The sequence below is a fragment of the Corapipo altera genome, unplaced genomic scaffold (genome assembly GCF_003945725.1).
Source record: "Corapipo altera isolate COAL_440 unplaced genomic scaffold, ASM394572v1 2b, whole genome shotgun sequence".
Taxonomy (NCBI): domain Eukaryota; kingdom Metazoa; phylum Chordata; class Aves; order Passeriformes; family Pipridae; genus Corapipo; species Corapipo altera.
In genome coordinates, this window is record NW_020884874.1 from 26,843,163 (window position 1) to 26,987,341 (window position 144,179).

At 38.7% G+C, this 144,179-nt stretch overlaps 3 protein-coding genes and 1 long non-coding RNA gene across 8 annotated transcripts; 3 read left to right on the top strand and 1 right to left on the bottom strand.

Moving 5' to 3' along the window:
• The first annotated feature begins 9,897 nt into the window (after positions 1-9,897).
• On the top strand, positions 9,898-84,283 carry RGS17 (regulator of G protein signaling 17). Of its 5 annotated transcripts, none has more exons than XM_027633870.1 (5): positions 9,898-10,060; positions 53,000-53,143; positions 75,098-75,187; positions 77,074-77,308; positions 80,804-84,283. In XM_027633870.1, the coding sequence occupies exons 2-5, from the start codon at positions 53,025-53,027 to the stop codon at positions 80,990-80,992; spliced, it is 633 nt and encodes a 210-aa protein (XP_027489671.1). In that variant the 5' UTR covers positions 9,898-10,060; positions 53,000-53,024; the 3' UTR covers positions 80,993-84,283. The 5 variants fall into 5 exon arrangements, with proteins under 5 accessions (XP_027489671.1, XP_027489667.1, XP_027489670.1 ...); XM_027633866.1 differs by having other exon boundaries at positions 9,956-10,056; XM_027633869.1 differs by having other exon boundaries at positions 9,956-10,056; positions 75,110-75,187.
• On the bottom strand, positions 29,746-30,931 carry LOC113942781. Its single transcript, XR_003526050.1, has 2 exons — positions 30,808-30,931; positions 29,746-29,877 (listed from the first exon to the last, which is right to left on the bottom strand). It is a non-coding gene; the product is annotated as an uncharacterized LOC113942781 (long non-coding RNA).
• A 3,953-nt stretch (positions 84,284-88,236) lies between the features above and the next one.
• Positions 88,237-103,524, top strand: MTRF1L (mitochondrial translational release factor 1 like). Its single transcript, XM_027634015.1, has 7 exons — positions 88,237-88,619; positions 91,213-91,292; positions 92,562-92,745; positions 98,685-98,848; positions 99,796-99,913; positions 101,723-101,859; positions 102,472-103,524. The coding sequence occupies exons 1-7, from the start codon at positions 88,316-88,318 to the stop codon at positions 102,685-102,687; spliced, it is 1,203 nt and encodes a 400-aa protein (XP_027489816.1). The 5' UTR covers positions 88,237-88,315; the 3' UTR covers positions 102,688-103,524.
• FBXO5 (F-box protein 5) lies at positions 102,872-111,450 on the top strand. Its single transcript, XM_027634014.1, has 5 exons — positions 102,872-102,980; positions 106,916-107,652; positions 107,950-108,040; positions 109,207-109,368; positions 110,677-111,450. The coding sequence occupies exons 2-5, from the start codon at positions 106,931-106,933 to the stop codon at positions 110,926-110,928; spliced, it is 1,227 nt and encodes a 408-aa protein (XP_027489815.1). The 5' UTR covers positions 102,872-102,980; positions 106,916-106,930; the 3' UTR covers positions 110,929-111,450.
• Positions 111,451-144,179: the final 32,729 nt, after the last annotated feature.

Here is a 144,179-nt window from a genome sequence, read left to right on the forward strand (position 1 = left end):
AAGATGTTTCTAGCAGCTCAGCATTACAGAAACTCATGAGAAGACCACTCCTTTTCCCTGCCTTTTCTCTAAAAATGAGAGGCTTTGGGATGTCTCTGGTTTTTGAGTAAAATAATAAATAATTTCTGAAATTTGATTATAAAATTGGCAACTTTATCTATCTGCCTCTGACAACACATCAGCCATGAGAAATACCTGGATCTTATAAGTAACAGTTGGTCAGTATAAAAGAGAACTTACAGTTCAACGTGCTTTGATGTTATTTCATTTTATGTCCTTTGATTTGATTTATAAAGTGGAGGTTAGGAATTCTTTGTAGTGTTCCTCAGCATGACTAAATTTCCAGATGCTTTCCCTCCACTACAGTTCTGATTATATCTTGGGAACAAGCCTTTTTCGTTAGAGGGTGCCGATTTTAAACATTCATTTTTCAGGCTAAATTTGCTGTTCAGGTTCTAGTCTGTTGACTTCTGGACGGTGGCAAGAATTGAAGTGCTCTCAAAAAAATTATATCATTCTCAAAAAGGCTCTGTTTCCTCTTGTTTCTTGTGTGCAAAGTATTTTACTGGGCAATATCAGCTACATGACATTTTTTGAATTATTAGATTCAGAGAGATTTAGCAAACAAGTGATTGATCCAAAAAAGCTTGATTTTTCACCACAAACAGTGGTGTTGTCTAGCATGTTTATAGCTCTGTCTTCTAAGTTTTGAGTCAAACTAGAGTTGAAAAGATGATGCGTTTCATCAAGGGGAGGAAGAAGAAACTTGGTGAGCAGATTTTGATTTCATAGAAATACAAATTTCTCAGTGATTATCAATTATCTTTTATTATAGAAGACATAGTGAAATCTAATTTATCACACTATCTTTCTAGAATGTGGTAAATTAAATAGAGTTTCTCAGTATTTACAGCAATATGGCCTAGATTAGTTCCAGTCAACAATTTCAAAAGGGAGAGAAGGTTTTGGCTGATTTCATTTTAGGAATTCACAGTGATTCTTGTTGGAAAAAAAAAGAGTGTGAGTTCACATTTCTCTGTACAATATTATTGGGTCATGTTTCTGATTTAGATTCATCAAACTGCACAATACTAAAAAACTGACAATATAGCAAGCTCTTTCCCCATTTTTAAAAAATTTGAAGGCATATATGTTAGAAAATAAAGATGAAGTCTTGCTTAAGAGAAATGACATGTGAATTCAAAACAAGACCAACAGAAGAAGATGATAAATACAGGAAATTTTTTGAGGGGAGGGAGGCTAAAAATGAAATAATGTGCTGATGTGGCTGTCTGGGTATAACTTTGAAATTGCTTTATCATGTTCAAATAAATATAGACTAGTCTAAAAGTCTTTAAATAAATAAACTCTAATCCAGGAGTCTACTTAGGGAAGTGAGTTTTGACAGGTACATAACACCCATATATGAAAGTAACCATATGCAGCCTGTTAGCTTCCAGTTAGGTTCTCAGCTCATTAAAACATGATGCCTAGTTGAGTGACAAATTTACAGGTCTTCTAATTTGGATTGATGTTGTAATTACAGCATGCTCAAATGTAAATGCTTTCAGTTGTGCACGTAAGGTAACTACCTTTCTCCTTTACCCTCTAAATGAACTATAAGTTTGGGGCATGAAATAGTCTTTAAAAAAAAAAGTCTAAAAGCATAGGAGCCAATCTCACTGCTGCTCTGGTTAGCCTTGTTACAGTTGTCACTGCTTAGCAGAAGTCGCTGAATGTGGCTGTTATGTCTTCGCTTCAGGAATTTGGATACATTAAATATGATACACAGCTGAAATAATGGACCACCCCCTCCTCTTGTTAGTGAAAGTGAAGTTCCCAGTCTTCCAAATCAAGTCATAACGCCAGAGGTCAGTAAGACTGCAAGGGTAATAACAGAAACAAAAAGCTAAACAAGTTCAAATGGAGCTATAAAAGAGCCATTTTGTACAAACCAGCATATTTTCAAATTAGTGCTTTACAAATCACTGGATTTACATCCATTCGCTATTTTTCATCTGCTGCAAATCTCTAAAAGCATCAGTGATGCTGTTGGTCTAAACCTCAGGCATCTTACAGCAGTGATGCTGGGAGAGGAAAGCTTGCTATAAGTCTGCTTCTCAGCTTGGGGTTGTCAAACAAAATGACTCTAACGGAAAAGGAAAGGGAACACATCCTACATATCCTAACATCTGGAATCGAGAAAAGAAGCTAAACTGGGGGAAAGCAGGCTATATAAGAGCATTCAGAATTTATGCTGATTTTGAGCTGAGTGTAGCAACACTGAACTGGGATGTTTTCAAAAGATTCTAGATGGTGTCTAATAGTAAAGATTGAGAAACACCATTCTCTGATCACCATTCTCTCTATATATCTCTCGCAGGTCAGCACCATTCTATTATTCTGTGAGAAGGACATTGTGGTAAAAGATGTCCTGATTTCTCAGCATTTGGATAAACCATTTGGAGACTAAAGGCTAAATTTATCATGCAGGAAAATCCATCAGGGAAACTGTCGCTTGATTTTCAGGAGAATATTTCAGAAGTTAGGAAATTGCCACTAAATTTCCAGTACCCTGCAGAAGACTTACATTTAAAAAACAACAAACAAAACAAAACAAATCAAACCAAACAAACAAACACACAAAGGCAAAAAAACACCAACCCCCCTGTTATTTTAGCGGAGGTTTGACAAAAACTGTTTTGTATTGGTTTTTCTGGCAGTTATTCTCAGTCAAACCAAAAAGAAGTAAAAAGTGAGTAAGGAGAAACAAGAGTCGAAAAAATACAGGTCCAAGATTTTTTTTGGCAGACAACTGCTTTTAAAAGCCACAGTGCTTGGACATGGTATATTCCTTCGGGGGGGGGGGGGGGGGGGGATTAAATTTATTGAAATATTCTCTCTCAAGTAGATGGAAAACATATTTCTGTTCTACCTGTGACCTCTCATAAGGTCAAATCTATATCTTTTTACAAAGCCTGTTGTTGGCTTGCTAACTTGTGAGTTGTATCTAAAGGTGATGAAGTCATTGATCTGTAAGTTCTGATGGAGTTTGCTTTCATAACATTTATTAGAAGGTTATTTTCAAATAGAAAGCATTACTTTTTTATTATGCAAATTTAAGGTTTTCTGACCAGGACAGTATCCAGTTCATTGTTCTTGCATCGCATACAAATGTTGACATGACACTATTTTCCAAATATTCAGACAAGTGATCAGATACAGCCAAAAGCAATTAGTTAAGAAAATGATACAAGAACAGCTACAGATTTTCTTATGGTGGACAGACTAAATAAGCCCTTACAGTACATTTTGTGGCCACTTGCTCAGATTTTGTAAAAACACTCAAATCACTTTTGTCACTCTTTATTGACAAGTTCTTTAAACACACTAAATTATCTGAAAGTATTTGTAGAATTGTTTACCAGACAGAGAATTAAGTTCATATTACCATTTATTATTGGCTTGAAGAGGGGATACCACAAAGGGATATGTTACAGAATACTTGAGTCATCATTCACAAGGACAATTCAGTGATATTTACATATTCTCTTGGTTACATCTGCTAGCATTACCTAAGTTGCCTTGCGTGGACTCTCCGTGGCTGTGTACCACTATACTTCAAAAAGTTTCAGCTTTACATGACAAAGAGGAAAAAGCAAGAACCAACAAGAGAACAGTGTCTACATGGTTGTCTATGTGTAAATAAAAATATCGTTAGAAAGACCAGGCATATTCTAAAGGGAAGTGTGTTTGTAAATACTGAGTAATCTACTGTGTTGAATCATATAATTAAATTATTTCCCCCTACATGAAGGGCCCCAGATGACCTTGATAGGATTCTTCAATAGCCAGGTAGAGCACAGTGGACTGGCACCGGAGAGGGAGAGCTCTGCCTCCATCTCTCGGTGAATGAGAGGAAGGGCAGCCAAAAAAGACTTTTTCATCTGGAATCCTCATTGATCCAAAAGCCAGATGAACAGATGCTTCAATGGGGAGGACAGCTGTGCTGTGACAGACAGGGGAGCACAGGTAGAGATTCATTCATGTAAGCCTGTCTTCCAGGGTTTTCCCAATCACTAGTCATGGGACCCACCATAATCACAACTAGAGGTTGTGGTGTCGATTCAAGAAGAGAAGAAGAAGGTGTCTAGTTTGCTGTAAGGAATCTTTTCAAATTACTATCAGATGCTGATTTCTAGCCATTAAAACCCATATGACTTGGACAGGATTCTTCAATATGCAGTGACAAAGAGGCAATCAAGGACAGAGAAATTGCCTTTGCAGTGAGATATGGCGTTTACTGCTGAAGCTAACAAGGCTGGCAGCAGAAGGACCAAAGCTGAATCGTTTTTGGGGTGCTAAGGGGTGCAGCTACAGATGACAGGCACAGAACACTTCCTAGCTGCCTGGAACTGAGGCTACTCCATGTGTCTGGAGATGGTGGGAACATACAAACCTCTAGACCCAGCCTGTGACTGGCACCAGATCCAGGCAGGAAAGTTGCCTCTCTGATGCTGGTAGGCTCCAGGCTGAGTTAATAAACTCGTGCCAAACCTAGCGGGAATGAATGAGAGGGCGACACACCACCCATAGCACAGGAAGCTGCTCGCCCTGCTCCATCAGCTGTATAATAAAATCTCTGAGGCTGAGAGCTGTAAAACCTGCCTTACAGGGTTCTGAGGAAAGGGAAGGTCTCAGCCACAGATCAGACCCTCACCACCTTATTGCCAGCTGCATAGCATAGGTAGAAATATACAGGATTAAAGCCACGTGAATTTCAAAAGCTACATGTTAAACCACTATTAAAGATATACCACAACCCTTTATTTCTATAACAGAAATCACTGTTATGGTTTTTCACGGGGTTTTTTCCCTTGAAAAAAGTTCTTGTTGGTTCTCTCGGAAACTCCAGGTGGTCACCTATATGTGCTTTCTATCCCAAGTCTTGCTGCCACTACCGACTCTGGCAGAGGACTTACATACATTTCAAAAATAACAATTAAAAGAAATGGGTTCATTTAATTCATTTATTCACATTACACTGAACACATTGCCTGTACTTACAATATAGAACAGATACTACCTAGACTCTTCCATGAAATAAAATACCCAATTGTATTGCAACACATCTACCTTGTTCTATATTTACTTAAAATTCTCCACCTGAAATATTTACCTATTTTAAAAGGTGGTATTCACCTACATTCTCTTGTTTCAAATGCTTGGAGGTTTTAAGTCAAATCATACCATTCTGAATTTCAACAATGTAAACTCCTATAGCCACTGTTGTGTTATGAGGTGGAGGAGGTTTGGGGCTTTTTTACCTACTATCATTTGCACTCTGACCTTGAGCTTCAGCTTAATTAAGATCTTCATGGAAACATGAAGTAGACAAACTAAGTAGAAATAATATATAAAACACAAGTCTTTGTGATTTCATTTTAACTTCAGCAAACTATATGAGATTATAAACTAAGTAAAACAGAATAAAAATTACAAACTTCTACTTGAGAAAGTAATCAAGTATGTGCTATTCTTATACAACTTCTTAAGGATGGTATTATTATGAAATCTATATATGTCTCATGTACTGAGAACAAGCATGTGTTTAAAGTATTAAAACTTTACTAATTATTTACTGAGACAGAACAAAGTTTTAGGAAAAGGGCATTATGATATATCCCATGACATTTGAGGGTAGGGATGATATCAGGGATGTCATCATTGGAAAGAAACATTAAAGAGTTTCTGGATTGGCAAGATAAATAAAAATTAGTATTTCATTGTTGAACCTTAATCTTGATAATTTATTATGAATTTATCAGGATTCATAACCTTGGGATTATCAATCACTAGAAACAGACGTGTTCCAAATACTTCTTGTCACCCAAATGTAATTTCTTGGGAGATATAAGTAGTTTTATGACTACTGGTCATGAAAACTTACTTACCATCTATTGGTCCTTTCAGTTCCATTCAGCAACTTAAGGACCAGAAATGTTTTGTTGCAGAGTGTTCAGATCACCTGGTTACTGAAGCAAATCTCCATCTTTTCCTTCTGTTCAATGAATCATTTTAAAACCTATTCACTAGTTGCTAAAGAAAGGGAGTGAAATATGTTTAGCTCTAGAAATAGTGCTAGGAATCTTTGCCTAGCTTGTGATAGAAGAACATATTTGGGGAAATGGTAAAATGATAATTTCCTACTGAGCTAGGATCAAGAGACCATCAGGGCAGCTCAAGCCCATGGGAAGCTATCTCAAGCATCAGAGCTATAGTTCGGTTTGGTTTTGCCAGTTTAGTGGCAGTGACATTTTTCTTCTGAGTCAACAGACGTTTGGGTTTTGGTGGCTGTAGCCTTTGAAACACTGATTGCTCAGCCAAAGTTAACAGAAACAGCTGCAAAACAAGATGTCATTATCTCTGGGTCTCTTGCTCTGAGTAAGCTACAAGAGCGCTGCCATCTGTAAAGAGCAGTTCTTTAATAAGGGGACTTCTGAAGCCTTTGTTTCTGCATGTAAACAAACCAAATTATAAATGTCACTTGGGGAAATCTGAAAATGGACTCTCAGAAATAAACTCTGTGTTTGTTTGATTTGCTGCTACTGCAAAACCGAATGTCTCTAACACGGAGATGCTGTAGCTCTATTCATATTTTGCAAGATAGCTTTTCATCCAAACAGCCAACTGAAGATGATTGCTTCTTCAACTCATTTGTTCTGGGACAAAGAAAAAGAGTTGGGGGGGTTGGTGGTTGTTCAAGGCTTTTTAAATTTTCATGGTTTTCTGTATAGCAGCATAGAAAAGTCTATTTAATTCTTTAAATCCTTCTTAATAGTGTCAAATAACATTAGACACTCTGGTAGTTATAAAAGGTCACGACTGTAAAAGAAAAGAACCATGGTATTGCACAGACATAGCTAAGAAAGATTCAAATCAGTATTTTGCACGAAAGAGACTTTCAATATACAGTCATCTCTGCAACTGTGGCACATTTTTATGACCATATCCTAGTTGACGCTACAAATGCAAGTGTCTTTAAAGTGTTACAATACTGTTGCTTACAGAGAAAACATATGTATGTGATCTGTGTTTCAAACACATTATAAATGTTTCATTTTGTATCACATTGAAGCCATGCTGGCACCACAAAAGATCATGAGTTTCTGATCAATATTACGTCTTTAGCTATTGAATTATTTTAAACATAGCCTTTGACTTATGTTGAAGATATGCAGAGAATACTATTAACCAACTGTAATGTTGAAGAGTTCATGACCATGACAAGTTTTAAAGGCCTTGATTTCTATAGGCAGAATATGAAGTTGACTGGAAATTTTACAGTCAACTAACAATTATGCAGACTTAATACTGGAAAATAAGGAACCTAATTTCATGTCCATTAAATTCGATAGGAATCCAGACTTTTAAGATCACAATGTTTAAGTAAAATGATTTCATTAGATTTATATGGACTCTTTGTACCTTCTCACATACGTGGTGTTCTAGATTTTCACAAACCTTTTTATAATACATCTTTTATCAAAAGACAGTGACAATTCATTTGAAAAACAATGACAACAGGTTTTAATAAAAAATAAAAAATTAATGCATGGTAATAAGGAAACCATTTGGGTTAAGAAATGCAAAGAAGCATGGAACAAGACACATAAACCTGGGAGAGAGAATAGAAAAGAAGAAAAAGCCATTGAAAGCACTTGCAGGGCTCTAAAATAGGCACAAGGATTAGGCAGCAGCCAGAACAGAGCAGCTGAACAGCTATTGAAAGGAAGTGGATTTATAAACAGGAGTTCAAGCAACAACAAGTAATGACTTCAGTGCAGGAAACTATGGTAAATAGGAATGGCTGGGCTTGGTCAGAGCTGTGGGAAATATTAACGAAGTCATAAAAAGCTGAAGAATTTTATTAATGTAAGCATTTTAAGCATAGCATTTTCAAACATAAAATTTGGGGTTTTTCTGATATATGGATAAAATTAGTTTCTTTCAATCCTACCCATTACTTAGTCTCCCTTTTAGATTGAACATCTGCATATACTCTCTGTGTAGCTACTCAATCTGTAGAAGACATTTGCTTTTATTTGTTTCATAGCTTTTGTCAGACTAAAACTGTCTTCCTAATATTAAGCAGGTACGAAGGCTCACAGTCTTCAACATGAAGTCAATATATTTCAACATATGAGCTTAAAGTTAAACAAGTCTTAAGATTATTTTCTAAGTATGGAGGCTTTTCCTAACTGGGGCCTTAGAATAGAACTGGTGCTCTTTAAAGCAGTAGAAAGATACTCAAGTAATATTTGAAGCCTTGCAATTAACAAATAAAAACACTGTTAATGCTTCACAGACATTTTATCTTTTATCATACTCCTTTGAGTACTATTTCTAAGGATTGGAAATGTAAGATAGATTTCCACAAAGACTTCCAAATTGCCATGCCAATAGCCTTTGGTATCAAGTAGAATTGTGTCTTTCAGTTCTCAGACTCTCCAGAAGGATCAAGATAAGAAGAAAAGTCATGGTTTTATGAGGAGAGACTTTCAGGAACGTAACACTGACTTTGGTCCTTGTGATTCAGAATTTGAAGCTTCTATCCCAGAAGACAAAAAGCCACACAATCATGGCTGTTACTGCTATGCTGTTGAATTAAATTTTGAATAAAAACTCCCAGGAGCTGGGATTGTTCTGATGTGCCTATGCTCTTGCAGCTCTCAAGCGAGATAGCCCTTCTAGGCTGCTTTCAATCGTTTTAATTTCAGCCCAAACCATATGTGTGATTCTGGCTTTAGTTTTTTTAACACTCCGCGTTGGGCTCTAGGTGGGATACACAGGTGTGTTGGCCACTTTTTCAAAGAGAATACTGATTATTGGCAAGCCACAGGACCACCTTAATTCAACCTTGTGCCTTTTTGTACCATCTCGCCAGACTGTTTTAGTGGAGTGGTAATGCAGTAATGTGTTCTCTCTTGAGACATTAACATTTCTGGATTCATGGCATGATTTGACAGGATCCAGATGCCAAATACGTATTTTTCCAATGCTGTTGCCTTGAGGCATATCAGGCTCCAGATTTTTAAGGTACAGTAGGGAAGCTAAATAACATTCGCTATTGAGCCAAAATTTGGCAACTGAATCTGAAAAGATGGGAAAACCTAACTGGCAAGACCTGGAGGGATTCAGGATTCAGAGCCAGATTTTCAGAGCATCCTGATCTTGATTCTCACAGTAGTCACCAACAGATCCGTGCAGATCCACACTGGTTCTTTATCTAGGCATCATGCTTCAGGTGCCCAACATTAAAAAGTTACTTGGCCACTAAATCTCTGCCTCTCCCTCGGCTGCACGAGGAGAATGAAGAGTTGGATACTGGTTCATACACTTTCTTTTTTTTTTTTTTTTTTTAAAAATCCATTTGGATATATCGATGTGGGGACCAGAATTAAAACAAGGCAGGAGCCCAGCACCGCTAGCCTTTCACTTCTTACCACCGCGGCGTATGGCTCCCGCCGTCTCAAACTCCCAGCCCAGGAGCGCAGATGCTGCCGCTCCGCCGGCCGGCGCGCCCCAGCCCCACCGCCTCCGGAGACCCCCCGCCCATGACTGCCGGGGAAGTCTCGCTCGCTATTGCTATTCGCTGCGAACTGCGGTACAGCCCGGCCGAGCATCCTCGGCAGGCGAGCGAGCGAGCGCGGGTGCCGAGCCGGGGCGGGCCGTGACTCCCCCACCGGGGCCGAGCGGGGGAACTCCCGCCGCCGCCGGGCTCCGCCGCCGCTGGCAGGGCGCATGTGCGGGGGCTCGTGCTCCTGCCTCCGCGCCGCTCCTCGCACCCTCCCGCCTTCCCTCTCTCTCCCTCCCTCCCTCCCTTCCTCCCTCCCTGCCTGCTGCCTGCCCGCCTGCCTGCCGCCGCCTCCCTCCCTCTCCCCGCCGGCTGGGTGCTGAAGTTGGGCGGATGGCAGCGAACCAGCTGCGCTAGGGACGAGCCGCACCAGTCCTTCCCGGGATCGCTCAGCGCCAACTGCACGCAGCCAGGCGGGGGTGGGTAAGGCGCTCCGCGCTTATTTCAGCCTGTGCCGTGATAAACGGCATCAAAATGTCTGCTTTATAGTGATGCTAAGGGTGTGTATGTGGGGAAAAAACTATATCGACCGGGGGTGGGGGGGGCGTGGGGGGGGGAAGAGAAAGGGGGTAGGCGAGAGGATGGATGGATGGATGGATGAATGGATGGATGGATGGACGGATGGATGGATGGATGGGTGGATGACGGTGGAGTTCAACAGAAAATGCATTTAGCAGGGGGACTGGCTTCGTGTCAGCATGTGTGTGTAACAAGGGGCGGTTGCGGCGCCGAGACTGCAAGGTGGTGTGTGAGTGTGTGTGTGTGTCCTGCCCGCGATGCACAAAGGGGTGGGGAGAGGTACTGCCGGGCTCTGCCCGCGCCTCCTATCTCCGTCGCGCCACGGTTTGCGTTGGGGGTGCCGCGGCTCCGCCGGGCGATGCCGCGGGGCATCCGCCGCGCCGGGCGATGCTGCCCACCCCGGGGAGGGGGAGGGACTGGGCCGCCCCCGGGGAAGCCGGGGGCACGGGCGGGCGGTGTGACAGCCACCAGCTCGGAGGCGAGGCAGCGCTCCTTCTGCCTTTCCTCTTGACCTTCCCCTCCTTATAACGTGGGTCTGCTTGGCACGGAGGGAGGCGGTGTAATTATTATTATTATTATTATCGTCGTTGTTGTATTTCAATCCGAGGAACCGGCGGAAGGTGAGAGTGAACAAGCGAGTCGTTGCTTTAAGATCAGGAGTTGCTTTCCCATCCGTCCCTCCGCCGGCCCCTTTTCTCGGCTGCTCCCCCGGGCCGGGCCGGACGGGGCCGAAGGGCTCCCGCGGGCATCGGCCGCGCCGCCCTGCGCGGTGCCCGGGCGGCACCCAGCCTCCCCCGCCCGCCGAACCCTGCGGCACCGCCATCCCTCTGCCCTGGCCTCCTTCCCGCCCCTCCCTTGCATATGTCGCGGGAGGCGGGTGGGGGGCCCCAGGAGGAGCAGGTGGCCGGGCGCGGCCGGCGGGGCAGGGAATGCTCCCGGTACCCCGGCGCCGAGCAGCGCGGGACAGTGCGGGTGCGGCCACACGGCCCCGAGCGGCGCGGGGCTTCCCTGCGCTGCCCGGGGAAACACCCGCTACCGCGGCTCCCGGTGCGGCGGGAGATGCGGTACCACTGCCCAGCGCCCGAGACCCGCCTTGTGCTGCTCCTGCGGGTCTGCGCCTCTCCTCGGGGTGAAACCGCCCACAATTAAGAAAGCCGAGGTTGTCTGGCATACTCGGCTGTCAACCAATTAATCTCTACCTCCTCTCGTTGGTTTAGAAAGAAACCTTACTCGCACTGTCAGGGCTTAGAACCGGCAGGGCAGAGGTAAAATGTATGGTTGTCAGTGTTTGGTTTCTTCGTTTCTGTGTCTGGATTTTCAGCAACGTGTGTCATAGGTTTGCAGACAGATGGTTTTGCAAAATGGATGAAATCTGAAATACCTTGCTAGGTAAATGTAAGTTACATATTGTCTGGCAATCCTATTATGGGTAACAGGTGAAAAATAGCTTTCTACAAATGTAATATTCATGCATTACAATTGTGGGGAGTTCTATAATAGAAGTTGATTCTTTATCACATCAGTGAATGCTAGTCTCATCATTCTTACATAAATTACTGGAGAATTTTCCTGTAGCACAAGCCATTTAGCCAAACAAACTATTTAACCTTTGCAGAGAAACAGTGTTGCACACTGTTATCACTTGTATCAAATATGTATTTTTATTTGAGTTCATACTCAGAAAAAGTGAAGTCCTAATAAAAGATACATGAGCCCCACCCCAGTAAGTTTATGGCCTGAGATACACACAAGTACTTACCTCCCTAAAATAATGTGAGCATTAAAGCATTTAAATGCCTTTCTCCATCAGGTCCTCAGATCCTTTTAAGTAGCCAAAATAAGAACATAATTTGATTAAAAGCATGTGATCAAATAAATTGCTATAGTGAGTTGAACATCTAGTCCAATATCCTGGCTCTGACTACAGTCATTAGCAGTTGCCGAAGGGAGAAAAACGTAAGAAACAGGATTGGCATACAGTGATCTTTTCCTGGTATACTCTTTCAGATATTCTTTTCAAGAACCTGCTGCCTTAGCTTTTGTATGTGACAAGCAGTACGTACTCTGTGTAAGGTGCTAGGAGTGTCCTCTCACACCAGAGCAGGCACATCACTGACAGATCAAGTCCCTTCATTTTACCTAACACCAAGTTGAGAGGTCTGCCTAGGGATGTAAACCTGTATTCAGCTCTGGGTCCTTATGTTGAAATCTACAGATAAGAATAGTCATTCTTTTTCTTGTTATGCAACATGGACAGTTATGCACAAAGAATTGCCCTGAACCCATTAACTCATTTCAAGAAGGCTACTGAAAAGCTGTCTGCTGAAAAATAACTCCCTGCACTATTGATTTGAATTGAAATCTGACTGACAACTTGGTGAAAAATTCCCTATTCCGATCCAGTTTTCTACCTACCTTGAAAAAAAGATGAAATGTTTTATTCTTAACTGCAATTCTTCTTTTTTAATAAGTATACCACATGCAAGCTGTAAGTCAAGGGACATATAGCTATGAACTCTGTACATTTGAATTAGCATCACTTCTAATTTTTTTGTGTAATGTTCGTTATAAGGATGTGCATATTGAACAACATGTATAGTTTCAAAAGTAAGGTTTAAATGTCCCATAAAATCTAACTGATTTGTAAGGAACTGTGACACAAGATCTTCTCCCCATGAGTACTCCTGAATTCCAATCCTGCTTGAGGAAGTATTAATCAGACCAACATTGCAGAAAACTTCCCTGATCTTACTGGTAGCCCCACTTTGGTTTCCTCACAAGAATAATAGAGGAATAACAGACCAGAGAACTACAAAAGCATAACCCGAACCCAAAGATCCAGAAGTTCTCACAGTTTGAAATCAGCAGCAGACACAACCTGGAGCAATACAATCCACAGCAGAACGTGATTAAGTGGAGAAGGGTAGAAACCCACAAGTTGTGAAATTCTTCACAAAAAATAAAATGCTGGAAACTTCAGATGCATTAATCCTCATCTCCCGAAAGACTAAAAGAGAGGCTGAGTGGTAGTGTTATGGGGACAGGGTAGGAGGTATGTCAGCCAATTTCGGACTTTAGCCGGTCTCAAACTGAATGTGAGAATGATTTTCCACTTTTTAAGTGGTATATATGTGTGTGTGAATATATATATGGCAAACTATGTATGTATATATATGGTAAATATGGTATATACATTTTTCTTCACTAAAAATACATTATCTTAAATAAATTTTACAATCCTAGTACCTTTAAATAGCACTTTCTTACTTATATGCTTTATATGCATGCCTTTAAGTATGAAACATATGGAGATTCTTATGAATACGCCAGAAGTGTTCTGAGTGAAATGATATTAGCTCTCACAGACATGTTTATCACAGTTCCGTTAGCACCCTCCTGATCATGTCTTCATGATGTCAGGGATTTGTTTTGCATTTGCACCTAGGTTTCATCTTTTTTAATGAAAAATATTTCCCTACTATACTTGTAGTGCTTATTCTGTGAATACAGGATGAGGTTTCTAAGAACATAAAATTCATGTGCTAATTGACTTGAGCTAAAATGAGTTAAAAATTAAATCCTTCAAGAAATTCAGCATTTCTATTGACATACTTTTTGTTCTAAGTAGTCTTAATAATGAAATAATGTAATCAAACTTTTCATACTGTTAATTAATTAAAAACTTGCACATAGGGTGTAAAAACAAATTAATAGATTAAGTTGTAATTAAGTTTATCTATTCGTGGTTATAGCTAATGGCTGTGGATATACAGGCTGTAAATAGAATTGTGTGAATAGCTTTGCTGCTGACTCCTAGGAGTCTACTGCACCCTCCAAAGGAGCCTAGCCCTTCTGCTTGGCACCTCTGCACATCTTGGTTACAATGGGTCTGACACAGGGAGCTGCATGCACATCTCACTTCAATTATCCAGAAAGTTAACCATTTCAGAGAAATCTTTTCTGCAAATATTCTGTGTCTCAAGTTGAAGTTGGGTGTTTGTTCTCAAAAGCTGTCCCTTGGCATTGCTGCTGTCTCTAGCGTGCACAAAGGAAGCAGCCAAGCAGTGTAACTGTGGCAGGAACCTGGGGGAGTGCTTAAAGCACACAAACAGATGAACTTGGCATCTGCCCAGCCACCGTGTAACCTGTGCCTCAACCAAACCAAAGTAAGGGCTTGATTCCCTGGTGTGCTTTATCTGCTTTGCACTGCTCCAGTGATGCAAAATAGATGTAAACTCAATTTAAATGACTTCTGTGCTTTTAATAATTTGTGTTGTTCTGGTATATTAGTGAATCTGTGCTTAAATAAAAGTATTGTATTCAATTTAATATTGATTCTATCATATCTTCATAAAAATTTTGAATGATAACTTTGTCTTTAAGTTCCTTATTTATAAAATATAAACTAAGTGCTTCTTACCTTTCATAGAACCAAAATTTTCATACATTATTTACTTTATAAGCAGATGGCTCTAAGTTCTAAGAAATCAGAAAATTTCTAGATAGAATGTATGTTGGCAATTACAGGTAGGGAGATAGAACAGAAAGAAAACTTAATAAAATCTTAAATCCTACAACCAAGCATTAAAGACACTCACACATCTTAAACACTACACCTGCGCTGCATAATCTTTCTCCATACTAAAATAACGAGTGATATATAGTCTAGGTTCTTCAGTAAGAAAGGGGTAAATTAGAGACTGATGCATTAGCACAGCTATGTACCTTCTGCTACCGAAGCAACTTCATTTAAATCAGTTTGGCCACTCTCTCCAGTAATGCCAGCTCTGTGCTTGATGAAATATGGGAGACGTTACAAACTAGACCACTATAGAGCCCAACTCTGTACATACGGACTAGTAGAAAGTATATCAGAGTAACGCTGTCTTTAAAAAGGAGACAGCCACACTGTCTCAGCTCCCTGATGTAAAGTCAATTGATTATGCCACCTTGCTCTGTAATTTTAGCTAAGTGCAAGTCTAAGCAAGACTTGGTCTTATTTTGTTTTAGGAAGGCTGAATATGATTTGGGCAGTTTTGCTGTGCTGTGGTATACTGTAACAATGTCTTTAATTTATCAGCAGCTCATGTCAGTTACAGTAAAATAATCCTATTAGAGAAAGCAGTTAAACCCCAGGAAGCATGGGTGAAGGCTGTCGTAGTATCCTTAGCTCGGCACTTTTATGCTGCTCTCAGCGCCAGGTTGGATGGGGCTTTGAGCAACCTGGCAAACGGGTTGGAACTAGATGATAGGTCCATTTCAACCCAAACTGTTCCATGATTCTGTGATTCTCTGATACTGTAGTCCAAACAGCTTTCAAGAGAGAGCTCGAAACACTGAGCACCCCAAGAGGCAATGTTCCTAGGCACATCACAGCCATGGCAAGGATGGAATACCTTAGATTTCTTACAGTACCACTGGCTGCTTAGTGTCACTGTATATGTGCTGGTCTCATAGCTTAAATTAGAGGGAAATCATAGAATGGTTTGGGCTGGAAGGGACCCTACATATAATTTAGTTGCAACCCCCCTACCACAGATGGGGACACATTCCACTAGACCAGGTTTCGCAAAGCCCCATCCAACCTGACCTTGAACAAATCCAGGGATGGGGCATCCCCACTTTCTCTGGCAACTCATTCCAGTGCCTCACTAGCCTCATAGTGAAGAAATGTATAGTAAATTTTTAGTTCCCTTGTTACCGTTTATCATTTATGTAATGAAAGCAACCTTCTGAAATAAGGAATTTTGTATCAAATCCACCTTACTCTGACAGCACTGCAGACAGCACATGCTTTCGGGTACTCACATTGCACCAGACCTTTGGGTGGTGTAGATGCTGCTCTGTCAATGATTTGCATAATATGAAGATGGGGAACAGCGAGTAATAACTTCCTATATAAGGACTTCACAAGTAGCCTTGTTTTAATGAATGTAGGTTGGAAGGGTCATCCTAATTACTCAGTGTCCAAAAGGTACTTTTATTTCCAAATCTTATTATCCTCAGAAACTACAAAGTTCTAAAATATTAATCAGATACTTCCTAGCTTTTAGGATGGGTTTGGGAAGAGAGGAGTGAGATGTAGAAGTTATTTTTTTATCATTCACATAGAATGGTTTAAAAATATTTCTAGTTTGTTGTAATGCAGTTATCATATAAAGATCTGGTAATCTAATTGATACAGCTTGATATATCTGATAATCTAGTAACTGGAGTCTAATGTGTAGCATTTTTTTCACTATTATAAGCATTATATTTGTCCAAATATTTTTTTAAATAATTAGTGACCCTCACAATGTAAAAAACTCAGATGATACTAATAATTCAAGTCCAAGCGGTATGGTAAGCACTGTGCTGACCAGAATAGACAAGGATGTTTTCAAATTCTTTGATTATTTGATATGTAAAATTAAGTCATAGAGCAACCACAAAAAAATGAAGTACTTGTGTGGTGAGGATCTTGAAAAGGATAGAGGGAATACCTCTACCTAGTGAATGCAGCTGCTTCATAAATTGTGAAGTTACGAATGCAGCAGCTTTGAGCTGATAGCTCATGTAGCACTGTGCATTGGTTAGTGATTCAGTATACGGAAATATGACTATTGGATTTGTCCTGAGCTCTCCTTCCAGAGGACCATCCCGTGTGCACTATTAGTCTCAAAGCCGATGCCTCCACTGCTAATTGCAATCTAGGATAGAGATATCTGACAAAGGTTGGACACTTGAAAAATATAGTTAAAGCAGCACTGAGCCCCATGCAAGAGAATTACAATATTTTACCTCTACTGTCTGTGTGTCATCTTGCATTATAGACTACTCCAAAACTGAGAAATGCACTCCTGAATTTTTTCTGTTTTTAATATAAATAGCTCCTGAGGGTATTTACCATGAAATGTGTTCCATACTGTTTCAACCATTCTCTTAGCTCTTTGTAAACCTTCTTTAATTGATGAATAACCATCTTCATCTGAGGACATCACAACTGTTGTTTCAATAGCAGTCAATGAAAAATACAGAAGTAACATGGCTTTCACCTGTCTAATATTTCGGCTTTATGTAGGCAAGGTAGCACAACTCTTGTGGGTACAGGACTGTAGGATTGCACTGAGTATTTCTTCTAGTTGCCATGACTCTCAGTTTTTGTTAAAATTCCCACGTTATGTCTCTGCAAACTGACAGAAGCCTGAGTTTGTGCACCAGAACTTGATCGTTTATGTACTGAATTATTAGAATGGTCCCAAAGCTGACTGGAAAGTTATCACATTCTGGGGATCATTACCAATAAAATGCTGATACGAGACTGTTCTGTTACCCAAAGCAGGTCAGTCTAATTGTATGAATGTAACTAAATTGGTTATTTAGCCTCAGGGCCAGAGAACAAGCCCTGGAATTGTTTAGCTTTCCAGTACAGGCACATCACATCTCTTCAGGAAGGCTTCTGCCTTTGGCCTGCATTTGTTCTTCTTAGGCATATGATATTAGCCAAAGTAAATTCCTATTTGCTGTGATTTACTTAACAATGGGTCCAGATCGTCTTAAGTCTGTGTTAGCTCGTGTTGTTCCTTTGATATTCACCTACCACAAATAATAACACTATGAATTTTTATGGTTCCTTCTCTTTTGTTCACATCAGAGAGGAAGGTTGTCAAGTTGTATAAATAAACATTTTCCTGAAGGATCTAGTAACACACCTGCTTAATAATTATTCCTCATTTTTAATTTCAGACCAAGATTTATCAGCTTTTAATACATTGAATGTTTGTCATGTTGATTGTTATCATGTTTATTCTACAAGCCCAATGTTTTGTGTACTAACAGAAGTCAACATATTTATATTGACAATACTATCAAATTGGCAATCTTATATAAAATATTAATTTAACCATCTGATACTGATCTCAAAAATATATAGTTTTTAAAATTATATTTAGTGTAACTCATATCAAATGGCTTTAATTATATCAAGTTCATTCAAGTCTTCCATATGTTTCTTACTAATAATATTCTGTCAAATCTCTGGGTTGAGGTGGTTATGATTTATGTTCAACATTTATTTCTTTCATACAGAACAGGAGAGAGAATTGTCCAAGCATATTCATAAAGAAAGTGTAAAGTTTAGGAAAGGTGAGTGGCTTATATCTGAATGTGCGCGAGGTAACAGGAAAATTGTAAACCTTGTATGACTTCTGCTGAGCATTTTTCTTAGTCGGGCATATAATGCTGTGACAAACACTGTGACCTGGTTTTATGCAATGTGACATTTCAGGAACTTTTAAGCAAGTAGAGAATACAATTGTTCAAAACAATAATAAAAGAGGGGACTACTCTTCATATTATTATTATCCTGAGAATCTAACAATTTAGTAAGCACTGAGAACAAATAAATAACACATTATGAAAAGGCTGTTCCAATCCTTCCAGATTTTTGGCATTTAGACCTAGTAAGGACTTTGAGATAATTGTCCCATCATGCTGTCTTTTCTACAAGCTCACTTTTCAAACAACCACATCACCTTTGCATGTTGAGAAAATAGCACTGCTATTTCACAGAAAAGAAATACAGATACATATCAATTAAATTATTACAAGATCCACAGTAAAATAGTGGCAGATGCAGAAATTAAATAATGTGCAGGGAAAAATTCTTGTTGATTTCAAGGGTCAAAATTAACATTCTTGTCTCCTATTCCAAATGATAGCTTCCTTTTTACCAAAGTTATGCTCAATATAAAACATCAGAGAGAGCATAAGATCCAGAAAATCTCCAGATCCAAAAAATCTCCAGGACAAAAATGGGAATTTGGAGTTTAGTCAGAAGTCAATCTTCTTGATCAAATATTCTTACTCATTTGAATATTACCTGAGTAAAACCTCTCCGATGTAATTACACTTTGAATATGTAACCTGAATATCAATATAAAAATATTAGTTAGGGCCATGTTAGAAAAAAAAAAAATCCTCAGTAAGCAAAAGTCTGCAAAAACATGAAGACTTGATGGTTGAGCAATGTAGCCCTACATTTAAAAAAAAAATTAAAAGGAGAGAATGGAAGCATATAGCAAGTAGCATGATACCTTCTGCCTATATCTCCTGACATTCAGCTCATCAGTTCTTTAAAACCACAGTGAGAGAACATATATGTGGATTGTGGCATAAGTTGCCACCAGTCAGCTTCTCCAGTAAATTCCCTGTGAAGTATGCTGATGGCCCAAGTAAATGCAATGTAGTTTATTTCATAATGAAAAGAAGTTACTGTGTGTCCCTTGAAAGATGGAGGAAAGGTCTCCTTGAATTCAAGATGATATGGTCCAAAACAGCTTTAATGTAAGAAGACTAAATTTATCTGAAAGTGTAATTTATTGCAGATCCAGCTGCAGATGGGAGACTGTTGGTTTAAGGTTCATAGGGGTTTTAAGACTCCAAATAATTGAATTGCTATTAATGTGTCAGACATTTTTCCATTAAATTGAATGGACTTCTATGGCAGCAGCTATTCTTACACGCAATGCTAGCCATCAGTCACATTTCAAATGTGATTGCAAGGCTCTATTTAGGCTCTGCTAAGTAGAAACTGTTCTGCTGGAGAGTGAGATCACAGGCAACAAAGGACTGAATGCCAAAGACATCTTGATTTTGACTATAGTGTATTCCATGAGGTACTAAATCATCTAAAACAGTATTTTATGTTTTACCCAAGTTGGGTACTTTTCATACAGCAAACTGCCTTTTTTATTTGTTTGTTTTTGCATTAAACCCTGAGCTATTTAGATGAGAGACTGTTTTAAATTGTGCTACAGTCCTGTCCTCTAAGGTACAGAGTGTATCCAGAGTACCAAGCAAATCAACACTATTGAACCAGGCAGGCAGTGTGTGCTCAGCAGTGCTCTGGATTAAACTGCTATTCATTAGTATGGCCAATTCCAACAGGTACCTTAGTAACAGTTTTAGGAACATTGGAAAATAGGAACATAGGCTGGGGGGAACACCCTGGTTAATTGAATCCCAAACTCTGTCTATTTCCATCAACCAATTCTTACCTTTACTTCCTTCTCTGGATCAAGTTGATATTAAAAGCAGGAAGTTCTTTTGTTTTGGTTTTTTTTTTTATGTTTTGGTTTGATTGACTGGTTAGTTGGTTTGGTTTTTGTTTTGGGTGTTTTTTTGTTTGGGGGTTTCTTTTACATTAGTTCTTACCCAGAGGCTGTTTCAGAGCTCCTGTTGAAAACCCTTTTCTCATTTCCAGCCACATTCATTCAAAACCAGCTTATTCTCCATTTGCGCTTGTGCAATCATCCATATTAAATTGTTCTCCCTCCCTTTCATTTGTCCACCTGGCATACTCATCTCTCTCCCCTTTAAATATTTGTCCCAGAAATGCTCTTTAGATCAAATGGACATCAGAAGATGAAGAGAACACTCAATGCAAAATCTGTATCTTGTGAAACAAGGTGGCTCAAATGTCATGACAGCAGCACTACTCCCAACCACAGAATCCTTCCTCCAGCCTTTTCCCTTCATCTGTGGAGCTCCCTGGAGTATGAATGCAGTAGGCTGTGTGATTACTCCATGAGCATTCTCTCACTCCTGTTTACCTAAAGGGGATCCCTTGCTAAGGAGTATTCAAGGAGCCGCTAATACCTGAAGAAATCTTCGAAATGTGCTGCTTGAATTTCAGTGCTGTGATGCAGTACAATCCTCGCTGTGCATAGTGGCAGCAAAACACATGAGATTGTATATGTAGGAAATGACTCACCATAAACTTTGAGGGAACCTAAAGGATCTTTTTTTTTTGTTCTCCAGCATCAAAATACATTTCCATGTTGATTTGGATACAGGAAAGCTTCAGTATGAGTATAATTTCTCTTTTCAGACAAAATGACTCTCAGGAAACTCTTCTATGTGTTATTTATAAGTGCTTCTCAATCTTGTAGGACTAAATAAACATGTAAAATATTAATCTAGACATATAGTAGTCTAGAAGAGAAGGGCTTCTGCATTAAGAACTGTGTTGCAAATGCATTGGTTCACCTACATGAGATTGTACAGGACAAACAAAAATGTCATAATTTTGATTTGTTGTTGCGTGACTCACCTTCTAAAGAAAAGTCAAATCACAAGTGAAAATTAAACATTTGTCAAGGAAATTAAGAGTCCAGGCCACTAGGATGAATTGGTGATTGTTGGTGGTTGTTCTTAGACTTAGTTCTGTTGTGTTGACCCACTTGCAGACTTGAATGTCTTTAGGACACTTAACCTACTTTAGGAGAGGTTCGCATTCACATTTAAAAAGTTGTCTTTAGACCCAAGAAGAGGTTTGAACTGACAATAACCATGCCATATCCTTTATTCCACTTGTTATCATCCTGCATGTTACTATACACACACCATTTGTTAAAGGCCAGTCTGGAGCTCAGACGCCCCCAACAAATGAGGGGACAACACTGAGTTGTGCTGGCTGCCCAAGTGATAAGCACTTATCTTTTGAGTGTCCGGTGGATGGTCCTCCATCAGGCACTGCACATCCCACCCAGATATGAGTACCTGAGTCTCCCTGGCTCTGCTGCTGTTGTTACACCACACAGGCACAAGAAATCTTGTCATCTTGTTCACAGGAGAGTGATGGGAACTGGCCATGGGAACTTGCCATGCTTACAGCTGGCAGGGACTTCTGGATTTTTTCCACTTGTAAGCAAAGCTTCTCAAAGATAGACAGATAGACAGAAGGTTTCTACAGCAGATGCTTATTCTTGCTAGGATTCTAACCTGCAACTCCCCAAAATGAAAATTTCAGATGTGGATTTAGATGAAATACTGTTAGCAAGAATTTCTAACCTTTATCAGTCTTTCTCCAGAAGTCATGGGTCATGACAGAATTATAGCAATAAAGCTGTAAGTTAAAGTGAAGCCACAATAAGAAAAATCCAGAAGTTTTGAGATTATTAGATTGTCTTTGAGAAGCATGTGTAACTTTTTCCAGAATATTAATGAGAATGGGAAGGTTAGAAATAGATCCACAATGGTAGAGAGGGTCTGTGGCTAGGGATGGTTTCTGTCAGTAAGAGCAGACATATACTTTCTTAGACTACTTGGTGCTACTTCATCCTAAAAGATGTAACAAAAAATATTCTACATGAAAGTATTATAATACTTGCCTACAGGTCTGCCCCAGTGAGGAAACATGTTAGTCCAAATCAGTAATTGCAAGGCAGAACTCCTTCCTACATTTCCCCACAGTGAAGTGATAAACATGAACACAGGCATTCACCCTAGCAGAAAAATGTGCAAAATCTTACTTTGTGACCAGATATGCAGGTGGTTCAATTTAATTCTCACTAGTTCTTTCCACAAAACTAAAAAAAAAAAAATCCTGAAAGAAGAAGTGCTTGAGTCAGCTCCATAGAGAACAGAAGTTTATGCTATTCACAAAGTGGCATGAATCTTCTATTGAGATGCTAAGTGTTGTTTCATTGCTTTCCATACATCCTTTCTATAAGATATAAAGAACTTTTTATGCCACATTTTTTTTCGTTGTGGGCTTTTTGCCCCTGGCTCACCAGCTGTTTCCTTGCTTACATCCTGAGGCAAGAACTGCTGAACTTGGGGAGCAAGAAGACTAAATTATTGACAGGGATGGTCTAACAGACAGTTTTAGAGAGTGTGTACACTGCAGAATTGGTTATCCAGATCTTCCAGGTAAAGGAACAAATCTCAAGAGCAGAAGTAATAACCAGCACAGACTGAGAGAACACAGAGATGTTAAAGGGGACCTTTAAAGTGTGAAAGGGCAAGAAACAGGCACAATAGACAGTGAGATTGTAATGATAGATAGCAATGAAGGGTACTGAGTGATGAGTCTGGATGCTAGTTGGTGAAGAAAAAAGGAAATTAGTAAAGAACAGGTGGATTAAATGACTGCAGTGATAAAGTCTTGGAAGTATGGAATAGGAGAGCAGGACACTGAAAAAGTAAAGGTCAGAGGCAGAGAGAGGCTTTTTGCTAATAAAATGGAGAGAAAAGAGGGATTTTAGAAAAATGAACAGTATTTCATAAGAGTTGAGATAATAAATGAAGAAGAGGGGAGTTGATGGTAAATGTTGAGTTTAACAGCTTGGCACCTGATTTTAAACATTATGGTACAGAACAGAGAGGAAAATTTGGAAAGGAGATAAAGATTTTTTTTTCTATCCAATGAATATACATTTTCGGTGCATCATCCAGGAGAAGAAAGCCATTCACTGATGAGTGAGAGGCTGGAAAGAGGAAGATTCCAGCAACAGTAATGATGACATGAGTGCCAGTGTAGAGTTAAGCAGTAGGGGAATGTGTTATGGGAAAAAGGAATCCACCATTAAAGAACTAGAAAACAGAGCAGGAGATGCTGAAGAACTTTATAGGAGGGACTGAGGAGAACAGAAGAAATGTATTATAGTTGCTTTTTAAAATAAAAGCTGATTTCTAATAGCCTTTGATTATTAGAAGATGTTTGTAGCACTTGAGGAATTCAGTCTTACAAGGAGAAGTTTGTTCAGCTTGATTATTGAGAAAGATATTACACAAATCCTGTTTTAAAAAAAAAGTGTTAAGAAATAAAATAATTCTTCTATGTGCAATAAATAATGGTATATGGGCAACACCAGAACAACAAGAACAAAACCACACTAAACCAAGGTTGTTTTCTTTTCCTATCTGCAACTAGAATTTCCTCCTGAAACACTCAAAACTATGTGCCATGCAACAAAATTTCCATGATCTGGAGGTAACGGAGATAAGAACTAAAAATTAGATAATGCTTCTGTTCCTGCTATTCCTTTCTGATCCTACACCATGGTCAAAACAAGCAAAACACCTCTGGCAAAGGAAGAGCAAACAATCTTGGAAAGAAAGAAGATCAGCTTTCCCAAAGCTGTGCTTTCATTTTGTGTGAAGATCTGCACATGAAGAGAAAGAAGACAGACAACTTCTGATAGCAATGAAAGTTCATGCTATTTACTTTATGTGGCAAATCTACTGGAGACCTTTCTTATCCACAGCACGCTTTCTGTTACAAGATCGAGGTCCTAACGAGGTAGGTGCTGTTGAGTGAACTGCAAGTCTCCCAAAGATTTTATTGCTGTTAGAGATAATTTGAAAATTCATTGTATCCTGTTCAGTACCCTTAGCATTTAAAAACTAATTTACTTTAATTGTTTTGGGGTTTTTTATTTTCCTCTATCCAAGATTTCCCTAATATTATTCCCTAATATTATTTTCATCAATTCTGTTTATGGAAGATTCATATATATTAAAGTAGCATACTTATTGGCACCACTGGTGTCCTGAGTTTCAACCCTATGGTGAAGAGAAAATGGCCATTTCAGTAATGCCTGAATATACATTCAAGGATCAAATCTAAGAACTCTGTAATTTGGGGGATGACTAATTGTCATCTTGAAGAAAACATAGTTTTTAGAAGAGAAACAGAAAATGTGGCTAAAATAGTTCACTTAATTTATGCAGTTCCTATCTGCAACCTTCCGGGATTAGGTATTTGTGCATAGGTAGAACTGGCTTAGCGTAGAGATAGGCAAGGAGGAGTTCGTCTTCTTTACTCAAGCTGGTATGACAGTAGTTGCTGTATGTACCTTGACCCAGGACTTAACTGGCTTTCAGTGCTCTAAGAGTATCTAAGAATACACAATATCCCATTCCCCTCACACCTTTAGGTACCCAAATTTTCCCAGTCAAGTGCATTGAGTGCCTATTACTCATGCTTGGAACTGCTTCCAGCTAACTAGGTCACAACCAGCTCTCAACAGGACATGTTGCCTGCCAGAGATCCCAGAGGAGCTCGATCCAGAAGACACGCTGAGTGTACGCTTCTCATTTTCTAAAAAAGCTGAGTTCATCACAAAACACAAGACACAAATGAACTGTCATTCCAGAACACAGCCAGAGAAGGAGGCTGGTCAGAAGTAAGCTTTGTGGTTTTTTCATCCCTCCTGCCCTCACCAAAACTGTTGCCATTTTCTAAATTTTTCTTTCATAAAATAAAACAGGAGTGACAGCTTCAGCCAAGATGTGATATACCTGGATTCATCCCATGTGAAGATGAGGGAATTAAGACCTTCTCCTCCCCATCACAAAAAGTCTTCCCGAATCACCGGTTTTGTGTCCTGAAGGTATTCAAGGGGAGAAACAGTCTCCACTATTCCCATTCACACTATGCTGCTTTGCAAAAGAACCTACCCAAAGTCCCATCACACAATTAAAGAGCAATTAGCCAGAGTGAGAGCAAAGTACCCACCATTACAATTTTCACCTTGGAGTAGGAACACCTTCATTTCTGCCCTGTTCTAAGCACTAAAGACTATGGGAGCCACATTATTTAATCTTTGCAATATTGAATAAAAGCAAGAAAGCACATCCACTGTCTCATTTTTCAACCATATTCTAGTCCTTAATGTGAGTTTTTTAAAGGAATGACTCAAGGTCCTAAATCTAGGAGAGGGCCATGGCTGCAAATCTCAGTCATTCTGCAGTTCAGACTATATTTCTTAATCCCAGAAAGGGATGGGGCAAAGCACCCTCTTGGTCACCAATCCTTCTCTCCTACTTGAGCAGCGTCTTATGCCAGTCTAAGCCAGAACTGCCTGCCCTTCTCTCCCTGCCTAAGTGATCACAGTGAATCAGTTCAGAGAGTTAATCCACCTGACAACTAATCATTTGTTTCTATGGAGTTAGTGTTCTGCTACAAAACATACTTGATTTGTGTTACCACACGGTAGAAACACATCAACCAGGAAGCAGGAGTCAAAGAACTGATGCCTTGAACTGAATCTGACTAAAGTTGCCAAGGAGCCAAATACTTGGGATACTACTTTTGGGAATTCATTCTGAGGTGTCTCATGTTGTCAAGGTATTGCAGATGCCCAGGTCCTTCACGCAAGACTGTTCTCTTCCTAGAAGGAAAGTAAAAACAAACCCAACAAAACCCCTACAAAAATACACCCACCCACCCCCAAACCCCACAAAAACCACTAAAAACAAATGGTTCATAGCCTCTGCACCCAGAGGTGTCTGGTCTGAGCAGGCACAGCTTTGGGAAACCTGGTGGTCCCTGCAGTGCACAGTAGAAGCAGAAGGAGCATCAGGCTGGCTTTCTCATTTCCTCATTTTGGTAATACTGCCCATGTGAACTGGGTTTTTTTTTTTTCTGGTGTTCTATTTTTATTGGGCTCCACTTTTAACTTGCAGTTATGTTTTTGTTTAATATTTTTTGTTATCTCACAAAACATATGATCATATGCAATAGGACTAACATTTAACAAATAACTGAATCAAAAGCTAAAAAAGGTGATTCAACTTACCAACTGTTGTTCAGACAAATAGAAAAATGTCATTAGAAGCACATTAAAACCAGCACAGTCTAGATGCCTACCTGAGGCAAAGACTAAACCTATGGTAAACAAACTTACATAGAACAAACACCTGCCAAGTTCCCTTCAAAGAACCGAACATCCTAAAAGGTATTTATCCTTGCATAGAAATTCTGTAGCTCTGTGTTTATCCTAAACCATTATCCCATAACTTCTTTCTCTTTTATGTTTTCTAAGAAATTATACTATAATCAAGTCTCCTTTAACTTCACCCGGGTGAAGATACCAAACCTGATTCAGGGCCCACTGAAGGCAGACCTTTTCTAACCATTTTATCTGACATGGCTTTTGGTCAAAGCACAAATGAGCTCTTCTGAGAGTTGTGTCAGACAATTTTGAAATTGTTGCCTTCTGTAAAGAGACCATTTGTTTTTAATCTTTCAAATGCTACAGCAACATCAAACAAGACTAAGGAAATAGCTTCCTGGGGTCAGGACTTATGCTGAGGCAAGCAGAATGTGGATGGATTTAGGAAACTCCACTTAACATTTCTGAATTATCTGTTAGTCCCTGTTCCAGAGACCCATGGAAGAGTTAAGAGACTGTTCCCCTAGTCCATGAAATTATTAGTATGACAGGAGTCATATATGATAGAAGCTCTTTTTTAAAAGTGATTGTAGGACTGAAGCAAATAATGTAAAGCAGTTTTGGTAATTCCAGACAAGACTCTCTTAATGCTTAAAAATCTGCTTCTCAAGTCTGAGCTTGCCTTTTTGACTGTCTAGTCAAAAGGAAAAGATTCCTTTCTTCTCATCCAGTAGTCATTCACTCATTCTTCCACCTGGATTTAGAAAGCAAAGTTTAAGTTCATGATGAGCAGAAAAGGTACTTACATGTCATGCATCCCCTGTTAGCTTTGTATCTGCTAACAGTTACATTCCTCTTGATGCAACCTGTGTACCTGTGCACAAGTGAGAAGTCTGGAGTCACTCAGATCAAACGTGGAAAAATTTTAAAGTCATATAAATGTTTCATGAAATGGAAAAATTATGTTTTACATGAACACCTGAAATACATAATTTCACAACCTCTAGTCTTTAACTCCTACTGAAAGGTAAAAGACGTTTAGGATAGTCCTCAGCTACTGGATCATCTTTCCTCTTCAGTTTGTTGGCTGTCTCTGATCAGTTTGATATGGTGCCTGACTTGGGCACAAGTGGAATTCCTTTGTTAGCTATTTATTACAGTTGTGGTGAACTGTCGTAGAGACAGTGCCAGATGTGAATCATAGCAGATTTTTCTGCTGCCTTCTATGTAAAGTTGGACACACTGAGAAAGTGTCTGCATCTCCATCACTAGATTTTCTAATGAGTTAATGTAAACATTAACTCTGTACTGTTGTTTGGTTTTGTATTTTTTCTTGAAAGGGATGTCTTGCTTATATATTGTCAAATTTTAGGTTATGAGTGAAAATGAACACGGAAAGACAAATCAAATAAATAATATGTGTGGTCTGTTAGGGGAATACAACAGCAGGGAACACTGTTATAACCAAAGTGCAGTAAGAGAGAGGGTTTTTTATGCTAAATTAAACTTTAATTATCAGGATTTCACCTGGAGCTCAGAACTTATTTCATCGGTTAAAAAGCATGCAGGTATCTTTGTGTGAGACTAACAAACAGACTGGCCAAATTTTAAAGCCTCTCATGGAAGTGACACAAATGCACAGAAATGGGAATAAATGAGTATATAGGGAAGCAACATTTCTATCCATTGTTGCAATAACTTAGATGGAAAAGGACACGTCATTAAAAGAGAAAGAGTGATAAAAGCATACAACTAGACCACTAAGTTTGCCTTGTACTTTGCCGTAAAAGCTAGGGGTCATTGGTCTGAGTGTTCTGAAAGCTTCTCCATTCAGCAGGACTCAAAAAAGCAATTCTTACATTTTGTTATGAGTCAAGCCAACAAAATGTTTTTAATGGGCTTTCAGGCTTGATTTTGGAAATATCATAGTGTCACTTATGGTAAAACTAGAACAAATAATGGGTCTGTCTTGAATATAGCCATCTCAGCCCTATTACACCATAGCAATGCCATTAGAAGCAAACTGGTTTTCCTGTACTCTCTGTCTATTAAATTATCTTCCAAAGTGATTCTTACCAGGAAAATTTGCCAAGAATATCTAAAGAATGAGTAATTGTTTATATATTACTTCAATTTCTCCATTGCAGTTTCTGATTTCCTTTCATTTGTCTTCAGCATCATATCAGAAAAGTAATTCATTTCCCCCATTTGATAAAAAATACCCTCTGTATCTGAAGGAGGCTAGTGTTTAGGTTGCATCTGGGTTAATATAATGGTAGTTAGGAGGTTATGGATTAGTGACTCGAAATTTAAAGAAATTCATCTTTTCAAGAAACTATGCTATATGAGGTATGTTGCTGGATTGGGGCTTGGGGGTTTTTTTCTGCCTTTTCTGAAGGAAGCATACTGAAATAACCCATGTAAACTGCAAGTGGGCAATTAAATTGCAATTTTCACTGAAGAAAAGTTTGAGTGAGGAACACTGTATACCATTTAGCATGGATTGGAAAACTCTGAATCTCTTTCATATCATTCTGGTGACTGAATATGACATGATGCCAAAGACCAAAGTAGTATTGTCTTGACTGCAGCTTATCCTCCATAAACTCACTTGAACTAATGGACTTTGAGAGCTAAGCTACCAGAAAGGCATACTACAGCAGGCAACCAGACTGAGATTATTCCTGAAATCTGAGGTCAGTCTGTTACAACTACATGACTGCTGAACCTCACTGACTCAAATCACAGTTTCCTGACAAGATGAAGTGTAAACCATAAACCATCTTGCTTTTTGCCAAATGGCTATAAACGGTCACAAGAGCTTTGCAGTAGATATTTCTGCAGCTGAAGCATAAGCACTCCCTGATAACAAGGGAGGACAAAGAACAGAGAAAGGGACCTGAAAAAGCTGAGACAGCTGGCAGAACTGCTTTAGTAAAGGAGAACAAGGTGAACATCTGCAAACTCCTGCATCATGGCATATGTCATCCTCTTGAGCAAGGAGTGGAAACTGTCCTCTGCGTTTGCCCAGGAGTAATCGTGACTCATTTAGGAGACACAGTGTATCCAAGCTATTACTTGCGTTTTGATAGAAATAGTAATTTTGCTTCTGCTTGTTCTATAGCAATTTGACATCTTCAGTTCTCAGTGTCAAGCTTCTTCACTGTCAAGCAAATAAATCAAAAATCTCTGTCCTATATTATTCCCTCTTTCTTCATAGTAAAAAGTGCAAGGGCTATCCATTCTGTGTTAAGAACTTTGTCTCTCATTTCTCTGGTCCTAAAAAGAAAAGAAGAAAAAAAAAAAACCCCAAACTTTAACTGTATCCAAAATGAAATATGTTCAATTCTATCTGGTGGCATCTGGGGCATTCAAGAAAACATTGTGTTCTAAATCCTTACTTGATGATTTCTTGTATAACTCTGCAAAATATCCTTTATGCACTTGTTTTTATGTTCATATGGTTTGTTATAGAAAACCAAAACTCCTCTTCCTTCTAGAGTTATTTGGGAAACTGATGCATATCTCAGGTGTTTGGAATCTGATGAAAATTCTATGCTAGTGCATAAAGCTGCTTTCTTACCAAACTGTGTCTTTGCAATAGCTAAGATGGAGTTAAACCAGAAATATATCCAGGCAGATTTATTGGGTCACTGGATAAAATGGTTATTCCTTGATGTACACTACAGTTGCGCTTTAAATTATATCTCTTCTCCAACAGCTCATGTAAAGCTTTTGTTCACTATTCACTTTCTCATTTTAAAATATCAGTTTATATAGCTTTTCCAGTTTAAGAGTAAAGAGATGGTAAATGGTGAGTAATAATTCCTAGATGTATTTATGATTCAGCAACTCTAGAAAGCAGCTATGCAAATAATAGATACTCGTCTTGTGAAAGAAGTACCAGGGTAATTTCTTAATCTTTGAAGCAGAACTTTTTAGGCAGCAGTTGCTACGTATCACTCAGTTTTGCATCCCTGATCCATTCAGTTGTCCTGACAGGATACCTTCCACACAGTTCATGTACTGGGGTGCAATCAGGACTAAAGACCTTGTCATAATATACAGTATCTTGATTCTGGTCACTCGATCGCTTTATGCATGGACAGGAGTAATTATTGTTCTCACATATAAGATTTCTTTTTGCACAAGTTTACCGTAAACATCAGATAATTATTATAAGATACTAGATATTATTATAATATTGACACTACTTGACTGAGTGAAGTTCTAGCTTTTCTTCTCCATTATTCCCAGAGAGTCCCATTCCTTCAGTTCAATCATTACTTGTCTACTGGTGTACTCAAAAGGGATTGAGCTAATTAGCAGAGGTAGCCTAGATGTCTGTAACGGAAGAGATTAAATTGTCAAAAAAATCTAAATATTCTGGTTTTTTTCTTATTATGAGACACTTAGAATAACCAATTTACTTCTAGTTGCCAATGTATTTGGCTTTGTACCCAGTATTTGTATTCAAGTATAATTGTTTTATTAAGTAGAAAAGCTTTGTTAACCTAAAAAGCTTTTGTTAGTATTTACTCTTTGTTAAATACATAACCTGCTATGAGGGAACGCTGTTTTCTGCTGTAAAATAACCTTAACTGAATTGGTAGCAATCAGTTAATGAGAGCCAAATTTAAGGTGTTTGTTCACATCCTAAGAAACAAGCAAACGTGATTTGGGTACAAGAAGAATTCTCAATGTGTTTGCTAAGTATTGGTTTGGGGTTTTTTCCTAACCAACTATTTATTAATTCTATAACTTGAGGTCTGATTTCTCCTCTGAATTGTTTTTCTATTTTTAGTCAGATCACAGTAGTTTTCACTATTCATGAGGAAGCACTCAGGGTTTTTTCAGCACAACTGCTTGAAAACAAGATAAACTGGATTCCAGAGGAGAATGCAACTTTTAAATCTAGAAAATTAGTGGTTTATAAGCAAGTAGAAAATTGATATTATCGTAGAAGTATTCTACTTTTAACTTGCTGGCATCTCTAGGAATGAGTTGACACAGAATCCTGAACAATTCTAGAGCCAGAAAGATTTGGCCTATCCCAGGAGGATCTTTAGCATTTTCAAAACTGTTCCTCCCCTGAATAGGGAAAAAAGTCTTTTAAGCATAACCATCCTTCATTCATAGGAAAATGTGAAAATTAGGATGAATTAATTAAAACAGAAGGGTTTGGGTATTCCTTTATTTCAATTCCCAATATAAATTGATTAATTTCAACCCAAAGACTTCTTTAAATGAAAAACTGGCTCCATTGATCCAAATGAAACCAAAACAGAAAAAAGCAAAACTAAATCACTTCAGTGAGATACTTTGGCACCTTCCAAACTTGCTATAAAAGATTTTTTTTAAGAGAACATCTGTCAAAACCAATTATTTCAGCACTCAGTTTTGACAGACAGACTTTTCTAAAGAATGCTTAATTGAGAAATTCCTTACCATGCCTATTCTAGATTGACATGGGAGTTGGCTAGTAGCTGGACACTGTTGAAAAGAAATATATTTCTGTAGTCAAAAGAAGAAAAGCAAGCTGGGGAGTGAGGGCATAAAAGTTAAGGTGATGTTATATAAGGTAACTTCTTTCCCAGAAAAATCTCATAGTGAGCAGAAAGCATTACTGATTTTGTTTGCTGTGATGGCAAGGGGAACTAGCATGGCCAAACTGGGATTGCTTAATGCCCTGACTGTTTCCCTGCCCTGGAAAGCATCCGTATATTATCAATATGTTCTCTGCAGGACATGGCAGTATTATATCAACATTCACAGTGCTGGTTAAAAAATTAAATTTCACAGGAAATGGGTGTCATCAATATCACATTTTGGTGAAAAAAAGATTAAAATCTAGGTTTCCCTTCACTCCATGGTATAGCCTTTTTGACACTGATGCCCAATGGAAAGTTTATGTTCTGCTAATTGCAGGGCCACAGCAAACTATATACGTGCACACAGTTGCAGAGCTTCATGTTCCTCTTGAAATACCTTAACAGGATAATTACCTTGCCAATTACAAATTAAACCTGCTTATAAAGCATCTCCCCAGTTTTAGACTGAATTTTAAAGAAAAAAAAAAGTGGTTATTTCTTGCTGCTGTTGCACCACCCACCATATTTATTGCTGCTGCTACTACCACAGCTGCCTCTGTAGCACAGGCAGTGGTAAGGTGCACTGAGAGAGACAGCAGCGGTACTTGCATCAGGAGCTATACCTGTGGAGGTGGAAAAAGTGCAATGATAAGAGCAGTATCAAAAGAGTTGCATACATGTAGGATGAGTTGGAATTTCTGCACTCCTAGGGAGAGGAAATGAGATGCTGTAGAGATTTCAAAACCTTTTTATTCCTCCAAATCAAATCCTCCTTTTTTTTTTTCCCCCTGCTAAAGCACAGCAGGAGAATAGTGATTACACTCTCCTTGTGCAATTCAGTCTTTCTAGCCACAGCCATTTTAGGGGCAGATATAATTAATCTTTTTCTTGTGCACTTGAGAATGCCTTGGGATACTCTCCAAGTCTCATCTTCAGCAGACACCTTTGTTCCCCGGGGGGAATTTATTCACTGCCACAAATCACTTACTTTGAACATCCTAATCGATACATTTCAAGAGAGTTTGAATAAATTATGCTTGGAAGCTGTGGTGAATAATTCTCCATTCAGAAAAAAACAAACTCTCCTTGAGAGGGTATGCATTATGTATAATTCTGGAACAGAACTGACAAAATGGACAGAGATACCTAGATAACTAGTTCACTGTAGCAGCTACTCTTCAGTGTGAATTTTAGGGAACAATAAAACAAAACCATAGAAGATACTCAGGTTTTTAGTGTAATGGCAGAGGTTGTTCTTTCAACCATAACAACAAAACAAATCTTGTTTCCATAGGCCTTGCTGACATTAAAGCCGTGGATGTACCAAGAGGGTAATAGATCACTTTCTCGGCCTCAGTAGGTAAATGAGAATACTGGGTTTTATGACTCTCCTTTTCTGAGGGCTTGAGGAGTGAAAGAGGACATAAATGTCAGGAGTCCCTTGTAACACCCATAAATTGATTAAATTTTTAATTTACCTCATCTTATGTAAACAAATATCTTAAGGGAAGGTGTCCAGAGGATGGGTCCAGAGTCTTTTCATTGGTGCCCAGTGACAGGACAAGGGGCAACAGGCACAAGCTGAAACACAGGAAGTTCCTGTGACCTGAACATGAGGAAGAACTTCTTTACTGTGAGAGTGACCAAGCACAGAAACAGACTGCCCAGAGAGGTCTCCTCTGGAAATACCTGTTGCAGCCTGCTGTAGGTGAACCTGTTTGAGCAAGGGTGTTGGACTAGATGAACTGCAGAAGTCCCTTCCAACCATTCGGTGATTCTGTGACTGTGTGTGTATGTGCCAGTAGGAATGGGAAGGCAAAGGAAGAATAAAGGGGTTGTAGTGACACTAAATTACTTCACTGAGCTCCAGTTTTATTTAATTCAGCCTACCAAAAGGCTAACTGAAATGAAGTCTACAGTCTTGAACTGCTGACTGAGAAATAGGCAGGGACAGAGAAGGAGTCATTAGAAATGCTGAAGTGGCTGGCATTCCTGACTACTGCAAGAAGACTCAGGCTCACCACACCTCTGCAAAGGAAGAAACACCTACAATAGAGTCAACAGAGTAGCCTCATTTACCACTAAACAGGAAGATCAGAATTTGGCCTTTTCTCACTAAAGTGTCAATTCGTTAATACAAATGATAGTTTCAATACAGGCAATTAAATGATGAGTGATGTGAATAGGAAAGGACCCACTCCAGTGAAATTGTTCTTCTGAATTAATTTGAATTTGAAAAGATCACAGAGCTGATAGAAGTGCCAATTAATTTGGGCAAAAATGAGACTATCAATCCAATGGAAATCTACCTTACTTAAATATTTGTGTTCATTTCGAATGATTGAAATAACTCTGCAAAGCTTCTGAACTTTGATTTAGAAATACCAAAGCATCATTAAAACAACTCCATCTAAGTATTTCAGGCATTACATGCAGAATAGCACCTTTCCATTGAATCAAGATGTTCTCTCCCCACTGTTTCCTGTGCTGCACTTCCAGTAATGCAGCTTCAGTGATACATGGTGGGCTTTAGGCAATGAGGCAAAACAGTGCATCAGAGGAGATAAATCTAGTGAGTGCTCCCAGCATTAGGGAAATTGATGAATCATGGCATCAGTGGCAGAAACAGTCTAATGCTGAACTGAACAAATTTGAAAGGAGGCAGGGAGAGGGGAGATTTCCCCCAACCAGAAACTTAGAACATAACTAACAAAATCTTCCCACCACTACCACACCCCTGGAAACCTGTAATGTTGCAAAAATGCTGTTTTCCAGCAGTCACAGGGAAACTTTGATTAGTCCTTGGCAGAACCACATGAAATGTTGTTCAGTAATTTATAGCAAGACACAATTGTTGGATTTTGCAGAATATTTTGTATTTTTTAAAACTCTTTAACTTTGAAATATCACTAGAAAGGCTTGTCTAATACCTGGTATGAGCAGCAGCTTATAATTTGAGTGTTTTTCTGAGAAAAAGGTGCAGTCATAGTTGTGAATATTATTGAGTAATTCACAAGTGTTTCAGGATAGAGCAGGTTATTTGGAAGGTTTTTTTATGGATAAATAAATCAAAAGTAAGATACCTGGTGACTTAACAAGAACCTGAGCAGGAGTGTTGAGCACTATCATCTGCATAATTTTTCATAAGCCATTTTTCGGTTCAACTGAATTAGATTTCCTGTCAGAGCACATGGAGTACACAACTTCTTGGTTCTCATCAGTTTCATTAACTATATTCAAATTATCTGTAATGATTAATTAACTTGAAAAGAATTGCCTGGCAACATGCCTTTAACCACTTCCTGCTTGTGGTTGAAAGCATTGCCTTGAAATGGGAGTGAAGGGTGACAGATATATTTACATAAAAATAGGGGAAAAAAAATCGCCCTCATGTTGCCATGTTCCTTCTTCCTTCAGTAAGAATTGCTCATGGAGTTGTCTCAGCCCATACTGGGGGACCTTATTCCTGCAGTTCCCTCTACAGAAGAGCATCCTTAGGTGGGCTGAAACCAAGGCTAGAACCACATGTTGGGTTTGGAAGAGGGAGGACATTCAAGGGCCTTGCAGGGGATACCAACCACAGCCAGGCACCAGTCCAGAGATGACAAAAGTAGTAATGGAAACTGTTACCCCAGCTTTAGGGGAAGAAAAGAGCAGATCACCCTCCACTAAGAGCTGGAAGTCTGGAAATTGGAAAGGCTAACAGAGAAGTTTCAGACATTCTTTCATTTTGGCAGTAGTCAGTGCTATTCGAAAAGGAAGGTGGGCAAGAGCATTCATGTTTCTGAAAGTAGATGGTACTGAAGAATCCATTGGGTTTTGTTATTTTTGATAACTCAAGAAGAGGTGCTTAACAACCTATGCTATGTTCGAACTAGGAGCAATGTACAAAAATGAGCCCCAGAAACAACATGTTTTCTAGCAAGATATTACATGCAAATAAAAATGGAGTTAATGACTGGTCTACATTTCAAAGGTAATTTTGGGAAGGTGAATTTAGATACAAAACCACACGAGGACTGCAATTTGAGGCAAAGCCCTTGGCCTACTGAAAGATCCATAATTAACTCTTATCAATAGTGTGGGAAATGAAGACGAACGTAAAACACTCTTAGAAACAGACGTGAAGTAGAACGGCATTCAGAACTCAAAGTTCACCATGAGCAGCACCCTACAAACAACATAAGCATGGCTGCCCAGTGTGGAAAAAACAAAGGAATTGTGTTGGAATTTGCCCTTAAGAAGACTTAGCAAATTTTGGGAAATTCAATGAACAGAAGAATGTTTCCATACAGTCCAAGACAGCCCTGGAATGAATTATTAATTGCAAATATATGGAATGCTCAGTTATCCAATGTTGAATGCCAATGCACAGTTAGTACAGTGCTGGAAGTGCTGACTGTATCTCAGCTACAGATACTAACAAGTAACAGAAGCAAAGGTTTCTGGGTGACTTTTGCCCCGCAAGAGGACTGATGAATAACAAACCGAGAAGGTAACTAACACCTGCAGTACTGCTGGGGAAAGTATTCCTATTAGGGCCAATATCTGTTGTATATTTCTTTTTTGTCTATAAGCTGTTTTCCTTTCAGAAGAGGCTTCAGGTGGCCTCCAGTGGAATGGTAGTCTGAAGACCTCTGCCTCCACATGCTCTGTGAGTGCCACGTGTGCCTGCTGTATCAGCCTTATTTGTTCTACATCCGTGAGCTCCTCTGTACAGCACAGGGCAATTCTTCATCAATTGTCTCCAAGCATAACTGAGTAACTCTACTGGGATTTTTTTTGTTCTCCTTGTCTGTAATGTGGAATGAAGCCACTCCAAGAGATATGCATTAGAACTAGCAAGGACTGTAAGGCTAACGTTAGGCGTGCTGACTCGTATCGAGTGTGCTGGGAAGAAATGCTGAGGGTTTTTTTCAGTTGTGTGTTCACTGAATGTGCCAAAACTTTGCAAGATGCATGTGTCAAATATAAAACATAACATGAGAACATAATTTAGTTTGAGAGCTCTTGAAACAAAACAGTGGTCTCTTTATGGAGAAATATTGAGAAATATTAAACATTGTGTTTAATGTCCCTCTGTAAAGCCTCTGTTACTACTTACCATTGCCTTTAGTTGCACACCATTCAGGTATCAACAAGGAAAGACATAAAGTAGGTCTCTGACTCCGCACAGTTGTGTTAAAATATTCATCTTTTTCCTCAAAGGATAAAGATTTATTTAACTGTAGTAAATGTAATGGTTTTTGCTTCATGAAAGAGCTAGAATGTCAGAGGAATCTCTGATCCACATCGTGAAACCTTGGAAACCAGCAGTATGAAACAACCTTATGTCTAATGCTTAAAGCATAGATAACTTTGCAGTAAATAAAAATATTTCCATGCAGCTTTCTGTAACATGCATTTTTTAAAAGATTCTGTCTCCAAAATTTCTTAAACCTAAGGGGTTTAAGAGTTTGTTCAGAGTTTTTCGGCTTCTTCAGAATGAGAGCCTCATCTTCACTTTGCCTCAAATTGGAGAAACTTTTAAGAGTTGGTTCAGTGAACAAAGCATATTATAATGACCGGATATTTTTGAAAGTCCTATCATACAGAACATGTACTTTCCATAAGAGGAAAGACAGACCTTAGTCCATAAAAAGCACGGCTTGCTAGTAGTATTGTGCCCTAATTTCCAGTTTACGCACTCAAAAAAAAGGCTTCATTATTCTTTTATTGTAAAGGGGTTTGGAAGAAAAGATGCTAGAAATAGGTAGGATAGAGATTTTAAAGCAACTGATTCCATATTATGTATAAATATTATAGAATAACATACTCTACCTTATGCCTCAGTAGAATCAGCTGAGGCAAATAAAAATGGGACGTAAGAATTTTGACCTGAAATGAAGGCTAGATAAGGCCCTTCAGCTGGATATTTTGAATTTTTATGTTTTAGGGGAGTAAAAAAAACACGAACCACCTCTAAAGAAACCTTGTTTCTAATTGTTGCCTTTTTTAAAAACAGACTGAAGTAGTCACTGATACTAAACCTCCTCCTTAGCCTGATGCAAAGCTTGGTAGCTTCAACCATATTTTCTAGTTTTATTGCGTAACTTGTTTCTCCTCCCCAAAGCATGTGATGAAGCTGCACAGTTGGCAGGACTGGATCTAGCCTAAACACTCCTGACATTAAAAAAAAAAAAAAAAAGTACAACCACAGAGGGGTCTAGCTCTGCTAGGCTCAATATAGTGGGGCTAGAAAGCAAGCACTACTCTTCTTCAACATCCTTTCCCAGCAACATCCTTCCCCCTTTGCCTCAGTGACTGAAAGTAGCTCACAGTTGTGGCTGGAAAAACAGGAATTTATTGTTCAGTGGTAGGCTATCCAGCCAGGCCATACTGCTGAAAGCTCTTCACATTCATCTGGTTTCTGACTTTTCCTTTCAGTTTCCTAAGCTGATGATACATATGAGACCTTGCTGTGTCTTTCTGTCACTCTCTCTCCACTAACTTCATGTATGTCATTCAATTTCAACCAAATGACAGGTCAAACTTTCAAAGAAAATTTCAAAGGCAGAAAATTAACCCAAGTGCCTGGGAAAAAATCCAACAACCAAGTGAAGGAGAGAGGTCCTTCTAAAGCTCTTGTGGAGAGAAACACAGAATCACAGAATCGTCACAGAATGGGAAAGATTGGAAGGCACAAGAGTGGGTTATCTGGTCCAGCCTCCCTGCTCAAACAGGGTCATCCCAGAGCACGTGGCACAGGATTGTGTCCAGATGGTTCTTGAATATCTCCAGTGAGGGAGACTCCACAACCTCTCTGGGTAATCTGTACAAGTGCACGGTCACCCACACAGTAAAGAAGTTCTTCCCCATATTGAGGTGGAACTTCCTGTGCATCTGTTTCTGCCCATTGCCTCTTGTCCTATTGCTCAGCACCACCAAGAATTGCCTGACTTCGTCTTCTTGACACCGTCCTTTCAGATACTTACAAACATTGACAAGGTCCACTCTCAGTTGTCTCTTCTTGAGGCTAAACAGGCCCATCCTGTTCATATTTGATCTGCAAGCTTAAGCTTTACTGGCCAACAGAGTTGGTATAAACCCAAGCTGCTGCAAGAGCTGCTGTGACTGAGAAGGTCCTCGGAAGGAACTGGTGTGTGAGCTCGCAGTACAACCAGGCTTTGTACTCAAGCTTCTTCCCAAGCTTCCCGTGTTCCCCATCCTCTTACAGATCTCACAGCGAGGTCCTGCTTTCAAAGAGAGTTTAGAACAGAATTCAGTGTCCAAGTCATGGTATAGCTGAATGTCTCAGAAAGGGCAAATCGTGGGGAAGGTGGAGTTTTAATCCACTTATGCTGTCCTTAAACATACAGTCAACAAGCTGTCCAGAGTTATTGCACAGTTCTTTTAAATCAAAACATTACCTTGTCCTCTTATTATTATAGACATAATTTTTCTAAAATTCAGCAAAACCCCCCTACCTGTTTCACTTGCTGGAGAATATATATGCATCTTTCTGCAAAGCTCTGTAGTTTTTTTTAACATTATGAAATACTGGACAAAAGGATGCCTATGGACCTCCTCTCTGGAGTCAGTCATCTGTGTGGCAGTAACAAGGACAGCAGGCTGTACTGCCAGTGAGCAGAGCTTTTATTGGAACAGGGTGCTATACCAGACATTCACATCAAGCTTCACTTGGTGATGTCACAGCGGTTTTTCAAGAGATCTTGTCTGCTGATCTTCAGGGATCTATTTATCTAAATAAAGTTGGTTTACTCTATCCCGTTGCATACTCTAGTGGAAAAGCTACTTTACAGTAACATAGTTGGTGATTGCAAACCTGCACTAATGCTCATTGTAAGAGTAGAGAGCTTGTAAATGAGAGAGCGTGACACTTTCATACCAAAATTTGCATGTTTTCAGAGATTTCAAAGGTTTTAAGTTTTCACAACATGTTTTCAGTCCCTTGTGTTTTAGCAGATTTTTTTTTTTTATGTTGGTACATAAATAGATTAAGAAAAATTGTGAACTTCATATTATGGGAAAGTAGTTTTAAGTTCCATCCTTTAAACTTTAAAAAAATGAAGTGTTAAAAGTAGACCGTTTATGTAAGTCTGTTTTGTAATTCACTTAGAAGTGGTCTTCAAGAGGTTTGGATGTATTATGCTCTTTTCTGGGCAACGAATAATTCACAATTCTTTTTTCCTTCTTAAGCTTTGAAAAAATGTGGTAGCACCACAGCCTTCCCTAAGCACATATTGGTTCAAGTATACCATCATACAAAGACAATGAGGAACAAATTAACTTCTTACTATTATTGTCTGTCCTCCAAAGCAAAATGTCCTTTCCAAGAAGGAAAAATGCTGGATTCTTTCTATGCAAAATTTTATTTAGCATTTGTAGACATTTTAGAAGAGTTTACTCACATGCTTGATAGAATTAAAAAGCTAAAAAACAAAGGAAGAAAAACTGGTATATTGTTTTTTAATATGTAAGTTTTCCATGCAGCAATAACTGTCAGATTCTGCAGGAAGACATAATTTATTATTTTCTGTTGGTGAATATGAAAATACATGCACAGCTTGCTATAAAAATTTGTTTTACTGGGATGGTTGGAAATTTTTATTTTTAAAATTGACACATATGCTGGTTTAAAGGTAAACCAGCAGGGGAAATGAACTCAACTCAAAGGAGAGATTATAAGTCAGAATAACAATTTAATAAAATAATACAGTAAATACAATTATACAGACAAACAATTGGTTTTAACCCACAAAACCCAAACGTATAACCCAGCACCCTGGGGCATGAACAGAGTGGTGTTCGTTGGGCCCCCTGAGTCCAAAGTAAAAGGAGAGGGAAAAAGCCTGTTGGTGAGAGTGCTGTTGCAGTCTGGTCAAGAGTGGTGATTGCAGTTCAGTCGAGAGTGGTGGTTGCAGTCTGGTTGAGAGCAGTGATCTGCAGTCTTCCTCTGGATCCCACGAGTGGTTAAAAAAAGTCTCAAGACTCTAAGATTATATATCCTCCAGTTCAGGCAGGAATGCCCAGTACCTCCCTCAGGGCAGGGAGTTCCACAATGGGTGTGAGGACAGGAGCATCCTCCTATCTCACAGGCCTCTTAACACCTAGTTTATAGCCTGAGGAGTCAGGCTCTATGGGCAGAGGGTGTAAATAGTCTATTGAAAACAGTTTCTGGGAAATGACATGGGAGGCTATAGAAAACAGTTTTGGGTTACACCCATACAGTGATGAACTGGTCCCAGCTGTTCTAACTAGGACAACACATTTTAAAAATGGCAATGGGAAGAGAAAAGAGAGGAGAAGAAATCGTAGTGGTTTTTATTTCTTTGAACCTTCATACATCCCTTCCAATGCACAACATGCTAACTAGTTTTGGGGACTTTTCACTCTAGTTTCAGAACACCTCAAGCCCTCTGCCTAGGGAATCTCTATGGATTGAGAGATACCACTTTCACTGTCAGGCATTTTCTGTATAATTTAGACATTTATGGCTTTCTTTTGCTTTCTACTTGCATTATACCTCTCTCTTTAGGAGAGAGAGACATCAGGTGTCCACTACCTGATGTTGTAAAGTACCAACAAACACATAAATTTGTGGTAGTTGGAAAGTGACCTGTGATTAGCTCTGGAGAAACCCATTCTTCCCAGAAAGCTAACAAACAAGACACCTGTGGGGATTCAGGCAGCTGAAGTAGATTCTTAAGCGATGAAGTACACAAAGGAGGTACACAGTTTTCTACATGGGAATCATTCCAGCCAGGAAAGGGATAAAACCAGGACAGGGGAAAGGAAACTTGCTTTCTCTCACTGAAAAGTAGAAAGCTCTTGTAATGGCAAGGAGATTTAATCTGGAAGTCCGATTTCTCTTTTTATCCACAAATCTCTTTGTTTCCTGTGCTGCCTAGTGATATTGAGAGATGAGTTGTAGTGAATCTTTCTGCAGCAGCATTAGTCACATATCTGCCTGCTATATTGCTCTGCAGGTTATCAGTTTCACAGCAGAGCTGACAGACATCTTAGCCAGGCAAAGACAGTGACCTCAGGGGAGGGAAGGAAAAGAGGCAATGGAAAAGGAACTGAGCTAGGACACTGGCTCAGGTCAGGAGGAGGTGGATGGTCCCATGAAAGTCTGTCACTCTGCTATCAGCTGAGTCCATCCTGTACCACTGCACTGGGTTGTTGCAGGTGAGTACAAATCAGAGCTCAAAGAACACAGTGTCATCTTTTAAAAACCCTGTGGTCCTTTTTTTCTGCTGTCAGAGAACCTTAGAAGCAAACAGCTTCAGAGTCTAGTCTGGTGGCTTCCACTGCACAGAGATGCCTCACCTTTTCCATGAGATCTAGGTTGAATTTTTATATATTTGACCAATATAAATATTGTTGCAGAAATATTTACATTGTTAACATATAAATATGCTTCAAGGCACACAGTAGTTGAAAGCTCTGTGCCTGTTCTATATATCAAAAAAGCTTTCCATTAAAAGTTTGAAGCTTTTCAAGCCACATAGCTTGTCATCTCTTTGACATCCACTCCAATTTCTTACTCCAAAATAGTTCTAATCCAAGATTTAGTAAGGTAAATTCACTTCTTTTGTCTTCCCTTCATATTTGTTTGTTATCTTCCCATTTTGCCACTCTTGTCAGCTGTTCTTTTTTATTCCATGCCAGTTTTTCCTGGTAACTTGCTGAATAGCAGAAAGAGATAAAAGAGCCCTTGATAGCTCCTCTCAATGACTGTCCTGTGCTGGTGGCTCCTAGCTCTCTCTGGACTGATGAAGCTCTAATCGTCTCAAAACCAGCAGTAAGAGGCACACATCCACAAACCATCCTGCTACTAAAGAAAAAGTGGAAAACCCTCACATGTGATAGAGCAGGAAGGACGTGAAGCTTAGTAGTAGCAGATGGAAAAGTGAGTGTTGCTGCATGGGATGTGCAGCTAAACCAAACATCATTAAACACAGAACAAGCAAGTACAGTGAAAGATTCAGACCAGTAGAAATATAGGATTTCAGACAACAAACCTTCTCCAAGCATGGGAACAACAGTTGATTCTAATAGCATGTGCCAGTGTGGTGGAAAAGAGCATGTCCCTTGCACAGAGTAGAATTGGTCTCCTCTCCTTTCCTCAGACCAGAAAGCATTAGCACTAACTAGAGGAGCAGAAGTATCAGGAGCTTGCTATACGTTTAACAGAAGTAGCATAGCTTGTGGTAGGGAATGGAGATTCATTGCTGGTGGGTATGCACTCTGTCCAGTCTCTGCCAAGGGCAAATATTCCTTTAGTTCTATGGTCATGAAATTCATAATGTGAATGTGAGTGTTCTGTAATGTGAGCACAACAAGGCCACCTGGGCAATCCCTGCCCCTCTGTTTCATATTGGAAAAAACCCATCTGCATGTACTGCTTGGATTCACCTTCTCTCACTATTCCAAGCCATCCAGAAAGACCTTAAGGCTGTTTCTACCTCATGCCACCTTCTGCTCCTCTCTCTCTCAGTCATACCATGTTAACCAAATACCTTCTCCCCACCATACTAATCTCTTGATTTTGTTTATTAGACTTTTTTATTATTATTATTTGTGAAGATGGCTGAGGAAAGGAGAGCTGAAACACACAGAGATCATGTCAGAGGATACCTCAGAAGTCAGTCAGTGTAACTAAAATCAACGTGACTACCAAATATCCAGTTATTTCAAAAAGCCTATATTAAGGAAAGCTTTCTGAAGCTACTTCTGTTCAAATTTGAGACTACTATTTCAAGAAGGAATTTGAATAAAAATAAGGAGCTTTGGAAGAAGAGGATGCAGGTCTTCATTTTACAGTGAAAATGTAGATTCTGTCATTTCAGAGACTAGAACCATGTCCAATGTGGTTTCAGAAAAGCTCTTCTCACACTTAAACAATTTTCTTAATGCCTTCCTTTTTCTTTTCAGCCCATAGTAGCATGTGCACCATAAACAAAGGTTGTGTACACTTATTTCATTAAATGCTGCCATTTCTGCAGATGAAAATTTTCCAGAATAGTCTTATCTACTGAAAAAGTAGTTAAAAAACATTAAAGCTTGTTTGATACTTCGATTGCATTTGCAAATCTGTTTGCCCTCTGTTAGCTCCAAGTTTTTGTGCTAGGCCTAGGACTTTTTTCTTAAATTTCTGCTTAAATTTGTACAGAATCTGTGTAGATCACATGATCCCCAAATGACATCTGGCATTTTACATAGAGAAATGGCTTTGAGCACAGAAAAATTTATTCAGACATTACAGTGCTAATGCCAGCAGTAAAGCTCTCTGTGTTCTCAAGTGTCTTCTCAGTGTCCTCTTTATGAGGAATGTCAGAGACTTTCCTCAGAGACTAAACACTTCTTTCCAGCAATATGTCAAGATCTGTGTTTCCTCACTGTGAGGAAAGTATCTTTTCAGCTTTCTAAACTGTGCTGGCTTCATGTGTCTTAAGTCAGTGGAAGCCATCCTGGTGACAATGAATAGGTATATAGATGTAGTGTAAAACAGCATTCTCAGATGTTTTTCAAACACTTACCAATAAAAACAATATGCTTAAAAAAAGATAAAAGGTTTCCTGATGAGTTTTACATTATGCTTTTTTATAAAATGTTCCTGAAGACTGTTAAGTGCTCTTAATCATAATTTTAGTGCAGCTTCTTAAAAACCACATGCAACCATCTTTTCAATAATGCATTACTGTCAGGCTTAATGTTTTGTTACTGAGCAGTAATGTCTGATTCATAAGTACAAATTCCTATCTATTTGATGATGCAAAGATTTAAGCAAGGCTTCCTCAGGATACCAAGTTCACCATAAAATAATAAAAAGAAATCTCAGACATCCTTTATGAGTACAGAAGCTGTCTGGTAAAGTCATAAAAAGAATATTACTGTAAAAAAGACAAGGATTTTATAGTGTTCAGCCAAATTGCACAATTTCAATTTAAATGAATATTTGCATAGCAGTGTTCTACCCTAAATAAAACCCTTAATGTCCAAATATTTTCTACTAGTAGTCCACAAAATTTCTTTTTATTTCAATTCTATAATGGATAAAATGTCCACTTTATGACCTTCTCAGAGCTTGTTTTGGAAGACTTTAGAAAGAGTCAGGCATCTCCAGATCAAAAGACCTGACAAGATAAAGATGTCTGTAATGTAGCAACGCTGCACATCTTCAGATTTTTTGCTGAGTTGCAGTAACTAATAGAAGAGCAAGATGTTTTACTGTAGATGCTCAAGTCTTCAGTTCTCTGCAAGCAAAATTCAGTAGGTGCAATAATATACTGTTCTTCGAGCCAACAAGTATACGAAACTTACAATTTCAAGAGTTACTATCTGAAGATGGCCTGCCATTAATACAAGAAGAATGACAGCAAGGGGGCTGTGCAATGTCTTGGGCACTGCAAGCTACTGAAGAGAAAGAAATTCGCTCCATGGTTCTGCTGCCTTGGTAATCAGTATGAGACCATCAGAGTTAAAATCAACAGTTCATACAGCTTGATGTAGCAGCTAAGCTTTTAAAATTAAAAGCTATAATATATGCATGCCTTTTCTGGGCTGAATTCAGCATGTAAAACACAGAATCTGTGTACTGGCCTATATGGCACATCAGCATGGGGTATGCGATATGAAGTTCTAGTTACAAATAGTGTGTCAACTTCTGTCTTGATTCAGACCTTCTTACTCTTCACAATTTTTTTTAACCTAGACATGGTGCAAAATGAAGTTTTTGAAGAACCCAGAAAAGCAAATTCTGACATGACTGCTGTTAACCAGAATAGTTTTTAGAAAGTGCCTTGTGTATTGATCTTGCCTTCCAAAACACAAATTCTTAAAATGCAAACATTTCAAACTTCCCATACTGCTTCAATTAATTGCAATTTTCCATGTAGACTATATTTAAATCAATTAAGGTACAGGTAAGGTTTCATTGTTGGCAATAGCTTCTGATTATTCTGTGATAGACTACAGATACATTTAAATAAGTAAATAGAACCCAAGGTAACTGAATTACACCTCTTTTGGTAGACTTCTTCTTCTCTATTACTGTATACAAATTTATTTGTGAATTACTGAGTGGCTTTCAGGACTTTGTGGCAAAAAGGAATGTACCCATGTCGTGCCTTCTCTCGTGCAGAGTAACTAGTATGAGTACCATTGCTCTGTGATGGCTGTATAAGCGGTCAGCAGCACTTAAAAGGGTGCCCATGGTTCTGCTGTTTTGATTTCACTACTCATTCAGCATTGCAAGGAGTGTATGGAAATCTTTTTAGCTCAGAGATATCTTGTGGTCCATCTTCATTTAGCTTGTGGTACCTTTTAAACACTCCTACAGATGAATGAAGACAGCACAAATAAAAAATCAATGTTGTGTTAGGGCTATCTTTGCATTGCAAGTACAGCACACGCATCTGTGAGATTCTTTAACTGGCAGCTGCATCCAAACTGTGTTGCATGCTTCTGTTAATCTAGTGTGTTCTTAATAAAACTATGGATTTATGACATACAGCATATCACACTGTGGATTTAAAACATAGCATATCACAGATCATTAAACATATCATAGTCACATTCTCTGAGGGTTTCTGCTTAGTGTTTCAAGTTAAAAAGAGGTTTGTATATTAAAAATTCAATAAGGCACTCTACTACTTCGAAAAAATAACCCAACAGTATTTCAGAGTTGTCTCTGTCACTCTCCCATTGACTGTTTTAGGAAACTAAAACCCAAGCAACCAATCAAATCTAGTTATGCCCACACAACTCATTAAAAAAATTAAAGGAAGTGCTAATGTAACTGTTCTTATGAATGTTGACATTTTCCAAATATGTGGCAAATCCAAAATGGTAGTTGAAAGTCCGGAATCCACAATATACAAAGCTTTCCACAGTGTGCATTTTGGTTCTTACAGTGAAGCCTGGATGGGATCTTAAATGAATAGTGTCTGCCTTAGTACTTAGGGTTTGAAGGCTTTCAAAATCCCCAAACTTAAAAACAATTCTTGTTAGAAATCCATGTGCCAAATGAATGCCAGTTAAGACAGTGAAAACATCAAGTATGGTTAAGAGATTTATAGAGTCACATCCAGGGCTGAAATAAGCTGGTATAAGGTATGAATTTATGTAAGGTTTTGGTCCTTTATTGTCAAAGTCAAAAGAAGTAATGTGGAAGAACTGATGTGATAGATCACAAAAAAAAAAAAAAAAAAAAAAAAAAAAAGAAAAAATATTTTAAGTGCTAAGTTTCTTGCCTGCAGAGTAAATCACCCTCTATATCCTTAAGTCATTGACTGCACCTTTCTGATGCAAGGTGAACTTTCTTGTCTATTTCAGAAGTTAAAAAAAAGACTGATTGCTCTAGCTGATTCTGCACCAATTCTGTCCTGAAATCTAAGCCATTATTTGTCCTACCTCCAACAAAAGACAAAGTACCACTTCCTTGCTGTATAGAATGGTGTGTGTTTATCTGCACCGTTATATAATCTCTGTTTCAAAACAGCCATTAGGTAATGGTTCCAGAAGATATGATAAAAAAATTCTCAATCCCCAGTGTAGTTTCAGGATGTTTGCTGACTTCATAGTGCATGAGCTTCTCCAGAGAATGCCTTCACAATCCTGACAGGGGAACAAAAATGCCTACAGGAGGGTCTGTGCAAGGGGAAGCTCCAAAATGAGCAGCGGGAGCTGGATGGGACAGTGCCAAAAGTTCTGATAACTTGTAGTACTGTAATAACAGGCTTTTGAGGCTAGGGGGAAAAAAAAAAAAGAAAGGGGGAAAAAAAAGCTTACTCTTGCTTCATCAGAAGATAGACATCAAATGAAATGATTGAAATGATGCAGCCTGTGTTTTTTGCTATGTCCAGCTCCTTGGGAATTTCTAGGGAAAACACTCTAAAACCTAGATAAAACCTAGCACAAGTCCTGCAGGAGGTGGAGAGGTAGGGAGGGGCAACCTTTCAGAAATTACCTTCTTTTCATCTTGTAGAGATACTCTATGGAATTTGAAAGGACTGAAGTCTGTATTCAATAGGGCTGCCCAGGTAATAAACCAAATGATTCTTCTGTGAGTTACTTCTTTTGAGTTCTCTTCCAAAGACAGTGCTCTGTACACAAGGGGCTTCTGTAATAATTATCCCCAAGAACCCAGGGGAATAAATGGTGATTGTCTGAACAAAGAAATAGATCCTTGTGCCATCATTTCCAAAACTGACAGGAAGCTTTACTCGGAATAGAGGGGTTTTTAGTTATCATATTCTTCTAGGACTACAAGATTGAAGATAAACACAGGATTACACAGACTTTCTTGCTCTGCAGCTTATAAGAGCTACCTGCCTCATAACTGGTAAAATAAACAGTTGTGGTACTCCTGGGTTCCTTTCCTCAACTGCAGAGAAGGGACAGCAGATGTTCTGTGAAATGAAGTCCTTCATGATTATGAGATTGCTCAAAGGGCCATAATATCTACCACCCCCAAGAGAATGAGTCAGACAAGCAAGCTGGAATCCTATTCCTATTTCCTATCAGCACAAATGGATATCATAAAACTGTTAGTAAACCATGCCACCAAATGGAGGCAAAGAACTAGATGCAAAACTGACAGAAGAAACTGATACCTGTGACGTGACGGTCTGAAAGATCGTATATAGAGAACCAAGGAGAAAAACTGTTCCATTTGACAAAGGCCCACCTTCACCACGCAGCATTTTTGCCAAGCTAGAGGGTATCAGGAAGAATGAAAATGATGTAAAAGCTAAAAGGCAAACTGAAATCTTGGAGACAGTACGTACTATTTGTACTATCCTAGAAGGTCTACTCAATATCAGTTCACAACATTCTACTCCTTCACAATTATGTACTAACTTTTACACTCAAGTACAGAAAAATAATTCATCTCATCATTTACTTGCTGAATTAAAGATTCTAAATTTCTTTTCGTGCCTGGGACCAAGGCACCAAATATAAACCCTCTGTCTACAGTTCAGGCTCTAAATATAGCCAAGAATTAAGATATTGCTCCTTCTGCAACCTAAACAATCTAATTACTGTTTTGCATAGATGACACCTGGTATTTGCAAATAAAACATGAAACATGAAATCTAACCAAAATAAGCATGAGACTGAAGTTTCCACCCATCCTACTTCATCCTCAGTAAACGTATTATAGCTTTGCATCACAGGGTGGATTTTTCACATTTCTTATAGACTTCAGCTTAGAAGCTGTCTGAGAGAATGTAAAGCAAATAGAAGAACAGCACTGATAACTTTGACTTCAGCGAGTGGTTAAGCCAGTGGAGTGAACATGTGCACTGAGGACACTGTCCCATTGCTTGGATTTTCAGCCTCATGCTTTTATTGATCAGCACACCAGTCATTCCAAGTGAAATCAACATTTGCATTGTGAGATACAGCAAGGTTTAGGGGGAATGCCAATGTCAATTGTGGAAAGGACAGAATCTGAAATGGAGTAAATACAACTTATTCCCACTGTGCCAGTAAGATCTTTCCTCATTATGCTTGGAAGCTAAGGCTAGTCCTAGTATACAGTATCCAAGTTTACAACTAGTTTCAAAATATACCCCACTGCAGCACTTTGCTGGCATTGTAATTAATGCTTTATCATACATATTATACTAGAGGTAGAATGCAAACTCTCCTTGGATGTATATACAGGATTTGGGGGAGTTGCTCAAATCTTAGGAAAAAATTCTCTACTGTGAGGCACTGGAACAGGTTGCCCAGAGAAGTTCTGGATGACCTATTGTTGGTGTTGTTCAAGACTAAGTTGAATGGGCATTGAGCAACCTGGTCTAATGAAAGGTGTTCCTGTCCATGTCAGGGGGATTGGAACTAGATGATGTTTAAGATCCCTTCCAACCCAGGCCATTCTCTGATTCTCTGATTCTTTTCTTTTATATCTTTCTTTCTTTTTCAAATACAGCCTAAAGAGATAAGTATAACTGTACATGCAATCAAGGACTTCTCTCTTCCTTTTCTAAATAATGCATGGTCAGAAAGGGGATGGATTTTATCCCTTCCCATACTCCAGAGCAGTCAGCATTGCAAAACAAGCAGTCCCACTCTAAAGACTGGCTAACCTGTGTGCTCTGTGCCTTGGAGGAAACCATTTCTCCTGAAATGCTCTACAATGAAGAGTCATGTTTCCTCACAACTCTGTCCTGCCAGACTTGCAAACCTCTGAAACAGTTGGCCGTGGCAGTCCAGATCACAAGATGAATGTTGGAGAATTTTCAGTGGTTGAATTGCTGGGCAAGATTGAGGGTGTGAACCATTCCTGTGAAAACCCACTTCTGACTCTGACCCCCTCTGTTGTGTGCTGTGTGTTGGGAATTGCATTTGCAGATTTTACCTTTCTGCAGCTGCACAACTCCCATCTGTTTCACCATCATATGCTGATGGCGTGAGCAAGAATGGAAGAAAGTGGTCCCCATACTCTCCTTACCTGCCTGATGTACTGTTTCTTCCCTTGCTGTGGTCCAAGTGGTCACATCTTCCCAAGGTGAACGAGACAGGGACTTGAAGCAAGTTAATTTTTTTTCCCTTTCTCCTCTGGATTAAATTTAAATCATGCCTGTTCTTTTATCCAATTCACCAAGTACTTCCTCAAATGCTACTGCCAACATAGAGAAGGGGACAGCTCAGGTGAGGGAATGAGTGACTGTGAGCTGGGCAGGAGAAAAGGGAGAGAGGTATGTATTTCAGAGGCAGGAGCATCTTGTGGTGTGTTAAACTTATTTTGAAACTACAGCAAAGTCAGCAACTGTCATCATCATGTCTGAATGGATAACCTTCATCCTGGCCCCTTTGTTTATAGTGCAACAGATTCTAGCCATAGTATATTTTTAATATATAGCTAAAACTGTGTAAAAAATGCTTCACTTCAGGTATGTGGTTGGAATGGAACAAATACCTAAATATGGGTAATTTGACTCATTTCTGAAACTAATAAATTTCGTTGTGTTTTTTTGGTTATACAGATATTTCTAGAATCTCTATCTTGATTAAAAGAAACAAATGTTCTTTTGTTTCTTTGGAGTCATTGCACTTGCTGAAGCAAATATCATTCACAGGCATGACACAGCTATCTATGAAATAATTTAACTGCATCATGCACATTCAGCAGAAGTTCAGTACTGTAATTTGGAGAAAGTGACTCCGTGCTGTCACTCACTCTCTGAGCTACATATGATGCTGCAACACATTTTCCTTACTTCCAATCTGTCATAAAAATATGGGCAGTTTTCCAATTATGTCAGAGTATCCCTTGTTAACAACACAGGTTTACATCTGATAAGAAAAAAAGGTGTGTGTGGGGGGGTTGTGTGTCATTTTAATCTGTAAGAGCAGCTATAAACCATAAGAAGTAATATCAATAGCATAAGCAGGTGCACCCACCATGGGTAGTTAAATGGTTCTTCATCGTTTGATTTGACCAAACACTCCAGAAATTACTTGATTCTGCTCAGTGACAGTGTAAATGGGAAAAGTAGTAATTTCAGCACTAAGCTGAAATAACCACCAACCTTGAGTTTTGAAGCATGAGTTCGAGTTCTGAAGCTTAGTATCCTTACTACGTGTTGTGTGAAAGCTGTCTAGAAGGACACTATTACAGAATAAAATCTTCAGGAGTTTTAGCAACCATGTAAATGCAAACTCTCACAGCTGCTGCCTGAATGCATGTAGGTGGAGTGGCACATCCCTTGTTTGTCTGTGCATGGTGTACGCAGGTGGCAAATCAACCAAGTTTGCCTTTCCCCAGCACTCCTGGCTGTAGCAGGATGCCCTGGAGGTGTGGAGCACAGAGCATGCTGCTCACACCAGACCATTTTCTACCCACTTCTGTTTTAAACCAGGCTCCTTTCCACAGTAAGCTGTTAGAACTTTTTCAAAGGCAAAAGTACTAAATTTGTTCTAATTTATGTGTTTGTACTAGCCATTACTCTAGGAAACTTATAGTTGTTGTACAAATATGTGAACCATTAGAAGGATCCTGATATCTAAATCTCCCTAAATAACATAACTTAGCAATAAATCTTTAACTTCTTTTGAAAATTCGATAATGCATGGTGTACTACTTCCAGCTGCGTATTTCAAGTCACCGGAAAGAAAAATATCTTGGCCTAATAAAACCTAGAAAAAACTGGCAATGAACAAGAGAAAATCTGTGACAAGAAAATTGTCACAAAGTTGGAGAAGCATTTTAGAAATACATATTTATCATTCATTTTATTTACAAAGAAGTAGCAAGCCTCTCAGTTATGACACTTATAACAATCTTGGCTCTTAACAGACAGCTATTAGTGCCTATATAATATCACTTACATTAATTTCTTTGGTCCAGCACTGACTAAAGAAGTAAAAAAGTAAAAAAGATCAGTTTCCAGCTCATGTTTAAAGTCATCCCACTGTATTTTTAGTACAATGGAAAGAGCTGTGATAGTCTTATGGTAAGGAACAACTCGGTCTTTCCCAAGTGCTACACAAGCTGTGTGCCTTGCTGTTCAAAACAGTGATAATAAACAGTCCTTTGAGCCCAGCCAAAGCGTTAAGAATAGGCGTGATTCAACAACACAGTAGTGTAAGTGTGTCACTAAAATGTGGTCTTTTGGAAGCTGCCTTTAGCACAGTAGAACTATTACTTGGCCAGCTCAGTTGATGGTCATGTGCTTTTGTTGCCATGAGCTGTAAAAATCAGCTGAATCAGAGATTGCTGTAGAAATGTGAATGTCGTTTATGACGGTCTGTAGTAATTCTGTACATCTCTTATGTCTGTGTTCTTATAGCCACTTGGGCACTGAAGTAGCTGAAATGAGAAAGAGGCAGCAGTCACAAAATGAAGGAACATCAGCTGTGTCTCAAGCACCTGGAAACCAAAGGCCCAACAACACATGTTGCTTTTGTTGGTGCTGTTGCTGCAGCTGTTCATGGTATGTCCTGTAGTATATTTGGTTCCGTATCCACCACAGGTAAACAATGAGAATGGAAAGTATGAAGCACTGGGAACGTGCAAACTTGTGGGAGAGGAGGCACAACTTAACTTTTTACTTAAAAATTTGATTTAAAAATTCCCAAATTTGGTTGGACATCTTCTGAGGGGGAAGAGGAAAGAATAGTAAGTTCAAGCTATATTTACCCTACTTAAACCATAAGTGAATGAGGAAATTTCAGTTGTAAAATTCCCGTGTGTGAATGAGAGACTTGATACTGAATATTTTATAGTTTGCATCAAAATATTTTTTTCTGCTTGTACTTTTGATATTGCAGTTCTCTGCATTCAGAAGGATAAAAAGGAGATGGTCATAAATGTGAATATGTGGTATCCCGTTATACTACTTAGTTATTGAATAATACATTTTCTATAAATCTGAAAATACAAGCCTTAAATTCCACTTTAAAATGGTGTGGCATAATTTTAGTGGCGGGGAAAAAAAGGCTCAAAAATTGTGGCTGCTTGTCCCTTAAACAAAGAGTTCACTTGAAATGTCAAAAATTTAAAGTCAGTTTCAGAAATAGCTTTAAATTCTCAGTGTCTTGAGATGCATCAGGTCTTTATTTCTTACTTTTTTGAACACAGTATTGAAATGCAAAGTTACAGACATGCAGTACTGTTCAGAGCCTGTGCATCCTATTACCTAGACAGTTCAGTTTTTCTGTAGTGCTCATTCTTCTGTGTATCTGTGTTATTTTCACTTGAATCAGCCATCTGGCCCCAGTCTAAAATCTGAGGCTATTTGCCCCAGAATATTTTAAAATACATACCAGCATTTATGCACAAGGTACAAAATGGGACAGCTTTTTTCCAGGATGCCACATCCTGGAAGCAGTAGCAGGGTGTTTCTGCCTTGGCTGTTACTTCCAGTTTCATCCAGAGGCAGAGGATATTTGGAGCAAGGATGAGAAAGAGCTCATGCTTTCACTAAGTTGCTTTGCAGTTCAGTCCATATTGCAAAAGAGGTGGAAGTGTATTAAATAGGAAGTAGAGAATGTTTTGCTGCTACTCTCTCTGCTGTGGGACAAGGGCACAATGTAAAATTAGTGATACTTTTACAGGCCAGAGGTTCATTTAGCTCAATATCCTATTTCAGGAAGTGACCTTTATTGGATGCCACAAAGAAAGGATAAAACAAGTAGACATGCACGTCTTCAACCTACCCACAGCAAAACTCCTCACTACTTCTAGCACTCTGCAGCTTAGGGAATTTCTGGCCCAGAGTTCATTTCTAACCAGTGTGCTTTATAGCCCTTGATTGAACTTTTTTACATTAATTTGTCAAACCATTTTCAGAAACAACTTCTTGACCTCATCTAAATTTTTGGCACCTAGGATTTCCTGTAGCAATAAATTCTACAACAGGCCTGTGCACTCCATGAAGTATTACTCCCTTTTATTTGTTTTACCCTACTAGATACTGCTTTCATTTGATGCCTCCTTGTTCTTATGATTGTGAACAACAGTGAGTAATTGTTCCCAGGATGGTCAAGATTTTATAGAGCTCTCTCATATCTCCCATCAGCTGTTTTTTTCTTTCATAGTCTTCTCTATTTTAATCTCTGTGATACAGAAACTGACCCAGACCATGATTTATCATTATCTGTCCTATATACCCACCTACCTCATGTCTCTCTGTATCTTTCCTATTCCCCTGTCTCCTGTCTGAAATCTGTGACTAGATCTTGCAGTAGTCAAGACATGGATGCACCATGTTTTGTGTTTGCCTTTGACTGTTATTACTAATTCTGAGCACTCTGCTTGCTTTTTAACAACCCCAGAGATAATGTTTTCATACAACTTTCCACCCTGACTACATCTCCTTCCTGAATGGAAATAAAGCTCATCATTGTGCATGTACAGCTAGGGTTGGCTTTTGCCTTGCATACTAGAATATGAGTAGCCATGAAAGTATCAGTCAAATTTCTAAAACTCAAAGACAACTGATTTTATTTTGTAAGCATGCTGTAGCTCAAGAAATCTTATTTAACAACTATATTTTGAAGTTTTATGAGCTTTGTGATACTTGGAGTGCCTCCACTCCTTAGCATGGAGAACAGCTTATGCATAATAAATCTAAATTAGAGCAATTGCTGATTTAAAACATGACATATATCTTCATCTGCTTTAGTAATTGTTTTTACTGTCTTTCAGGTTTTTCAGGGTTTAAGGCTTTTTTTTTTTTGTAAAGTAGATTAAACTGAGCATGGAAAAAATCCTGTCAATTTAAGCTAGTTTCTGGAATTAAGTCAAAGAACTGATCAAAGGGGATAGTTACATCACTTGCATTTACTAAAAACAAAAAGCTAGAAAAGGTAATACAACTTTTTCAGCTGTATCTTCTATGATTTGGCAGTGTAAACTCTGTTAGAGGAGAGATGGGACAAAACTTTGAAAAAAGCTGTATGATGTTTTATAATCTCACTTGAGATGAAGTCATTAGTTTAGTGCCAAATTCATTTAGTAAATTTGAACTGTGCAGGTAGAGTACAGATTACTGTTCTTGCCTTAGTTGTGTACTCTAAAAACTACAAAATGAATAAAAAAAATGTAGCAAACTTTATTATTCTCTCAAATATAGAGGATTCTAGGTAGTTAATTCTCTAGGGTAGTTCTCTGTAATAGGAAATCCTAATCAACAATTGTAACAAGTTCTCTGGACCTAATGTAATTACATAACTAGTGATGAATGCTTTAACTGTCAATATCAAGATTAGAAGAATTTTCTTCTGCTTTTCCAGCTGTCTGTGTGACTGAGGATGGCTCTTACATCACCAACCCCTTATTGCCTCAACTTCCTCACCATTCATAGAAATGTGCAGGTTTTAGTAAGAAATTTTCACTTTTTCCTGTTTGAAGAGTTAGTTCAGTAGTTCATATATCCACACAAATCATTAGAGTTCTAAAAATATTTTTGACAGCTAAAGCATTGTCTTCATCACTAATCAATCCAGCAACAGTTCCAGACAGGTATCTCTTGAGAAATTCATATTACTCAAATACTAAGACGTCTGGAACTAGGGAAAGCATGTAATTACATGTAATTTCATTGCTGAGCACAATGTCATATGGTATGGAATATCCCTTTGGTCAGCTGCAGTCAGCTGTCCCAGCTTCATCCCCTCCCAGCTTCTTGTGCACCCCCAGCCTGCTCGCTGTCAAGGCAATATGAGAAACTGAGAAAACCTTAGCACTGTGCAAGCACAGCCCAGTAGCCACTAAAACATTGATGTATTACCAACTGTTTTGGTCACAAATCCTAAACATAGCATCATATGGATTGCTATGAAGGAAATTAACTCCATCCCAGCCAGACCCGGTACATCTATTGGCACTGATAATTGTTAGGACAGCAAATTGCTCAGTTTACAAGGACAAAGCAAGACTGATTACCAAGGTTTGCTCAGACTGGAAAAGATGGAGATAAACAGGATTATTAAGATGGCCATTTTATTTTAATAGGTATGCTCAGGACATTGCCCAGCTAGCTTAAGTTCTGAACTTATTTCTGAGCATCAGTAGTGAAGGAAGCAGTCCTCCTCAGTGGAGAAAATAAAGTGCTTCAGAAGTTCCCAGCAGGAAAAACTTGTCCACTTACACCAGAAGCAGATAATATATCCTTGTGAAGATCTTCTATAGGACCTTCCTCTCTTCAGTGACCAAATGTAGACCTTAGGCACTTACTTCAGGAAGACTTCCTCATTAAAGCAGCTAACAGTTAAGTACCAGTCAGGTAGCCAAGGTCCTGGACTGAATCTAATCCCATGTCTTAATTTTCTGCAAAACTCCATTCCAATGGAGGACAGAAGAGAGTGCTTCCTTACTAGGTATAGTTTCAAAGACTTGAGTAGCCTAAGAGTTGCAAAATTTGCAGTAAGATTCCTAACGTGACAGTTTATAATTTCCTCAATTATACTTTCTCCAGAGAGTTGCTCCAGAGTGTATTTAGAACTGTGACTTTATAGTTTTGAGCTCAGCTTAGCAAGGTAAGAGTAGTAAGCCTGCTATTTCACCTCCCCAACCTTATTTAACAATCCATTACTCCAGCTTCCTGAGCAGACATGAAGCCAGTTGTTCTCTTGCAAACAATTGTAAATCACATTCTTCAAAAAACTCTCCAGATGCTAGCACAAGGAGGTTGGCTTTTCTGCCAAATTTATATTGCTTCCTCCTTTGTCTCCCACCCAAAGCAGGAGACATATCTTTTTATCCTTTCTTCCTTTCATAAGGTCCTCAGTGAGTCTGAAAACGGTGGGACACTGATGCCAAATAATCCCTCTGCTTTTACTATACACAGAAGGCTCACAAGGGATCTAACATCTACCCTGCAAGAGACCTTAGCAGTATGGCAGTCTGGGGGACATGAAAAGGCTTCCAGGGGATAAGTGAAGATGTTCGCTTAACTTTCCTTGTAGCTTGATTTAAATGAGTGAGCCTTTACCTGAAAGGGAACCATTAAAACAACTGCTTAAGACTTGTGGAAGAGAGTTTAACATATACAAGAGATGCTAGGGAAGATAAGGTATGTACCATCTTGCAATGAACAAGACTTACTCTTGGCAAGAAACCTCTCTCCTCCAGTTCTTATAACTTGTCTATGACTGCTGTGAGTTATGTCTGAAACTTCTTCCTGATGACCTCCTTACACAAATATTTTTCTTTATTAACAGGAACATTTTCCTTGCATGGGTTTAGCAATTTACTTGGGCCTACTAGAAGATGTTTCTGTCGCTGGTGCCATGAATATGAGATGACAGAAACAGTTCTAAGGAAAGGTTTAAATTACATTAATTCTTTTCTCTACAACGTTATCTTACTGATAACAAACAGAGTGTGCATGGTATTCTAAATGAAAAAAAAAAAAACAACAAGCCCCCCCCCCCCCCTTTTTATTTTTGCACTTCCCACCTCTCTAGTACTTTCAGAGGAATAAATTTTTCCTGGCATATTCAATGTTAGTTTGCTATCAAAAAATTGTGTTTAAGCTTTGCATGAGTCTAAACAAGATAATCTCTGGGGGCCATAGTCATGGCTGCTTTATCTTATTTAACTATGGTAGAAAGTTTGGGGGAGAGGGAGGCAAAGAAATTATGGGAAAAAAAAAACAATTTAATGCAGTGAATTATAGCCACATATTCTGAAATATGTGAATAACAAAATGCTGGAGCCTGGCTGACTTTTTGTACCAGCCCACCTCTAGTCTGCTTCTATCTAAAAGTTCTGCTGCAGACAGGCATGGGAAGAAGGATACGGATTTTGTTTAAGCTTTTAACAAGAAAACAAAATCCTTATCTTTGAAACAAAAGTGCTGATTTTGAAAAATATATTATGGGTTTTAATTTTATTTTTAATTCTTCTTTTCCTCCCTGAACACATAGGACAACACATCTGAAACAGAGGTACTCAATTCTCTGTGTTTTACTTTTTCAAAACATCACACCTGAGAAAAATCAAGTGTGGAAAAGTGCATGAAGAATTATTGTACTCTAGTGCTGAATACCGAAGTGTAGGCTACTGTACTCTATTTTATTGAAATAGATGATATTTTAAAAAATATTTAATGGGAAAAGATGTTCCATTCTGAGCCTTTTTATACTTTAAAAATTCTCAAGACATCTTTATATTTTTATCATTTGCTGTTCCAGAGGTCAAAGATGAAAACACTCCCACTCCTTCCTGGAGAATAATTTATTCTGAGGTACAGTAGGCTTAGCTAGCACAGGAACTCATGCTTTGTGTGTCTATGGGACAGTATCATCTCCATTATCACAGTGTGATGGGCAGCACAGGTGCTTTCTTAAGAAAGGAGAACCAGTTCATCCAATCGGTAGTATTTAAAGCTGGATAAAATCTGTTATCTGACCTGTCACACAAGCTACTAAACGTGATATTCCTGAAAATCAGTCTTAAATCACCTTGTCTTTAAGTCCACGTATCCTCAGTGATGAGTCCATGAGAGAAAGCTGGCAGACATTCTTCTTGTCACTGGAATACACCATGGGGTGAAGTATGGGCTAAGGATCTAAACACTTAGTCCTCAGAAATGGACATCTCAATGGGCTACTTAAAATAAAAAATTGAAATTCTCAGCATTTGGAAAAATAAGCAGAAGACACTCTAAAAATGAATAGGTTCTCCAGTATTTTTTTCATACTTCTGTAAGTTAATAGTACTTATTAAATAATACCCAAGTAAAGGAGTTCTTTTCCCTTTCAAGCAAAAGAAAAGGATGATCTATAAAGTGAAAAAGAAATCATAGCAGAGAAGCATGTCTTCCTAATGTGTATGATATTTAATAGGCTCATTCTTCTTTACAATTAAGACAGGGCAAGTGATTTTGTTGGCAATTTATGGAAGTTTAGGTTCTCAGGGCAGGCTGGGAACAGGTGGCTCTGTGCATGCTTGTTTACACAACTCTTCAAGGGCATCACAGCCTGACTTGCCAACCTCTGGGCTTGTGCCCTTCTGTGACACTGGGCCAGATTGTCAGTGTTAGCCTAATAATTCCTGGAAATCTTCTCTCCTTGAGCCAGAACACAAATATACCTCGTATATGAGTCAACATGCAGCTTATCCCAGAGCTCCAGAAGTGGTGAGTAAAGGCAGCTTTGACCACTTCCTGCACCTCCCTGTGAAGCAGATGTGACACGCTACCTTTCAAAAGAGGGGAAGCACATATCTTCTACATAAATGATGACACAAGGTGTAAAGGTATGCTAGATGAGCTCACAGGTATACTAACTGCTGCAAACTAATAATTTTCTTTCATCTGCTTCCAAGGAGTAAGATATGAATGCAGGAAAACAATGTTCCTGGCAAACCAAAAGGACTTTTGAAATAAAATTTATAGAAAATAAAATTTAATGTAAAAACAACTGAAGGAAACTTAAAGTTAACCTGTTAAATCTCATGAGAGCCTGCCTTGGTCGCTGTTCTAAATTAATCAAATATATCTCACCTCCCCTTATCAAAAAGCAGCCAAGAAATCCCTATATCCAAGCTCATGAACCACCTTATATCTTCCTCCTTTCTTTTCAGCCTCCTGTCACCTACCTCCAAATTCCTATGGAAGCACAAGCTCTTGCACAGGCTTGGAGCAGGGGCAAGAACTGTGAGCCACCAGCTCCCACAGCAGCAAGGGGTTTCCACAGGCCATTTGCTGTGCAAAAGCAGCTTTGGTGCAGGCCATTGCTTTGCAGGACATGCAAAGTAAATCAAAATCTCTAGGAGAAAGCTGTAAGCTACACACTGCATTTATTTTGGCAAGTGATGCAAAGGGCTAGTCACTAAGGCGCTGCTGATTTGCTGTGAAATCATGGTGGAAGCACAGAGATGCACAAGACACTACACAGATGTTCAGCATATATAATTAACTTTAAATTAATTTCCAGCCAAGAACCCTCGTTTGAAAAACCTTAACACCATAAACTGAGTCTAACTCCATGTAAACTCATAAATGTTTCTATTTTCAAAGGTATAAGGTAAACTTGTTCCTCCCCATAATAAAATAATAAAAATAGAAGGCTAATGCAAAGAGCAGAGCAACAGTTTCTTATGCAGCTGGTCTGTTAACGGTGGTCACAAAGCAGTGGTAGAATCCTCATTAACATCAAAACCAGGCCTGGGCTTTCTGGGCCAAGCTTTCATAGTATCAGGATTTTGTTCTTAATAATTTAAACTTGGAAAGTTCATTTCACTTTGAGGAACAGATGGAGGCTCATGTATTTACTGACATTTTTACCCATCTGTGATAACACAGGCAGGTTAGAGAATGAGTAGATTGTAAACATAATAGATTAGCAAATTTTAAATAAATGTTTCTGAAGATTTACAAATGAAATGCATAGATTCTTTTGTGTGTAATACCACTAAGATACAAAAACCTCATCAGTCTAACTGCAGAAAATAGTCCTATTTCAAGCAAACAATTCTGTAAAAAAAATTACAGTGAAAAAAAAATCCAGAACTGCAATCCTCCTAAATTGAAGAATAAATACATACTCAGAGGGGATTTGGGATTACACAAGGCTCATTCTAACTCAGTGGTGCAAAAGATACTGACAGTAGCTCCTTAGAAGGAGATAGCAGGCTAAATCTAGTTAACTTTAGAAAAGGATTTTGATTCTGTCCTGGCACAGCACACAAGAGTGTATTCAGGGACAGCTGCTCTTGAGGAGACTAGAGGGAGAGAAAGCAGTGGCAGAATCACTTCCACCAGGGACAAGCTGCTTGGTGCCTCCTCTGAGGCTGTTTAAGAGATGGATTGCTTCAGAGCATCAGCATCTTGGCTCTCCCTCACCCCTCATACCAATTTCCCACCTGCCTATGCCAAAATGCTATTCAGCTTGGTGTCTGTGGAACAGTGGCTGAAGGAAGATTCATAATGTCATGACAGATTATCTGTCACCAGCACACAGCTTGACTGTTGCTGTGGAAAAAAAAGAAAAAAACCCAAAAAAATCGGGAGTGCTGAGAATGCCTGTGTCCAGCTTATGCTGTGATTTTCAGATATTAGGAGTTTGGAGCCCTTGAAATCTCCCCTGATAGGGTTTAGGCTGGTTTTGTGTTTCCTTATTACAAATTTGCAATTGGATATTTACACAAAGATGCATTAACTCAGGAGTCCATGGAAAACTGCAGAAATGGAGAAGTATGTGAAAGGTCAAAATGGGTCTGAGATCAAAATATAAGCTGAAGTTAGGCATGTTGATAGATGGCGACATTTTAAAGGTGCCTAGGTGGCCTTGAAAAGCCTCTGAACTTTATTCATTGTGGAATAATAAAATCTTAAATATTTCATATGCAAAAACAACAACAAAATACCCTTATCCAAATGAAGCACACTGGCTGTGTCTATACCAGTAAATTAAGCATGGCAAGGGTCTAATATGGGCTGCAGTCAGCCTGTACAGTTAAATTGTTAGCAAATGTTAACTCCCTGGCAGAAATTTGGCCATTGCCAAAGTGCACAGTCTCAGGCAATGGCCTCTTGCAGGTGCAGAAAGCCTGGATTTTGGGTGTGGGCTTTCATGGACTAGCTACATGGTGCCAGTCAACCTCAGGACCAGAAAATTCTCCCAGACCATTTTATCTGCAAGAATAAATGCAGTTTGTAGTTCCAAAACAAATGTGAAAAAAATTAGGCTACTAAAGTCTGTTAGCAGCAGAATTTCCATTTTACTTTGGTTTATTTTTTAACCACGTATAATTCCAAATCGGTTTAAATTGTCAGTTAAAAGAGGAATAAATGTCTGCTGCTTGTAAGAGAAAAAATGAGAGAATGCTTCATGGAAATGAGTCTGGACCCCTAGTAGGTAACACTTACAAGGTGGAGATCCTCTCACTAGAAAAGTGGGTCAGACGTTCGTTATGCAAGGCAGAAAGGCAAAGGACGTACGAGTCTTGTCTAGTCACCCTTAATAATTCCATAGCACTTATATTTGTCTAGATGTCAACTGGTTCTTCTGAAGTACCTGATTGAAGGCCTGATACTGGCAGATGCTGAGCACCCGTTATGAAGGAATGTATATCTTCAGTTCTTGTTGCTATCCATGTTGAAAGTGCTTCCCAGCTGAGGGCCTTGTCTGACAGAAAGTCTAGAAACGAGCACCAACAAAACAGATATCTGTAATACACAGACTGGCACAGAGGTTCTCAAACCTGTTTGTCATCTGGACAAATGTTAAGTGGAAGATTCCCCATTTTACTTGACTGTGATGTGGGTAAGCATAAACTAGTTCGCTCCAGGCTAATTTCACGAAATATAGTGTTCATAAACATCATGGTAGGAATTATCCTTTACAAATTCCTAAAATGCTCTTTAACTGGAGAACTTCAAAACACCTTATGAAAAAGAAAAATGTGAATTTAGTATGAATGTTTCCAGGCATCTCTTCCCATTTGGAAACTACATCCAATTCTGCGGAATCAAAGGAATGACCCTATGCAGGCTCACTTCTTTACTGTTGCTGCTATTTTGATTTCTGAAAATTAAGAATAATAAAAAAAGCCACTACAGAAACTGAGACTAGGCTCATTTATGAGAATTAATTGATACCATTAGGCTTGCTTGCTAGTGATTTGGAGGGCTTTTATTCATCTAGCTACCCTTTCAAGGAATACAATTTACGTTTCTTTGAACACTACAGAACTGCCACTTTTAATTGTCTCAAATATGTGAAGGAATTGCTTGCAAAATAGCTGTAGCCAGGAGTAAGGACGCTGCAGAGTGTCTAGTAATTAAATGTATTCATCATACAAGATGGAATATGAATGGTAATATTATTCTAAATGAAGGAATGAAGATGGCAGCCAGACTAGTGATCTGTTAGGTGACCTGACAAGAGAAATACATCCTTGAGTTGCATATTACCTAAAGAAGAAACCAACTCTATAGTAATGAAACAAAGCTAGAGTACCTAGAAATCATTGGCAAGCAAACTTTGGCAACCCATGAATTTCTTACCTATACAGAAATTACATTCCACATCTTAGAACAAAAATCTCAAAAAAAATAGCTTAGAAAGGATTAAAAGTTTCTAAAAGTTGTAATTGCTTCTGTTGTGGCTATCATTATGTAAAAGCAGTATAATCTCTTTAAAGTAGAATCCAGCAAAAAGTGTATTTTCTTACAGATTTTCAGAAAAACAAGATACAGGCAAGAAAGAGCTTAGGAAAGCCAGATTGCTTTAAATCACTATTTCCTTCCACTCTTGAACAGTTACAACTTTTGATCAGTGGTAGTCTAAGTTTGAGGGAGATACTGTCCTTTATTTCAGAAGTTCAAGTACAGTACACACTGGTAATTTCCATCTGCCTCTGAACGCCTGCTGAGCTGCAATATCTGTAGCCAGGTAGTTGAAATCAGTTGCACAAGAACAGAGGAAGAAAACAAGTTCAGCAAAGCTGCCCATTAAAAGTCTCCTTTCACATAACGTTTAGCCTGCGTTGACCTTGAGACTGCAGTTCTCTCCTTCACCCTTGAGTCATCCTTTAATGTAAATATAATTGCATTTTTTAAGTAGCCTCCCCCAAATATTCCTCAATTACAATCTCTTTTTAAATATAATTGCAGTAAATGTGGTGCTTATGGTACTAGTGGCTCCTGGAGCACTATGTCCAGTTCTGCACTCTTCATTGCAAGAGTCCTGGATATGCTGGAAGAGTACAGCAAAGAGCCCCTAAAATGATTGAGGGACTGGAGCACCTGTCCTCTGAGAAAAGGCTGAGAGAGCTGACACTGTTCCATCTGGAGAAAAGAAGGCTCAGGAGGTCTTATCAATATGTATAAACACCAGAAGGGAGTGAGCAAAGAAGATGGAGCCAGGCTCTTTTCAGTGGTGCCCAGTGACAGGACTAGGGGCAAGGGGCACAAGCTGTCACACAGGAGGTTCCCTCTGAACATCAGGAAACACTTTTGTAACTGTGAAGATATCCTGGCTTAGGAGTGGTATTCCTCAGTTTAGTACTTCCACTAAAAAGAAAACCACAAACTGCTCTCCTCCCCGCTCCCATGGGAGATACCAAAGGCAGAGATTATGGGTTGATATAAGAACAATTTACTGGAAACACCAATGAGGAAAGAAAACAAACAGTAACAGCAACAACACTAATAACAACAGTGTACAAAAGAGAGGATGATTTACATGGAAAATGCTCACTAAGCCAAGAAAATGAACAGTGGCAGATGGACTCTACACCCACCACCCTTGCCCAGGACTGGCAGCCACACCCACCTTCTTCCCAGATGCGAGAGTTCTTACTTCTGCCCCCTGAAGATGATGTGAGCGGTATAGAATAACAACCTAGATATGCCCCCCCCGGCTCCAGGCTGTACCCCCTCACAGCTACTGTGGAAAATTTAAATCTATCCTGCCTGAAAACCAGCACAGAAGGTTAGTGAGTACCATCACAGGTTGCCCAGAGAGGCTGTGGACTCTCCATCCTTGGAGATATTCAAAAGCTATCTGGATACAATCCCAGGCAGCCTTCTCCAGGTGGCTCTGCCTTGAGTGGGACAGGGGCATGTGGGCGCAGTGTGGACAAAATGACCTCCTCTGTCCCTTCCAACCCCAGTCATTCTGTGATTCTGTATTTGTGTGATTCTGTGTTCAGCTTGGCAAAGACTGAATTCAGATCTTAAATGTTTGCAAAACAGTTCTGGATATATCTGTGGGCATCTTAGAAGAATGTTGCTTTTCTCAAGGGCTTTCCAGCAGGTTAGCTTTTCTACTATGAATACACTTCTAAACACGTTCTAAAAGAAGAAAGAATCAGTATAAAATATACATCAAAGGTCACATTGCAAGTAGCAATCTACGATGGAAGATGTATTGACTTGTGGATTTTTGATTCAACAAGGCTTTGCTTTCTAATTATTCATGACGTCCCAAAGGAAAATGTAGTGTTTGGACAAATTTGACAACTTGTCTGCCAAACATATGCTGAATTCAACTTTTATGGAAAATACAGCAGGAGAATATAACTTCATGGCTTTAGAAAGAGACTGTTAATCTGATTGTCCCTTATGAAGAGAAAGGTTACCAGATTTTAGATCTAGTCTATTTTAAATCATTAAATACACAGGAAAGGGAAGAGAGTGAAACACTGCAGATTTGCTAAAACCTTTTTAAGTACATGCTTTACCAAGCACATCCCTCTATGACTTAGTTTAGCATTCATATTTCAGTAAGGATGATCTACCTTCATGGTGGCATGTGGGATGCAATTTAATAACCTTACATAATGATCTTACATAAACTCCAAAATCTTGGTCAAGACTTCCCATTAACAGAGAGATGATTATACTCTTAAGCAGTAGATCACTTGGGTTCAATTCTCAAGCTGAGGACTAGCACAACATAAGACTATCAGGACAGAGCTAAACATCTTAACTGACTAGACCTTAATAGTCTGAGGTGCTCCAGATATCTTAAACCTTATTTCCACCAATCTCCTTTTTCTTTTATGGCTTATAGTTGAATCTGTAATGACTGACCAATTACGCTGAATCCAACACAGTAGTAAGAAAGCACCACAATAGAAAAGCAGAAAGAAATTGAAGCCACTCTCCCCCACCTTCAGAGTATGGCAGAAAGATACAATCTCTCGTGAACTGAGTAGTTTCTTATTTTTCATGGAGGAGTTCACAACTCTGAACATGGATGAGCTGGCCTTATCATAAACCTTTGAAAAAAAGTACTCGCAGAACTTAGTCCAAGTTTTCACAAAGAAGAAAGGAAGGTCCCCATTCATCCACAGTATTTTTAAGTGTATTTCCTTCTAAGCACTTAAATATCTCACAGGATAAAAGCTATTCCTTCAACAGAAAACTCTAAATAGCACTGCAAGAGGAGCACTATAGAACAAAGACAGGAGAATTGGCAGTGATTCTTTCAGTCGCTCCTGGGTTGCTGGTACAGCACTGGTGTCAGAAATACAGCAGTGAACAGGCCAAGATACTTGTGTGTAGGCACAAGAAGTGTGACTGCATCTCTTTATTCAAGTGTCCACATACTCCACAGCCATACCATCAACGCTACTCTTCTAGAAATCTCAAGACTGTTTTAGGGAAGTAAGTATACTTCAAATACAAAAAACAAATGCAGTTTTTGCTGTGCTTTAGGATTTTTATGTGTAAGGCGTTCCTTTTCATGCTTCTCTCCGCAGTTCTTAGTGTAAATGTCATTCTGAGTGAAAGGTGGAGGTGCTGTTTGCAGGACTCTGACAGATGAGGCTCTAATAAATACATATCATGAAGTTAAGAATTGTTGTTGCTGGATTTTCCAATGAGCTGTTTTCTTAACAGAAAATCTCTTTCCTTCTGATTAGAAAGCCTACTGGAAAAAAACATCTCCTATGACAAAATGTATTTTTTCTAAAGAGCTTCTTAAAGTTAAGCACAATATTTCATTTAAAGCTATTATTTTATTACCCTAACTAGAATTACTCACAAAAGACTAGTTAGAATAATGGTAACTAACAATGAATAAAACCAAGACAATGGATTATTTAATTTTAAAATGTAATGATAATTATTTTTAAAACCATCAAAACTTATGAAATTTCATTAACTTCATTAAACTTTTCCACAAATGCTGTTTTGTTAGAAATCCAATTTAGAAGTAAATTAATTTTAACTGTCAAATTTGTGCAAAACAGAAACTCAGTTCCAGTCAGCAATATTCTCCATAAAACCCCAGTGGAAGTGCCTGTGAAACAGCTTCTGCATCCATCCTGGGTAGCAAAAATCAGACCAGAAAATTTACGTTGTGAGCTCCTTCTTTGCTCACAGAAGTTATGGTGTGCAGAAATGTGCACATGGGAGCCAGAAGTCTGCCTGCATTTACTGTTACTGGATCCTGAGCAGACACTAAGCTTTTCCCTTGTGTTCACAGCACATACAAGTGCTGAACTGTCTCTTGCAGACTGTTTCTCAGCTGTATGCTCTTCAAACAAAGAGATGGAAAACAGGGAAAAAAATACGAACTACACCACAATACAACATAGCAAACTGAATCAAGGAGGAAAATACCACCAAGAAAAATTGGAAAGGAAGAAATTGTATGGTTTCCAGCCATTGGAAGATACAAAGCATTTGTTTTTATCATTTATTTCATTTTATCTTACTTTTTGTAACCTGTGAGGGAAAAAAAAAAAGCCACTTATCATGGCAGTCTCTATAGTTACAGGTCAAAGTAATGAGACCAAAGTGTAAGCTGAATGAAAAGCTAGGAGGTTTGTGATTCTGCATTCCTTCCCTCACCTGAAGCTTTGAAATACTGGAGAGGTTTTAGTTGTAATACAAAACCTCCAGGATGGTAAACTTGCAAATACTTGCATTATTAAAAAAAAAAAAAAATTGTTTGAGGTTTTTAGTTACATGAGGTAAGATTTGCAGAATCAGATGTCAAGTTTATAAATTCTCCTTGCAAACAATTTTTTTCACACTAAAACAACTGAGTCCAGGTTTGTTTGTTTTTTTCTCTTAAAAACAATTTGGATTATACATGCCTCTTGCACCATCTTAGCACCTAAGGCAAATGTAACTCTGGCATGCAGGAGACTTAGCACCACAGGTACCTGGACTTTTTGAAAGGAGTTTATAGTTTCAGTAGACACTGCCAAGTAGGCTGATTATAACCTTATGGTAATTGTTGGCTTTCCCTCAACAGACTGCTTTCCTATGTCAGTCTGCTAAACACAATCTCCATCATTTAGATTTAAGCACAAGACAATTTTTTACTCAGAGTAGGATGTTGCTATTTTTCATTAAAATTCTAACTCATTTTCAGTATAAAATTTTACATCCTACATTTCTGTACTGAATCCAGTAAAGATCTGAAAATCATATCTTCTTAAAAAACTAGAATGGACACTAACAACAACAAAAAAATCCTTCACATTTTTTTGATCTTTGTTTCTTCTTTGTAACAAAAATTATTATGTTCAGCTAACTGAGTTAACCAGGTTCCAATCCATTTCCAATCAAGTAAGTGATTCCAAAGGCTCTTGACCACCTTTTCCCTCCAAAGTCTCTCATAGACTACCAGTGCAGACATATGACAATACCAAGTTTGCAATTCTTACTGTTTCACATCTTTCTGTGGATGAACTGCACATCACTTAGGTTTGTCTTGCAGACAGCCAGGAGTCTACCCAAATCTCCACTCTAGAATTCATGTAATAGCACAGATTTGGCTGAAGTTTGCTCTGCATTTCTATATTTTGCATATACTGATATTATTACAACAGTTGTAGAGCTTTAGTCTGTCCTGTTATTCTTACAAGGACTTGAATTCTCTGAGGTCAGATAAGAGATGCATCCTCTTTCCCTCTGATACAGCCAGGGCCCTGAAAGATATAGTGCAAGTTTTTCCTGAGCCTATGAAAATGTCTAGTACAAGGCATCGCTTCTTCATAAAAATAATGATTCTAGCTCTAGTTTTTCTCATAATAATTATTGTGGATAGTATTCATTTTATTCTGGATATTATTATATCTGTAACAAAAAAAGTTAATTCTTTTCCTAGCTTTGATAGAAGCAGGTCTTTTACCCTCTACTCAGGTTACAAAAAAACCCAAAACGTTATCCTTGGATAATATTGTTCATGTAACATTTCATTCTCATGGATACCTATTTTTGTGACATTAAAAGGGAGATAGTAGACAGCATTACTGACTAGACTCAAAGTGATTTGAGATTACCATAGCTGTATTGTTCTTTATGAATGGATCAAAATAATATTGTAGTTATTTTCAATGTTATTGCTTTGCACAGTATAGCAAAATCATCATTCTCCTCTGTTAATAAACAAACAAACAAACACAGCCCTAACTAGTATTCATTGACATCAGGTTCAAATATTTCATCTGTCAGAAAAAAAAAAGGCATCAGAAAATAACTTTGAGTCGTAAAATAAATAAGTTTTCATAAAAGAAATTAAACAGTGCCAGTATAGTTGTATTTTGCATTGTCATATGGGATATGGGGGCCACACCTATCTCTGACATCTACCAGAGCATGCTTCAGCATATAGGAGTGAGCTTCTGAATAGAACTGTGCAAACAATTGATTTTTCAATGACTGACTGTTGAACGCAGTATTAAAAACAATCTGATCAGATTGGACCACAATCAAAAATGAAAAAGATACTAGCATGCGCTTTTTCTGCATCTGAATTTGACCCAGAAAAAATAGGTTTCTGTTCATAAATCATGTTTTAAGACAGTCACTTGTAATAAAAATAAAGGAATCAGAGAGCATGGAGATCAGCAAGAGCACCGCCACTTTGAATGGAAGAGTGAAGGTATTTACCCAGCTGGTGAAAGATGAAGGGTTGTTACCCATCTTTGTCTTGGAGTTTTCAAAAACACTTTCGCCATACTTCAGGAGAATGCACTAATCATATGTTCTTGTTTTCATGTGCAGTAATGTTTGTTTAAAAGATTTTCCTCCTCCAAACAGTCATGAAAAATTATTTCCTATCTGAATCTGTTTGGTAAATTTGACTTGTGTTTGTCAACACTTTTGGGGAATGGTCATTTTACATCACCTACCCAGTGGAATTTTAAAATCACAATTAAATCTTGGGATTTTTTGGTGGGGAGAGTTGTGGGGGGTTTTTTTAAGAAAATTAAAAATATTGTGTCTCTTGATCTGATGATTATAAAAATTCCTAGGAGTAGGATAGGGTGAAGTGTGGTGCCATGAGACATATTCTTTCAAAGGGTAGATCAGTGAAGGAAACATGTCAGAACATCTGTTACCCAGAGAATCTTAACTGAATATTGATTTTCACCTGAAAACTAAATTCTGCCTTTAGATTGTATGTGCAATTGACTTAATGTGGCCTTTAGGCTGGAATAAGGATGGTTTTTGTGTTACAGTGGTGGCTTGAAGGCTCATGGCCCTACTAAGTGACATACACAGGTTCAGCCTCAAATGCAGTCACTGCCGAGCAGAGCCTAGCATCTACAAACTTCAACCAGGAAGTAGAAACTGAGCACAGATCTCCTGAATGACCACCCAATAGCCTACCAAACTAGTTCACAGTGTCCCAGTTTGATTTCTACTCCTTATTTTCATGACAGCAATAAAAACCACCACTAATGCAACATCTTTTAATCGTCACATTGTCTTCAATGCCAGACATAATTGCAAAATACTGAGGTGATATACTGCAAATGATACACAGAACTGAGAAAATACCTGAGTGAGTAGTAACTGGTGTCAGCCACGCATGAGCAGATTAATCTTGGCACCTGTCACAACGGCATGGTTTTCTTGCCATACTGATAACAGTCGTTTCACTGATTCACCAGATTTAGGCTAATAATACATAAGAACCTGGCCCTTGGGAAGCAATTAAATACAATTTGTTTACTGGATATACAGAGAATGAAAGATCAGGTCCAAGTTCTAAATTACTTTCAATTTCTTAATGGGAGTAGAAGACAAATGCAGCAGTAGGGATGCGACTTACAAAAAAACTAAAACCACCAGATGGAAACACCTGGAGGAAGAGTCAGTGAGATGTTTGCTCTTAAATTAGTTCAACTCTCCTGATGATTTTTCCAATTAGCTTTGCTTTTTTACCTTCTCATGCACCAGGGTGCAGCAATACTGGTTTAGCTAAGTAATTACACAACAGAACAATTATTTAATTGCTGAACGTGAATATTAACCGCCAAATAATAGCAGCTAAATAAATAAAGATTGGTTTTCTGAATCCCAGTATTTCCTCCAAAAACACATCAGCTAGGAACCTGGACCAGTTTAACCTTATTTGTGTTCATTTATTCAATTTGTATACTTCTTCAAGTAGTCCCTGATCATTAAAATTTTTACTTATAAAGTGTGTGAAGTTGCAAAATGGAAATACACTGACTCCAAACAGAAATTTCTCATAATAATAGTGTTGCAGTAGTTAAAGAAACTTATTGGGTTTGTAGCAGTCAGGAACCCGAGATATATTTGAAAGGTACATCAAGCTCAGGCCACTGAAGTACTTTTAACTGTACTCTCCAGAGCAATAAAATCAGCATACAAGTGGGCAGAACAAACCTTCCACAGGAACAGAAAACAAACACGTGCTATGCTTGCCATTTAAACTCTGTCATTAGACATCCCAAACTCTCTCTTTTTCAGGCATTAGGGCTTTTATCATGTGTGCTATCGATTTGCATCTCTAAATTTTAAAGATATCTGCTGGGTGTATTCCAACTAATAAATAATAGTAGCATCATAGATGTTAATTTACATCAGATGTCTCTCTAGAACACTTCCATTTCATCTAACTATTTTTTATAAGGTATTTTTTATAAGCCTTAACTAAGTAAGATCATTTTGTTAATCTTTAGCCTGTTACTTTTAGTCTGTTTAGTTTTCCACTATACAGCATAATTCTTCAGCTAGCTTCAATGATGGATTAAGGCATCAGGGACATCAGGTATGCAAGATGCCTTTTCTGCTGTGGACTGCTTAAATTCCACAGAGAAATGTGAACAGACAGTGTATTTCTAGCTAAAGATAGCAACACAGGAAAGAGCAGTGCAGTGTAGTCATTTTGAGTTAAAAGGTAGCAGTCTGTTATTGTGATCAGTTATTTAAAGCCTGCATTCAAGTTAGCTTTGCAGTCACAAATGTGTAAATATTTAATTTTTTTTTTCTAAGAGAATATGAACCAGTTCCTTGAGTGAAAACAGAACATGTCTGAATTGAATGTACTTCTGTATAAAAATGATGGTTTCATTCACAGGAAAAACATATCAAAAGTAATGTATCTAGTGGAATGGATCTACCTTGACAGATGTAGATAAATAAAAGTTGAAATGTAGTGCTAGTGGTTGTCACTGGAAACATAATGCAGAATTTAGGCCAAGATGCATTATGAATTTAGCACAGTTTTTAATGCAATACCCAAACGTGAGAAAGTGTTCCAACCCAGTATAACACTTCTGTCTGTAGAGTCTTCCCTATTTTGCAGCTCTGACTAAATTTAGCCATTAAACTCCACATATGAATGCTAAGATGAAGGAATCAGTGCCAAGCGTGTATCTTATATTGTCACTCTGGTTTAGATACCAGAAAAGTGGTACACTATGTTCCAGACCCACCATCTGAACTTTTTATTGAGACGTAGTTTTGTAGAAAATCAAAATGCATAATGCCTATCTGTTACCCCGTTGATTAAAAAAAAAAAAAGTGCAGTGAAGTTAACATGGCTTTCTTGTCCGTTTTCCTCACCACTCACTACTTCACTGCTTCCCCTTCATCAACTCATGATAGTTTTCCTAAGTCTAGCAAAGGCTTTGTGTGAGCAAAACAAACAGTACTTGATCTCAGACAATAAATTAAATTACCAGTGTAGACTGACTGCTCTCAGATGAGTCACTTTCTACTTCCAGTAAGACTCCACATCCTTGGACATCTACTGCCTGACAAGTAAATTATATCAGTACAGATTAGCTGCTGCTCATGTGGTGAAGGAAAACAAGTAGCTTCATTCTCTTTTAGGCAGACTTAGGTGAACACCCTGTTACATTTGCAATGTACACAAGCTGTTTCCTCCTTCCGTGGTGTTATTCTTCCATGGAACTAAAGGACATTCAGTTCTCTGCACCCAGCAGAGAAGATAAATGCTGCTCTACCTGTGGACTGCAAAGGAGGGAAGGAGGCAGGGAGAGAGAGCAGCTTTGTGCCTTCCCTGCTTCTCCCTCACCCCAACTCTGTACTCTGGCCAGATGCAAGGTGACCCTAAGCAGTTACATGTGGGGACTTAAAGATTACAAGACAGAAGAAAGTGGATGGTCCCTTTTTTTTTCTCCTCCTGTATACGGAACTCCTGTTGTCTTTCCTGGGTGCTCCCTCTTTAGACTGACGAACAGGTCAGAGGAGATAGAAAGGCTTTTTACCTGCCAACCCCAGAGTTCAGGATGTGTTGTTTCTCCTGCAGCAGTTGATGACACCCTAACACCTTAGCAGCACTGGAGCTGCATTCCTACGCTGTAACAGGGGAAGTAGGACCAAGGGCCTGAACTAAGGTCTTGGCAGGTAAGTGAAGGAGCAACCAGTATCAAAGAGCTTCGTTTGAAAGTGTACGTCTTTGTAATGTTTAAGTCTTAATATGTGCTCTGCTTTACCTGGAAGCCTAAACTTCCAGTTTTCAGAACAGCGTTTGAGATCACCTATTAAGTCTGCCAAATGCTTGAAAAAAGTGTTGAAGAGACTTATAAATACAGAGGGTCTAGAAAGAAAGGTTCTTTGTACTAAAAATGTCTCAGAGCTGGGATTTCTTTTTAGAGCTGAGCGTTGAGTTTTTCAGATTAGTGGGAGAGGGAGAAGCTTTATTCTACCAACATATTTTTGTGTAGCAACTCTCAAGGATGACTGAGAGCATCATTGTATGGTGAATACTCAATATTCAAAAGATGAGCTCTCTTGGGATTGGGAGGGGGATTTTTTGCTTGGTTGCTTGTTTTCTCTTAATTGGATACATAGGGAACACCTGATAAAGGGAAATTTCCATCTCCTTACTACATTCCGCTTCTTAAGCTTAATTATTGGAACCAGGTTTCCTGTATGAATAACTATGTCACTCAAAACATACTTTATTTCAGTAGTTATCAGGAATTTTGGTTGTGCTGGCAAAAATACATTCCAGAACATTCACAGAGAACACACACAGAGGATACCGCTACCACTAAAGCAAATCTGATTAAAAAGGTATCTGCAGAAAAATAAGTGATGCTAGTTAGCAGCTCTGAAAAAGAAGAAAAAGCATTAAAAACGTCCTCAAGTAAAGGAAATCTTTCCTTTCCTTGCTTGTGGTAATATGACAATAACGGATCCCTTTCTGTTCAGAGGCTTGTCAGTTTTACTTTTTGGAATGGAAAACAAATTTAGGTCAGAGGAGGAAATCATAAGGAGCTGCCACATACTAAGTTCTGTATCTGAGCCATCTACTGTTACCATATCCTGGAGACGAGAAAGGGAATGTTCATGAAGAATGAAAAACTACCCAGAACTAGTGGGGCACCAAAACCCCATCAATGTCCAATTCAGATATTCTTATCCCCCTCTACCCTTATTGTCACTGATATTCTCAGTTTACTAAGTGAAATCACTCCAAAAGTGACCTCTAAGTTTTTCCCTTTCAGCGGATAAACTGTGAGCTTCTAAAAAAATGCACGTGCTGATAGCAACTGTTAATTAATATTCATCAGAACACAGCGGAAAAGTCATTATAAAAAGTTTTCTCCAAAAGTTTAGAGGCAAGAGTGAAAAATGACCCTTTATATAGGTTTATATCTTTTAAAAGTTGTCATTACTATAGTCATTGTTTTAAATTAACTTTCTCTAGACAAAATAAAGTGTTGTACTACATTGCAGCCTCACTGTTAGGAATGAAGACAGAGGAGACAATGCAGGAAGGCCAACGCATACGACCAAACTGGAGAGTATCCAAGTCATAGAAGAATGGTAAGTTGTTCTAACTGCTGTCTAGTAAATGTTTTAATTTGTCTTTAACTAATTTTAAGAATTGCTTTGTGTTTTGTGCTTTGGGAAAGTCCTTTTAATTGCTTTTCCTCCAAAAAAAATGTATCCAAAAAGAAGCAAAATCTGTCCTGACAATGAAATGACAACAGAGACATTGATTCATAAGTCAGGTTTATTTATGGTTTCTTATTTGTGGGGAGGAACTATGGGGAAGAATGGGAGGTGCATGGATGGTTCCATATGTGGATCTCTATAAAAATTCTCTGCTACCTGTCAGATCATTTTCTTCTGTTTATCCAAACAAGAAGAAAAACTAATGGGCAAGTGCACTTCACAATCAGATTTTCAACATGGCTGCCATTCATAAAACAGCTTGGACAATGGTTTCACTCAAATAAACTAAAAAGCACATACCTTGAAAATTGGATTAAACACACTGAAAGTCTGAGCTTCTATTTCTGTCTAAAGCTTGGGCCAATATTTGTTGTGTGTGGAAAAATGCTAACCTATCAAAGGCTCTCAGTTCTCTAATCCCAGGAAAAGCAAATTAAAACTTTAGAGGACATGTCTGATGGTAAAAGCAACCCAAACAACTCATTGTCTTCATTGCTAATCATAGTCTTTTATGAGAGGACAATGTCATAAATTTCCGAAAAATACTGTAGTGAAGAGAGCTTCCCAACAAACAGTAAGGGAATACAGCTTGCTTGTCAGCAACATCCACCTGAACAGATTGTTTGCACTCTCCTCAGAGAGAAGATTTTTCACCTTCACATCTGTGTTTAAACTTTTTCATTCAGGTTACAATTATTTTGCAGGACAGTTTAAATGTTAAACTCTTTCTGATTTATCATTTATCACAAATAACTTCCTATCATCCAGTCTGCCTTGCATGCAGAGTAGGACTTGATAAATGGACTTGAAGAGAAATTATATAGACAAATGTCACTTATTGTACATTATGATTACACAGAAACTATTAACAACAGCTAGCAAAGCTCTTGTTTTGGATCAGGAAGGGAAGGGTGGGCACTCAGAATTAAGTTTGAAACTGTATTTAATTGTTAACTAATTCAGATTATTACCTTCTCAAGCTATTCATTGGCACATTAATGGATTAGTGACGCAAGTTAGTCTTCTGATCACTTATCCACTGCATCCACTGTTAAAAGCCACAAATAGTTTCCTTCAGGAAATGGGAATAAGGACTTTTTCCCATTTTTTCTCTTTCCAGTGTGCCAGCAACATCCATCACATCTCATGCCAATAGATCATCATTCAGGTCAATAGCACCAAACAGAGTGAAGCTTAGCAACCCTTAGGCACAAGCACAGAGAAATATGCTAATTTAAAAGCTCTCTGAATTACTAGTTTGTTGGGGCTCATTAGTATGCTTTTGGCTGCCAAGAGGCTTTTATTTTTCTTTTTCTTCCTAAACCAAATTGTGTGGCAGCCAAATTTTGGCCAGTCACCATCAGAAGCAGGCAGGAACATCAGGTGTCATCTAAAACCCTCATGAAAGAGAGTCTATTTCCATCTTCCTGCAATCACATCTTCTTTATCTGCAGAGATAGGAATTCAGTGCTGCTGTGGGATTTTGTCTTTGGGTCGCATGGCTAGGAACACTAGCAGAAAACTTGTAGAAAGCCAAGTGCATGTCTCATAACATGAAACATGTTTAGTGGGCTATTGAGATAATGAATGCACAAGCGAAGAGGGAACAAAATTCCCTCATCACTGATGAAGCCTTGTTGCTTCCAGTTTTCACTTTGGACTAAAGTGCATTTGAAAGGAGAATTTTTGGGCAAATGTATGAAAACACTGTTACAAAAATAGAAGCATATTTGTAATTATATTTGCTTTTGCAGCCAAAACCCTACTGCAGATGAAATTTTGTCTTGGGCTCAGAATTTTGACAAGATGATGAAAACACCAGCTGGGAGGAACCTTTTCAGAGAGTTTCTTAGAACAGAGTATAGTGAGGAGAACCTGCTTTTCTGGCTTGCATGTGAAGATCTAAAGAAGGAACAGAACAAGAAAGTTATTGAAGAAAAAGCAAGGCTTATATATGAAGATTACATTTCTATACTATCACCAAAAGAGGTAAATCTGTAAATGTTACATTTGTATTTTCTGTTATTCCAGAGCAGAAATGTTATACTCTGAATTGTCAGGATGGGAGTATGAAAGCCTGCCTGATCTGTCAGATGAAAGTCCTAGTATGGACATTAAATCAGGAAAGGAAGGGACAGAAAAAGTAGAGACACAGGTGCTGGGTCATTTAGTATCACTGACCACAACACATTTAAGTTCTCTATAAGAAGAAACTCAAGAAACTCTAGTAAGAGAAGGCTGAGAAATAGGTATGCATCTTCAGCAATGCCACATATCTGCCAGAGAGAGGAGGTAAGTAATACAAATGGATTTCTGGAGAAAAGGCACCAAAATTAAGGAATTTAAATCATAATCCTTATAGAGTTATGTGCTGCAACAGCTGTCTGGGAGAAAATCCAAATTTGCTCTTGTTATTCCTACGTGAAAATCCAAAAATGAAGACCACATATTTTCTCCAATGAAACATATAATATCTAGGAAATTATTTTAGATTTTCTTCAACCCCTTAATTGAAATAGACATTTTGAAATTATCTTCACCTGGAGTAAAGAAAAAGCATGCCCTATTAAACAATGTTTTGGAATACAGAGATACATAAATATAAAAGCACTATGGAAGAGTCTTTCTTAGGCCACATAATGTACCTTTATCACATTTGCCTTGTCTCTGTACATTGCATTTGACTTCCTACTCAATGGCTAATTTATGCTCACTGTGGACCTTGCTTTCTACATTTTACTTTGGCACTGCGTTCAAGAATACTTTGCAACTTCATTCATATGAATGAAGCCAACAGCAATTTATAGCTCCATTATCTTCTGTTGTGCCATAGTGTCTACTTTTGCCTTGAGTGAGATACTACAATCAATACAGCAAGCTAATAATGAGTCTTTCTTCTAATACAATATCTTTACTACATATACATGTGATGAATGCTCAGCTGTCTTTTTAAGCTAAGATCAACCAGCAGTTAAAATTCAAACACTGTGTATGTGCAGATCTCATCAATCCAGTTTCTCCTGCCCATACTGGAAATCTTAGGAGGCAAACAAGAACTCTTTGCGATCCTTTAGGAACAGCATGGGAGCTGAAAAGTTCTTTTCATCCAGGCATCCCATTCCAGATGTTACCTTTCGGCATAAGAGCTGAAATATTTAGCATCACTCGTTCAGTGATGAAGTTATTGAGGCAGAAGGTCTTGGTGGTCTAAACAGACAACCTTGTATTCATCTGTTTATCAAGAAAATACCTTTAGTAATTCCAAGTAGTTTTGCCATCTGGCTTTAGTGAGTCACTGAAGAAATACAATGCAAATTAATGTTCCATAATTAATTTTTTTTTCATTCTATAAGTGCTATTAACTTTTACTATGCTCAATGGCTCAAAACCCCACCAACCTGTCAAATTTTAGGTTTTGTTTTGGTTTTTTTGTATCCAAACTGCTATATATGATATTGAATAGCCAATTAGTTACCTGCACAAACGGGTTTTTTTATATAAATACATGTGCCTGTGGGGGGGGGAGAATTGATTAAATCTTAGTGTGTCATTTCTGTGCTGCAGAAATGCAATGATCTGGGATTGAAATCTATTCAAATAAATTCTGAAGATGCATGGATGCAACACTGCCACTTGAAACTACCTCAGCACTACATCCCTGCACGCAGTCACTGGCTGAGCAATTCCACTGGTCCATTTGTTCCTGCTGTGCCGCCCAGTCTGCTTGCACGGATACCTTAGTTAAACAGTGAATTCAATCAGAAAACAGCCCAAAAAAGAAATGGCACTTTCAGATTCCTTAATTCACGTAGCTGTAGGGCTGCTGTGCAAGAACCAGGAGTGGAAGCAGCAGGGTGGGTAAGCAAAGAGGTTGCTCATAGCCACTGACAGAGCACTGCTCACTGCCCATCCATCTCAGAGCTGGACAGGAGGGACGCAGCAATGGGGTGCTGCTTGCAGGTGCAGCAATGAGTGCTTGGAGAGCACGTGTAGGGCAGGTGTAATGAATGTTCTGCAGAGATAGTGTACTTGAGTAATAGGTACAGTTTCCTAGCATGAATAGGCAACAGGTTACTTGCAGTTCATCTGCATCATAGTTGTACTTTGTGACTGATAACCAAGTCACAGCAAATATTGGAAGAGAAAGAGCTTGTCTGCTGTGTCAGTAACATCCTCCAATATGCCAACAAACCAACAATGCCAGATTCTACAGTTGGTACTGAAGATATACTGAAAATGTATATTTACTTCTCAGTGCCATACTGTACCATACCATATCACACCACAGCAGTGTGTTTCAAAGACTTTGCTTCACCACATATAAAAGCACACAAACTCACACGTGCAAACATGTTCTCAGTTTTCATCCTAGCTACCATCCTTCATATGTCAAGGTATCTTAGTACATGGAGCTTTCCAGGGTTGAATTCAATCCTTCAGGCACTATGAAAGTGTTTTTGTATGGCTGCAGAGTAGCAGGGCCAGATTGCAATTTGGTGTAAATCACAGTAGCTTAACTGATCTCTGCTTGGCCTTTCTCTGCTCAATATTTTAGCCTTTTTCTTCTTAGCTGAGTAAACCTTGCTAGTCTCACTGGGCTTTCCTGCTACTGTCATTTTATTTAATCCAGAAGGCATTAATTTGCTGGGTTTTAGAGCATTTTGTGGATAAGCTGTACATTCACTCAAATTTCTAAATGATATATTAAAATCATCTGTGCATTCATCCCAAGCATAATATGTCCTTTTCTGCCTAGACACAGCAGTTCATTACAAATTGTAAGTAAATGAGAAGTTAAAACTGAAATTTGCTAACAACTTCAATATGGACATATGATATCCTGAAAGTATAAATTACCAGATATTAAATAGTTTTGAAAAGAAAATAAACCTTATAAACCTGAAACAGTTAATATTAATGGGAAGACTAACTCTAAAAATTGTAAAAACTCTGAGTAATTTGTGAGGAACAAGAGTAGTGCCTGAAAAAAATGGCAAAAAACTGTAGGCAGCCAGGTGAGAATGATGAATAGAAAGCTTCTAAAAGCTTAACCACAAATGCTCAGAAAAAAAAGAAAAAAAAAAAAAAGAGCATTTCAGCCCTCTGAATGAGGGTAATTCAACATTAATTTCAGAGAAATAATTTTAAGTACATAAAAATTATTTTTTTAGGGTAAAATAGCATATTTTGGAAAATTCAGGTTACTGCAGAGCTCAGTTTAGTTGCACTGCATTTAATGTTATACAGCTGTGTTTCATTGTACAGATTTTAAGATGGATGCTAAGATCAAGTCAAAACTGAAATAGGGTTGATGGTCTCAGTGCATTACACAGTAATTGTGTGATGGCTCTGAAAGAAGCACAGAGCATCACCTAACTAAACTGATAAAGTCAGCATGTTCAACGGAGCCATGAGGAAAGAAGATACATATTACAGCTTTTCCAACATTGTTGTTTAATATTATTCTGTTCTTATCTTCTTCAGGTTAGTCTTGATTCCCGGGTGAGAGAAGTGATCAACAGAAACTTGTTGGATCCCAGCCCTCACATGTATGAAGATGCCCAGCTCCAGATATACACCCTAATGCACAGAGACTCTTTTCCAAGGTTTTTGAACTCTCAGATTTATAAGTCTCTTGTTGAAAGTATTACAGGCTCTACTTCTGAAACTTAGTTTTAATTTTCAAACAAAATAACTTGATTTTTTTTGGGTGGGTGGGATGGAAGAAAAGTAGTTTAATAACATCTGGAGCTGGGTTCCTGGAGAACTACAGTTTAGCACTACTCAGGCTACTGTGAAGAAAACAAATACATATTATGATCTCTGTCTACATTTTTACCAAGGTCCTACTTGCTCAAGATGGTGTGGGAGGGGAAGAATGGATTTGCCAAAATACATTTGTTTCACACTCCTTTCACCCTACTGCAGTCAAGATTGCAATGATGTATTTGTAGTTTTATGAACAGTCTCCTTGTGTATCCTCACATTGCATGTGCAAGGTAAAACTGCTTCACTTACCACTTAGTTGTTGCAATATTTAATCCAATAACATAAATTATATCTGTATTGAAGGACTTTTTTTGTGCAATACAGTCCTATGGTACATAGATACAATTGCAGCAAACCAGAAAGAGGCTTGCATTTTTTAACATCACTAACTGAAAAAAGCCAATTTTTAAGGTGTAGCATTACTCAACATCCTCTACTGAGTACAATACGCTGACTTTTTGAAGCCAATATTTCTGTACAGAGAAAAAGAGCTATTTATCACTGTTTATTTAAAATAAATCAAGTGGAGGATTCCTTTGGTTGTTCACTGCCAAAACTGTGGCATTTTCATTACAGAGTTTGCAATGTCAAAAAAAAAAAAAAAAAAAGAAAAGAAAAAAAAGCACAAATCACTTAAAGGGATCCATATCTGGGTGACAAAATCTATGCGCTGATATTGTTAAATTGTTAAAAGAACAAAGATTTTCAATGTACATTTCAGATGTCAGATACTGTAATTGATTTATTAAAGACTGGCTATCCAGTTCTAACACTGTTGTATAATGTATGTACTTCAGCAAAAAACAAAACAAAACAAAAAAAAAAAACACAAAGAGCTTGATAATTTAGTTTTTTGAATAAAGAAATTTAATAAAAGATTGCCTACATGTAGCATTTTAGAGCATTTTAGAACCTTTTGATGAATTGCATCTGTCCTGTAAGATTTTTTTTGAAAGCTAAATCTGGTAAAAAATGTTTTTAAACAAAGTAATGTTTTACAAGGTGGCAGGTTAAAGAAGACTTAGCTTAGCTTCTAGCCTCATTGATTTCGAATAACTCCTTGAAAACAAGGGGTTTGGAGAGTAATACTAAACCAAACTTCAAGGGCTCCTAAACCTACAGATCTTACCCAAGCAAAATGCCTATGGAAATGCAATGGGTGTCTTTCCTGGGTAAAGAATCCTGTACTGAGCCCTTAATCAGAGGTAAGGCAGCATAGTACTCCCATCACTTGGCTGCCATGGTGTTTTTAATAGGTGTTTGCTTGGCCTTTTTATCAAAAAAATGTCCCATTTCAGGACACATTTTGATGTTTAAAGAGACAGTGACTTGGAACTTCAAAAAACCTATCCTCATACCCACCATACACAAGCAAAATGAGCATTAGCATCTCTCATAAACTGCTAAAGATATACCAAGAAATGTCTTTGAATACTTGCTAAATACATATATGTACGTATGTGTGTGTATATATATATATACACATATATATATTTAATACTATACTAAGACTTAAGAGGCAAGGTTCTTCTCACTTACGTAGGACTAAACATGACATAAGCCTGTTGCTTTTGATTGGACTGGCAGATCTGGCAGTTGTGTCCTTGAGTGGAATCTAGCCCAAGCACAGTTGGCTCCAACCACCCAGTTAGTCCCCTCGGGCAGCCTCTGATGCCCTCTTTGGCGGGAACCGCTGCTGCCAAGGCAGTGATACAGTAACTGGGAGGATGCAGGTCTTAGTTTGTCTTCTGGGGCTTCTTTTTTTCCCTTTGTTTTACTACCTCTCATTTTCTTAATTTATTGAACATGCTTCAAATAGCAAGTTTGGGGAATTTTTTAGTCATTCTTTTTACTTGAAACCTGTGTGCTTTTTTTGGAGATATATACGAACAATTTAACAAACTGTTTCTTAAACTCATTTGGTTTTGTAATTTATAAAGAATTCAGGAGATGATTAAAAGGGCTATTCTCTATTCCCTATGCAAATATTTTAACTGTTGTAGTGTTTGACAAAATGGGATCTAGAAAAAAAAAATCTGCAAAGTGGAAAACAAATCTGTTTACAGTGGCGTTGCTGACTATCCTACCATATTCAGCACTTTTAAATATTGTTATTTATGAAAATGTAGTTTAAAATGCAAGACAAAATATTTATAAATGTTTCTTTTAATAAATACCTGTTTTGTCTGAAAGTGTTACTGTGTTTTGACAACTTTATTCATGTTGGTTAGCTATTTACCATTATGAATAAAATATTCAATTATTATACTGATAGAATAAGAGCTATGATGTTTACAAGTCCTGAGGGGGGAAAATTCAGTAAGAAAGCACTGCCTCCTTCTACTGTGAAATACTGAATTTCTCTGACTTTTTTCTTACTTAGAATTTAACTATGGTCCTACATATGTCTAGTATCATTTGATTACAGTTATATTTACTGTGGTACTAAACATATACAGCATCATATATGTATATATTTACATAGTGTAATTTCGAGTTGTTGGTGTTTGAGGCACAATACATTTAGTCCACACATCTAAACAATGTGTAAGAGACAAAACTGCATGCATAAGTCTTTACAAATGTAGACTTGAATATTCTCAATGTTACTATTTGATGGTGACCTGCTAGTCATTAGCTATCTTTATAAGATATTTCACACAGGTAGAAGTTCTTGTCAACATGAACAAGTCATCCTTTCGAGACAGTTTTAAAGCTAGATGTGCAGGCCCTGAAATATTATCTTGATTTCTAGCATAAAATTCCAAAATCTGTATTTAGAAACTGTGACATCATTTTGAAAAATATTACACCAATCTTCAGTGTAATACTGCAATGAAATCACGTTCAAAATTTATTGTCTAAAATCCTCTATTTGGAGGGATTTAAAAATTGAATATAGCATGTGAAGTTTCTTTCTTGGAGCAAATGCTGATATTAAAATATTTAATATATATTTCATTAATCAGTTTGTATTTCCAAAAATTTCTTTATAACAAAATGGATGTAGTCCAAATGGACAATAAGTCATGCTGTAACATGATTTCATTGCCTATCATATAGTTCTTTGAACACAAATTGTAAAACAGTCAAGCTATTAAACTGATTTATTGTGCATGCAGTGTACAATACACTTTGAAAAACTGCCTAAATACACTTATTCTATAGCCTGCAATAAAATAAGTATGTATTTAACTTGTATTTCAGTTTTTCATGAGAATGTATATAGCAAGTGCACTACAGAAAGTGAGTTATGTTTTTGTCACTTTTGCCCAGTGTTTAATATTTCTGTCGAATACAGCCTAATGCCAAATAGCCACCAATAAGCAGAGCACCTGACCTTTAGGTTTCAAAAAAAAAATGAATCTATATTGTGTTACGCATGTGTTCAACCTAGCTGTTTACAGCCAGCTTTCACATAACTGAGCTGAAAGTAGTTTGGGATACCCAGGATAAAGCAAAACCCACAGATAGTATCATGAGTATTCAAATTAGGCTGAAGGCACATATGGTATTAAGGAGACTAAAGGTATGATGGAGAAAAGACAGGCCAGTGACACAGGTGGCTGGGCTGCAGGTTAACCAACTGAGTTCCAGACCACTCGGTAGCATGGAAGTGTGGCCATAGTGCTTCCAGGTCCACAGCCCGTCCACAACTCACTTGAGTACCTGTGGAGTCCACGTGATCCATTCACAGGACAACAGAGAGTGGACACAAACCAGATTTAAGCTAGTAATAGCTCTGTTTTAAGTTAAAGGCATGCTAAAGTGTCTGTGATCTAAACCAAGCAACTAAAGGACAACTACACTCTACTTTAAACAGCCAGGGTTTAAGCTGTCACCTGATGCCAAATTTGCTTTCCTAGGCAGCAAATTTGATCACAAGGAGCATTTGTCTGTGGAACCAGTATCTAAAAACAGGTGAGGAGCTTTTTCCATAAGTGCAGCTTGCTGGACTGACCACGGCCTGAACCTGCTCAGGAACCTGCATCTTCTATGTGCAGTGAGTGCTTGTGAAAGCCATTTAATATAAGCATTCCACAATACCAACTCAAAAGCAATCAAAGCTGATACAAGAAAATCTCTAGCAACTTCCTATACCACCAGGAGCAAACCTAACACCTCCACAATGTCTGAGAGCCTGCTCCTGGCATCATTAACCCAGCCAACAGAGCCTTAACAGTCCTTATCAAATCCAACAAAGCAAAAAATTAAGGTTGCACATCAGCAGCTGCAATGTCTGCTCCAAGTTAACTTGACCCTTGTCTAACTACCAACTTCAAAATAGGTTTTGTTCTTGGCCCATAACGCTGTTGTTTTTTGAGAAGGGTAGCATGGTAGCACATTCGGAGACTCTGATGCAGTGACAAAGGTCCAGTCCTGCTCACCAATACCCTGAGTACATTTGCAATGACAGAACATCAGTCTTGTTCATGTATGTCCTGAATACTTCCACCATCAGTAGAAGTTATGTTTGTGGGATGAAAGAACAAAACAATAATGGTGCCAAAATCATCTGACAAAAACCTAACAGAAACATTGTCAGCATATTATTTAACATTACACCAAAATCCAGATTTTGCCCCTTCATTTGTCTGTGAACTCACACTGTGGAAATCCATCCTTCCAGTTTAAAACAGGGATACAGTTCAAAGGCTGACCATCAGTGATTGACTCACACTACCTTTCTTTCTTTTCAAAAGCTTTACATTAAATTCCCCCTTACTCTAAATTTCCTGACTTTTCCATACTTATCTTCACAAGCAGGGTTCACACAGTAGTAAAACTGTCATCTGGGGGGGGAGTGTTGATCTGCTTGGAAGGCAGAATGGCTCTTCAGAGAGACCTGGACAAGCTGGAGAGATGGTCTGATTCTAATGGGATGAGGTTCAACAAGACTAAGTGCCAGGTCCTGCACTTTGGCCACAACACCCTCATGGAGCACTACAGGCTGGGTACAGAGTGGCTGGAGAGCAGCCAGGAAGAAAGGGACCTGGAAGTTGGGATTGACAGGAAGCTGAACATGAGCCAGCAGTGTGCCCAGGTAAATAAGAAGGCCAATGGCATCCTGGCCTGGATCATGAATAGTGTGGCCAGTAGGACCAGGGAAGTGATTCTTCCCCTGTACTCAGCACTGGTGAGGCCACACCTGGAGTACTGTGTCCAGTTCTGGGCCCCTCAGTTCAGGAAGGATGTTGAGGTGCTGGATCAGGTCCAGAGAAGAGCAACAAGGCTGGTGAAGGGACTCGAGCACAAGTCCTATGAGGAGAGGCTGAGGGAGCTGGGGTTGTTTAGCCTGGAGAAGAGGAGGCTCAGTGGAGACCTCATCACTCTCTACAGCTTCCTGAAAGGAGGTTGTAGCCAGGTGGGGGTTGGTCTCTTCTCCCAGGGAACCAGCAGTAGGACAAGAGGGCATGGTGTTAAACTATGCCAGGGGTGACTTAGGTTGGATATCAAGAAGAAATGTTTTACAGAGGGAGTAATCTGACCTTGGAATGGGTTGCCCAGGGAGGTGGTAGATTTGCTGTCCCTGGAGGTTTTTAAGATGAGACTGGATTTGGCGCTTAGTGCCATGGTCTAGTAACCACAGTGGTGTTGGATTGAGGGTTGGACTTGAAGATCTCGGAGGTCTTTTCCAACGTGGTTGATTCTGTCATTCTATTCTATGATTCACTGTCGCAGAACACTAAAATATTTCGTTTATTAAATGCACAAATTTGGTCATTTTTCCTTTACCCTTCTGTAAAAAGGCTTCAAGGAGCTTCATGGTCAGGCAGCAGTGGGTGCAAGGGAATCTTTCAGTGGGTGAGATTTCATAAGCAATGCTGTTTATCAGCACCAGCCTAGTCACACAGACTGCATTCTCCACAAAGGTCTTCAACTGTGATTTTTACTTATAAATTATTGTTACAGTGTATTTTACCAATAAACCTTGTCCAAAATGGTGCATTTACAATCACAGGAAAATATTTTTATCCAACCATTCATTTAAATGTTTAATATTCTGAATAACAAATTCTCATGTTGGCTGTACTGCCCTTGGATTTCCATCATGGAACAAAAACTTCCAAGTTTTCATGTCTGACTAGCAAAACTACTTAGGTGTGCAAGCATTACTCTTACTTTTGATATTACATTCATGAGAATAAAATTTACTATGTATCATATGGAAGTTACAGTTATTCCATCAGTGTAATTTAGTTGTAAGGTATGATTACCTAGTTCTATTAAGACATGAACAAGGACAGAAGAAAGGCAAGGACACAACTCTGACTCCTCTAATGATTGTAATATAAAATACTGTCTAATAAAGGTCTATGGTTAGTTGCACATTTTTACAATAAAGTATATTCTCCGAACTGTTTCAAGTTTAGCCAAGAGTCTCATTAATGATCTTATCTGAAACAAGGTTACTATGCCACTCAATCTGCATATCAGAAGGAATTTGTCCAGATCACCCCACAGCATCCATTACATCAGAGTTACTAAATGACTGCATCCTCACTGCCTTCCCATTTACAACTTTGTCGTAAGAGACTGTGCCCAGATCTCTATTTTGTGAACAGGTTGTCTTTTAGTCTCATCACTAATTTCTGATGTGAAGGCACTTTGAATTGCCTTTTATTCTTCCTCTAAAAATTTCTCTAAGTGCTTAGTTTTGCACCTGCTTTCACCGTGGAGGCATCCTTCCACAAGTATTTGCATGTTCTTCCGCAGGGTACTTTAATTCTGAAAACTTCTCCTGAAGGGATAGGAGAAGGTCTGTAAGAGTAACCCGGATATCCAAAGCCACAGCTCCAACTTCCCCCTTTCACCTATGCAGCCTTGCAGGTTGCACGAAAGAGCCGCAGTAAAACGCTCAGCACCCTCCCCTCTCTCGCCCAGGAGCCCCGCTCCTGTCAGGGACCAAAAACCCACCGCGAGGTCCCTTCCGGCGCCCGTAGGGGGCGCTCAGGACCGCCCTCGCCCCGCCCTGACAGCGTTGGCCAATCAGGGCGCTCACAGCCCAGGGCGGAGCTCCGCGCGCCGCAGGGAGCCGAACGCCTTCGGCCGTTTCCGCCACCGCAGCCCCGATAATCCCCGACCACGCCCGAAGCCAGAGCCGAGCCCTTTCGGCAGCCTCCGGAAACCCGGAAGAGAGGCGGCCGAGCGCGTTCGGGTGTCTCCGGCACGGCAGTGACGCCCCGGTGAAGGGAGGGTGCTCGTGGTATCCCGCCTCAGCCGGACATGCGGCTGCTCTCGCGAGCTCTCCGCGCGGCTCAGGGCTGCCGGGCCGCCGCGCTGCCCCCTCGGAGCCTCCGGGCAGGGCCGGCCGGGAGCAGCGCAGCGGGGAGATGTCCACCCCAGCCGTGCCGCAGGCTGAGCGCCCGGCCCGGCCTGGACGAGCTGTTCGCCGCCCCGTCCTTGCGCCGGCTGCTGGAGGCGCGGGCGCAGGGCGCGGGCGGGGCGGCGCCGCAGCTGGCGGCGAGGGTGCGGCGGCTGCGCGACAAGGAGCGCGAGCTGCGCGACACGCGCGAGCTGGCGCGGCAAGGTGCGGGCCGCGGGGACATGGGCGTGTGCGGGCGCGATTGGCGGAGCAGCCCCGGGGAGGCGGGGGACGCGCCACACGTGTCACCTCGGGGGGGCGGGGGGGAGGGGGAAGGGGGGGGGACCCCCCTGCCCCAGGGGGCCGGGGCGGTCTCCTCGGGCCTTCTGGAAGTAGAGAAACCGCCTGAGCAGAGATCAAGGGTATGGGCGAGTGGGGAAAGCGCATCCACCGGCGTAGGAGCTGCTGATGCTGGAAGGGGGAGCAGCGTGGCGACACCTGTCTCTCATAGAATCACGGAATATTCTGAGTTGGAAGGGACCCACGAGGATCATCGAGTCCAGCTCTTAAGTGAATGTTCAGTACAGGGATCAAACCCACAACCTTGGTGTTAGTAGCACCGTGCTCTGACCAGCTAAAATAAAGATAATTAATCGGGGATAGAAAACTTCTAAAGGTTTTTTTAATCCCATTTTTCTTTTGCTGCCGAGACAGCCCAACCTGCCTTTCCGTCTCCATTTACAGTCGTAGACATCAACATCTGTTGGTGCTGTCTCCACACGTGATTTGACTTTGTATTGTGTCAGTAACTGCGCACTTTTAGTGCTGCCAAATAATATTTTTTTACCCAGGATCAAACTTCCTTTTGATAGCAGTTAGAAAACAAAAATGCAGAAAAGGAATACTTTTAAGGTCAGTAAACATTCATTAGATTGTGAAATATTCCCTAGATCATTTAATACTTGCTACTAAATACCAATTAATCAAAAGTGCTGACTGTAGGTGGCTGTTCTGACTAATGAAGGTGGCAAACACTGTCCAAAAACAATAGCTATTTTTTGGTATTTTTACTATTCATTCTCTTACACCTCAGTTTGAAAAAAGAGAAATGTTTCCTTTGAACGAACTAATAATTGACCCAAACTAACTTAATGAAATGGAATGGAAGATTTTTTTTCTCCTTTCAGAACCTGCTGAAAAAGCTAGTGTTATCAAAGCCAGGCTTAGAATTTCAGGAAAGTGAAGACATCACAAAGGCTTAGTCAGTAATTTTGATCGCTTCTGCAGTTAATAATTGCAAATATTTGTTTATATTATTTTAAACTGATTTTAAAGCCTGTATTGCATCTGCATCTTAAAGTATGCAAGTACTATTAATTGGTAGATTATTTCTTAATTATGTTACCAACAACTGGTTTGACTCTTAACAGATTTTTAATTCCTTAATTCTTATCCTTCCTTCTGTTGACCTTAATGACTAGCCCTTCATCAGTCAGTAGTTATGGTAAAGAAATGTAGATGGAGATAATCAAGTTTCCATGTTCAAAGAGTGACAGTTAGTCAGATAGTCAGCCATGCATTCTCTTAGCCAGCTGTAGATAAAGCATGCTTGTTGTTTAAACCAGTTTATGCATTATTATCTTTTTAATTTCCTTCTTACAGAAGTGATGGAGTTAATTCACCAATATTAAACCTAAAATATAAAGTAAAAAAAGTTTCATTTATAGTTGAGCTAGTGACTATTTGCAGTCACAGTGCTGAAAAGGTGTGGCTCTAGTGCAAGACTGCTCCTGAGCACATTTAAAAGTTTGCTGTACACAGAAAAAAGTCTAGCCCCAGCTCCCCATTTTTCATTGTATGTACCATTTTCTCCCTTTTTGGGCAATCAGAGGCTGCTTAAAATGTTGATTTTTTTTTTTTAATTATTATTTTTTCATCCCTTTGTTTGAATTTTGATATTGACAAAAAAAAAAGAAACACTTTAACATATTGAAACTGTAGTACAGAAAAAGAAGTCTTAATTGAAAAACATTAGTGTTGACCAATCAAGTGCTTCAAAATTACAAGTTCCTCTTATTATGCAAGAGTTCTCCCATAACGTTGCTTTTAGTGGTGTTTTAGAAGTTTTGCAGCTGTTCTGGAATAAATTGAGAGATATAAAATACTTGAAATTACTACTGCAGTTGTCAGATTTTTGCATACAATTATAGGGATAATAGTCCTTTTAACGAAGAGTGCCAATTGTGGGGCTGCTGTGCTCTTTAAATCCTTAAAGTTCCTGTCATACTGAAAAACAGAAAGTAATTTCTTAGAGTCACAGAATGGCTGAGGTGAGAAGGGACCTTTGGAGATCACCCAGTCTACCCTTCTGCTCAGCAGGATCACCCACAGCAGGTTGCTCAGGGTTTCACCTAGTTGGGATTTGAGTATCTTCAAGGATGGAAACTTAGAACCAATCTGGGCAACCTATGCCACTGTTTCACCACTGGCACAGCAATTTTTCTTTTTTTTTTTTTTGGTTAGGTTGGATTTTGTTTGTTTTGTTTTTTAGAGTTTCAGATTTTTCCCTTGTCTTATACCTGCACAGGATTAGAACACACTTAATATCTACTGTGTGCCTTCATTACAGATCATAGTATTAATTTGATTTTCTGGCAGGTTTAGTGTGTTGGGAGAGAGGGGCAAGTTTTGTGGTAGGTTGGTTTTGGGTTTGGGGGTTTTTTTGTAGAGTAAGTTCTTCATGTGGTTATTTTTCGGAAGGTTTTCTCAAACTGGCACTGATGTAAGTCTGAGGATTAACCATACTCAAATATTCCAGATGAGAATGAAGATTTACGGAAGCTTGCAGAAATGGAAATTGCCTCCTGTGAAGAAGAGATAGCTGAACTGAAACAACAGGTGAGATCCTCTTATAAAGCCTGTTGTTTCCTTGTCATTCTTAAATTAACAAGGCCAAATTGTCTTCTTAGGAGCATTGGAACTAGGTGATATTTAAGGTCTCTTCCAACCCAAACCGTTCTATGATGCTCATCAATATGTATATGATAAACTCTTTTCCTCCCCACCTTGCTATTTATACTCAAGTAGTGTCTGTTATCTAATAGAAATGAAAAAAGGAGATGCTACAGAGACAGGCTGTAAGCAAGTGCCTATTTGTACCTGAAAATGTTTTAATCAATGTATCTTTTTAAGCTGGTGCTATAGTTTGTCTTATCTCGATATACTATTATGGATGTCCAACTCTTTATCCCTTGGAAACAAAACTTACATAGTATCAGGCATACTAGTGCTTTTGGAAAAAAATATTTTAATACTATGTAACTACTCTAGTTGCTACCTTATATAGGTTTTACATAGTATCTGTGTTATTTGAAAAAAAAGATCATGATCTTTACAATAAAAATCTATTTAACTGAATGTTACTGGTGAAGTTGAAGCTGGTGTGGTCACATTCTTTATTCATCTGACAGCGATACAACAATCACTTTATAAATATTTTTGTAAATATTTATGGTTTTGCCAAAAGAAATAACTATCTGTAGAAAGAAACATCACCTAATGCTGGTACAGGAAGATGATTGAAAGGAATTTGCAAATCAGCCAGAGTTTTGATCCAGCATGCAAAATTGTGATACAGTTTTTTTACTTCTGTTGTATCTTTCTGCTGCAGATCAGGCTCTTCCTTTTTAAATAAATAAATGAATAATACATTTGAGTTGTTGTTGAAGGACTATCTTCTGAATATCCATACCTTCTTAGCTCTGCAGTTGAGATGGGGTTAAAAGGAAATCTGATGGGAGGGGAGGTGTTCAGTTGTCTTGCAAGAAGTGGCGTGAATCCTGCAGTGTCCAAATGTCCTCGAAGTTTTCCTAATGGGTGGAAAACTTCTGTGAAGTTTTGTGGATCTTGAGAGAAACCAGTGTAGCTCCTGTAACTGTGAACAGACACGGGGAGCCTTCCTGCAATGCAGCATCACCCCCACTCACCTCTTGCTGGCTGCTGCTTCCTCACTAAGGGAGGCATGAGAAGCCCATCCTCAGGGCAACCCAGGGGGAGGTACAGAGAACACAGCCTAGGTCAGTTACAGACTTGCCTTGGTGTTTTGTGCTGTCTCAGTTGTGGATAGTGTCAGAGAGGAGTCTTAGCTGGGTTTTTTTGTATTTACAGATAGTGTTGCTTTTGATTCCTTCAGAAGAAACAGATGAAAGTGATCTGGTCATGGAAGTAACTGCTGGAGTTGGAGGGCAGGAAGCCATGCTGTTCACTTCGGAGATATTTGATATGTATCAACGATATGCTGCCTATAAAAAATGGAAATTTGAAGTATTAGAATACTTTCCCAGTGAAATAGGTCAGTAATGAAAATACTGTAACTTCCTAATAGGAGTTGAAACAGTCATTCATATGACATTTTGATTTCCTAACTACGGGAAGCTAATTTGCACTATCTTAATTTTAGAAGTGGAGAATTGTTTGAATGTCTGAGTACAATTTTCCTCAGCTTCTGTATTTGAGAATGAAATTCCATTTCAGAAGTACTATTAAAATACTAAAGTGCCAAAAAGAAAACTTGTCTTTCAGTAGTTTCATTTCTACATTTTGAGAATACTGAAAGACAGATGCTTGACAGAAGGAAATTCAGAAAGTGATGGTGTTGTTTTAGCTTTATTTTTTTTATTTTTTAGAAATACAGATTATATATACTTTTTAATGGATACAATCTTCAACTTAGTTAATGTTTTAGTGCTTATAGGTCAGTTTGGTGGCAGTTTGAAAGTCTGTTTATTATTATGGATTGGCAGAGAGGAATCAGTTTTATTAAAACAATTTTTAAAGTTTCATCTAAAACATCATGAATTTATTTGAAATATGATCTGATGTTAAATACAGCTAATGGATGAGCAAAGTGGGAGGATTGTTGAGGCTTTGAGAGGAGAGATAAGAGATCTAATTATTTTTAAAGTCTTCAACTAAAATGTCACAGGTAATCAGCTTACAGCTTCATGCCAGTAAAGGATGTTCCTCCTTTCTACCTTTTTCCTTATTACATCTCTGCCTGTCTGAGCAGTCCCACCTATTTTTTTTCTGTCTGTTTTGATGTCCTTTCACTTAAACTGGCAAAGACTTTTCTTTTTATGACTGGGTTATTTTTTTTTGCCTTGTCAATGTGTTAAGCCAGTTCTCATGAGCCTGGGAGCTAACTTAGGATAAGCAGCAACATGGGACTGAATGCAAGGAAGTGGAAAAACTGGATCTTCTGGTGCTGATGAGCTGTGAATTTGGTTTAGGAGCAATGCCTTTGAAGAGGTGGGGATTGGTAGTTTTACACAACAAACTGAGGCAGTGGCGCAATAGTTAATTTTAGCTTAATCCAGATAGTGTGTAAAGTTGTTTCACAAAGATCATCTTGCTGTCTCTGCATTGTTGCTGACTGCTTTGCATTGACACTTGTGATTGTGCATCTTTGTAGAGTCTCATCACCAAGTCAGTTCACCTGAAAAATTGCACACACACAAAAAAATCAGTTGGTTTTCAGATAATTGGCACAAGAGAAGAGGAGAAATGTTCACAGAGGTGCTGGAGGCAAAGGGTGTGGCTGCTGGTGGTGGCAGTGAGAAAACAGGACCCTCTTCCAGCAGCAAGAGGTTCAGCAAGCTTAAGCCTACCATGAAACTGCAATCCAAAACATGGCCAGCCATGGCAGGGCTTTTGGGTTTTGATTAACAGATTGCTAGCCACATTTCTCAGTAGGATAGATTTGTTAAGTCTGTCTGTGTTAACAGATCTACAGCCTTAGTTATCCATGGTGTCATTAGTAAAGGTAGCACATTCTGCTTATTTGGATATTGCTGTGGAGGTAATGCATATGTCCTAGTGGGTGTGGGTCAGTAGATGGGCACTTGTGCAGCTTACTGCTCCTAGCTCAAATTGGTTGTGAAACTTCGCCTCTAGTCATACTTTCATCAATTTTTTTTTTTTTGTGAAAGTTAGAGAAATTAGAAAAGCTAGGGTGCTAGGATATGCAATCTGTCAGAAAAACTCTAATATTTTTTCAGTCAACACTTAATATAATTGCAGAGAGTTTTTTAGCAAGCTTTGAGAAATGTGAAGCATCCTTTAACACTTCTTCTGTTTACTTACACCGTATTTTGGACTCAGTGATATTTTCAAGTATCTTGAACCTTTCTGTTTCAACAGTGTAGAAATTCACAGCAAATAAATATTCACAACTCTCCCAGCTGAGCTTCTGATGGCAGTGAGCTGCTTTCCCCTTCTAATGAAGGTCCTTCTGTACCGTAAAGAAGGATCAAAAATTGGGCTCCATGGAAGAAATGCAGTTGGATGTCACAAACTGACACCTTGAAAATCTAGGTTTAGGATTGATATGTTGTCTGTATTCACACTTCAGAAAAAGGGAAGCCCTTGTCTATACCTATGTCTATATACTGTGGATTTCACTTACACTTCTGGTTTCTTAAAATCTTTATTTGAATTGATTTTAAAAAATGTTATGTCTGTAAAATGTCCCAATAACTTTCTTTAGCGTTCTTAGGAGGTATCTTATTTCAAGCTGATGAACATGAATTCAGGTTTTCACAGTATCAGCATCCCCTTTTAGAGTGACTGCTGACAATTCAAGTAATACACTTTTTTCACACAAATAATACACTTGAATTCAGTATTCTCTATTATCTATCTTTGTTACTATTAATAAACTTTTTGTATTTTCAAGAAGTCATTTGCCAAGTAAACTGTTTGCTCAGTGCAAGTGGAGGTAGGGACAAGAAGCTTCATATTACAGTACATCTTGTTGCTGAAAGAGCAAAGTCATATTCATCCCCATTTATGACCAGGCAAATGCTTTGCCAGGAGCTGAGCCAGTTCAGCCTTCAAAGCCAACAGGAATCTGTTTACTTTCTTTTTTGAAAGTAAATGGAATAAACATTGTACCGCTGAGATGGGTGTAAACAGAAAGAGGAAAAGGTCTGGGTCTTCTTTTTATCATGTATAATGGGGAGAGGAGTGTTACCCTTTCCACTGAGGCAAGACTTGGATCAGGTAAAGCCCAGCAGTCACATACACTTCACCTTCAGAGCACAGTTTCATAGTCAGCTTAAACAAGGGTTGTCTCACCTTCTAGCCAGCTGTATGTTTTCTTCTCTCTCAGCTCTAGCAATTTTGAGGCCCCAGTGCTAATTGGATCAGTTCACTGATTTGGCTTAAAAGCCCTGCTATGGGATAGTTTTTAAGTCAGGACTCAGCTTGCAGAGTTCTATGGTTGGAAGAGAAAGGGAGTTGGGTTTGGCTACCCTTTTGATGAAAGTCCTTGGACAAAGAGCCCATAACCTCATAGGCATTCTCATTAATGCCTTAAATAGGAAATTGAAGTGATATATTAACCTAGTATATATCTACCTGTATTTTCTCTTTTAAAGGGCTAGGTTTTTAATGGCTATATATTTATTTCAAAATCTGCTGTTTTGCTGAGAGCTTACCTGTGCACTGAAATTAATGTCAAGGAAAGTAGGATGTAAATTTTGGGAAAAATAAAGACAACCCTAGCTTTTGTCAACTTCTTGTGTATTTTTTGGTCCTGCATGACCATATATTATCAAAACAGATGCTAGAAATAAATTGGGAAGTAGGGGCACTATGCATGGCACTGCCAATGAAAGGCAAGTTTGAACCCTCGGTTTCAAATTGTCTACACTGTGCTGAGTGGAGCTAAAGATGCTGGTGGCACTGGGCTGTTGCACCCTGTCCTCGCTCCATTTTTATCAATTGCATTAGCAAGAGCAAGGTCCTACTCTTAAAATGTCAAATTCCCTCATTTCTGAGAGCTCCTGAATTTGACTGAAATCTGAATATGAGCGTGTGTAAATGAGGTGAATGCTAAATAAAGCTGCAGTTAAAAAGTGGTTTCAGTCTACTCTTAAGTTACTTTATTGACATACTCCAAGGGATGCCACTGTGCAAAAATAGCACATTGAAAATTTAGTGCACACATTAAAGAACAAACCCATGTCATTATTTATCCACTGCCTCTCACTCTGTAGTGGCAGGCAGAGACACAGATGTGGGACTTTGTCTCAATCTGGGTATAAGATGCCCCATTAAAAAATGAGTACAAACACCCTTGTTCTGTGCAGATCAGATTTCAGGATAGAGTGGGACATTTAATATGAAAGGGGCAAGCACACAGTTAGCAAGAGCTAACTACATGTGACAGGCCTACAACATGTCTGCCAGGGTAAAGGGTTTGTTGAAATTTTATTAGATTTGGCTGCGTTTTGTATTAAACCCATGTTGGTAATGGTTGATTCAAAGCAGTATGACCTAAATACCTGTCATCTGAACCAGTTTCTTGGTCATCTTATGCTGAACCCTACAGTGCCACAGGCACACTGTTACTACTACAAACTAAAACTCTCCTGAACATGTCACAGACATGGGCGCAGCTCAGACAGACTGACTATACCCATGGTATGAATATTAATGCCAGGAGAAGTGAGAGAGAAAAGACAGTAAGTTAGCTTTTGCAATTAACTGTTTATCACATAATTAATACTTGTCAGCAGTACTGTAACCTTGTGGACAGTCACATTATTTTTACTCCTGACATAACCTGGCTTCTTCCTCAAATCTAGAGGTGTCATGTGATCTTTTTAGTACTTGCTTTCATATATAAAGGAGTAAGTAAGATTTATTACTTAACTACATTCATTATTTTAGGTTACATAAGATTCTCTTAGAGTAAAGAAGAGATTTTTCATTTATTCAAATAGTGTTTGCATAGAAGTAGGAAGATTGCACACTACTTGTTGAAATTAAACTTCCTGATCTAAACTAAAGATTTTGAAAGATTGTATTTGTTAAACTACATGCTCTGTCATCAGTTAACTACATGCTCTATTATCAGATTTATTCTAAACATGACAGACTCATCTTACAGAATTGATAGTGGATAATGGCTATAAATTACATCACTGAAGCACTAGGTATGCTGAACAGTGTATTTGAATCAAAGTGGTACAGTTTTATACAAGTAGGAGAAAAATTTTAAAAGTCAGACGGACAAGAATTACAAGGAATAGAAAGGAAGAGGCAGTTTAGGCTATTTTCAACAAACATGACTGTAAGAGTAAATTTATTTTAGTAAAGTTGGGGGGAATGTTAAATTTCTCTAGAGTAAAAACATTTGCAAACCTTGTCCATGGAGATGAAAAAACTGGCCTGTGTTCTGGCTGCTGACTTTTTGCTGCTCTGCAGGGCATTTTCAGATTCTATGTTGTCTTTATTTTCCTTTTTTAAAAAGCTTCTATCTTGCCCCTGTGATTGAGTTCCTCACTCTGAGAGACAGCCTAAAACTGTATTTCTGCAAAGTATGTGCCACTTCTCAGTTGTGGTTTCACGTTGTAAGACTTAAACAGCAATACTCTTTCAAGGCCACCTATCTCTTCTTCAGTCATTCCCTTGGCTCACCATCTACTGTGCTGAGAATGGGATTTGGGAATCGAGCTGCATTAGAAACCAAAATGAGTGAAAAATTGTATTCATTTGTAGTGCCATCACTTCTCTGATCCTTCAGTTATATTGCACATAAGCAAACAAGCAAGAGCAAGAATATCATACACTAGTAGAGCAATAAACTCTTTCTGTCATGAAACCATGATTGCATTAGGCTTTACTTCCAAGTTCCAAGCTGTTCGGTGCTTGTAGTACATTGATGTCAAATTTTGCCGGAGGTATTGGTAAGAGGTGCAAGAATTGGTGTTCTACTCACGCCAAGGAAGCAAAAGGTTAAAATGAAATAAAAAAGTGAAGACACATGGGTAGGATGCATAGAGGAGAATGGATAATGAGAAGAGTATGAATAATACTCATCATTCAGTTATAGGGAGCTGGTTCTTTTTCTCCCATTGAATGATAGGTTCTGAACTAACAATAAAAAAATCGATGTTTCTGAAAGCAGCTTTCAAAATTTGATCTTTATGTAAACTTGCTACTGGTGTTAGAGTTCTATCTTAGGCACTCTTTTTATGTATATAAAAAAATTAAATTGGACTCTATAAAAATAATCTGACAGTCCTTTAGTTGAGATGGTGTGTGAGTATGCATGTGTGGCTTTAAGATTTCTCTTGCAACTGTAATACTGCCTAAGTGTTTAAATGGTAAATTCATAATTTTAAGAAACAAATGACAATGATGTCTAAAGACACTGTTTGAAGTACAACAGCATAACACCAGCAGTTCTTATGGGTCTACAGTTGTGTTTCTTCTGTATTTAAGGTGGCCTAAGACATGCAGTAGCCAGTATAGCAGGTCTGGAGGCTTACAAATACATGAAATTTGAAGGAGGAGTGCATCGTGTTCAGCGGGTACCGAAGACAGAAAAACAAGGACGCATTCATACCAGCACAATGACTGTTGCAATATTACCCCAACCCACTAAGGTAATATTTATATTTTAGTATAACAGACTTTACCACAAGCAGTGTTTGATACCCGAGTGTTTTTGTCTCTCTTTTTATTCTCACTTAATGACTTTTTTTTTCTTCTTAATTTTAAACTAAGTCATATTTATTTGTTTATTTTTATTTTTTATAATAGGGGTGAAATAAAGAATTTCCGTCTTTCCTTGTAATCCTGATCTCAAAAAAGTCACTGACAGTTCCCTTAACTATAACTCAAAAATTCATTGTTACTCTGTCTTTCATGTTTTGTGGAAAACTACGTTTTCTACAAAGTAACCTAAGACTGACTTATTTTACAGGGCTCATAGATACTTCCTTTAGCACTTCCTCTTTTCCATTTTTGTACTGTCCTCACTTGCCCCTTCCAGAGTGTATACGTCAAGTCTCACTATATTTGCTTGGTTAAAAGCAACTGGCTAAGAAATAAAGCTTTGTTTTGATCTTTGTTTCATATTGAACTAGCAGATTGTCAAAGATGTTACTCCTTGCTGTACTCTCTTGAAGTTATCTCGTTCCTTTCTCACAGAGCCTACTGCTCCATTCCAGAACTAGAAAAGGGAATATCTTCCATTTTATCTAAAAACCATCTGGTATCAAGTTCAAGTATTGGTTAACTCTGCTAGAAGAAGAGGGTGCAGGGCTTTCAGAAGAGGGGAAAATGAGTGCTAAGGGATAGTTATGTGTTAAGCTACTATTTGTCTGATTTCCTGGGTTCCATTGTGTTGGAAGTCCAGTCCGACTACGAAGATTTGTTAATATGTTTACACGTGGATGTGAGCTACCACTCATAATCTTTAAAAAGTTTGATCTTGCATGAATGTGCCTTATAAAATAAACTGACTGTGCATATTTGATACCTGTATGGAAAGAAACAATATAAATACATTCTTTGTTTGTTTTTCTTTTTTTTTGGTATCTCATGACAGATGAGGCTGCAAATTAATCCAAAAGATCTACGGATAGAAACAAAGCGAGCTAGTGGAGCTGGAGGCCAGCATGTCAATACCACAGATAGTGCTGTAAGGATAGTTCATATTCCAACAGGTGCTTCATTTTTTCCTTACTACAAGATCTACATTGCCAAACTGTTGTCAGAATTTCTTTTGAAACGATAGTTGTATTTTCAAACCTGGACAACAGCAGAGCAGAGTTTTCATATAGTTTTCATGTCTTTTCATAGTACTCTAAATGCATCATCCTGTGCCCACTCCAATTTTTAGTAGTAAGGACTACTGGCTTCAGTAGGTAAGCTATCCATTTGCCACTAAACATGACACTCTACAAGCACCCAGATCAATTTCTGTCAAAAAGTTATATTTAAACTTTCAAATAATGAAAATGATACTAAAAAATGGAGTAGGTTGAAATCTGATGATTTGCCATTTCTTGACTAGTCTCCAAAAGAGAGATTGCTCTATTTCCATATTAAAATGTTGCTTTTAATTGCAGAGTCTATTCAGGATGCCAGCTTCCCTTTGTCTGCTGGCTCCTTTCCTATAGATAACACAGATAATTAGGAGGCCCATCCCTCTGGCTCAGGTTAGGAAACATAGGAGGGATATGGTACACCATCAAATGCTACCTGATTTTAGCTGTCATATATTTTTTTATTGCCGTTCCTAACCCTTTTACTTCCCTTTGAGCAGTCTTCAACAGCTGCCTTGACTTTCATGGCATTTTAACTTTTCCTCTTCTCTACTACAAACATTACTCAGGCTTTACAGCCTCAGGGTAATCCCAAGTGCTCTTTATCTTCATGTATCCAGATTTTTGCCACTGATCTCTTTGTATTTGTTTAAGACATTGATCCATTCTGCACTTGTTGCGTCACCTTAATAAAGTAGAAGATAAACAGTAGAGAGGATAAAATTCCATATATCACTATGTCATGACAAAAGATACTCCAGATTGAAAAAGTTTTGGATTGCCTGCATGTTTGGATAAAAACACAATGAACTAAAACCAGCAGTTGATCTTAGTTTTTGCTGAATGTAGATATTAGGGTATGTTATAGAAATGTTAAGGTGTATTGCAAATATTTTCATGGTTATATATGGCTAATAGGGGGATTTATATATCACCTTATCTCTTCACTTTTTCCTGTTCCACCATTCTCTTCTTCGTTTCTCTGATCTCACTTCCCTTACAATTGTCCTGTTACTTCTATTTCTCTCATCCTAAATATTGTTTAAATCTTCATTGCAATCCAGCAGGTTGTTTATAAATAAGTCTTTCATAAAGTAATACTATGTAGTCTTATAAAACATACTTTAATATTACCAGAGTTACTTAAAATAGATCCAAATAACAATTTAGCTTGTGCTGTTTTCTTCCTGTATTTCTTCTCCCTACTCCTTTCTTGGGCTGTTCATTTCTTGTCTTGAATTACATGCTTTGGGATGAGAAAACACACTTTTTGTGGTTGTTGTTCATAAAATAGTGCCCACTTTTTTATATTCTGATCATATTCGATACACTCGTTATCTCATGTATTTTACTGCTCCTTAAATCTTACATTTCCTGGAACTGTGACCAAAAATTACAAGTATTCAAGGTGTCTTCTGTAAGTCAGATCACATTACATATCTTTTATTTCATTATCCACCTGTTGTCCAACATGTGGAATTAAATTTCTTGTCATATGGCTTAAAACACCTGTACAACTCAGCCTGCACTTTTTTCCCAAAATGTATTATTAGGTATTAGTAAGTCTGGACTTCTACATTCCCAGTCCAAATTAAATATGGAAGAAAGAAACAGTTTAATGTAACATAATAGAAGTCGTCTAGAAACTGCAAAACTATTTTAGTATGTGTTACTCTTAAGTGCTAAATGTCATGATATTTTTGACAGGGATCGTGTCTGAATGTCAGCAAGAAAGATCTCAAATTAGAAACAAAGAGAAAGCTATGCAAATGCTATGTGCTAAACTCTACAATGCCAAACTAGAAGAAGAAACTAAAAAGAGAAACAGTGTTCGAAAGATTCAGGTAAGTTTTGTTTAGTAACAATATCATTCTGTACAAGCATGTGTTCTTAGGGTAACTTCTGTGTTGAACTGCAAATAGTAAATGGAAATATAGGGGAACTGGAGCCCAGGAGGGACTTACATGAGGAAAAAAAAAATCATAGAATCATAGAATGGTTTGGGTTGGAAGGGATTTTAAAGGTCATCTAGCTCCATCCCCTCTGCGATGGACAGGAACACCTTCCACTAGACTTCCCTGAAAAACAAGAAGTTGTGGAGTCCAAAGCTTCTCTGGACAACAAAATTACATTTTACTTCAGCAGTAGAGGTTGTATATTAACCAGACTTAAAATTTCACTGGTACATAAATTCTACAGATCCAGTGAAACAAACTGCATGTTTGATTGCAGCGTGAAGAACCAGAATAGTATTAGAAAAAGATGGAGTAAAATTATTCTTTTATATGTTTGAGAACAATTACTGCAGCCACTGAAGTGATCTGAGTCATATGTAACTATAACAAATTTTGGATAATCATGAGAGGAAAAGAAACCTTTCACTTTAGATGCTTAATCAATATTTCATAATTTTTTTATAAAAAGATTATTATAAACTCATTCTTCTTGTTCAATAGATTGGGACTAAAGGAAGATCAGAGAAGATCAGAACATACAACTTTCCACAAGACCGGATTACAGACCACAGAATAAGCAGATCAGTGCATCACATTGAATCTTTCATGCTAGGAGAAGAAATGCTAGATGAAATGATACAAACTCTGAGAGAATATGCTGATTTTGAATCTTTAATGGAAATTATTTCAGAAAATGAAAAAAAAAATTCCTCCTGAACATTACTCTTTATCAGCCCATTAGAACAGATGTTGTAAGGTCTGCAAGGAAGCTTCTTGGAATACCACCGAGAAAATGGAACTGCTTTTCAGGTCATGAAAAACACCACAACTTCTTTCCTCGTGACTAATAAACAGTTTTCTTACTTGCTGAGTAAAAGACTTTATTATCTTCATATGAGATACATTATTGCTGCAGCAGTCCATTTGAAAAGTAAATTTGACTGCGTCAGAAGGAACTGCGGTTTTTAGTTTTCTCCACTGAGAAGATACTGATACACCACTCTTGAAAGGTATGCGCACATTAAAAAATTAGCTATTTGTAGTTCCAGTTTTCGTTTAAACAATAGCTTAAACATCAGTACAGTGTCAAATAGCTTACTTGAGAGATCAAGAAAAAACTTAATTTCTTTGAGTGATTCTACCTATATGCATATCTGTTAATCAATTAAAATGTCATGAGAGGGAGTCTAAGTGTATCTTCATCATGTTTTCATGCCCTTCAGAACAGAAGTCTAGGAATATCCCTTTTTCCAGAAAAAAAAAAAGCTGTGGAAGCCAAGTGACAAATCATATGAGTTGATTTTTGAAAGAATGTTTCTGTTCTTGAGTCCAAAGTGAATTGTTACAGTATTGTTCGGCTGATACTTTAGTCTCCACTTCGCTTCGCTTGAGTTTCTGCTTTATGCTTTTAATTGACCCTCCAATTTATTGATTTTCTAAAAGTTACATGGTGTGACAGACATCTTAGTGTTTTTGTCTATCTATTTAACAGCATTGTAAGGCATTCGATACCTTTATCAGCTTTGTTTTTTAGTAAACACTGCATGGTAACTACGATTAAGTTCCAAATCTTTTAATTAAAGACACGCACATTAACTTCAGATGTAGGAATATCTATATGCGTAAGGTAAGGCATACATGTATCCTGTTGGTAAGCATGAGACCTAGGTCTGCATTTACTAATAGTTTTACAACTCCTAACTGGCACATAAAAGTAAAAAGAAACATTGACTCGTTAGATATCGATTGGCACAGAAGCTAGGACTGAAGTCTTTGTTCCTACCAGATCGGTACAGCAAAGACTACAGAGCACTTGTGAGAGTCTTACTGACTTAACTTAAAGCCAGGCTTTCTTACATCCAGTGATGGATGGAGTTAGCAGTTCTTTCTAACTTCAGCTCCATATCCATCCAAATAAGAGACATCAACTGGGTCTGAGCACTGGATTACTGCATGAAAAACTTGGATAAACTTGTAGCCCGTCTGGCCAAATCCTGCCTGGCTCACAGCCTCCCTCTTCTCATCTAGCTCTTCAGCAGACACTAGAGGTGGTGTTGCCTTGCAAGTGACCAGCCTCTGACCAGTGTGAGAAAAACCAGACATGATGTGGTTCTAGCAGGAGCCTGACTGAGGTATCCTAAAACTGGCATCTGACAGGACTTTGCTGTCCTCCTTGGCTCATCATGGCAAGCCTTACTCTATATTAATTTTAACACAAGCAACTTCTCTGAGCTGTAAGCAGATTGCATTTCCAGCAGCAGCAGCAGAGATCCTTGCATTGGTGTCCAGTCAGCCTAGCTTCCAGTGGCACTTCTCATCACACTTCAGCTGCTAATAGCATTGGTCATGCTTTAAAATAAATACAATTATTTTATGGGAAGGAGCCCAGATGCAAGATCCACCACCAGACTTAAATCACAGAACCTCCCTGCTCAGGCAGGGTCCTGAGAGATCCTTGAGACTGGATGTGGCACTTAGTACTGTGGTCTAGTAACCACGGCGGTAATGGACCAAGGATTGGACTTGGTGATCTCGGAGGTCCCTTCTAACCCGGCTGATTCTGTGATTCTATGATCCTATGATCCTAGAGCACATGGCACAGGATTGCGACCAGACAGTTCTTGAATATCTCCAGTGAGGGAGAGAATCCTTCCCCGACAGAGGAGCTTTGCACATTGGGAGCGTGTCAGGATGATGGGAGAATCCCAGGCTCACCCATTTAAAAAAACCAGGCTGAGCTTAGGCGCGTCACTCCCGGGGCGGGGAAGGCGGCAGTTCCTTGGGGAGAGCGCCGCGAGGCCGTGCGGGTGCCGGAGGGCGGGAGGAAGGGGCGGGCGGGACCCGCGGCCGGGCGGGAGCCACAACCGCGCGGGAGCCGTGGCCGCGCCGCCCGCCTCCCTCAGAGCCGCCAGGGAGGGAAAACGCCGGGCCGGGCCGGCACCGCCCCCCGCGCCCCGCATTGGCCCCCGCCTTCTGCCCGCCTCCCATTGGCCGCGTCCCGCCCGCGGGCGCGGCGCGATTGGCCGGCGCGGTTTTGGATACCAAATTCAAAGTTTTTAAAAAGCGCCCGGCGAGCGCGGACCACGCACTGCCCGCTGGCGCCGCAGCAGAGGTGAGAGCCGCGCCAGGGTGAGCCATCCGTCCACCAGCCGGTCCGCGGCTGTGGGGCTCTGTGCTCAGGGCTCCGCGGCTGGACCGGCTCGGGCCAGTGGGGCTCCGCCGTCAGGGCTCCGTGAGCGGGGTGGCGGGGGCTGCCGGCGTACGCAGCGGCGGGACTGGGAGTGCTGGCGGCGCTGCATGGTCATGATGGGCTGGGGAGGGGGATCCCCGGCGGCCGCCCAGTCCGGCTGCCCTCCGCAGCCTAGCCCCGCAACTATCCCGCCGGCGGGACGGGATGGGATGGGACGGGACGGGACGGGGCGGCGGCACATGGGCGGCCACGGAGCGCCCCGATCCTGCCAGCGAGCCGCATGTGGGGTGCTCAGGGCTGCTCGCCACACTGGCGGGGCTGAGCCCGGGTCCGAGCAGGGGTGGGGAGCCCAGGTCGGCTCCCGCCGGCGGGCAGCGCGGGCGGGGACGCGCCGCGCTGTCTCCCGCCCGCCGGACCACGCCGCCGGAGGGGGCATCCACCCGGCGCGCTCCTGCTCGCCCGCCACCAGCATTTTAGGGGGAATTCTGCAGTGCTGGTGAAAGGGGAGACCCCCAAAGGCGCAGGGTGAGGGTCCCGGGGCCGTGGGGCACGGTAGAGCCGGGACCCGATCTACCTGCCGCCGATTCGGGCCATCTTGAGCTCTGGGCGGGAGAAGCCTGACAGCGCCGCGGGGGCCCGCGGCTGAGCCCGCTCCTCCGGAGGGTCAGGGCCGGCCTTGATGGGGGGACATTTTCCAATTCATTAGTATTTCAGCCCAAAAGTTCCAAGGAAGGGGGGAAGGGAAGGAGGAAGCTTAGCGAGGCTTACATCTCTCACCTAACTCACACTACTCAAAGCCATAAGCGTATTTGCTCCTTTCTTCCACTAAACGTAGGTACAAAGAAGGGACTTTTTCTCTGAATCGTTCATGAAACATTTTTCTAATGCTTCTTTCCAAAACTGCTGGAAGTGCTTAAATCCTTTAAAATTCTTGCTCAATGGGGGAGCTTATATTTCCTACGGATTACAAAGCATGTTGAAAATTATTTCCCCTTTAGATTTAACAGGGCAGCGATGGCTTCCTTCTCCCCTTCAGCCCTCGCCCATCCCCCCGCAATTGTTAATATAGATAGCACCGTATTTCGGGGTGGAGGGGAAAGAAACAGGGCGAGGAAAGCTCAATTTCCCTATGGTATCTATTGACCTCTCACTCTCTTAAAATCATGCTTGTAAGTAACCTTTATTTCCCTCCGGCCACTGTTTAGGGGTGGCTGCTTTTCTTTGTAATTTACACATCCATGTGAGCACTTGAGTTTTTCATGTGCCATACAGCCTCTTCCCTTTTTAAAAATGCCAGATACCTGACTGCAGCAGCAGCATTGCCTCTGGTCTTGGATGCAAACTTTAGGCTTTTCTGGTCCGGATTGTCACTCGTGGACCCTCTGCCACTGGTGTCCCTTGCAGGGACCGCAAGTGTCCTGCCTGTGTCGCTACATTTAGGGTAGCTAGTGGAGGCATTGGTGTGCCTAAAAGTAAACTATTCTGGTGGAATGGTGACAAAGTAAATCGGCCAGTTCCTAGCCCTAGTTATATGCAGCATAAAACTCGAGTTTTGAGATGATCTTACATAGATTGAATTACATAGTGGCTCTTGAAATCCATAGTTCCACTAGTTGTATTTCAGACGCTAGAGAGTGAGTTAGATAACAGTATAAAAGTCATAATGCAGAAGGAAGGAATGGTCAATTCTTTATAAGAAGAATAATTTGTGATGCAGTTTACACTGTGTTGTAATACTATCCTTGTTTCTTGCAGGATACAAACAACAAAATGAAATCAAACCTTAACCGCTCTTGCAAAATGAAACGTGATTTTGACTGTGCATCTCTTCATGCTGGATTTGCACCACTGAAATCTGCTGTGGAGAAAACAAGACTGGAAAAATCCTGCCTCTTGAATTACAAGGAAGGCTTTTGTAAAAGCTGCACAGAAGAGCATCAGAAAATATTCCCTAGTGACTCATATCATGCAGCCACCAGAAATCTAGAACTTGAAGATGGAGGAAAACCGATATATAACAAAGAAAACAAACAAGTGACCCAGAGACTTGATGAAGTTATCTGTGAAATGGAGGAACTGGAAAACAGTAAACTTAATGAGGACAGTGGTTATTCCTCTATGTTAAATACTCAGTATGCTGATACAATAGAACATGAGGATAGTATACCTTTGGCTGGGAATCTCTGTGTCACACCAAAACATTGTCTCAGGAAGAACCAAAACCAAGAACAGTTTTCAAAGAAGACTTTACTGCCAGTAAGCCATTATGAAGACATGATTTGCTCGACTTTGAAAAAAAATGGTAAAAGAAATCTCAAGTCTTGGGCTGCTATAGACAGAATTGTTTTTAGGGGAAAAGTTGAACTTTGTAACTTAATTGGAAAGAAAATGGGGCTAGATAAAATAGACATTTTTGCCGAGCTCTTCCAAAAGAACCTGAAGCATATATTAGCAAACATTTTAAGGCATCTCAGCGAGGTGGATTTAATCAAGTAAGTATATTGATCTCATTGTATTTCATTGGGAAAGGAAACAGCCTAGTCAGATGGCTTAATGATTTAAGTATGGGGCTTGTGACATTTACTGAATGTTTAGTATTATGTGTTAGTATGTTAAAACATGAACTGACAATGTAAGCTGTGGAGAATATCTTTTCCCAAGAAGGCAATTAAAGACTACAACTGTGAACATGTTCCATATTTACATGAAGGAAAAAGATTACAGTTATTCTTGCTATTAAATAAATCCTTTCCCAGGAGGTAACTGATATATTTGTATTGTCGTTGCAGTTTTGCCAAAGTCAGCACGACATGGCGGAAGATTCTACAAGAAGATAAATGGATTTTCCAAATGTATAGTAAAGCTGTGAAAAACCTCTCTGTAAGTTGCTGTACCTGTTAGATAATTTGTGCCTGAACCATCAGTATCTTTCTGCTATTTCAGGACTTAGTCTTAAGAGATCACAGAAGAGTTTCTTAGGTTGAAAACTGTCACTGGAGTGTCTGAGCTTGTCCTGTCAGGGTGCCCTGTCTCAAGTGTTGCTAGTCACATCAGTGTCTTTGGGGACCCCAAGGAAGGTTGACTGAGAAGGTGACCCAAGGAGACACGCAGATGTTCTTAGGAGCTTCCACATGTCCTGTGTTACAGAGAAGGGCAAGAAGGAGAGGGTCACTTCCAGCATAACCTTAGAGACTCAGTAAAAGCTTGCTGATCCAGAAGGGAAAGAGACTGACATAAACCACTCAGCTGACTGTGCGACTGGGGATCTCCGTACTTTCTTGCAGCAGTCTCCAAATTCCAGTGTGTTGGCTACAGAAAACTAAGAAGTGTTTCATACTGTGAGCTATTCCTAATGCCTCTTTATCCCATGAAATAAAACATACTAGATCCAACCACACGGCATTGCACTTTATCAAGTCAGGATTCTTAAAACACTAGGAGTGTCTTTCTTATGAGATGGAGAGACAATGAAACAAGGCTTAAGATCTGTCACAGGATAATGTAGTCAACCAGTTTGAGTTTTTATGTAGTATTTTACAGTGCTGGGGTGAAACATTTGGACACCACTGAACGTTCAACCCATAGAATTTGATTTCCTCCCTGCCATTGTATGCTTTTTTGTTTAACCTGAACTGGAAACCTGGAAAATTGGTGGGAGGAGTTTACTTCTCACAATGAAAGCTTCAAGCATTCTGATTCACCATAAAGAATCAGAAATACTGTTTTGTGCTCTAAAACATTGTGATGAATAGGTTATGTGCTCTGCCTAAATAATTACTGAGTTAATATGAAAGTAGGATGACATAATAGATTGTTGTTTTGATGGTCTGAACTAGAGAGCTGTTCTATGCATTTATAACAGAAATGACTGAGAAAGTTGAGGTAAAATCGGTAACATACTCCTTGGTGTGATGCTTTATTAATTGGAAACCGGGACAAAGGACCAAAAATTAGTTGTTGACTTCTATTAAACAAAAAAAGCAGTATCAGGTGAGTCTCTTTTCAAATTTAAATCTTGATTTAAATCTTGTTTTTCTTTTCATCAGAATGGCACGAAGGCACCAGAGCATGCTGCAACAAGGGAGTACGTTCTTTACAGAGTGTCTTTAGCTTCCATTCAGAAAGCAACCCCACCAAAAATCTTGAACAAAAAAACCACCAGATCCAAAGCATCTAAGAATCACAGCAGGCTCGTGGAGTTTTCTGAGGTAACTGATGATTTCCATTCATCTTTAGTTTCTCAGGTGTTGTCTGGCACACAATCAGCTTGTAAAGCATGTTTCTGAAAGTAGTATCTCTTATTTCAAGTGCTCGTAGTTCTTATTAGCATGGCTGCCAGTTTTTTGCTTAGTATGACTATTTTAAATCCCACAAAACCTGTCAATTTTGCTTCAGAACTGATGGACAATTTAAAGGAAAAAAAGGGGGGACCAAAGACTAAAAAGTTCCTATTTTTTAAAAAAATAAGCGACACATACTTTTTCTGTTCATGCTCTGTTGGATTTTTTTCCAGCTAATTTTCTGGCATTAAAATGTACTTTTTTAGCTACAAATTTATAGTTTTCAACAACTGCAAACAGCCTGTTTCCCTTCACCTTTTATTTTTCTTAAGCTGTTTTTTTCCCCATGTATGTTACAAGTACTTCTTAAGACTTTTAAAAATGTTTATTGAAAGTTGTTGTTTATTAAGAAGCAGTAGATTTTCCTAACTAGAAAAAGGTTTTATGCTCAAGCTCAAAAGTCTTATCCTGCAAATTAGTGCAATGAGAAGATATAATGGCATTGGAAAGTATGATCCAGATGCTCTAGTACTACTATATTGGACATTGTAGCATTAAGAATGTAAAAGTACTCTGTTCAGTAGCTGTCTAAAATTTCATTCCTAAAAGACATTTATGTCTATACGCAACACATTCAGATTATATAAACATTTTGCTTTTAACAATTGAATGATACAAGGTGTTATACAGGTCTATAATTTTCTAATGCTAAACCATTTTGAAAGCAGATGTTTTTGTGTCAAAAATTAATTAATTGGAAAGCAAAAGGAATTGCTTCCATTTTGTATCTCAAGCTAAGTGCTCCACAGGTGAGATTTCTGAACACATTTCTCACTTTTCAAAAATGTCAATGATTTAAATAGAATTCATATTTATTTTCTTTTTAAAAATTAAAACACCATCCTTGGATGGAATTTGGAAGATTCAGGAGGGCTGTTTTACTTACAGCCTTTGATTTAGCCTATCCATCAAATTTTAAATTTAAAGAATTTGAAATTGGCTACCTCTACTCCAGTACAAAGTATACCAAAAAAGTATAGAGAAAGCTATAGTCTGATTATTACTTTTCAGTCTCCACCAGAATTTGATACAAAAATATAGGCTAAATTTTTAATTTATCTCTCTAGAGTAAGAGAAATTATAATACATTTTGTGGCACTTAGATAACATTAGGAAATTCTTAGAGAGTTTACTTACCTTCTGCTCCTGATTCTCTGTGTATGCTTTTTCCAATAGGCTGCCAAGACCTTGAAAAACACTGAAAGCTTTAAAGCCTGCCATCGCTGTGGTTCACCTGCAAAGTATGACTCCTATCTTCAAAGAGCAATGTGCAATCGTGAAAGTTGTGGCTTTGACTTTTGCACAAAGTGCATGTGCAGCTACCACAGCTCCAGTGACTGTATAAGCGGCAAACCAGTGAAACCCACCTCTATGCCAGGGCCACTTCCTGGGACTAAGAAAAGCAAACAGAATCTAAAGAGGTTGTGATCCAAATTGTCAGATGTGCCATAAATTTTTTTCTATTCATCTACAAAGAAAATGTTTTCTGCTATTCTATATTTATAAAGAAGTTTATTCTATTATTCCTCTGCGCTCTTTAATAGTCTTGTTCAGAAGGCTTTTAAAAGCATTTCTAGTGCTGTCCAGTGAGGTAAGTGAAGCCCTTTTTAACTTCAAATTATGGGGGAGTCTAGATTTTATGATTTTTCAAAGCTTTGTCTTTGATTTTTAAATGCAAACATTCATAATACCATTTTCTCTGATGGTTTCTCTTATGTGAATCTTAAATTGTTCTTCCTTCATTTCTTCATTCAGAAAGCTCAGGTTTTCCTTGAACTGAGGTGATACCTTTTCCAACTTTAAAAAAAACAGTACTGTATGTTGACTATACTGCTAAAAAGTACGTGTTCTTTTTTCTTGAAGTTATAATATTACTTTTAGTATTTGTATATATTTGTAAATACTATTCATGTTTGTCTTGTAAATGTGAAAATAAATTGCTGATCTTGACTTCGTTGGCTTTGTTGGACTTCTGTCTATCATCCTAGAAGATTACTTCTGTTTTCTCAAGTTTCTAGTATGTGCTTCTTAAAGACGTTAATTTGACAAAGTGCAAGTCTTCTGGATTTGTGTAAAATGTACTGAATCCATTCTCATGCTGTATTCTGCAGCTTGATTCCATAAATATTTTGTCTATTCAAGTCCACTTAAACATATGCTCAAGACTGGAAAATGAAGGGTAGAAGGCTGCCAAGTTGATTTGAGGGCTGGAGCACCTCTCCTATGAGGAAAAGCTTAGAGAGTTGGGTTTGTTCAGCCTGGAGGAGAGAAGACTTCAGGGTGACCTAATTGCAGCCTTCCAGTACGTAAAGAGAGCCTACAAGAAAGATGGAGAGGGACTTTTTACAAGAGCATGTAGTGACAGGACAAGGGGGAATGGCTTCAAACTTACAGATAGTAGGTTTAGATTGGGTATTAGGAAAAAATTCTTTACTGTGAGGGTGGTGACTGTGCACTGGAACAGATTGCCCAGAGAAGCGGACTCCCTATCCTTTCCCTAGAACTGGAGTTGTAACTAGATCTTTAAGGTCCCTTCCAACCCATGCCATTCTATGATTCTGTGATCCTATTATACCTCATTCTGGTAATTAGACTGCACCATCTTGATATGCATGTAAGCACAGTGAGTCTGTTAGGCATTGATAAATAAGAAATATTATAAGCAAAAGTTTGTTATAAAATTTGTATCTGTGTCTACTGAAATTCCTCTGTCCTGAAGAACACAGATAATATGATCTGAACAGAACTGCTATTTCCTACAATGATTTAAAGAAATGTGGCACAGGCATTCACTCTTAAACTGGTGTTGCAGTGTATGATACATTTTGAATTAAAACTTGTGTGTCTGTTTAGGAGCTGAATGTGGCTGTTACAAACTTAACAGGTTTACCTTTTCAGATTTTGAGCTTACTAAGGGGAATGCACTCTCTAGTAGGCCTAACAGTTTGTACACAGAGAAAGTGGAGAATAGCTACTCTTTTTTTTTTTTTCATTTTTCATTGTTAGCTGTAGAAATTTATCTGCTCATGCAGAATTTTGAGAAAAATTCTGTGTTACCTCTAGATAAGAGGGAAGAGTTCGACTACATGGCTTCAGTGGTCACAATTGGGGATGAACAATATGAAGAAACAGACATTTTTTACCAGTTTGTGAGTGCTAAGAGACACCTATCTTCTACCTTAAACCTTGTTGGAAAGGTCAAATTATTTGACTTTTAATGAAGCTTTGGCCAAGCTGTGATGGATCTGCTGCAAACCATTGTGGCTGTTTCTTTCCTCTTGCCCAACTGTTTTTGTTTTATATGATACTCAGATCATTGCCTACCAGCTTAGTTTTAACAGTTAAAATAGACATTTAAGATTACAGCCTTCATCAGGTGGGTGACAGCTCCTTAAGGACCTTGATCTTGCAATTTTCCTTTGCAAAATTTCTAAAGCATGGGGATTTATGGTGGCCACGCAGCTATTTCCTCCTTTATGGTAACCTCGCCTGGCAGTTGAAACCTTGTCCAACAACACTGAGCACTGGGCCTGTATAAAAACTATGTGTCTGATTGAAAGCCACATGGTGGTTGGTCTCCTCAAAGATGTGGACAATCAGTCCCCACCCAGGCATGCTAACGTCTGCTGCTGAGAGAGAAAACAGTTCCTCAGAGAGTGAGGGTGTTGGATGTTAGTATCAGTGGGTACCCCAACTGGTGCTAAGGAGAGTGATTTATGTGCCAAAGGTAGGAACAGATTGTTAATGTCTGTGCTGAGCCTATCTTGGACCTGCCTTTGATATGTAATCAATGTGAGAGTCATACCTAGGGCAAGAGTATAACACTTGCCATATGGAGATGAGTCCTCCCCAGGTACTACAGCTGTTGTCAAAAACTACTTTCAAAGTCAACCTTTGCCAGCCCCAGTGACTTTGCAGGAATGTGATAAGCTTCTTACCCACATTGCACATGCTTTTCAGATCTCCAGAAGGTGAGAAATACCTGCAGGCTGCCAGAGTCTCCTGCCTCACTGGTGCAAGTACAGATTTCTTCCAGTTACTTACTTATCTCTAGGAATGGCTCTCCATGATGAGGAAGGGTGGGACATTTCTCTGCTCTATAAATTGCTGTGGCTAGCAGCTGTTTCTCCCAGCTTGAACAACTATGGAAACAGATTATTCCTTAACTTCATCCTGACCCTAGCCAGGAGACAGACAGAAGCAGGTTTTTAGGGATTTTTTTAAATCAATATTGAGCTTTGCAGCTTCTCTTTCTTGCACTTATGATGCTATCTTGAAAAATCCAAGAAGCTGTTCAAGATGCTTACACTTTCCCGCAAGTCATTAAAGGCTATTTCAGCAGTCTCACCAAAGCAAGCAGAGAAGCTGAAGAGAAGTGCCAGATAGTGATGATATAGTCACTTGCACAAACAAGGACAAGTTTGTATGCATTTTAATTTATCCTCCAGCAAAAGCCTTTGTGCTCTGAGGACTGTGGAACATGTCAGAACCAAAACAAGAAAAAACAGCCCTCTTACTTCAACTCTGTAAGTGCTGGCACCTTAGCACAGCTTGTCATCGCAGAGCCTGATTTCTAGCATGTGGCAAAACTGCAACATGTGTCAGATATACTGTCACTAGCCAAGGGTTTCACTGCAAGGAAGCAACATTTTAGCATGTTGAATATTTTGTTTGACTAAAAAAGAAAAAAAAAGGTAAAACATAAATAAAACTTTGTCAGTGACCACTCTCAAAAAAGCTCCGAATATTTAGCCCTAAAATATAACGTCTGCACTGACTCGGAGAGTTTAAAAAACAGGAATCTAGATTAAGATTTTGACAAGGTTTCCTCCCCAACTCCCAAAGCCAAGGACTGACAACCACTTTGAGGAATTTATTCTGTATCGTAATTTTTTTTAAACGAAATCTGTTGTGGAAAGGGAAAACCACGAGATGGTGCTCTTGACCCATTCAGTGTATGAAGCCAGATTCATTTAGTTCCTTTTACCGTGTTCATGGAGAGTGTACTCCCTCTACCGCCACTGACTGTAGCTATACATCGTTACTGTGGTCATGAGGAATGAGATTAAATCTGCAACTGAAAGATAAAAACACAAACCTTGAATTCAAATACTGATTTAACCTTGAATTCAAATAGTGATTTTAACATTTGTTTCAAACATATTTGTGTAGGATATGCATGTATTTGCTAAACTTAAAAATGTACAGGTGCCCTTCATAAAAGCTTTATCATGATGCTAAGTGCATATGACTTCTTTAAGGAGCGATTGACTGCTCTAAACATGACCTGTATTTTCTCCACCTTGTGCACCTGTATTTTTAACTGGAGAGCAAAGTCACCACTCCAAAGCAGTTGGTGCAAGCTGTCTATCAAACCCCTATCGCAGGTCTGGAGCAAACAGTGAACAGAACTTTACCTGGGGCTGGACATCGTGTTCCTGATTGACAAAGGTTTGGTGAACACCTCAGCTGCAAAACAGCTGTGGTGTCACCTTGACATGCCTTGTGGCAGAAGCTAATGGTGCTGACTTGCAAAATGTCTAAAGGCATAGCATTCATATGTCTCTTCTTGTAGAGTGCCTACATTGCAGTTAGGAGGAGCTGGTGTCTTGAACTGAAATGCTATTACCTGAATGCAAGGATGGACCAGACAATTACTGTGATAGATGCTTGATTTTGGAAGCCACTTGCCATGATAGAAAAGATTCGCCTTCTAATATATTTGAAATTTGAACTAGAGGATGAGGAGTTACAGAGATGGACAACTGCTGGATTAGGCTCTTTGCCTAAGGATGTACAAATTTCCAGGTCCACTCAATTTTTATATAACCTTGTCAGAATGGTTTCTCCTCTGAAGTAGGAGGAACATAAGGATACAAGGCAAACCATGGTTCTGATATTCCCAGCACAAAATAAAAGCAGCTACGGTCTTTTTGAATCTGCTGGCACATGCAGAAATACTTGCAAGGTTTAAACAAAGAAACAGACATTCTTGGAGGTGCCACTGAGATGTCTCATCAGCATCTGAGGGTTTGTCCTTTAAGGTTTAATATTGCTCTACCCTTTGCATTCAGAACTGCCCTCATGGTACCTCAGTCCTCCACTCAAACAAGCCAAGGGCCTGAGAAGCATATTGAGAAATAAAGATGCAAAAACAGCGCAGTTTACTGATTAGTCTGTAGGTTTTGATTAAGTTCTGTGGGAACTGCAGTCCTCAGTCAGCTGCAGTGTCAGGGCCTGCCCACAGCCCAAAGAAAGCCTGAGGATGTCCTTTGGCCAAGAAGGTGCATGGCTGGAGAGAGGGAGGGACCCCTGCCCCTCCACTGCTCTATTTTCCATCTCCTATGTGCTAGGCTAGCTTTTGGGATGTGGCAGTAGTACTGTTGCCCTTGGTTGGTACAGCTGTATCTGGCCAGGGGAGCAGGAGGGCTGGTACTGGATGGAGCAGGGTTTGCTTGGGGGCACGATACAGGATAGAGGAAAGGTTGGGGATGTCAGCTGAGAAGGCTGTAAGTCCTCGGATGAGGGGGCAGTCTCTGTCCGGGACTATGGCTTTTCAATAGCTAGCATAGCATGTCTCGTGTGTGTGTGCTTGCGAAAACCAAAGGCCTATGGGCTTTTGACATTAACTTGCAGCCAGACCAATATAGTAATGGTAAATGCTGGTGTTGGGTTAAAAGGCCTCTCTGGCTTCCTCAGCCCACAATGTCACACCCATACTGAGAGCATGACAGGGGTCACGGGTGTCTCCAACCTAAAGTATTTGCTGTGGGCATATAAAGCTTAGGCAGCCCTCAAACACTGGGAAGAAGGATTGGACTCAGAAGATACCTCTGCATGTTTCAGGAGGAGGTATGGCTCTTCCAGGGCTAACACAAGCTACAGCTTCACATCAGAGGCTTGGGATGGGTACAGCTGTGCTGGCCACTACCTCCCAAAATTCCTCTTTGCTTTCTGCCTGTGGCAGCTGAGCACCCACCAGAGAGCGCAGTGCTCCTGCTCAGCAGGGATGAAGGCTGCTTCCAGAGGCTCCACTGGAGCTGGCTCATGCATGAATCATAATGCAAAAGTGATGACACAAGAGCGCTGAGACTCATCTCTTATGTTTAGTGTCATTTTATGAGGGTCCACCTCAACTCATTTAATTACATTGTACAACAAATTTTAGTTAGTCATATGTAGATCTAATTTTCAAGATTGTCCCCAGGTACCAAATTAGTAGAGAAGATATCAATTGCAATTTGCTTACAAACATACTTTAAGCACCAGCTGCTTGTAAAAATACACATAATGTTTTTAAATTAAAAAGCTCTGTGTTACCTTAAAAATGCTTGCAACAGGTGCCATAACAGTACAGTTATTTTCTGCAATGCATTTACTTATGTACTCATAGATAAAAAAATCTAGGTGCCAGTATGAAATCAAAAAAGTTTGATTTCCTTCATGTCCCTTTCTTTCGTTATGGCACATTGTGGCTGTGTAATAAAATGTGATGCTAAACTGTAGGAAGAACCCTCTCTAGCAGGGTAAAAAAACATGTAAGCTGTCATATATTAAAGGTAAGTAAATCAGTGGGAGTACCACAGGACTTCCAGTCTCACTGTATACATTTTAGAAATAGTTTTGGAGAAGTAAGCTGTTCATATTTGTTCTGGCCTCCTCATCTTTTTTAAATAGCAGTTATGTTCTCAGTATTTGTACACGATATACAAATGTAAAATACATAAAATGTCTTAATGTCCTACACCACTACCACAGCCCCACCATTCTACTATGGATTAACCACGTAGTAGGCAACAAGGACAATTTTTAGTATTTCTGTTTATACTCTCAGCATGTTAATACTCATAGTAGTTATTCTCTTGTCAGTACTCATAATATTCTTCATTCTTCTCATCACTCGTGTAAATAGGTTGTACCCCAAAGGCTGACTTTCTTAACAAGATGAAGATAACTCATCTTTTGTTTTGCATATCAGAACAGGAGACATGTTCTCTTTCCCTGGAGTTTCAATCAAGAACAAGGTTTTCACTGTTCACAAAGAACACCTTTATCTTCGCTATAGCAAGGTTTTCACAGAGTTTCTGGAGTAGATGGTAGTTCATTATGCTGCTTTATATTTACGTGACATTTTTGAATATGATTAAAGTGCTTTCAGATTCCCTATCCATACATATCAACATTGAAGCAAATTAAATGCCTTTATTTGTTTTTTCCATATCAATATCTTAAGGTCTGGTGACAAAAATCAAAGGTAATGGTCATGCATGTTTTAAGAATTTATTGCATTTGTGGCCCTTTCTCTGGAAATCTCAAAGAAAGTATTACAATATACTAAGTATTACTAATATTATTGAAAAACATTGACATTAGAGACAGCTAATGGCAATCTTGATTTCCAGGAGATGTAGCTCTTTGACCTGCAAGATTTGTTTTAATTTTTTTTATTTTTTCAATTTTTTGCCAATGCATGACATGGAAAAAACAATATTCAGGGACTCCATGATCTTTTCTTGACGGTAAACCTGGATCTTCATGAAATATTTTCCTCCCGAACATTCATACTAAGCAAATCAAATGCATTACCAACACAATATTTTTCAAAAATAGTTTTGAGAATGATTAACAATACCTAAATCACATGTCATTTTCTTATCTGTAAGTTGCAAAGAGAGATGAATATGAATACAAATATGAATTGCTTGGTCTGTGATCATGCAGTGGTTTAGTTATAAATACAGCCTGGACTCTCTGTCCCAAGATGCTGGGACTACATCTTCTTCTCTCCATACTCTTTTCCATAGTAATTGAAGTGGTAAATCAAGATTTGTATTTTATGATACTTGGTGCTCAAACAAGCAATGAAACTTTTAGGAATGTGAAGGGTTGTCTACCTAAGAAAGATTAGTGGTTTAATTTGGTAACATTTGAAAATGGTTTACTCATATTCATGAAATAATATATAGAGAGAGATACAGATACAGATATAGATATGCAAAGAGGTTTTATGAAATGATAAAACCAGACTGAGTTCATACCTCAAACACTTTTAAGACCAAGTGAAGATCAGAGGTGACAAATACCTTTCTTTTTCTTTCTGAGCTGGAATTTACCTTTTGAAACAACTTCTTACTGCAGATAAGTGATGTACGCTTGTACATCTGTCTTAAGTCTACATCAGGTATTCATTGCTTGTGCAGCTGATAAAAACAGAAATTTATGCTCCTGTATAGAACCAGGATAAAGATTTATTACTGCCAACTAAGCTGAAATCATTGTCCCTCCAAGTGAAATACCTGTGACTTGACCAGTGGATTAGGCTTCCAAAGTTTAAAAGGTGTTAATTGTGGAGAGGATGGTAGAAAGTAAATAGATATAGAGAGTAAATATAGCTTTTCCTTTTCTATCTTTCCTGAATAAAATAAATATATAATTTATTATAGGTTTACAAGGATTATAAGCTAAAAAGAAAAAGCCATCAGCTATATTACTATTTATTTCTGTTCCTTTGATCTTAAATTAGTTGGTTTTTTTCAAAGAAATCGTTAAAAAAATTGTAAAGTTAAAAATATTTCTGAATGTTTTAACTGCCATAAGAACAGAATTTCTTTCTTATATACTGACTAAATTTTTATTCAGGGAATAAGGTTAAAGAATTCTCCTATTTTAGAGTTATCTGTACATTTAACTACAGTAATTATCCACAGAAAATTTAGTTAATTTCAAAACATGTAACACATAGAAACTATGTCTCCGTAGACTTTTAAACTTATATTTTTGCTCCCTTTTTCATAATTTAAAGTGTATTTTATTAAAGCATATTTTTAATTTATAGCCTTATTAAAATATATTAAAAACATGAACGATGACTGCAGGCATATATATATCTGATTAGTTTCATTTTTGAATGTGCATTTAGCCTCCTTTTTTACTTTTCTTTTACCTCAGATCCTTTCAAAGGGAGAGGGAAATGTGCCAGCTCTGTGTTCAATATGTCCTCTACTTTTATTAGAATTTAACTGACATTTCTGTGGGCACTATGCTGAAAAAATGTCTGTTGTATAAACTTGTGAACAGCAAATAATGAAATAATTAAAAATAAAATATGTATGCCATGTCTTTGTTTCTAATAAAAAAACATACAAATTAGAAATAATGTGATTTGGCTTTCAATTTGTAATCCAAACTCCTAATGCTACAGAGGAAAGATGTAGTTATTATTTATTATGCAACTTAAAATAGTTGGGAAAGTGTTTAAACCAGTATGATAAAAGGTATTTTCTCTAAAAAATGGTATTTTGAAACTGATGTGTAAGTGAAAGTAGGATGTTCTGTTTTAGGCCACAACGAATATCACAGTTTGCTAGTAGCAAGTTGTACACCTGCAAGAAAAAGTTTGAAGGATTAGGAATTAAAAGAAGTAAGCACTTTTTTTGGTTACCATTTCTAAGTCTTGTTCAAAGACAGAAAGAAAGCACATAGTTCTTAAAATTAACATGTCAGGAAACGTGACCCAAAAGGCTTCTACTTAAGTTTGCCCTTAAGGGTAAGAAAGGAGCTCAATGCAGGACTGTGATACACAGCCTGATGGCAAGAAATTGATCCATAAATCTTTGTAAATTAAACCAGTATTTGTGTTACTGAAAAATGGATTTCATCTGCTTGTGAACTCAGAACACTCATAGGAACTATATGTCCTCTGTATCAATTTGGTTTGGACATGCTGCTGTATTGTCTTAGAAGCTGCTGCAAAAATTGCCACATAATATCCTACTGAACGTATTTCCACTGTCATTCTAGTTTGGATGTGTTTTGCCGGTGATGAGCATTAACTCTAAGGAGAATGAAAAAGAATTGTAATCATTTTTGCATTAAACCTCAGTTAGCATCACTTGATTTTGAATTCAGAGTAGTAGTAGCATGCAGTTGTTTTATTCATGCTAAAATTGAAACAACATGAAAGGAACACAGAATACATCATTTGGTAAGTCTCAGAGACCACAGATATTAGTCCAGAGAGTGGAGAACATGTCTTTAATGAGGCTTTCTTGTTTTCCTTATGTGCACTAGGTAATTTTAAATGTGTTGATTTAAAACATTGTGAAATTGTAATATAGTTTTCTGCTTAATATTTCTTGATTTCCATCACCTTACTCCTGCAATGATGATGACAAATTTATATACTTTCAAGAATATTTCACTATCTTTCAAGCTAAGACTCCTGAGTCAGCAGACTCAACCTCTCACAAGATCCTCTTACGCAATAATCACTGGGGAAAAACTCAAAAGGAAAAAATTTATTTCCAACAGCAGAGAAAAATTTTAGTAAACCTTTCTGCACCCCAGAGAATGCAGAAATGCTGAAATGGAACAAAAGCTGCAATTGAGAAGTTTGGTATTTGCTACTGTGTGTCAGTCAGTGTAATGTCCACATCATGAATGCTTGTGATATTAAATGCTCTATGGCTTGAAGGAGGCCTGAGTCAGGATCTGATGGCTCCTTAACTAGTAAGTGCTTGTCCAAGAGATTCTTTTGCATGTAAAACTGGTCCTCAGATATCACTTTTGCCTTCAGTATGTGTATGTAATGAGGGTATGCCTGTAGAGCTTTTCTCTTTTTATTTTTCCACAGAGACTTGTAATTTCTCTGCCTGTGCTCTGAACCTGCTGGTATCATGACAGATCCTATCCAAAACCCAGCATGCAACTGAGTTAGCCCCATCCTGAGTTCATGCTGCTGAGTTCAGAATTGCCGCTTGGTTTAGCTCTTTACTAGTATGACCACAGTGATGCCCATGGACCCATGTATCATGTGCACCCCGTGTTTCACTCCTGTCCCATTGTTCACACATACAGGTACTGCATATGTGAGTCTCCTGCTCTCAGCTTACATCACTCTACCACACAAAGTTTGGTGCAGAAACACTGAAAATCCCTTATTTTTAGTCTCATTGAAGAATGAGAGTGATGGAAGACTTGGTTCCCCTCTTAGACCAAATCATGTTCGGAGCAAGCAAGAGTTGAGTTTTTAAAGAAAATTGTAAGTACTTTTGCAGTCCTCCATTTCTGGCCAGCCCAAGGCAGATGAGAACAGGCTGGCAAGGAACGGTGCTGTTTTCCGTTGCTGTTATGGGCAATGTGGTATAAACATTCCCACAGCAGTGCTTCCCTGCTCAGGCCACTTTCTGCTTGGCAGCACAGGAAATGCAACCACCCAGTGGAACCATGATATCCACCCCATCTTCTGAAGCAGCTGGAAACTACACTTTTTTAGTTTAAAATACTAGTGTAGATATAAGCTTTTCCACTTTTTTTTTTTTTTTAAAAAAAGCCCTGTTACTGCTTTAACATCAGAGCAGAGAAGACAGAGCCATCTTCTTACCTGCTTTCTGAAGGGATTTAAAACAAGCAGGTGAAAGCACATGCACATACAATTCTTGATCTTTGTCCAGGGCAGAGTTTGTACTCTGTGATTTCAGATGATGCCTGTATAGACCTTCCTTAAGGAAGCTCTCACTGGTAAAAACTTACAGATATCGTTACAGTAACTCAGTGGTACTTTTTTTTTCCTGCTACAAGGTTTGCTGTAAAAAGCATTAGAGTTCATGTCATCGGTACCATCCTACATCCTTGGTACTAAACTCGGCCCTGATTTCAAGTTTGCTATTATGTTAATCTTTCCATGATGCCAGCAAACATGCCAGTACCTACCCACGCATGCATCTCAAGTAAAGGTTCTCTACTAAAGAGGAGGAAGGTAACCAAAAGGTTACAAAATAAAGTGACTACCAGAGATTTTTACCTTTCATTAGATATTTGTTATGCATAATGTTTTTGATTCCTATATTAACATAAATTCCAGCACAGTGTTCTTACATTGTTGATTATCATTAACTTCCAAAAGTAATGTCAGAAAAATATCAGAGTTTAACATAATATAATTGAAATTATCTGTTTGTTGATGCATTCATGAGGGATTTTAGAACATATATATTTTTTGGATTACTACTTTGGTTTACAGCCAGTACTGTATATTTTTAAATATTACTTCACTGGAGTTATTTTCAAGTCTTTCAGCTTTAATCTGTTGATCCCATTGTCCGTGACTGCACTGCTATATTATTAATTGCAGACACAAACTTCATATGCATACTCAACCCTTTAGTTCAAAAGGAGACACTTTTCAAGCGTTATGTAACAGAGCCGTGTTTTTAGCTTGTAACTCTCAGAGTTTAGGCTTTCTAATTAGAGTATGTTCTTAATTTGTCGTGGAATAGTAGTTACCATAACAGCAATATATATTACACTAAAAGACATTCATAACATAGGGTGCATTTTAGGCATCAAATGTATGAGTATGTTACAGAGTCTTAAGAAAATACTGGATATCTGCTGAGCTTGGTAACAGTCCCAAGACTCAATCTTAGTCCTGGTTTTCATGGTGCACCTTGATTGAAAGGTCATCCAGTAGTGTTCAGAATAATTCTTTCTGCTTTGCTATATGAGTGGGCTAAGGGCATACATGCAGCTATAATCCATGTTTAAGCTGGCAAAATAAAAATGTCCAGAAATGTTTATAGTAACTGAGGCTAACTAGTACAGAACTGTCCATATCTATGCTAATGAATCCTTTGCTCCTCCAAAAGAGGTTGGCTGTGTGCATGTGACCTCTTTGTGACAATGTCCATTCAGTGTTAACTTTTGAACATACCCAGCAATTATTTGGAAAAAAGTTAGTTGATACAGGCTAAATGCACAACTCTAACACTACAAGGCAGAGTATTCCAGTGCCCAGGTAACTTCTCAGGTAACTTATAATATGCTTGCATAGAGCCAGACTCAGTGGACCAGCTAAACTTCTATAACACTATCAGTTGAGGTTTTAGAATACAGAATGATTTTTTAATGAATCTATGAGATTTTAAAGGTGATTGAATTTTGGCCCGCGCTCTTAATTACATTTATGGCAGAGAGAGAATTTGCTGGATAATGATTGGTTCACATTCAGTTCTTTAACCAAAGGGGTAAAGTTAAGGGAAATCCCTGGAACCTAAGCAGGACAATGAAGAGAATGCCAGATCGGGATGTCAAGACATCTCCCGGTAGTGAGTGGCAAACTGCCTCATTTTATTTCTGTTTCCAGTGACTGAATCCTGTTTAAGAGACAAGTAAAAATGCATTATGCACATTCCTAATGTCGTAAGAAATGTGTGCAATTTCTGTAGTTTTCCAAGGGATAGTATACTTATTTGATTGATTGAGAGAGAAAGAGAGACAGAGAGAGACAGAGAGAGAGAGATAGATAGATGGACTGCAGGAACTTAATAAACAACTATAGTGAATAAATTACCATGTATGAATAGATCAATCCCCCTTCTCAGGAAAGATGTAGATCCCTGTCAATGCCATGGAAGAAAAGCACTGTAATGATACACATTCTCAGAGCTAAATTAAAGGGACTCTGTTCTGCTTTGCCCCAGGCACATGGAAAGAAAGAACTTCATCCTGTCCTGGAAGGCGGAAACAGAGAAATAAGGAAGGTAGTATACCATAGTGGGAGGGCAGGTGGAAAAGGCTTCCAATCCTGAGTAATATCAAGAAAGTTGAAAGAAAGCCCCTTTTCTGAAATCCCTGCTACCGTTTAGGAAGAAGAAGAGATGGCTGAGAGCTGAAAGTATGGCTCAACTTACTGAACTTCTTGTACTACCTATGCCTGAGTATGATTTGCAATATTCAGCAAGTAAAGATTTTGTTCAATAATACACAGACTCTGCATGTGAAAACAGCACATAGATTTCATGTCAGCTGAAGCTTCCCAGGGATTTACTCCTCAGATGAAGCCTGTAATTTATGTTTGGTGAGACAGATTTTTCAGCTGTTGTAAATCAAAACACCTACATGATTCACAGCATATGAGGCTCCAGTCCAAATTGCGTACAGATAATTTCTGTTATACCAGAAGGATTCTGGGCCCTGTTTTTTTGAAAATTCTGTAAGCATAATTTTTGAATAACTACAGTGAACATAAAAGTATTTTTTCATTGAATGAGAAGTGAATTAGCTCCAATACGTCTATTGCAAAGACATAAATGCCAAGTCATGTTTCGTTTCTTGCTATCATTGTCAAGTTTAAAACTCAGAAGGCATATATTTATGTCCATGATAATCATGTTAAATTGAGCATGTCATAGTGTTAAATATATAATAAATTTGTGGTTAAATCACAGTAAATTTAGTTGATTCTTTCTTTTCAGTACTCTTCCAGAGAAAAACACTGATGATTCAATTTAATTGATGATGTTAAAATATTGAGAATATTGAAAGCAACAAGCCTTTTTTTTAAGTAGAAAAGCAGGTAAACACGTGCAATATTTTTGAAAATGTGCTGAGAGGTTACAGTTTTGAAAAATTTAGCAAAGAGTTATCATCAGATCTGTGAAAGATTTTTATGATATGTTTCCTTAATAACAGTGCTAGGAAATGGTGTTCCCCTGCAGAGTACTTTTTGCAACTGTTTTACTGTTAACAGCTAGTGTTTCTGTCTGTACAAGGAGAAAAATTTTCTGGAGTACCACTGTTCATCTGAATATTTGCAGCTAAATCCATGTAACATGGATCTAGACTCCAGGATACTCCTGCCTGAGTCTCCATGGTCTCTTCAAAGGAGTGGTTATTCAAGTAACATGGGTAGTCCTAGTGATATACCCAGAAGACCCCCAGCACAGCAAGACAAGAGGGGAAGTGTGTCACTGTGTCACTGTGGGAGAGCAGGTGGGAAATGGGACAGTTGCTGTATTGCACCTCCATATGCTCCACATTTAGACTTGTTTATGGAGCAAGCCAGCCCAGAGACACATCTCTCATTTGGGGTATGGCCCTGGTGCTGATGGATTTTGGGCTACTGTCTGAAATGTAATCATCTTTAGTATGTATAACTGAGAACCTGTGAGAAGACACTTTGAATGTTGTTTTCCAAGATGTTTTCGAAGTGCTTGCATGAGAAATCACATCCAACAAAAGGAAGAGCGAAAGGCTAAAATAGAAGTAGTAGACATTCATTAACTGTTTGTGGAAGGCATTAGTCATTGTGCATGTTAAGTTGTGATAATGATGCACTGTGATGGTGTGGTAACTCAGAGGTGACTCCAGAAAGCTGCAGCAGTCTGCTGTGCTTCCAGCTGTCCTCTTCCCCACTGCTTTGCGGAACCATGCAACTGGAGAAGCAGCGGGTTTGCCCATTATGCCCAAACTAGCAGCGTGAAGGTTTGGGAAGAAAAGCATGCTGTCAGGACTGCCTCCTTATTGTACTCCTCTTTTCTCCTCCTGGCAGTAACTCCCTCCAGTGACTGAAGGAGCAAAGGTAGCTGTGATATTTCCACAGATCACCTTTGGTATCAGGATCTCACCTGAAGCTCACCTGTAGCCACCCATCCCTCACCCGTGACACAGCAGTTGCTGGCTTGGCCAAGTCACTCACCCTTCCACCACAGGCAAGCTGAGGGAGTGTCAGTAGCCTCAGGGGTTCAGGGTAAGCTGTAACATTTGGTGCTCCAGAATTTTAATAAATGCTCTTATTCACCATAGGTGGGATCTGCTTTAAAATATGACAGGCAGCTCTTTCAAAACAGCTGGAGGTGGCGAGGAAGGTGGAGGAGTATAGAATGAGCTACTTTCTTCAACAGGTAGAGAGAGGGAGTGAGGAGCTGTATGACACTGAATCATACCTACACTTCTTTGTAATGAAAAACAGACTGAAGAGAGGTTCTGCTCTTGACAAAGGCCTTCAGCCAGCAGATGCCCGTGGCTGTTCAGAGACCATGAAACTGTCTCACATGGTTTCCTTCCATTAGTACACTCCTGTGAAGTGCTTCTTGCTAGGTATTATTGTATTATGTTTTTTTATTTATTTCAGGTTTAGAAACTGAGGCCAGTGAATAGCATCTGCACTTTAACAGGCCTGGAGTACACAGGGCTGTTCCATAGCTTCAGTGTGTGGTACCTCTGAATCTCAGAGTCTCTAGAGTAGCGCTCTTTCCCACTCTTCTTCACAAACTTTTTGATATGGTTGCATTTTCTACCCTTCATATTTAATTTTTGTAAAAATAATTATATGGCAACTTAACATTATACCTAACATTGCTAACTGGCAGCTGTAGGTGCCCATCATCTCATTCCATCTTCATCCTCCCACCCTAGTAGACTCCATACTTCGCTGCTGCTGCTGCTGCAGGTGCTGTTCATTTTCTCTTTATGAAGTACTCAGCACACTTTGGGATGCTGGGGAAAAACATTAACGTCCTCCTGGGAGTTGTTTTTGATGGTAAAACAGATACATTTCTTAAAGGAGAAGTAGCTGGGTTTCAATTACTAAGCCATATCTGACTGAGGAGGGTGTACTCATACTTTGTCACAATGCATCGATAAATGGTGCTGGCTTTTGTGAGGACACAAGTTTTTCTGTTGACAGTATTTAGCACTAGGCTGAAATTTTTATTATCATTGTTTCATTTCAGGGAAGTCTTTACATTTATACTAAGCTAATTATTTAACATAGAAATCTTCGATGAATAAAATCCCAAATGACCCCAAACAAAACATTTTTGGTATTGTGGACTAATGTAAACTCATATACCAAAAAGGATCTTTCAGAGTGAAGTGCTGCAGTCACTAGTTTGAGTATGATGACAAATGAGTTCAAACTACATGTGAAATTGTGTAACGACAATACAAGAAAATGTGTCTCACTACAGTCGTTGGATGCTGCCTATTAAACCTCTGTAATTGTCTTGGAAAAGTTTACAGTGCTTGATTCCCTTGTAAGACCTAACCCAGGGGATACAGCAAGGGACCAGAATGGACCAGCATCATTCCAGATGGTGCTGTGGTTGATGTGGGCGTGGATAACCTAAGAGGAGCTGCAGAGTCAAGAAGGGACAGATGCATTACTGAAATAACAACAAATGTTTTACCTCATGAGCTCTGCACTGGAAGGAATGAAATAATTGATGCCAACTAAATCCTTCACTTCCTAGGCCTTGCATGTACAATTATCTTTCTTGCTACATTTCTTTTATGGGTACATACTGAATTTATATTAAGTTCAGGAGTTTTAAAGCACGTTATAATCATATTAACTCTCACAGACTTATAATTCTATTTGCATTTCACAAATGAAGAGAGAGAGTCAAGAATTTGTAGTTAGCCAACAGCTCACTTTTAACTGTTTTCAGAGACAGGATTATAATGCAGGAATGCTTGACTCCTACCCTCATCTTGGTCATTCATTATATTTATTTTAATTGCTCCTTGCTAGAGACTAAAACACTATAATCAAGGCACCAAAGGTTTATGTACAAAGCTTGAATCAAGATGCAATTAACAAAATAACTTCTGATTGTGGAAAATAGTTAATCTCTATGCCCGCTAACTCTAGCAAAAGTATCAGTCATTTTAATGACTTATGGTCTTAAAAATTACTCAGTCAGTATATTTTAGATTTTTAGTAAGAAAGAAGAAACCAAGGAAATGTGCAAGAGATGAGATTATTTCCTACTTTATGAGTTGTTTTAATGACATTGCATCAAATTTCCTGAGAAAAATTTTATTAATTACTTAAGCCAAAATTTCAGGTAGATAGGTTTTGTGTGGAGGGAGATGAAGTTTATTACAAGGGACTAGAATGCTGTATTTGCGAATATTACAGAATACTCATACAATTATTTAAAATCAACCAGCTTTTGTCCAAAGTGAAAAAATGTAATTTCTCTGTGTTTTTTTCAGGGTACAATTCTGCAGACTTCAGTGAAATTATTCTAGTTTACAGTTACCTAAACGTGGAAAGAACAAGACATCCCTTTCTAGTTCTTCATTCTTTCATTTCTGATACTTGATTCTCACACTGGTTTTCAGTGTATACTGAGGAGGAGGTAGATCTGCTGTAGTGTTTGAAAAATTCTGTCCGACCTCTGCTGTTTGTCTGAAAGCTTGCTGAACACAGCTCTGTAATGTCAAATGTCTTTGATTTGATTTGGACTGGACCAGATGTCAACAAATTGGAATTTAATGTTGTTGAGACAGATGACAACGTAGGAAGCATAAAGGGATTCATTGCAAATTAGAATTAAAGAAAACATGCAGTTGTGCAATTTTTATACACCGCAACTTAGGTCAATTAGAAAAAAATATCAGAAATCTTGTTTTTCTATCATTCCTTATGAAGAAGCGAATGGGAATTTAGGACTTATATTGTAAAACAACACTGTGTCTTTTTTTGTAGTTGTTTTCATCATAATTTATTTTTAAAATATCAGTTCTTTGTATATATGGTGACATTCTTCTTTAACACTTTTAAATTATATACACTCTAATTTGTCTGGTTCAATATTAGACAGGAACTCAATAAAAGCCCAGTGTTAAGGAGAAAAACCAACCTTTTTTAGAGTTTCAGATTTATCTGCAGTAATATAGATACATAAACCTGGCAAGGATCTTTGCTTTCTTCACGCTGACAGCAGCAAACATGCAAACAATGGTATTTTATATGCAGAAGTGATTGTAAAGCAAGTTCTAAAGTCAGAAATGCACAGAAATTAACTGCTAAAGATACCTGTGTGAGCATTTGTTAGATGATGGTTGACTGTTGCTTAAGTATCTAGTAGAAAATAGAAAAGAATAATGGAGGGACTCTCCCTGCAGCAGGAGAGCTTCCTCTGCAGCATGACATCTACCTCTCTGCAGAAGAAAGTTCCCTTCCTCTAGAATTCCAGTGGTGGAACAGAGGTTTCTTTTTCCAGCTCTGACTTATCAGTAGTACACCTAGCTGGGACCTCAGAGACACCTTTCCTTTGTGCACCAGCTCTGCCCTCAGATTTTCTTTAGGACAGCAGGTGGTCTGGCTTTCAGGGCTGTGTTATTGACTGGTAAAGTTTGGGAAACTCAAAAGAGTCAGAAAGGGACTGGGAGAAGTTTTCTTCAATCCTGAGCAGAATCATATCCCCTTCCTGGTGCTGGCAGTGTGGTGGGAGTTGACAGATCTGGATGGAGAAAGAAAAATCCCCAAAGAGCAGCTTTTTCTTTTTTCTTTGAGATGACTGAAAAAAGACATTGGCCAATTTCAATTTCGGGCTTCATGCACCTTCTAGCTTTAACTAAAGATTGCAAAGCAGTTGATAAACCCTTTAAGAACTTTGCCAAGAACAAGTATGTCTGAAAGTGGTGTTCACCAAGATTTCATGTGAAGTAAATGATAAGTAAGATTAGATCATAAGTAAAAATCTTCCTCATTTCCATAGAGTGACCATTTATCAAGAGTAGGTTTTTCTCTACAGGCATTAAGGCTAGTTCTTCTGTTTTCCAGAAATACAAATTTGGCCTGAGAATGATCTTGAAAGTTGACTAGAATAGTCATAACACCTATTAAACATCTCTAGTCTGGTAGAATCCAGTAAAGATTGACTTCAGGTGCAAGTGACAAAATCAGTATCTCTGAGATGAAACACGTTGATGGCTATGACTTTATTCAATGACTGTGATCCTGAACCTAGAAGCTGCAAGGCTTGCACTTGATTTTGCAAGAAAGAACAGTTCTTCTGATGATCCACTGATAATTTTCTTCCTCCTCATTTTCTGTTATTATGTTAAATATAACCAAAGTGTCTATCTTGATGTAATTAATTTTATAGGCAATATTGAAATTATTTAAAGCATATTCTCTCAGTACCAAGGTACAATTACTCCACAGTTTTCCTCACCAAGTAAAATCAAAGCTTGAATTCTCTATTTCAGACTCCCTTTTTTTCTTCATCTGCTGTTTATCACATCTCCAGTGTTTTAGAGTAAAATAAAAACCTTTATTGTTATTAGCTCAAATGTATGAAGCAATAAGCAGGACAGAAAATACTAGAAAGATAACACAAACAGAAACAGAAAGCTGTAAATGAGGCTTCATATATACTCCAAAAGAGTGAATGGCTAAGAAGTATCATTTGAAAGGAGGAACACATGGCAGTAGAATCTCTTGCTACAATTTAAGGTTATTCCTATTCATGACTGAAGCAAAGAGCAGACTACTTTGTAAGAGTCTTGCAAGTCTGCTCCGCTTTATTCATCCCAGGATGATTTTGCTGCTATGGTAACAGCAAAACATTGGTAACTCATGTTAGCTGTGATCTTTTCTACTCTTCAGCTTCTTTTCTGGGAACATATAGGATCACAAGACGAATTAGGTAGGAAGGAACATTGAGGTGTGGGTGTCTAGGACAACCTCCTGCTCAAGGCAGGGTCTTTTATGTGCTCAAACCAGGTTGCTCAGGCTTTTCTCCGGCCATTAGATATCATCTTCCTGGTGTGCTCTGCTGTGAAGAGCCTGAGTCCATCTTCTCACTCATCTTCCCAGAGATGCTGGGGAGCTGCTGAAAGGTACCTAAAAAACCATCTCTGCTACAGGTTGAACCAGCCTTGGTTTCTCAGTTTACCCTCATGAAGTGAGTGCTGCAGTCCCTGGTTATCATGGTGGCACTTCACTGACTCCACTCTATTGATGTCTTTCCTGTATTGGAAAGCACAAAATTGAGTGCAATAATGTAGAAGCAATCTAAGGAATGCTGTGTAAAAGGAATTGATTACTTTGCTCCATCTTTTCTAGTCACACAGCCCAGGATGTTGTTGTTCCTCTTTGCTGCCAGGGCACACTGCTAGATCATGTTCACTTCCTGTTTGCCAAAAGATACTCCAGCATCTTTCCAACAAAACTGCTCTCCTCAACAAGCCCAGCTGGCACCATTGCAGGGCAGTCTTCCTTCCCAGGAGAAGGACCTTGCCCTTGCCCTGTTGCCTCAATAAGTCTTCAGTCTGTGCAAAATTCCAAGGTGTTTATAAACCATGTATATGTTACTTGGGAAGAAAACCTCCCCCTGATTGTAGAGTCTGTATAGACCTGATTTTCTCAAAGGACTTTTCAAGTGAAGACCATGTTTTCGTTTGTTTTTGTTTTTTTTTTTTTTCTTTTTAATTCTCTATAGGGAGCAAAATCCTATTACAATGCTTGGAGAAGCAGAAATACAGCTTCAGTGAGCTGGTCTTGTATTCTTCAATTAGTAAAGCAAATTTTTCTCTTTCTGTTATCTTCCTCAGAACAAAATCTATGGGGCAGTCAATATCTTAAAAAAAAAAAAAGGGTTTAATATTAGAATCAACAAATTATATATATGTTGGGTTGGAAGAAACCCATTAGCATTGAGTTCAGCTCCTAGCCCTGAGCAGTGCACTTCTCAATGGAGATATTTTTTTTTTGTATGATTTCTTTAAAATTGTGTGCTAGCACTTCCTGGATAATAGCGGACTACTACATTGGACTATCATAGAACCATAGAATCAGCTGGGTTGGAAGGGACCTCTGAGATCATCAAGTCCAACCCTCAATCCACTACCACCGTGGTTACTAGACCATGGCACTAAGTGCCTCATCCAGTCTCATCTTAAAAACCTCCAGGTTTCTGTAAAGAAAATCCCATGTCTACAATCACATCTAAGCAATGGAATCTTGTAAAACAGGCAGGACAAACCCACGTGATCATCTTTCCTTCTGTTGTAGAATGTGGAGGATCGAGAAACAGAATGGCAGCATTTCCAAGCTTGGAGAGACCTGTATGGTGCTTGAGGAAAACAACAACTTATGTTGTTGTTTTTACCCCAGTTCAGAACACAGTTTAATGTACCCATACATATATCTTTGTATTACTCCCTTTGATTTGTATTACCCCAGACATGCCTGAACTTGTCCCCAGTTATTTCCTGCCAAAAGGTGTTTACTGCCTTGCTCTCCCCTCCTTTCCCACTCATCCCACACTGACTGGTCGAAAAATGCTACAGTGCAAAGTGAGCTCCCATAGGTCCCAAGCACCTGACTCCTCCCAAGTTCCTCCTTCCTTCTCCCTACTCTCCAATCCTGTTGCACCCTGAGATGTCCATCCCATGCTCCTCCCCAGTTATCGGACCTCCCTCACCTGAACCCTATATAAGTCCTCGTTCCTCTTAATAAATTGGCCATTGCACCCCAACCTTCCACCTTGTTGGACCCTTCTGTGCAGTGTCATGTCTCTATTCCCTTCCCCACCGGGCCGTGGCAGTAGAAGTCATCATTGACTCTCTTGGAGAAGAGAAGGTTGTGTGGAGACCTCATAGCAGCCTTCCAGTATCTGAAGTGGGCCTACAAGGAGGGTGGAGAGGGACTCTTCATCATGAACTGTAGTGATAGGACAAGGAACCATGAGTTCAAACTCAAAGAGGGGAAATTTAGGTAAGATATGCAGGAGAAATTCCTTATTGAGAGAATGGTGAGGCACTTGAACAGGTTGCCCAGAGAAGTTCTGGATGGCCCATCCCTGGCAGTGTTCAAGGCCATGTTGGATGGAGCATTGAACAACCTGGTCTACTGGTAGGGTATAAATTCAGTTCACTGATGGATGCATGGCTTCCTTAATGGAACCTTGAAGTTATTCCCCAACTAGAAGGTAAGTTGATAATGTGAACTTCTCTCAGAAAATTCCTCTTTGTCCCGTTGTGTCCACAGTTTTGCTGATGTTTGGAAGCTGAAATTTACCGAGCTTTAATCTTCAAACAGGATGCTAAAACAGGCTGGTTGCCTATTATCCATCATCTCAAAAGAGTACTACATAATGGTACTTCAGCTCTCACACCTTTGTGTAGTGTAATTATAATTATATTACTGGAACCTACACAAGTGCATTCTAAACCGCCCAATGTAACAAAAGCTGTAATCTTCAGTTATTACTTCCTGTGCTTGTTGCCTTCATGTTCCTTCTGCATAGTACATAGGATTATTTCTGCACGAAATTAACCTCTAGAACAAGATAAATCACCTTTTACTTCCTAGTTAAAATATGTTCTTGCTTTGCTATTCATAAACACTTTATTTTAAAGAGGTATATTTTTGTAGAATGACTGCAAGGCTTGAACATTTTCAAATAGCTACCTTTTATACAGACATATGGGATTAAACCTGCTTCCACTGACCTGCCTTGGGTAAGAAATTGGAGTAACTGAGCTCCCTTCTAATGTACATGATTCTGTGGCCAGCCTGCACACCCCTGCTGTAGGAGATTTCATTGTATTTTCAACTTCAAGAGATACAAAAAATTTCTGTTATACTACGGGAATAGTTTTGATTATATAATCTCAGGATCAGCTCATTGTTAAATTTTAAATTCCTGAGACTTTCAGAAAATACTGGAAAACATTTGGAAAAAGACATATGAAAAATTAGATCTAGGAGATGCAACTTCTTTTTTTACTTAATATTTTCAAACTATCACTTCAGATTTAGAAGCTCTTTATTCTGATTGATAAAAAAGTACAAGTATGTAGGGATACAGGCCTTCAGATTTTCAGACCTTTTCAGATATTCAGTTGTGGAATATTTAAATTTTTATTTGTTTAATGCGGGAGTTTTTTTCAGCCAGGATCTGGTAATTATGAAAAAAAGATCAACACATTGACACAGTTTTGCTTGTCCTGTGGTTAATCAGTAGTATCATCATAAAAGAAAAAAAGCCAATGAGAGCTAAGTGAAAACTATTGCTGCTCTTATTCTGAAAGTTACAGGAATACAAAAGCTATCATGTTCAAGATTTCCCTGTTAATAAAAATGGTTTCATTAAAGAGAATGGTTTATAAACTTTCTGGCTAGTGTCTGGAAATGAATAGATTTTTAAATTTTGATCTAAAATGCAAGAGAAAGATAAAAATTAATATTTCATTTTAGTGGGTTAAATCTGTGTTAACCTTAGTAGGGAGTGACCTGTAAGTTCAACTGTGATTATAACAAAGAATAAGGAAAAGTTTTTAGTATTTGTCTTGTACTATGCCCCTCTCATCTTTCCTCACCTCTCCTCTGGCTAGCAGACAAAATAGGATTCTGAATACTGATAGGTATAGCAACTCATAAAGTATGTGTTTTCTTCCAGAAATTTCCTACAAACATTTTTTTTTCTTATTTTCTTTGCATGTTGTATGTTTGGTCTAGCATATCTCTATTAAGCTTTAAAAATTTACCACTTATTTTATAATCCTAAATCTTGTTTAACAACCAAATATTTCCTCATAGTCTATTGTGCCAACTGAAGTCTATCAGAAAGGAAATTAAAGCCATTAAAATCTATGATGGCAGTGGCACAGAAATTGGGAAAATCATATCCAAATTGTTATAAAACAGAACTGGTCACTGTTTGAAGTAGAACTTATTGCATAGTTTTCAGAGGTGGTCACAATAGCATGATTTCAAGATACATTATACATATAGCAAGAGGTATCAGGCAGCATTTTGTAGCTCCAGACTTGCATTAAACTTCAGGAACTCAATTCATTTGCCTGGACACAAATGTTAGTTCCACTTGTGAGATTCTAGGATATCTCACTCAGGTCCTTGAGGAGACCCATGTCCTTCTCACACAGCTGTTGAAGAGACATGAGGATGTACAAGGCCATGCCAAAGAGTATTAGTGCCTCTCTGGGGGTAACTACATAAGGCTGTGCTGGCTCTTGGCTTACTTTCTGCAGGGGGTTCTCTCTAAGACATCATCAGTATTTCAGGTGTGCATGGAGTTGACAGATCTGTGGGAAATATGTGCCATTCTGAAGAAGCAGCTAGACAGCACGTGAAGTATTGTAGAGTAGTTGAAAAGGCATTGAATTACTATGTCTGAATAGTGGGATCCTGCCTCAACTGCATGTGCAGACAGATAAAATCTACTCATTAATTCAAACTGTTCTTCAATGGAAGAAAAAAATGTGTATCTTCACTGATTACACCTCAGTGTTAACTTACGATTCCCACAAACTAATTTTGTTTCTGAGCATTCAGATTTTTGACAATTACTTTTTGCAGTATGGAATTAAGAACTAACAGTAACAGAAATTCAGCTGGTTTGTTTCCATGTCTCCAAAGCAGACTCACCTGCACTTAAACTATTCCTGATGGACATTTGTTCTAATTCTTTAAATTATGGAGATGCTGCAGTACCGACAGACTATCTATTCTATTAAAAAGCTAATTCTCTCCTGCTACAATTTAAATCATTACTTACGCTATTCAGAGAAATTAAAAAAAGATTAAAAAAAATAGAAACCCCCAAACATTTATTCATTTCTTGTTTGAAGCATTGGTCTAAATACTCAAAAATCTTTCCTCATAAATGGCAACTTCCAGATGTTTTATTCTCTTCATCTGATCACATCTTTTAATGCAGCACATACACTGCACAAAAGCTTTTCTCCTCTGGTGTCCTATCCCACTAAAGAAAGATCTTTATGATGGTGTTGGTGAGCATTGAATCAGAGATCATCTACATTTGAGGAGCGTGCTCTTTCTCCGTCTTTGCTATTGAGGAACATTCACTGACATTAAATTCTGAGATACCTTCAAACTTTTCACAACAATAATTTCTAGTGACCTGGGCCTGGGTTGTTTGGGAGGCCATCTTTTTCCTCAGGTAGTAATGGTGCAGTCTGAGTTTTCAAATTTATGCCTTGCCTGTGATTCAACTAGGACTAGATGATATTTTGTTCGAAACTGTTAATTCTGGAGGTGCTCGAAGTCGTAGTGCAGTGAGGGCACAGCAGACTAAAGCACAAGACCTTTCTGAATGCTAAGTAGGTCACCAACAATTTTAGGTTTAACTTTACTCTCTTCAGTGTACATAGAAGCTAAATGAACTTGCCTATACTCTTGGTAACTTGCCTATAATGCTCTTGGACAATAAATAAATTACAATATGAATAAAAATACCCTTCCACTTAAATAAAGAACTACCAGTGTACCATCCACAGAAATGAAAGGCAGCAGAGGAACTTGGAAGTCAAATAGTAATGCATTTTGTCAGAGAATTCTTCTTCTTGTTCTCCGGAGGCAGACACAAGAGCTTTTGCATGTGTGACTATCAGTAATTTACAACAACATCATCTGGACAGAGTCTGGGTCACTCTCTTAGCTTCCCTGACTGAGGGGACACACACCATTTAGACCAACCAACTGCCTATTGTTCTGTGGCCAGAACCCAGAAAACCATTTTGAAGAATTCTACACAAACCTTTCAAAGTTACTCCCCCCTGCCCCCCCGAGTTTCTTCCTGTTTCAGTCACTGGAGCTTAATGTAGAGAACAGAAAATGAGAGTGGTAGAATGTGACTTTAGGAGCACACAAACTGGGGGGGATCTTGGCTACAGGGATATGTTTGTCACTATTTTTAAAGTGATCAGATTTTGATATTAATTCTGACAGGACAGGTTTCAGAATACAGTGTCACTTTAACAGCTAAACAAGAGATAAGTGTAGTCAGTGATCAGATGAAATTTTGAATTAATTTGGGGAGCCTGGAATATATAAATTACAAGGAAAATAGGCATTTAAAAATAGTTTGTCAAATTATGGATGAAGATCAGATGAAAGAAATAAAAAATAGAAACAGAACAGCCTTTGGGACGTCAGTGAGATCTATCAAAGTCTAATCATTATACAGCTCTGGCATTTTGCTTCAGTGTAGGGGGTCCCCCAAGCACTTCTGGTTGGTGACTTGCTGAGTAAATGTCAGTTTAATGCTGTTTGCCTGTTTTTGTGAAAAACTCCTGTAGGGTCTCTCGTCAACTAACCAGTTATATTATGTCCCCACTGCTTCTAGTCAAGCATAAATGTTAGTTCTATATGTAGCTGTTTCCTTATCTTGTTTCTATTTCACTCAGTAGCGTCAGGTTTTTTAGCCGTTGAAGGTCTAAGACCAGCTATTTTTGAACCATGAACTATTGGTGTCTTTAATGCTTCTTGCAAATCACATCCTTGGGTGCATGTCACTGGATTTGACATGCACACCGTTATGACAGTTACTTTAAAAATATTAGTTCCACTTTAAATGTGATCCATAGATAATGCAGCCCACTGAGCACACAGGACATAGGTTCAGGTCTCTTCTTTGTCATAAGCACCAACAAATAGAAAAGCTCATGTATGTTGTTGTGTTGCATATGGTGTGTGTGTGGGGGGGTGACACATACGACTTTTTAATTTGCAGGGTGTATTTCTGATCTTCTGTGCTATTTCTCTTCATTTAAACGTTTCACTCAAAATAGGGAGAAGATATTTCTGTGAGTATTAGTTAATTTAGAAAAATGTCATCACCTAACAGTGAAAGTAATGCAGTTCATTATTCTAAACCTTTTAAGTGTCCATAGTAATTTACAATGTGCCATACAAAGAAGATAATCCCTTCACCACCAAGACATTGCAGTCTAAATGCATGAGCAGGCACAGTATAGTGACCTCTCCTTCTTCATCTGTTTCACTGGCACTTAATTACCAACAAATGTATTGCATAATATAGAGAGAATAATTCATGGCATTAGAAATGGGCAAAACTACGGGCAAAGCCCATTTTTTCTGACTTTCTGTTATAATTATTATTTAGCTTGGTATCAGAATAAGAGTCTTTTCATGCAGTAGAGCAGTTTTCTCTGGGTGGAGCATTGAGAGTGAAAAGAGTTCCAATAATGCTGCCAGATTTGGTTCAAGTAGTTACAGACTAACCTTCATCATACTTTTTGTTTTTTAGAAAGCCCTTGTTAAGGCAAGTCACAGGCATGGTAGTGCTTTGACTCACCTGACTGTTCTCTGCATAGCTTCCTGTCAGGCACTGTCAAAGGTCAAACTGTAAAGCCCTCCGCCTGTGTCCATCTGTGATTCACAGGGAGAGCAGAAGCTCTGTATTTAGACAAATACAAGGTTAGAAGTTTGTGTTTTCACAGGACATCAACTCACATGGTTCTGCTAATAGTCACAGAAGCTAAGGTGAAGTTGCCACAAAATCTCTCGTCATGCTGAGGAGTGAATCTGTGATAAAGTGACAGATCAGCCATGTTTAAATTTGCAGTGTAGTGATCTCACCTGCAGCTATTACTTTCTTAGCATAAGAGAGTAATTTTTTTAAAAAAAATAAGAAACCATCTTTACTTTGAATAACCTTAAGTTACAGTCAGGTTCTTATAATGTTTTTATGCTGGGGTCTAGCCCATAAAATATAAATGAAAGCAACTATTAAGATTCCGCCTTTTTACTGCATCGTAAAGTGCTGCTATTTTTAAATAATCATTCCTTAATGCATCACATGCTTCATTTTCATTAAATAAACATTTTAAATGTGTAAAAGTCATATTCTTTAGTATTTAATTTAGTATTAGTAAGGTAATGGACATGGTTCTTATGAATAATTAATATTTTATCTCCTGTTTCATATAAAGAATTAGTTACATTAAAATGATGGGGTTTTTTCTCATTTGTTTAATTCTTCTTCTCTTTTAATCTTTCATTTGTGTTAAAGTAATTCAAATACACTTAGTCTTTGTTCCATTTCCTCTGCTTCTTCTTGGCTCTAAGGTTCCATCTCTAAAGAGCTGAGAAGCTGCAAGCCTCTACGTAAACTTTGTCACCACTCACTGTATAGTCCCCTTATGGCTTTGTCTAGTATCCATCCACTGTGTTTTTCTTTCTTTGTGGTACCAGAATCCATCAAAACCAGGCTTCTCGTCAACCTCTAGGTTTCTGTAGAATGTGTCCATTGATAGCTGGCTGGCCTTGGGTCTGAGCCAGATGCTACTGTAGTGGGCAGAAAGGCAACAGGATTTATATGAAAGCTCTCCAAGACAAGGTTTACAAAATTGTTCTCAATTGTGTTGCTAGACACTCATTTGTCCCCACTGTCCTTTCACTGTCTTTGAGCCCATTTCTGTCCTGGGAATCCTCCCCCAAGAACTTCACCCATCAGTATTTCTTTCTGTTCTCTACATTGCTGAAATTTCAGGAAATACTGATTTTCTTTCATTTTCTTCTTTTTCTCAGTTGGCCTCTACTGTATGTAACTAGGGGTTTGCAAATTACTCCCCATGTCTCCTCAAACCCCACCTTATTTCCAGACAAGAGCGCTATTTTCTGTTTGACCAGTGACACCTAAATCTCTCTGTAATATAAAAATCAAATCTTGATCTCTGCATTTCATCATTTTTCTACATTGTCATTCTACATGAAATCAAAACATTATAATAGCATTCAGCGTTATGGTAATTTACAGTACATTGCTTATGTTGTATGCACAAACCTTTTAACCAGTTTCCCTTCTGTTGATAAGTTCTATTACAGACACAGAAAGATAGAACATTATGCTAAGAATACATAGGATTTGCTAATCAGGAAAGGTACATATTAATTGTGGAAAGACTAAAACATACTTTTTATCATACTGAAGATGAATCTAGTAAGAAACAGCTCTGTTACTCTATTCTGTTGGATTTGTAAAGTTATATTTGTACCTATGAACTTAACAAATGTTTATTTTTTGAAACAACAGCAATCTGGGATGCATGATATTTGGATTCTTATGCCTCTCCTACAACCCACTTTGCAGTATCCTTAAACAAGCCATTGTCTTTCTATATGCTTCAGTTTAGTTTCTGTAAAAAGGAAATCATGGAATCACAGAATGGTTTGAGTTGGAGGGGATCTTAAAGATCACCTTGTTTAAAACCCCCTGCCATAGTGGGCAGTCATTTCAGATCAGTCATTTCAAACTGCTTGAGATCTGCTGGGAAGAACAGCTGTATAAGAACTAATATGCTGCTGTACTATTTTTTTTCAGTCATCATCTTGCTAACATAGTTATGTCATACCTTCTATCCTCAGAAAATGGAATAAATTTAACTGCTCTTCACACCTATATAATCTTCAGAGGCAACACATCAAATTGAACAAGCACGGAAGTCAGCTCCAGCCTGTGTTTTATTTGAATTCCAATGTAACTAACAGTTTATCCACCCAAGTGAAGAAAATAACTAACAGGTATATTTGCGATACAACACAATCCATGTAAATGCCACTTCTGGACTGCAGAGCTGTTAACATTTGGCCAGTGGTAATGACTATTTTAATAGTGACAATATGTAGGAGAGAGAAGGATGGAAGATTTCAAGATCTCAGGCAAAGATTAAAGTATTAAAGCAAGTATATTTATTTTCTAAAAAGGAAAACTCTGTGTAAAAGATCAAGTTGGTAAATATAGAAGCCTATTTTTTAAGTTCCTGTGTTAAGAGTCACGAATAGATGCAGCTTGTTTCTGGTTTTGTCTTCCACCTACTATTAACTTCTTGGCAGGAAGAAGTTTCCTCAGCCCACACAGGCACATCAGTCACTGCCATCAGCAAATGGCGGTTCTTCAGACAAGGAGCAGATTGGAAGATCTGGGTTTCTAAAATGGAGAACATGGTGTATTTGGTGACTGCGGAACTGAATTTCTGCTGAGTCTTGATTGCTATTAGATAAGTCTTGATTGCTATCAGATAATCACTGGTCTTCAACACCTCAATGTTTTAAGTGTCTCTAAAGATGGTCTTTGTAGAATCACCAGACGTAAGGAAGGAGGGAAAATGGTTGAAGGTTTTGCAGCAGAGACTGCCTCATAATGGATTCTTTTTTTTTTTTCTCTGAACTCTGGGTCCTGCTGTGTGGTGGTGTTGCCTTTGCTGAAAGAAAATGCCAAAAAGTCACCATCACATGCCAGTAGCAAAAGCATGAAGTAGTGTCTGAATAACACACTCACATGAAGAAGCAGCCCACTGTTTGAACTTGATTATTGAGCACATAAGATGTGAGATACCCTAATTTTTCCTTTCTCTCTGTCTTTGAACAACCTGGCAGGTTGAATTATGCACCAAGTGTTAAACACAGTATGGTTTACAGCTATATGCTTTTTGTACACATGTATGAATTTGCTATCTAGGGTACTACAGCCTGGCTGCAACCAGGGATTTTAGCTATCAGTTGAGCCTTGTGACTTCTACACACTAACCTTTCATCTTTCCTCTGACAATCTGATAAAACATTACTATTGTCTCATTAAAGTAAATGGTTAGATAACCAGAGATCAAAATAATTTTTGACAATAATTTTCTTGCTATTCAGCGTCTTCTTTCATAAAGAATCACAGAACAACGGAGGTGGGAAGGGACTTCTGCAGATTGTCCAGTACAATCCCCAGCTCAAGCAGGGTCACCTTCACCAGATCGTTAAGGGTTATGTGCAACCAGAGTTCACATATTTCTAATGATGGAGACTCCACAACCTCTCTGGACATCACAGAGAGGGATGTAAGTGGTCTCATTTTGCTTCCACTCTTTTTAAAAGTGAGGCCTATCCCTTCTGCTTCGGGAAGTGCTGGAGCAGAGGTGCAGTGTGTGAATTCAGAGGAATTCTAGTACAACAGTGTTTGTACTGGGATGTGACTCAGCAGGGAGGAGCGGGTCTGCACTCAGTGCAGCCCTCTGTTTACTCCCCCAGCATGGGATGAAGAGCTCCTGGAATACACGCTAGCTCTCTAGTGATGTTGGTGTCATTGGAGAGCAGAGATTTGTAAAGAGAAATAGAAAACCACACCAGCAGCCTCTGCTAAATCTTACTTCAAGAATATTTAATAGGTGTTTTTTATACCTTCATGGAGAAAGACCGAAGTTGTAACACTTATATCTGGCACTAGGACAGATTTTCCTGGAAAAGTTTAAACAAATAAGCCAGTGTGCCTGTGGTCTATCAGAGACACGGTTAGACAAAAAAATGTGCTTGTATTCCATTTATTTGCAAAAAATACAGTTTTTCCAACTATTGTAGCTGGTCAAACGGTGAAGAAATACGGCTTAAAATATAAGCAGGTTAAAGGCAAGTTCTCTAATGAAGAAAGGATCAGAAGTTACAAATGTTGTGATTTATTTTGTTCTTGCTATAGTACCACTTTTCTTCATGTTTTGGAGAAGCTGAATTACTGAGTAAAAAGAAATGTAATGAATATGCTTAACAGTGGATTAAATCAGAAACTGAATTTTGGCTACTTTTGAGTAATTATGAGATCTGATACATATGTGCATTATCACGTACTCTTTTCTCAGTATACCTATTCAAAATACCATGATGTCCTAAATAATAAAAATATCCTTCTGTGATCACATCTGCCAGCGAGTTAAAACCCCAGTCAAAGCCCGGGCTTCACAGATTGCTTGCAAGGAATTTGCTAGTACAGTAGGTAACAAAGCAATGGGCAATCATGGGGACTAGGGAAGCTTCAGTTCACAAGTTGTCCTTTAAAGCAAGAATGCATTCTTCAGGGTTAGGGGTGATTTTGAGTAATAAAACTTTGCTGATTAGAAGCTAAACATTATGGGAATGCTTCTATACCCATAGATATGGGATTGGGCTGGTAAATTTTTGTATATGCCAATAGCAACTTGAGGGAAAACAGGAATTGCAGTATACAGCAGTTATAGATTGTGCATGAAAAGAAAACACTTTTGTTCTCTCAGTCTGTAGACATGCTCAATCAATCACTTCCTTTGAATTCTCTGTAACTTCCCTGCATAATACTTTCCAGAACAGCTGATATTATTCTGAGATAGACCATTAATACTGCTTTTTGTTTTGTTTTTAGTTTTGTTCTCGAGTTAAGCCTCAAATTATACAATCTTCTTTTTCCTCTTCAAATTTACTTCCATTGTGTACATGAGGTTCTTGAAACTACTTTTTTTCCAATCCTACGGACAGACAGACACTTACCTAAATCTCTCTGAAATGAGAACAGTGACTTTTGATGGAAGAGTGACTAGGAATTAGACTAGGAGATTAGAAGCCCTGGGCTCTAAGATTACTTGCTCTCTAATTTCTACCAGGCTTTGAGTCACTCCTCTATTTTCTAATTTTTCCATCAAGTGTATATTTATTCCATTAACCATTAAAGCAAAGACATTTCCTCCTATTAGGGCATGAACCATTACTTGTTCTTATAGTTATTTCCCTTTGCATAATTGCAATTTTTTTTATTTGTGCAAGTGTATATGTAGTAATAAAAATCTCATATATTGTCCAATTGAATTCAGTGGAAAATAACAAATGAACAACCAACCAGTTATTTCTGACCCCACTCAAAATACTTAAAGGTGAAGAATTGTTTCTAGAAATGTTTCAAATTCTGAAAAAGCATATTTTTCCAGTTCATAGGAACATTTTAAAATTTACTTTGTTTTGAAATCTTTTGTATTCACATATAAATTGGGACAATTCTGTATGGAACTCCTATGATGTAGAAAGCATTTCCTCTCTATAAGGAACATCTTTGCAAAGATCTTTGTGGCTTTCCTTCTGTTATCCCTCTTGAGCTCATCTTTTGCATTTTGATTACTAACTCTGATTAGCACACTGCTTCTCATGTTCCTACCTAGCCCAACTATCAATTTTTATTTCCTCTGTTAGGTGTTTCTCAGAAATGTTTCTGTTTGCCTTGTTATGGTTTGTTGGTGGACTTTTTAAACTTAATTGACTAGATTCAATGCTTTTACCTTTCTTCTTTTGACAGGTTCAATACTGACCTTGAAAGAAGATTCAAATCATTGTGTTTAGAACTAACGTGTCCTGAAAATTCACTGGAACTCTCTGGTTAAGGTTGATTGTGATGCCCTGTTACCATAATCTCTTTCTGGTTTATGTTTTAACATTGTCTCTGTAAGTTTTTAAGTCCTTCAGGCTTTTCATTGTTGTAGAAATCAAATATGAAGACAGTCACTAAACATAAAATGGTGAAGAATTTAAG

Coding starts and splice junctions, on each gene's coding strand:
- RGS17 (XM_027633870.1), top strand. CDS start 53,025: ATGAGAAAGAGGCAGCAGTCACAAAATGAAGGAACATCAGCTGTGTCT. Junction 53,144..75,097: donor TGTTGCTGCAGCTGTTCATG/GTATGTCCTGTA, acceptor ACTACATTGCAG/CCTCACTGTTAGGAATGAAG. Junction 77,309..80,803: donor CTATACTATCACCAAAAGAG/GTAAATCTGTAA, acceptor TATCTTCTTCAG/GTTAGTCTTGATTCCCGGGT.
- MTRF1L (XM_027634015.1), top strand. CDS start 88,316: ATGCGGCTGCTCTCGCGAGCTCTCCGCGCGGCTCAGGGCTGCCGGGCC. Junction 98,849..99,795: donor TATTACCCCAACCCACTAAG/GTAATATTTATA, acceptor ATCTCATGACAG/ATGAGGCTGCAAATTAATCC. Junction 101,860..102,471: donor ACAGTGTTCGAAAGATTCAG/GTAAGTTTTGTT, acceptor CTTGTTCAATAG/ATTGGGACTAAAGGAAGATC.
- FBXO5 (XM_027634014.1), top strand. CDS start 106,931: ATGAAATCAAACCTTAACCGCTCTTGCAAAATGAAACGTGATTTTGAC. Junction 107,653..107,949: donor AGCGAGGTGGATTTAATCAA/GTAAGTATATTG, acceptor TTGTCGTTGCAG/TTTTGCCAAAGTCAGCACGA. Junction 108,041..109,206: donor AAGCTGTGAAAAACCTCTCT/GTAAGTTGCTGT, acceptor TCTTTTCATCAG/AATGGCACGAAGGCACCAGA.